The 112,163-nt window shown below is 35.8% G+C and overlaps 10 protein-coding genes across 13 annotated transcripts; 5 read left to right on the top strand and 5 right to left on the bottom strand.

Moving 5' to 3' along the window:
• Positions 1-219: 219 nt before the first annotated feature.
• LOC135683120 (serine dehydratase-like) lies at positions 220-4,633 on the bottom strand. The gene is made up of 8 exons (XM_065198292.2): positions 4,468-4,633; positions 3,022-3,061; positions 2,458-2,597; positions 2,212-2,269; positions 1,914-1,953; positions 1,192-1,419; positions 794-918; positions 220-568 (listed from the first exon to the last, which is right to left on the bottom strand). Exons 1-8 carry the CDS (start codon positions 4,609-4,611, stop codon positions 381-383), a joined length of 963 nt encoding a protein of 320 aa, XP_065054364.1. The 5' UTR covers positions 4,612-4,633; the 3' UTR covers positions 220-380.
• Positions 4,628-16,231, top strand: LOC135683118 (E3 ubiquitin-protein ligase RNF25-like). Its single transcript, XM_065198289.2, has 10 exons — positions 4,628-4,679; positions 7,347-7,424; positions 7,887-7,983; positions 8,531-8,598; positions 8,847-8,916; positions 10,079-10,150; positions 12,556-12,699; positions 13,096-13,182; positions 13,740-13,871; positions 14,294-16,231. The coding sequence occupies exons 1-10, from the start codon at positions 4,660-4,662 to the stop codon at positions 14,792-14,794; spliced, it is 1,269 nt and encodes a 422-aa protein (XP_065054361.2). The 5' UTR covers positions 4,628-4,659; the 3' UTR covers positions 14,795-16,231.
• LOC135683119 (uncharacterized) lies at positions 16,136-29,231 on the top strand. 2 transcript variants are annotated; one of them, XM_065198291.2, is made up of 8 exons: positions 16,136-16,244; positions 17,102-17,426; positions 17,956-18,088; positions 18,260-18,373; positions 18,702-18,815; positions 19,484-19,597; positions 19,965-20,078; positions 20,705-29,231. In XM_065198291.2, the coding sequence occupies exons 1-8, from the start codon at positions 16,228-16,230 to the stop codon at positions 20,728-20,730; spliced, it is 957 nt and encodes a 318-aa protein (XP_065054363.2). In that variant the 5' UTR covers positions 16,136-16,227; the 3' UTR covers positions 20,731-29,231. The 2 variants fall into 2 exon arrangements, with proteins under 2 accessions (XP_065054363.2, XP_065054362.2); XM_065198290.2 differs by lacking the exon at positions 16,136-16,244 and having other exon boundaries at positions 16,419-17,426.
• A 7,357-nt stretch (positions 29,232-36,588) lies between these two features.
• LOC135683406 (ubiquitin-conjugating enzyme E2 L3) lies at positions 36,589-42,013 on the top strand. The gene is made up of 5 exons (XM_065198648.2): positions 36,589-36,698; positions 40,088-40,183; positions 40,680-40,757; positions 41,131-41,239; positions 41,636-42,013. Exons 1-5 carry the CDS (start codon positions 36,624-36,626, stop codon positions 41,788-41,790), a joined length of 513 nt encoding a protein of 170 aa, XP_065054720.1. The 5' UTR covers positions 36,589-36,623; the 3' UTR covers positions 41,791-42,013.
• Positions 42,014-45,499: 3,486 nt separating this feature from the next.
• Positions 45,500-54,985, bottom strand: LOC135683692 (CDP-diacylglycerol--inositol 3-phosphatidyltransferase). Its single transcript, XM_065199023.2, has 7 exons — positions 54,859-54,985; positions 50,449-50,583; positions 49,378-49,417; positions 49,146-49,259; positions 48,404-48,485; positions 47,915-47,996; positions 45,500-46,280 (listed from the first exon to the last, which is right to left on the bottom strand). Exons 1-7 carry the CDS (start codon positions 54,896-54,898, stop codon positions 46,123-46,125), a joined length of 651 nt encoding a protein of 216 aa, XP_065055095.2. The 5' UTR covers positions 54,899-54,985; the 3' UTR covers positions 45,500-46,122.
• A 674-nt stretch (positions 54,986-55,659) lies between these two features.
• LOC135683685 (flavin-containing monooxygenase 5) lies at positions 55,660-81,266 on the bottom strand. Of its 3 annotated transcripts, XM_065199014.2 has the most exons (6): positions 80,973-81,266; positions 79,500-79,634; positions 60,337-60,834; positions 59,637-59,981; positions 58,757-59,115; positions 55,660-56,478 (listed from the first exon to the last, which is right to left on the bottom strand). In XM_065199014.2, exons 1-6 carry the CDS (start codon positions 81,010-81,012, stop codon positions 56,149-56,151), a joined length of 1,707 nt encoding a protein of 568 aa, XP_065055086.2. In that variant the 5' UTR covers positions 81,013-81,266; the 3' UTR covers positions 55,660-56,148. The 3 variants fall into 3 exon arrangements, with proteins under 3 accessions (XP_065055086.2, XP_065055089.2, XP_065055088.2); XM_065199017.2 differs by lacking the exons at positions 79,500-79,634; positions 80,973-81,266 and adding an exon at positions 66,892-67,093; XM_065199016.2 differs by lacking the exons at positions 79,500-79,634; positions 80,973-81,266 and adding an exon at positions 76,858-76,976 and having other exon boundaries at positions 55,661-56,478.
• Positions 77,065-79,147, top strand: LOC135683690 (alpha-ketoglutarate-dependent dioxygenase alkB homolog 4). Its single transcript, XM_065199022.2, has 2 exons — positions 77,065-77,526; positions 78,405-79,147. Exons 1-2 carry the CDS (start codon positions 77,080-77,082, stop codon positions 78,915-78,917), a joined length of 960 nt encoding a protein of 319 aa, XP_065055094.2. The 5' UTR covers positions 77,065-77,079; the 3' UTR covers positions 78,918-79,147.
• Positions 81,267-81,409: 143 nt separating the features above from the next.
• Positions 81,410-87,890, bottom strand: LOC135683684 (flavin-containing monooxygenase 5). The gene is made up of 5 exons (XM_065199013.2): positions 87,704-87,890; positions 84,894-85,391; positions 84,194-84,538; positions 83,229-83,587; positions 81,410-82,054 (listed from the first exon to the last, which is right to left on the bottom strand). The coding sequence occupies exons 1-5, from the start codon at positions 87,888-87,890 to the stop codon at positions 81,725-81,727; spliced, it is 1,719 nt and encodes a 572-aa protein (XP_065055085.2). The 3' UTR covers positions 81,410-81,724.
• A 35-nt stretch (positions 87,891-87,925) lies between these two features.
• On the top strand, positions 87,926-89,701 carry LOC135683689 (alpha-ketoglutarate-dependent dioxygenase alkB homolog 4). The gene is made up of 2 exons (XM_065199021.2): positions 87,926-88,372; positions 89,189-89,701. Exons 1-2 carry the CDS (start codon positions 87,926-87,928, stop codon positions 89,699-89,701), a joined length of 960 nt encoding a protein of 319 aa, XP_065055093.2.
• Positions 89,702-91,592: 1,891 nt separating this feature from the next.
• On the bottom strand, positions 91,593-110,671 carry LOC135683680 (uncharacterized). The gene is made up of 21 exons (XM_065199009.2): positions 110,071-110,671; positions 109,483-109,592; positions 108,579-108,655; positions 108,359-108,448; positions 107,940-107,990; positions 106,698-106,756; positions 106,292-106,374; positions 105,556-105,636; positions 105,057-105,140; positions 101,706-104,776; positions 100,781-100,819; positions 99,713-99,776; positions 98,959-98,999; positions 98,369-98,407; positions 97,824-97,880; positions 97,297-97,384; positions 95,964-96,063; positions 95,340-95,385; positions 94,541-94,618; positions 93,833-93,962; positions 91,593-91,867 (listed from the first exon to the last, which is right to left on the bottom strand). Exons 1-21 carry the CDS (start codon positions 110,181-110,183, stop codon positions 91,593-91,595), a joined length of 4,776 nt encoding a protein of 1,591 aa, XP_065055081.2. The 5' UTR covers positions 110,184-110,671.
• Positions 110,672-112,163: the final 1,492 nt, after the last annotated feature.

Raw genomic sequence — 112,163 nt, forward strand, 5'->3', positions numbered from 1 at the left:
AGGCGAACAATTCACAGCTCCTCTTGGTTTGCAGATGGGGTGGCAAGGCAAGCCCAAGCTATCACTTGCCTCAAACGACCACCCTTGAATTACCATTAACATCTTCTAGATTTGTTGCATATTAACTTTGCTTTAATTGTTTTACATTTTGTTTCATAAAACTTCCAGTTTTCAAAATCATGTGCCATCTTATTTGCAGAATGACAAAAGAAAGAGGTATTTTTGTGGCTAAAATTCTAAATCATCTTTTTGAAAGATGTTTTACATACATCACAATAATTATTGAAAATAAAAAATGCTGGCCTTATATTTTTCAAAGAGGATAAATACCGAAGCAAAACCACTGTTACGAATACACTCTGTGTTTGTTAAAAATTCGCTTACAGATTGAACTTCGTTTTCAAAGCTAGTAGCTGCTGGAGAGAGATTCCTTGTCCTCCACAGACTATGATGACCACTGTTTTCACATCATCGAGTTTTTTCTGCTCTTGTAACTTTTTAATTGAATTTGCATAAACTGAGGCAAGAGCGGCACCACATGCTGGCTGAACAAGGAACTTGTGATCATCTAGAGAACAATTGTATCAATAAATTCAGGATGCAACTGAAAGATAACTCTGTTATACTATCAATTTTTAACAAAGAAAGCTCTTAAAAAGAGACAAAACTTAGAAAATTTAATATGTTATTATAAGGTGAAGCATGAAAAGAAATTAGTTTATCATGTTTTTGAGGAATGGTTGGATCAAGACAGACATTTCTCCAAGCTTTCTAATGAAAGAGCAGTTCTTACCTAGAAATCGCAGACAAGCATTTACTGCCTCCACATCTTCAATTACATGACTTATAATTTTGTGTCTAAATGTCCAGTGAAATGAGGTTTCACACACAGTAACAGCTCCTAGGCACATGGCAACACTAAAATTTAAAACTTTGTATATTGACGATGAAAGAGTCAGTGGTCATGAGACAAAATAAGAGACAAAGAGAGCATATCCAACTCAATTATTTAGCAGAAACTGACACAAACTTTGATGTCTTTTAAGCATGTTTAATTATATGATGTATGAATTTTGTACATTATGTACAGCAAGTACATGAACAATGAGTAACTTCCCTTGATGACTATGATTGACATGTTTTAAAAAAATTTCTTTTTACATATTCTTATTCTGAATATAATGTTCTCACCTTGTTATACCTGGTAGTGTGACTATCTTCCCAGCATTTACTGATGCAGCAAAACTATCTGCACCAATGGTTTCCATGGCCAAGAGTGGTACATGTGACCAACCAGCTTCATGCATACCTTCAAGGACACCATTCATGAGGCCCCCTCCACCAACTGACAAAACCACTAAATCTGGTGTAGTATTGAGCTGCTCCTTCACTTCGTCAATCATGGTTTTATGACCCTCCCTGCAAAAGGGTAAGTGGGCAAACTACATATTTTCTGTTATTTGTTACTAGTGGATAAGATCATGAATTTATTCAATTTATTGTTTCCTTAATTGTTTAACCAAGATTTAAAATATTCACAAGCATTCTTTAGGTATTAAAGAAAAACATTTTTTTCTGTTTCCACTATCTAATTTTCTACAAAACCATAGGAAATCAATGCAACCTGTTGAAAGTGGAGATTTTGAAAATGAATTTCTTAAAAAGCTCGAATTTTAGAAGTTTAAAAAAACAACGAAAATTATAATGTTTTAAATAAATTTGCCATAACACAGCAATCACAGAAGAAAAGTGTCAACTGCACAAAAAACTGATTTGCAAACAATGTTTTTATATTGTTTCTTGCTTAGCATATAAGCATCTTGTTGAAGTATGCTTTAAGGAAAGTTTTTAGAAACAACAATGTTACAAAAAAATAACCTTACATGGATACATTAAAAGAACTAATTACATACCATACTTCAGGCTCATCAAAAGGGTGGATCAGTGTGCCATCTAGAAAAAATTCGTTGAAAAAGTTCTTTCTTACAGTTATTTTAGATACATTTCATATGACAAAGGAATACCACTTCTTTTTACCAAGGAATCAAGATAAATTTCAAAAACTACTCAAGTATCATAAATAAAATAAAATATGATTCTGATGGGACTAGCTGAGAGTGAGACATAGGAAGATCAAAAAGGAAATGGAATTATATCCGGAGCATTAGCAAAATATAAAAATATACATGTGAATATATTTATTAAACTTACTCTCAACCTTGCCAGTAGAAATTATTTCTTTTGCAAATTCATTAGCTTCATCCCAAAACTATAATTTTGAAAATAACAAGAAACTGTCAGTCATCACCATATCCACTAAAATACATATCTTTCTCTTGAAAAATTAAAAGAAAATAATCAAGTGATAAAAAGTTCGTAATAAAACACTGAACACACAATATCAGAAATTGCTATACATCTTCATAGCAACAAGTTTTTAAGCAAAGAGTCTACCACCTTCCCATGGACTAAAACATTGGCTTCCTCATCCTTTATTCGACTAATTGCTTCCTTTGAAGTTGTTTCTGGGACCACAATTGTTACTGGTACTCTTAGACATCGACCAACATAGGCCACAGCCATCCCAGCATTTCCACCTTCAAAAAAGAGAAAGTTTTTGTAAGTAAACTTTTCAAACACAATGGCTCAGTGCTCAGTCCTTTTTGTTAAAATCCAGAGAGAATTTTTGAGCTCACCCCCCCCCCCCCCCCTATTAAAAGCAAGTATATGTTTTGTTGGACAATTCTTTCCTGGCAACCCTTCATTAAGCTAAACATTTTGTGTGAAAGAGCAATTTCCTATCAGTTTTTACCTGTTGGTGAATAGAGGGAATGGTTTCATATACACAACAGAGAACCTTACTGCAAATATAATTGTTGTCATAGGTATGGCTTCTAGAAGTTGTCTACAACATAATTCCCTGCCAAAAATTTCAGAACAGCACCCCTGACTATCAAAGGATCAAAATAAGGATAAATGGTAAGATGCTTTTTGCCTTACACATGACTTTAAATACCATACCTGATGAGCAAACCAAGTGCTTGCATCCTCTTTTGATTGCCTATAAACAAGAACAAAAAATATATCATGTTGTATCTTAACTAGTTAGCACAGTGGTCAATGCTGGAAAGCAGAAAAAAGTTAATGAAAATTTGAATAGATAGAAACTGCATAATTTTCAATAATTCAGTTTGCAGAATCCCATTAAGGATAATAGTCTTTTGCATGCCCACACCAGAGATATTATTACTGGTTCCATTGCATTATTACAGCTCTGTCAGAAATGAGGGGCTGGGAGGCTGGGGGTGCTCGAGCCTCCCAATTATTGTCAAACTGTAGTTTGTTTCCTTTATAACAGTGTTCTGAATGAGAAGGAAAACAATGGGCAGCTCCCCCCCCCCCCCCTCCAATATAAATTTCATTCCGACAGCACTGTATTATTGCTAGTCCCATTGCCATTACACCCAGAGATATTTTGTGGAGCCACAGAACCTGGATACTAGGCTAAGTATAACTGTATAAAATATTTTAGGTTTGGCTTCTAATCAGCTTGTGGCAACCAAGTTCATCTTAGAAATATTGATATCTTTTATAATGATCTCATTGCTTAAATGTATTTGTAGAAAGGCCAACTATCAGTCTTCTTATTATGCATTTTTAACCATTCTTCATCTTTGCTAGCAATTTATAAATCAAACAGCAACAAGAAACTGAAAATAAACCACTATCACTTTTACAGAACGAAAAATAAACCTGCTATTTGCTGCTATAATATGTAAAATGTCTTTGATGTAATAAAAGTTGTGTTATTTTTATCGCTAAATTAAATGTAATAATGAAAATACCATGTACATTAATTCCTACTGGTACATGTAGCACAGTGATTTTTTGCATTCTTGGCAGTTGAAACACTTTTTAAGTTAAGGATAATTACCTATCAAGGTTAACACTACATAGTCAGCCTATAGTGTGCTCGTCTAAATCAACAACTACCTATGATTCCTTCAAGACTGCTTGTGTTCTATTCACATCATTCAATTGTAAGCTTGATCAAATGCTTTAGTGAAATGTTTGAAGAATTTCAACATGTTACAGCATTATGTAGGACACCTTTGTTTGATGTAATTGTGCCTGCTAAGTTGTTTATCAGAAAATAATGGAAAGAAAAACGTTTCGTCCACATTATACCTGTACATTGTATAAATGTATTGTAATTTGTTCTGGAAATGTTATTGTTTTATAATTAGTCATTATGGGTGAAGCTATCTTATGATATCTCATATGCAGTGGAATACAAAATGTATAAATGAAAAAGAACTGAAATTAACTGGATATGATCATATCTTCAGCCTTCCTTTCAACTGATATAACTGTATTCATTCGCTAAGTACAGTGATTGAAATGGCTTAACTTGTTTACTAAGTATCAAAACCATACTTCTGACTTAACAACATAGATAACACCTACCTTGACACAATGATGTCCAAGACCTCTTAACTTAAAAGATCCTGAAGGCTGTGTATTTTCTAACTTTAAATAAACTTTAAAACCAGATAATTTTGAAAGCGGCACACTTTCAATAAGGGGCGTCCTAACGTGGAGTTGCTCCATTTTGTTTTTAAGCCTCGAATCAGAAAAGAGGCTGTAAAAATATGAAATATGGCGACGTGCAGCGAGAGGTAAGGATTGTATTTCTATGTTTATATTGGTCTTTCTACAAATATTTTTGTGGTTCCTGGTTTTGTAGTATTGAATTTATCAAGCTAAGACATTTTAACATCAGCCTACAACTTGTAATACACTTTTGAAGCACCGAATTAATTCAGTAATGAAGAATAACATACCAAAATAATGCCTTTATGCTTGCCCCTGAAATTTCTAAAAATTAAATTTCTTTGATTGCAATTTGGGGTGTATTGAAGCGTGTTGCATTTGTTGTTAATATTTGCATCAAAGTCCACACACCCACCAAAAAGTGGTGGGACATCGCAGTTATCCTGCCCTCTGAACCAGGCTGTGCAATGTACTTTGGCCAAAAAAGATCTGCGGCGATCACCCAGATTTTTTTCGGCGTTCGGCGTGCAAACCAATAAAAACTTTTTTGGTGTATGTAGTATTATAGATCATCTAATTTAGTAGTATTATAGAGCATCTTATACATATATCCTAATTAAGGCTCTTCGAGACTTAATAAACGTTAAAACTACTCGCATTTCGAAAAACAACTCGTGACTGTCAATACTTTAAATCAAATCAACAGCGTGCACACTTTCTAAAGATGTGCGCTTAACCGTGAATACTGCTATTGTCCTTATTGTAACAAATTGTGCAACATTGTTCTATTGAAATTACAACACAATATACAACAGTGTACTTAAAATTTTTGTTAGTTGGCATGCTAAACATGAAGCCATTGTACATAGTTAACGTAAAATAAAGACTCATACACCACAGTTTTCTCTAATAATCAGTTTTCTTTGTCTGGTGCAGCAATGTTTACAGTTTTACTAACTGCTTTTATATTTTCGGCGTACCTAAACAAATGCCTCTGTGGACCTTTGGGGTACAGTTGACATGGAATGCACCCTGTCCTCGGAAGAAGAGCGCTTTGTGGTATTTTGATACTAGCTAAATTTTGACTGATAAAGGCAAGGCAAGTTTCTGTTCAAACTCCTGAGCTAAGATTAAGCTACTTTGATAATAGTTTAAAATTTTAAGTATTGTAGCCAGGCTGAACTTGTTTTCAGGGTACAGAATAAATTGTTTTGGAAAAAACTGAGGCACACAAAATACCAAAGTTTAATGAACCTATTTGTGCATTTTTTAGTGGTTATTGTTCATTCTGCTTACTTAAAAGCTTTATTGCTACATCCTGCCAATCAAATAGTGTTTTTTAATTGTTTTGATAATGTTGAGCCAAGTGAAAAATGCTTACTGTAACAACTCTTGATAGCATGCACTGACGAAAATTCATGTTTTCATTTGGGGGGAAGGGCTCAGGCCAGCGACTTTTTACAAGACCAGATCTTGGATGGGCTTGTGGCATGTTGAACATTTGTCAAATATATGACAAAAAGCCCATTTTTCTGACAAGAACATGATTGGGGGACTCAACCCCCAATATCCTGCCCAATTTTTGCCAATGTGTACTTGCTTTAAAAACTGTTGGATTTTGTGCACATCCCACTTGATTTTGCACTTCACTCTTTTTTTTTAATTGCGCACAAAATAATTACTATGCACAGTGCAAAGTTTCCAACCCAGTATTGAAGGTCCATTAAAAAGCATAACCTGGCAATGTCTTTGAAGACCAATTGAGTTTCTGAGGTGCTAGCTGGGAATTAGATAAATTGACTTTTTGAAATTTTGCCTATTACTTTAGAGGTTCCAATTTTCATCCATATCCATGCATGTGTAGTGATCATTGTCTAGTATCTGTAATGATTTCCTCCATTTTATCACTGTCATTCACATCTTCTCCATATTGACTCTAATTTATTCAATCACACATTCATTCCCCCATTTTTTGTGTATAACTCTAGTTTTATATTTTGTCAATAAAAACACCAAGTTGAAACAGTGACACAGCAGCATCTCTTACTGGCTGCAATAAGGACACAAAACAATAAGACAGCTGAAGCAGAAGTTGCGAATCACATTGTGGTCACTAATTGATAGAATATAGAAAGTAAAGAGATAATTAAGCACATAAGCACAATATAAAGAAGGAAGTTACAATGTATTTCTAAAGGGGACAAAATAGCTTATTAGGCTTACTCTTTCTCCCTATCATTTTATATGCTGGCTTTGTGTGGTCAGTGTCATTTGCTTCAGTCACAAGAGATAACTGTAAAAAAATTTGACTACAACTTCTATGATTTTTTTCAAAACCTGCAGAACAATATCCCAAAAAGTTTTCTCTTATCCTAGAGCCATCAAAAGCCTGTTTATTTTAAGGCTCTTGTGCAACTGGCATGCTTTATGATTATGACTCCAAAGACAGGCCTTATATTGTACTACATGGAAATGCAAAATGCAGTTAATTTTCTCAAGACAACTGCTGCTAAGCATGCAGGTTGCACAAGAGCCTTTGATCAATTGTATCGAAAAGTTTGATCAACTGTATCGGAATAACTCTTCATTTACCAAATCAATTAAGGGAGAAACATTATTCGATAAGATGGCATTCAAAGCTTAAATATTCAGAAGCCCTAAGAATTAAGATTGACATGTGTAAAATAGTATCGTTTGCAAGAATATGAAGCCTAACCCTACACTACAATTTATCATTTTGACAAGAACATTGGATGATTATTTTGAATTGTAAGACATTTTTAATTTTGCAGTTTACTTGACGATGAAATTGCAGTTTTGCAGTCAATTTATCTGCCAGATGAACTAGAAGTAAATACTTCAGATGGAGGGTAGGTTTATTGTCTGCTTACAAATCTCAGGAAAGCCAGCAGATTTCACTTTCATTTACCTTTGTGACAAAAAGTTAGTCTTGCAAATCTATTGAAATATTTTACGTAAAGTTGGATGAGTGTATTTAGAAAAGCCCAGGCTCCACATGGCTTAGTGTAATAACCTTTCTTCAAATTCTCTGATTTGGTTACAGAAAATATATTGTTACAGTTTATTTTCTGTTACTCATACTTTTAAAGTATATTTTTGATTGATATTATTTGATTTTGCATTTTTTTAATCGCATTACTTAGCACACCCAAAATGTGTAAGCCTGTCATTTACCACACACCTGCAAATATTTTCTCCGTAAGGCCTGCAGTCATTAGATTTTTTGCAAATGTATTGGTGTAAAGCCAATTTTCAAACTGTTGTGAACCTTTGCTTAGATATTGTATACCCTAAGTTAAATTTTTTTGCAGATTGCATGAGATTAAGGTATTGCTTCACCCCTACACTGCTGACAATGATGATGAGAGATATGTTTGCATGCAGCTGGTTATCAGACTTGATAAAAGGGTATTTCAAAATTTCCAAATAATATGTTTGACAGCCCATCATTATTAAGAGTTTTAGTCTACAACAAATGCAAATACCAAACACAGTGAATTTTCAGGTCTTCGCTTGTATATGTTTAAGTAGGCCAGATTGCTGTTTTTCATTTTCAAGGAAACAAAATCTAAGTTAGAGCCTGTTTACATGAAGTGGCCTAGCGTATGAGCATAACGTATAATTAAACGGTCAGAAAGGGAATCTAATTGTTATTTTCCATTGTTGAGGAAAACTGATATTCAATACTTTGGCTCCAGAAACTAAAAAGCCTCATTTACAATTTTCAAGTAAGAGGCCACACATCCTCGTATAAACACTTGCGAATACAATCTCACCTGCATAAACTAGCCTACTTCATGTAAACAGGCCCTTAGTTTAATTATGTTTTGTGAAAATTTCAGATTTCATTTTTTGTCATATATGTCACCAGTAACATGTTGCCACCTCAAAAGTAAACTTTTGAAAAAATGAATTTTATAATAAAATTTAAATATATATTAATGATTCTACCTAGTATCCACAGTCAAAGCCCAAGTTTGAAATTAAAACGCCAAGAGGAATTTCAGATGCCCAACTTGAGAGGTATGTTATTGGCATTATAACCTTGTTATAAAAAAGTGTAGAATATTTCTCCTAATTTTTATTTGAAATTTAAGAATATTTGAAATTGTGCTAAAACTTTAAAGCTCCTAAAGAATATTTCAGTTTCTTCTTAATTGAAAAGATTTTGACTGAAATGAGCAAGATTGGTTTTTGACATCGCTTGCAGCCAATATATATGGTCGCTAATTGTCTTAATGTTGGCTGTTTTTTTTCCTGTTCTTTTTTAGTATATTAACAAACCTCAACAGTTTGGCTTCAAAAAGAATTGGTGAAGAGATGATGTTTGTGTTGATAGAGGTAAGTTGAGAATAAATTTTTCAATAGCAAGGCTTGTGGCCAGGGACGCCTGCCCAAGATTAAGGCAGGAAGGACAGTGAGTGCCAATAGTATAATTTTTTTCCACTACCATAATCGATCATTTGTGAGGGGTTGGGAGATACAAAAACAAAATATTTGCATGGATCTGTTCCACCCATACAGCTGAGATCTTTGCAATCAAAGGTTCTAAACATCGGCAAATTGTTGACAAAGTTCTTCTTGCAAGTGGGTATTAAATGCCCTTGTCATTCTTCTTTATAGATTTTCGGTATAAATTTTCGCTATAAATGTTTGGTTTTACGAAAACCATGGCAATTATAAATGGGCTGGCTGTAAGACTTTGATTGTCTGCTTAGGCTCAATACTTCATGGTTGCAGAATCATTGAGAATGCAAAAGGAAAAAAAATGGGAAGAATCAAATGTAAATCAAACAATTGTTTACTTCACCGTCTTTTTTATATAAAAGCATGAAATAAGCGTAACATCTTCGTTCTGACAGTGGGCAAAATAGTCAATATCTTATAAGACACCATTGGTTTTTTAAGTTTATTATCGTCCTCAGAAAAAAGTTTCGGTATCATAGACAGCAAAAAAAGGAAGATTCACCAATTATCTACAAGATTCTATAATCTTTTCTTAGGAGTGACTATTTAAGGGCACAGCTTATCCCCTCTGCCCCTACAGGAAGAGGGTAGGAGGGGCAGCTGTCCCAACAGCCCCTCCAGGATAGGTGTCCCTGCTTGTGGAAATAAAGAAAGGACAGGTAACCATTAGAAAAAATGATCTGTTGTAGGATTAGAAACATTATCTGATCATATATTCTATTATTTGTAGACAATCTACAAACTATCATCTTTTACGCAAACTATCACAAAATTTGTATATGATTGAGCTCTTACTCTAAAACGGCTGAGCTAATGCTCTAAAACTCTTGCTCTAAAACGGCTTTTGATATTTGTGCCAGATTTTGTTGAATTAAAAGTTTTGTAGTTCTTTCTATTCTACATCATAAAGAGTAGTTGCTAAAAATAGATAGTTATGATTAGAGAACGTGCGAGGAATCGTTTCTTAGATGTATTCTTATTGCAAAACATTTTCAGTCTATGTATTTATAACATTTAGGCTTTAAATTTGTTCCAGTATGCCAAAGAATGTCTGACAAATAACAACAGACCAGAGTGCCCATGTCCTATTTGCCTAGATCTGTTTGAGGTTTGTTATTATTTTCATCATTGGTAGCAAATATTTATTGGCTTCTGTTATATGAAATTGTTAAACAGCTTTTTTAAAAGATGTCAAACTTGCTGGTTTTGTATTTAGGTTTTTAAAATGCTCAAATACGAATAAAGTTTGAGTTTTTAATTGTAAGGATCGCGTCTTGGATTTCAGAGTGGAGGGGCCATCGAGTAGAAAACTTTTTGTTGTCCGATATCAACAAAGTGTCATGCTGAAAAGTTCGGATCTGTGGCTCCTTGGTCCTCTTTGATAGTATTGATACTTTGTTCATGCATTTTTGTAAGCAGGATCAATCAAGGCAAGCAATGTTCAAGCGAGACATTGAGTTCTACTTTAAGTTCATTCTCTCAGAAATACAGTAAACATTTCGACTCTGAAAAACATTGAAAAAAATAAACATTTAACAACATATGGCTAAGAGCTTTTTCGTCAGACACTCCTCGTAGCATAAAACGTCAGAGTAAGAGTCTGAAATAACACGATGAAAAATATATATCCAGTTGTGGATCGAAAAAGGCCAATTAGAAAAACGCAAGCACAAGACCGGTATAGCTGACCAATCAGTACCGCGTGCCTAAAGAAAAATTACCACTGGAGTCCAAGAAAGAAAGCGATCTCCTTCTGTCTACACAATGGTGGCTTTTTCGTTTTTATGTAGATCGACTCCAAAACTGCTAGATGGAAGGACGACCGGGCTCTGTCAATTATCCGAAACATGTCGTCATTATAGAGTTTTGCACAGTCTGGGTTGTCTAAAAGATGTTGATCGATGGCAGAAGACAACCCAGATTGTATATATTTTGTACATAACTGGGTATATATTTTTCATCGTGTTCTTTCGGATCCTTATTCTGACGTTTTATGCTCTGAGGAGTGTCAAACGAAAAAGCTTTTAGCTCATATGTTGTAAAATGTTTGCTTTTTTCAAAGCCATTTTCAAGTTCTGTACCGTCAAAAAATCGCTCACAGAAATAAAGATAGTTATGAACTCATAGGTCCTTTTTAAGTATTCTTGAAGTCTCATTTTACAATCGTGAAAGTTTTTATAAGAGCATTGGCTAGTTTTTACTAGACCTGATATCTATTTGCAACCCTCGTGTTTCATTAGTTTCTTCACAAACTTCGTCAGCTATTATTTCAGATCAATAGTGTTATTGTGAAATATTAGTCAAGTTTATTTCGCTGCTCAATCTAAAGGGTTTTCTTTGGTTTTCCGAAATGACCAAATTAAATTTATAAACCTGCTGTTATGATCCGTATTTTTTAATCCTTCCATACTTGAGGTAAATTATTGCTCTTTTTATTTCTTTACTGAGGGTGTCTCTAGCTAGAGTCGAAACGTATTAATTGATTTCTGTCTACTGATTATGTCAAACTGATTTTGTTTATTTCGCTGCTCAATCTAAAGGGTTTTCTTTGGTTTTCCGAAATGACCAAATTAAATTTATAAACCTGCTGTTATGATCCGTATTTTTTAATCCTTCCATACTTGAGGTAAATTATTGCTCTTTTTATTTCTTTACTGAGGGTGTCTCTAGCTAGAGTCGAAACGTATTAATTGATTTCTGTCTACTGATTATGTCAAACTGATTTTGTTACACTTGGATTTGTAACTGAAATGTCATACTGGATTTGTAAATTTTAGAATTGATTATTCGTTCAGCTCAATTGGATTAAAAATGTCTCTTTGTCGCCGTAATGGTCAACTTATTGATTAATCTCCTGTTTTTTATATGAATGTGTTTGCAGAGCTGCCTAGAACAGTAAAATTAAGGCATTAAAGTTTAACATATAATTTTTGTACTTAAATTATGATACGCTTTTGTTATAATTGACATAAGCATGTAACTTCGCATAGCTTCGCATCTGTCTGAAAAATATCTATAATCCTTGACAAAAGTCCTTGGAACACTCTGCGGCCAATGAAAGATTTTGATGAAATAAAAGTTTCCGGCCGTAAGATACAGAAATATCCCCCCTCCCCTCCAAAACAATGCTGATTGAAAAGCTTATTACTCACCCTAGCTGATAAAAAAACATTAGATAAATTTCCAGCTTTGAAACTGTTGTTATTCAACATTGTTTCAAGGGGGATAGGGGGATGCTAATGAAGTTATGCGATATTTTAGCTTAATGTATCAAGACTTTTGGCAAGGATTGTATAATTGAAGCGAATTTTTAAAAAAATGTTTTGGGAAAACATAGCTGCAAGAAGAGGTCATCAAGACTAGTTGAGTACCCTAAATTTCCTGTCCGCGCTCATTTTTAGCCCATCAAAAATGAGGAAGGCTTCATAGTAAGATTTTGTTGGCTGGAGAAAGGTTGACAACTTTTCAGGACTCTGCTTAAGCGATTAGAACAGTCTTCCCTAATTTTTTTAGGAGGATGATGAATTCACAAAATCAGAATGTTTTCATTATTTCCATGGCGCTTGCATGGCTAGTTACGTGACGTCATGTTCTGCTGAGCAAAAGGAGGATACTAATAAAGAGGCTAGGGAGAAATCAAAACACAGTGAAAATTTCGTAAGTAATTTTAACATATCTGTCCTTGAATTTCCTTTCAAGGTTTTTCTATTTCCGGTTAAGTGTATGTAAACAATTTCGTTTTGAATAAACTTTCATCTATATTGTATTTTTCCTTACCATTTTGCTTTTTTTGTTTACTTTTTATTGCTTTTATTATCATCATCATAAGATTTTGGGAATCCAGCGGACTCTCTATTTAGCATTTTAATTTAGCATACAATATTTTAAAGGTATTATCTACTCAATGTTCAATGAAAGTGCTGAAGCGATCAGTGTAATTGTTCTTGCTTTTCTGGCATCTTAAGTATAAAATCTTATTTAATTAGATATTTGTTCTTCAATGTTATTTGAATAAGATAATACACAGCCTAGCATCTTTTCATTACTTTCAAGATACCTTGTCCTATATGCCGTGCAGATATTGACACTAGAAACTTGAAAACTGATTCTCCTGATTCAAAATCAAAAGATGACGAAGAGGTACCTTTTTATCCTCATCTTCATTTTCCTCTGATATTTAACTTTTCTCTATGCTTGGATGCTACTACCCTTAAAAGGTATCTAATAAAGCACGCTATATTAAAACTATTTACTATAACTGCTACACATAGCATATAGTTGTCCTTAAAAAGATATTGTTTGATCTCAGAATTGTTGAAAGGGAAGCAACGGTCAAGTTGTGTTCAATTTTCTCTGAACTCAACAGTTTTCATAAAGTGCAAGTACGATCTAATATAGAATATTTTTTTTATAGAACCAAGTGACCCTTCTATCAAGTGTTCTTCGTAAGGAGGACTCAGGTTTAACTTTTATTTCATCAACGATTAACTTCGAGATGAATTTGCCAAGTGTATTTTTCATTAAAACTAATTTTTGGATTCAGGCTGATTCAGAGGCATTAGGGCTTATAGGGTTATTATAATGATGATCAAATATTTTGCGCAATCTGTATTAGGAATCACTCAAGCCTTCCTTTATCGTCCTGTTGTACAATCTAGCAGCAAGAAGAGTGAATTTAACGACCATCTTCTCTTTAGATCGTTTTCCAGCCATCTGAAAAATTCCTTTCTTGGAGGAAGCAGATGAGAAAAATATTCTTACGACAGCAGAAACGCGGTGGGATAATTGATGTTGAAGCAGAGAAAAACAAATTCTTGATTGCCACCAAGGTACTGTTGCTATTCAACTACAATTCTGTTCGATTGTGATGCTCTGAGTTTGTTGAATCAGAAGTAGTAGATATTCATATAGCTTTAATCTCTAGTCTCAGGATTTCATTTTCGCTTATATGAAGCTCTCTCGTAATCTGATTTTTTTACTGTGAAATAAACGAAGTATTTTAGCAGTTTTCCTAAAACAGTAACTTCAGCCACCTAACCCAGATCAAGCCCTATTTTCTTTGGCTTCCAATTTTCTTTGGCTTTCTGCCTTAAAGTTTAAAAGAGTTTGCTATTTAGCTGGGAGAACGAGGAGCATCTTCTGCCTTTGTATTTAGGACCTGGTTTAATCAAGGCATAATGAGTTTCTGAACTTCATTTTTTAATCTTTGCTAATTAAATCTGAGAGACGTTGTGCATTTATGGCCTTCTAGAAAACAGAGAAAAAGACAGTACCTGAAGAGACAATTCAAGACAACAACTGGACTTCGGGGAATGGAACACAAATTTTAATGAACATTGATCATTGGACTAATGATAGAGTTGAAAGGAAGACTTTAGATACAACACAGGGAAGATCGTCGGGTGGAAAAATTGTAAGTGGGTGTAATAGAAACAATGCTGACCCTATATGCAAACCAAGCAACAGAAATGTAACAGGAAAAGGACCATGTAGGAGCTCGTCACAGGATAGATCTTTCGAAAAGGACAGCACACGGACGAAAAAGCATGATTCTTTTTATACCGAAAGATTAAAATGCAGTGACGGTAGTGTAGCGCGAAATGAACAGTTTAAAAGGCATGGCCAAGGTAAAAGTCGGGTACTATCCTCTGGCCAACCAGAAGCAAAAAGTACAAAATCGCAAGATAGTTTTCCAAATTCTGGGCGAAAAAAAACTGTTAAGCCACCACCCGGATTCAAGCCGATAGATTAGAATTTTATTATTCTGAATCGTCAAATGCACGTATTTGTTTGTTCAGGGTAGGGAAATGGTGCTTTTATTTCGAAAAGTTGCTTTTTAGTAAAGAGAAATAGAACAATGTTTTTCACTTTAAGCCAATGTTTTTCATTAAAGATTCACTACAGCCTTAGGCAATCTTTTCATTAATAAAATCATTGGCCTTTTTATACACCATTTTATTTTATCCTACTCTCAAAAATTTATTTAGGATGTTTTCGTGGTCCAAATCAGTGGGTGTTACATTGATATTTTCATAGAATGTTGGTAAACAATAGTTTTCATATTAATATTTTTTATGATTTTGTTAAACTGGCTCCTCTCAGGCCGTTATAATTTCATCGTTTTTTGAATGAATTGTCGAACAATTGCCTCCGTTAATTTTTCCTCAAAAGCAGAAAGAAGTTCCTGTCAAGGCAAGGTTTGCTCTCAAGTAGAAAGGCAGAATTTCCTTTAGAACAGCTTATTGTAACTAATGCCGAGACTTGATATGCAAACTGCTTTGCGGAGAGTGAATTACTTTCTATGTATAATTTCTCGGCTATAAATTTCCAGTCATTTCTATTTTGTATGTACATTGTCATATATGATTTAACGTATTATAACTTGTTCCTGTAATAATTTGCGAGGTTCAAAGTTATAAAAAAGTAATGAGAGATGATTGGTAAATGTTGAAACGAATCACAAGTCTCTAAAAGTTTCCTGGATTCATTTTAACGCAACCTTTTGATATCTGGTTCTGGATGTCAAGGAATGCCATAATATACAGCACGGCAGTTGTTCTCAGAAATTCATTTAAAGCTTTATATCTCATGTCTTGTAAAAACTGCAAACTACCGATCAGGACATTGTGAGACGTTTTATGAAAGCAAGTTAAAGTTGTTTGTTTATGTTCATGTTTTTCTGTTGAGATATGATAATATAGCTTTCAGAGCTTCCATAGTCAAATTTCGCTTGTTTCCAAGTTTTGTTCAGATGCAAATTGATTTTCAAATTGTCATAAATATGCAATAACTTATAAGAATCTGTGCTTCGTGGGAACGCTTTCATAAACGTGCTTTAAAACATTTTCACGTGAGAAGTACCCAATTGATGCCATTGGATAATTTGATTTCGTGTAAGTCAGTTAATGTATATTTCATAAATTTTACTGGTATCGTTACACCTATGAAATTACTTCTAGAAACTCCCTCAATTATTATTTGTAATTATTATTCGTTTTTCTGGCATGCAACAGGTAAATCTTGATTCTTGTGATTCACCAAGTGTGCACCAAGTTCTGGTGCCAGATAAATATTTAGGTTTTTCTTGTTCAGGACCTTTATTAAATTATGCATGCCGTACTTATGCTCAAAATCGTAAAAACCTTTAATTGATTTCTGTTGTGAAACAAATTTCAATTTTGCAAGATGTCATTACCTCACAAGTAAGCTCGTTTTTTTCTTCCAGTTAACTCTTTCTTATTGCTAAAAATTGAAAATATAATCTTGATACAGAAAGTACGATGTAAAACTTTAAGTGATGTATAAGACTGACAAAAGTCATACATTTACCTTAGATGTTCTTGCTACCTAAATATTACTTACAGAATGTTTTTCATAAACAAATACCTTATTGTAGTTTGCCTATCATTTTTCCATTATCCAAAGACCACATACCTCTTTTTTAAGTTTCAAGTATCACTGTATTTGGAATTGAAAAAGATGGAGTTTGTTTTGCAGTCAACTGGAAACACATATTCTGTTTGTTTTTCCAGTTAATTTGATATGAATGATCAAATATAACTTTAAACTGCCCAATTACGTTCCAATCCAATATTTACATAATAATATAAAGTAATTCGTGCGAGTTTGTCTTTAAATTTGATATATCTGGCTAATGTACCATTGTTGAACCAGACCCTCTGAAAATTGTTGAAAGTGTCTAATATATATTGGTGCCTTCAGTGCAGGGGTGTACCACAAATTCTAAGTGTTTTCTTTTCATTAACAGTTCCATGCACGCTTTTTCTTAGTTTTACCATCTATAGAATTTGAAGGCCTTGTTGTTGACGTATCCATATTTAACATATATTTTAACCAACCAAAAAAGCCTACTGACTCCAATAGAACATCCCAAAATATACAGTTTGCCCCAAAGACAAATCACCAGCAGGCTAGCAGGGCTGAGTACCTCAAAGCCAAGTTTTCATTCATAATGCCTAAAAAGCCAGGCCTTTATTTAATAAGAGGTACATGTTTCTCATTACTTCATGAAGTATATACGAAACGTATTTCTTTTCAGAGAAATTTTTCTATGTTTGGCATTGCCTGTTTTAATGTTTGGAGTGGACGGCCTAATCTTAAGACTGCCATGTCAGACAGAAGCATATTTCACCGTGACAATGGCTTGGAGGTATCTTCAGGATGCCTTGCTTCTGTCACTCCCAAATGCTACAGTACCTGAGTGTACCAAGAGCTGTGTACAGCACCCGAAATGCAAATCCATTAACATGAAAAGCGATAACACGGGCTGCGAACTGAATTCAAAACATCATGATATGCTGGGCACTTCAATGATTACAACAGCAGGGTGGACCTATGTGTCAACTGATTACCAGTCATTGAAGGTACCTGTTAATATTTATCATTTTTTATGTGCAATAATGATGTCAGCTCAGCTAGAAGCATTAGTCCTTGAAATATCATGCAACGTAGATGATTGTCTCCCTGGGGAGATGAAGCAGCATTTGTTCAAAGGTCCATTGGCTTTCAAAACTTTACATTATATTGCGCAGTCAAAATCGATGACATTTTTTTAAATGTATCGAATCTAAAGACGAAGAAAACTTAGAGAAGCATTGGCATTGTCATTAAAACAGCGAGAATTAAACTCAGGTCTATTTGATGCAACCTGGTATATAATGATTAGGATTAATGAAGCGCTATCCAGTAGCTAAACCCTAACAACCGGTGTCTCTGTTGTTAAAAAAACAATCAAGGGATCCATTTTAGACCCTAAAAGTGGGAAGAAATATTTTTAGGACCAAACTCTATATACCCGTGGCTGCTCTGTTACTTAAGGTTAATATACTGAACAGTTTCATTCTCATTTGATCATCATTTGTCTTGTATCACAAATACCTATTTAATACACAGATTGGCCTGACATGCAGATCAGCCTCGTTTTGCCCACCAAATGTCCTTTGCAAAGACACCTGTGATCCTCCATATTATGAGTGTGTTCAGTGTGATGCGTTCCATGAAGGGCTACACTGTGACAGACGTAAAGGTATGCTCTGTGTGACAAATGCAATGGCTTCCGTTATCATTAATATCATGTTTAATTTTTGCAGTTCTTTGGTGACACATTTTGAACTTGGGCATAACCAATGCTCAAACTAGAACACACAATTGTAACACTCAAACTAAAGTTTTTCCTCTGTTTGAACATTTTTTCTAGATTTTGATGAATGCTTGCATTCACCATGCCAAAACAATGGGTCCTGCACTGATCTAACGAAAGATTATCTCTGTAATTGCACTCCTGGCTATACCGGCAAAAGTTGTGAGACAGGTATGTAAAACAGTCCTCTTTTATTTAGCAATAAGTGGAGTGCTCATTCATTTTATAGCAGATCTCATACACATATAAATCTCAGAATATGTAACACCGGAAGAAACTGGAACTTTGATTCGTTTTGTCATGGCCAGTGACACCATAGCCTTCTTTATGATGGGGGAAGAGGATGTTCGTCAGATATGCCTTCTCAGATACGTTCGTGAGTTTCAAGAATGTTTAATGCTTGGAAGCTACTATACAGACATTGCTGGATATCTTCAACAGTGTTAGGATAATATTCTATACTTCTGCTAATATCATGTTTGAATGTCTTATGTTTCAGAAATCAATGAATGTTTGAGTTATCCATGCTTAAACCATGGTCATTGTATTGACCTCGTGAATGGATACAATTGCATTTGCTTGCCTGGCACTACAGGGAATCATTGTGAAACTAGTAAGTATTTGTCTCATATTTTGAAACTTAGTACTACCAACGTACTGAGCATAGTGTATGATAAAATAAGCTACTAGTAAGCTTGTATGTTTTTTCAATTGGTAAACCGAAGTCGCCGTTGTTTTCATAGGCTTTGTTTTATAAGGAAAAGAAGTCTGATTTATTTCAGTCAGAAAATCTAGCAGCTAGAAAACTTTTACTATTTATAGATTTTTAGAAAAGAAGATGATGATGCAGTGGCTTAAAAAAGGCATTTGGGGCCACTTGGGATTTTTCAGCTCTGACTGCCCCCCCCCCCAACACCCTGCAGGAACATTAGTAAAACATCATAAACATTAAAAAAATTGGTAATACAGTATAGACAGAGCATCAAATGCATCTCAACAGACTTTCCAATCATTTAGATTTTAGGTCAATATACCATACAGACTTGGGGTCCCTTGAACTCGATTATCATATCGAGAATACCAGCTTCAAAGTAAAATGATATGGACAATTTTCGCTTGGGGCAGCTAGGGGCCGCTAAAGGTTCAGGGCCCATAGTTTTTTTAGCTAAATGTAACTTTAGTCCGTTACGCCACTATGGTGATGAATGATTGCTGATTTTGGTATAAGTTTGCTTTTTATCATATTTCTTTTGTTTATGTGTAATAATTGTTGCATTCTAGACATTGATGATTGTGCGAGTGGACCTTGCCAGAATGGGGGCACCTGTAATGATGGGTTGAACAAGTATAACTGCACTTGCGCAGGTGGCTTTAGTGGCAAGCATTGCGAACAAGGTAAATTTGATTTGAAATTCTCTAGTCCTACTTTATTATGTCATCTTTTGCTTCAGGCTCCCTGATATTGTGGCTCCAACCTAAGCTTCGTTATGCTAGAAGTGAAGTATTTGATAGTGACAAAAATAATCACCATTTCAGACTCCCTTTCTTGGTCTTACTTTCCTTTTGCCTTCCATTCGGAGCCAAATACGAAGACATTTAAACATGCCCTAGTTTGAAGTTATGGCCATGTATCTTTTACATATAAAGAGTACAGGGACAGTTCGTTTCTTGCTTCATTTCAAACCGTTTAGTTTAGATAAGCGGAAAATTCAATTTGCTTTCACAGATAAATATAAAATTTCCCTAATACTTCTGTTACTAGATATTGACGAGTGTGCCAGCAGCCCTTGTTTGAATGGAGGAGACTGCACCAATCTTATTAACCAATATACCTGCACTTGTGGAACTAACTACAGAGGCACGAACTGCGGGAGGTGTAAGTATCTTTCAACTGCATCATAATGTAGACATTGTCAAGACAGTACGTCCTGATGAATTCATCAATGCAAACACGGCCCCAGTCGCAGTGCCAGCTTCTAGGCTGTGCGGAAGATAAAATAACAATTTTTAGGCCTTGTCCTATTAGCTGTGAGCAAGCTGGCTCTACGAACAGGGAGCGCCAAATTTACCAACTGGGAATGCCCATGGCGAATTTTTGGTTACGTACCGGCAGTTTAAGGAATCATTGCCAAAACATTCCCCCTCCGCCAACAATTTGTCATCTAATTTAGACAAAAAACCAAATCTGTCCTGCTGAAAGCTTGGGGGCGCCTCCATTTCAAACGCATCTAAAAGAATTGCAATGCTTGGTTAAAATTCAATGCAACCTGGTGCCAGAAATAAAAAGATCAATATTTTTCAACAAATCAAATATTAATGAACTTCCTATCTTAATGAACAAATCTAGAAAAATTCAAGTTCGCAAAGCAAAACAGCTAATAGGCCAAACGTTAAGAAAGCCTCTTTTAGATTAATTAGGTCGTTTCGAGATTTCTTGTTTGTTTATCGTATTGGTTAAGTCTTGAAATAAGCTAACTTTTTGATTTCGTCTCTGGCTTTCAGTAAAAAGGGAGGAAGAAGAAGACTGATATCTGTAATCTTCGAAACACAGGATGGTTAATGGCCATGAGAGTCATCAGATACTGGAAAGACATCTTCCATGTAATCTTGCACCTTTTTGCGGTCTTTTTACTTTCTTTACATTTTCCTCACAATTACACTATTATTCACTATTACTTTTGAGACAAAATCGATTACGCTGTGCGGAACTTAATTAATTTGAGGCTAATTTCATTACACTGACACTTAATTCTGTGTGTTTTTTAAAGTGAAACATAACAGACTTATAAGCATTCTTTAAATAAAACCATTGATAAGCATTGGCATTTAAAAGCTACACTGTCGTATGTCGAAAGAAATCAACGAGCTTTAGATTTAAGTGCTGCTCAATTTCGCTGTCATTTTTTCATTCATGTCTACTGTTCATCTAATAAGGCATTCGCTGTAAGGAATTTTGAGGCATTCGGTAATTTTTTTGCAATACACTGCAATACACAATAATTTTTTTGTTTGCTTATCGAGTACCGTGGGGAGCATAGGCGTCAGATCTTGATTGGCTGCGAAAGGAATCGCCAAAGAAGTCCCCATTAATTGAAAGCAAACAAATTGATATTTGATTTGTTCAAGTCGATGGGGACTCCCACTTTGGCAATTCCTTTCGCAGCTAATCAAGATATGACGCCTATGCTACCCAATAAAACTAGAAAGAGGGACACTAGTAGTCTTTGGGACTCTGAATACAATAGTTACTCTCTTTTACAACTGCAACTATTAGCAGCGTTGGGAAATTTGGAGGTTGTTGTACTAAAAATCGAAGAAATTTTTGTTGAAAAACTTCACCTTTCGATGAGACAAGGGCTGCCCTTTTTTGAAGTTGTCTTGTTGTGAATTACTGAAATGGTGAGGGTCATTGCTTGATGATGGCCAAACATTGGTCTGAATTTCAGCTGATAATGCCAGACTTAAACTCAATCTTCAATATGCTGTTATTTATAGAGCCACATGATGGTATCGCGTAGGAGTGTCACATCGCGTTGGAACAAGGGTCTGTCGGCAATTCACTGCTGTTGTGGAAAATCTAATAAATCTGCGCTTTACAGAATTAGCTCTAAGGCCACATCGACATAAAACATACCACACCCATCTTATCGGCGAATTTCTTATCTTACATCTTCCTGAACAAATTCAGTCGCGACGGCCCTGATCTTTTTATGTCAACTTTTTGGCGTCCATGATGAATGGCTCAAGAAGATCTTTCCAAGAAGCCGTTTTTCTCCACCCAGAGCTCTTAATCGCAGTATCATCTATACATCTGGATTTATCCTGCCTGAACCATAAGCTTGCGCACAAAAAAAGGTGGGGTATCTCAATTCGAGTCCTAGATACGGCTTAGTTGAAAAACAAAATTCCAGGCAAATTCCTATATGTACTCCTCTCTTGCTCCAATATGATTATTGAATCAGAGCAGTTTCATATGTTAATCGACCATTTAAAAATGAAATATACAGTAGGCTGGAAAATTGAAGGTATCGCAAGAGAGAAGTGACATTTTGTTGTATTATTTGAAAGGGAATGTTGTCACTTGTCTCTGTTACTTGGTTCCTTGCACAGCCTTAGTTTCACGACTGCAAAGTGAGCCTAGACAGATGTTTGTTTTATTGTTGTTTTGATACGTGAGAAAAGTAGCCTCTCTGTCTGTCCTTACCCTAACCCTGTTGCAGCGGTTATCAGCATTTTGACGCTGCTTGAGAATCGAGTCAACTCCTTGCTCAGAATAAGGTCAACAATCGTATTACTCTAGTTTTCGAGTTTCGACTCTTTTTCAAGAAAGTTTAATACTTATTTAAAGAAGAACATTATAATAGAGGCAGCCATACCCCATTTCTAAAAACCGTGTCACAACCGCACATGCTTTGTACTGTTTCCATGAAGGAAAGAGTCTGTTGAAAACAATAGAAAGCGTTCATCTTTGCTAGTTTTTGAGACATGTCTAAGAATATAAGGTCAAGCTATGAATAGCACTGTAAAGCCTGTACATTCTTAATTTGGTAAATGAATAAAGGTAGAAAGAGCATTGGTATACCGCCTAAGATCTCTATCTCCCTTGATTGCATTCTCACCTTTATTGCATTACACCTATACAATTGATGTAAAAATAAATCAATTAAGTGCAGAATGAATAGGTTTACCAAAGGTTGAATTTGTAACAAATGCAAAACTGCTTGCAAGTTTGTATACCAATTACAATGTTTATTACCCAACCCTATATGGTGCTGCAGCCATCGATATATCTTTTCTAAACTTCTTCTTTACTTCACCAGGAGTCATTGTTGTCTCTTGAATCACAAAGTTCTCTTTGGCCAGGCCCTTCTGGTAAAGCACGTGACTAACAAACAACCTCAACTCGCATGCCCACATGCTCTCGCTGTTATTCCATTCTGGGTAAATGTAAATCTCTGTCCTAAAGTTCTTTGCTCTCAGTTTAGGCTTTATCGAAACTCGACTCTCAAACGATACGCTCGGTGGTGGTATGCTAATTTCTGAAAAATGCACAATCTTTTCAACATCGAAGTATGACTTACGTCGCTCCATTTGATACAAAATTACCTTTTTCAATGTCTTTCCTTTTGCCAAGTTTTCAACAAGTTCCACCAAATAAAGTTGGTTTCACAAAACAGCAACCTCTTTCACTCTTCTCTTTCCGAAGTGCAACAGATGTTTAAGTTTTTAGTTCATAAACCTATTGAGTCGCAAAACCCATTGGCCTTATCAGATTAATATGTAAAGTCTGGGGGTTACGCTAAATTTTATTCAAAATGCAAATTAAAGTACCTTTGTAATTTTATTGAGTCTCTATTTCAAGACAACATAATCCTTCTTAACTGATACGTGACAGAAAGACTGATCTAGGTCAGTTTATTCGCTGAATGCTTTTTTGCACGCTTAATTTCTCTGATGATCTTGTCTGTTCTTTTTAAGTCTCTTAAGATTGGAAGGAATCTTACGAGTACTGAAGCTTATTTGATCTATTTGATTTTAATATTTTTAGGGGCTTTTTAAGAAGCCCCAGAGCCAGTATCAGCACAACTTACAACCCCTTCTTTGCGCGTTGCATGGCGCTGTAATCAAGACAAGCTCCCATTGGTCGTGAAAGTTCTCAGAAATCAGTGAAATTTATCACGTTAACAAAATGGCCTGGAAAATTTATATGCCAATTGCAAAATATTTCTTTTTACAATGTTATTTATACAAACAATTATACAAATAGACACTTATAGCCAGACATTGATATAGAAATAAGTACATTTAAAGCTACCTAAAAAAGCAGATTTGCAAATTAGAACGGTATTATTGTTCACATCAAAGCGTTAAGTCAAACTCATACATTTATATGCAATTTTTTGAAAGTAGTATTTATCTATAAAAAAGCAACCCACCAAAGCTGTGTATTAGTAATTTAAAGGCTGTGTATTAGTAATTTAAAGGCTGTTAATATTTTTTGGCCTCACTTTATTTTTTCATCGTCATTTCGGATGCCCAACTGGGCGCTAGATAATCCTGATCTGGATCCAATTCCAAAATGTAACAAGGATTCCAGAATCCGTCTGAAATCATTCTTGCTGCCTTTGAGAAGGAGGAAAGCATTCAATACCAACTCAGCAATATCACTTGAAAAGAAAAACAAGGTTAAGGATAAAGGTAGTTACACAACGAAAACCTAACTATAGATTTTCATGTAAGCGTCCTGGCATTTTTCAAGTAACAATAAATTGTAACCCTTCGCTGGTAGAAACTCGTATATGAAAACTTGCGTTTTTCTGTTTAGGCTATCCATGTACATATTGCATTAGAATCTTTAATAATTTGAGGTTCAATTAATGCTTATTTTCTCAAATTGTACTTAAAAGTAGTCTTTAAAAATAGTTTCTGTTTCTAGGCTTTTACAGTATTACTGTGAGCAGCTTCTCGTTACAAGGAGTCTCGCCCTGGGGTTTTTTCTTTATAAGATATCCTATAACCTCTTGCTACTTTTTAACGTACTCTCTACTTATTAATCATACCAGATTTCCCCCCTTGGTCCTACTACATATAACGGATTGCGGTGAATTCATCCTGGTTGTCTTCTTTAGATAGATGTGCCGCAAAACTAGCGTAATTCATTTAGAAGCTTTATGGGCAATCCTTTCGATTTTAACACAAATATACTTTGCCGATGGAAGATTTGACAATGTTAAAATTCCCTCTGCCTTAGCGCATGAACCAAAAAGTAAAGCATAATACTCCAATTACATTGGACTAATTGTATTGTACCGCTTAATTTACTCTTGAAATAGAATAAGTCAAGCCTGGTCGAATCTTAACTGCCACTGAAAATTGCAAGTCATTTACCTCAGCCAAAGTGAAATATATCACCGCAAGGAATTGAGGATTTCCCATCTAATCCTTGCTCTAAAGTGTAGGCAAATCTACTCCTGTCTAAGATGCTATAAAAAAGCTGATACCAGAAGAGATTCCTAAATACGAGAATATACCGGATACCAGAATATACCAGATTATACCGGAATGTACCGGAATGCACCGGAATGTACTGGAATATATCTTTGTTTACAACTCAATGACTTGTGATACACAAATAGAAACCTGGTCATATGAGCCTTTCTTCCAAATAACAACCCCTTTACCCTCTTGCTCTACAATACTGACTGAGTATAAGAATTAACTGTTATACTAAGTATATTAGGAGCTGTATATTCTTCCTTGAGCAGCACTATGAGTAAACTTGGTCGTTAAAACGGAATATACAATGCTGAATACCTTACATTCATGAACCTCTACACATTTAATTAATTTTGATAAGAGATAGTCGTTATTCCGGGGTGTGATACACTAAATGACATTATTTGCACCATCACTGATTAGAGCCAAAAACACACAAGGTCAGACGGGAAAATTAAGCCCCGCCTTGTTTTATTGTTATTCTGAGAACTGTCAGAGCTTAAGTATACTGTAAGGAGAAAGGATAAACTATTTTCTAGACTCTGTCACTAATCTTTTTCAAATGGATGTCTTCTACCGTGGAGCCTCCATATAACAAAAACCGTCCGGACCAGTGTAACTGTCCGTTGTATAGATTTGTTCATTGTACAGATATACCTTTAAAGCGTATAGACCATCTGGGACAGAAACATCTGTCCGTTGTTGAAAGGTGGCCATTGTATAGAGGTGTCCAATAATTGAGGTTCTACTGTAGTTATTGAAACCTTTAACTGAATGTGGCAGAGCCAATGCACTTGAAATTTGAAACAGAATTATTAATCATTTCATACCCTATCTTCCTTTTTTCTATTCAAAATAAATAGCGTTTCTTTTGGCGCACTTGTGTTTGATGGAAATCCGAGCAGTTTACTCAGCAACTCTTTCACTGTTTGGCAATTGCTCCTTGTAAAAAGCACCTGGCAGGCATATAAAAGCCGGATTTTAGTGCTCAATTCTTCACCCGTTCTATGTTAGGATGTTAAGATATTAGGTTAAGAAATAAATCCCGTTTGATTTTTTCCTGATCCCTAAAGTGCTTGTTCCATCTAAAAAGAGGTATTTGATCCGATGTTAAATAGGAATGGGAGCAAGTATGGTCATGACGTTTTCTTTAACTTTTTTAACCAATTTTTGATGAATTCATCTTGCTAAAGTTTCTCATCAAACAGTGACTCTTTCCCAGATGTTGTGAAACAAGGGCTATATGTCAGTTTAAGAAACTGCGTTTGTTTTTAGAGACAGGAAACAACTTCAGGCTCACCTGTCTCACATCTCCATTCTCTAAAATGGAATTAGTGATCTTGCTGTTGGTCTTTGGCATGCTTAGTCTTGCAGATATTTTGGCCTTCCTATCCATATATCAAACCTCTTCTGTTATTTTATATAATACGATCTGCTGTCGGTGCCTGGTGCCACGTAACATTTTCTAACTTTGACTCTGTCCTCAACTCCAAGTTCATCTTCCTGTTCAACTTCCCCAAGCATCTCATTCACTCCCTTAATATTCTTTGTCCCATTTTGACAGAACTTCAGCAAACATTGCGCTGAAGATTTGAAATCTTGCATACAAAACTGCATGCTTAGCTTCTACCAGATTGTACCATAGTCAATCTGCAAGACCATAGAATTTATAAGAACCAATAACCCTTCAAATTGTGCGAAGCGACGAAGGAATGAAGCATATATACCCTGAATCCAGGAATTTAATTTTCCGCTGGCAGCGCATATGTTCAGTAATTAACCGCTGACTCAAGAGCAGCACGGTCAGATAAGAGATTCTCTAAAATGTTATCTGACGCAAACACAACAAAAGCAAGAGATATAACTGTTGTAAAAATTTGACTTTGGGCTGTGTAATAGAGTAATACTTTTGGTTTTAATCATAAAACTACATTGATAAGGAAAAGGTAAAGGATAATTCAAAAACCCAGAGGATCTGAGCAATATAGCAACTTGCAACTTCTATTTCTTAACCATAGAATGGTATGGGTAATCATATGGTGGTTGATACTCCAAAATGCTAACATTCAGGAAATTTGCATTATCCTTGTTAATGAGAACATGCTGGACGGGCGACCCGCCACCGTTAAAAAACTCCCTTCCCGAACATCTCTCAGTTTTCGTTGTTACTGGATATCTGAATGGTCCACTGTATACTTCTGTCTTACGGCCAATCAGGAACAGGGGGACTGTGCTACTGAAAAATAATTGGTCACTGCGCTCCAATTTTTTTCTCTATCAAACAAACAACTTGCTTAAAGACTTTTTGTACAGTTGCTTATCAGAATGTTTTAATTTACCCTGCAGTCTTCTAGGGACAGAGAATTTGATTAAACTTTCCGTTTCAACTCTAGCTTGTCAAATACCATAGATATCTGCAAGTACTAAGAGAAGCTTACATGATCATTCACTTGAGCACCTTAAAGTGGCTGGTTTGCCTTGCTAGATCGATTGAAATGGGGTTTAATACTGCTTAACGTAGATCAGTATCCATTTACCCACCTAATATGCTAAATATTTTAAGGTAATTAAGCTTAGCCCCAAGCTAGTAAGTATCAGGGGCCAGAACTGAACATTTCAAATGAAGGCTGGATGGACGTCGTGGCCCACTGCAGCTTTTGGCCCAGTAATTTGAGATATGCGACTGATAAAGAAGTTAGATGAGGTCACTGTCTCGATCTATCTTGATGACATTGCCATAAATTCCCCTTTCAGAAAAGAGATTTCTGAATATAGAATCAATTTTGCAAGAGCAGACCGACTAAGAAAAGAATAAGACATCCAATAACTAAATTATCCAGTAATGTTAGCCTCAAAGCAATGTCCCTTTTGCTCTTAAGATTCCATTGTTCCCTTAGATCCAAACCAAATGTCCTCGAATCACTTTAGGACGACGCTTATATCTTTTAATGACATAGCAATGTTCCCAGAACTGAATCTTCGTAAATTTATTTATTTTAATCGCTAAATTAAGTTTTCAGTTGGAAACTCAACCACAAGCTCGTATCGTGGATTTTGACATTATAATACGAGAATTCCTTTTTTGCAGGCGCCTAGCAGGCAAATTGTTATTGTAAGTAAACTCTGAGTGATATTTTGTTATTATTTGCAGTGGTTACAAGGCTTCTTTCTACAAGAGGGTAATGTTAGAATTTCAGATGCTTTTTAAGCATGAATTTCAGGAGGGCAATTATTTTATAAAAGGATATTGAACAGGCGCTTTGGTGTATTGAACGGAAACAGGATAGGCCATTTTCGTTAGTAGATCCATACACCAAAGTGTGTACAGCTGTGTTGAGTTGAAAATGCATACGGGGGTTTTCACTATTTTATCTTAAAGAAAAATCAGCAATCTATCATGCTTCTCAATTTGAATTTACATTTCTTCTTGGATCACGTAGAATGAGCGAAGAAAAAGAGCCTTTAAATCATTGAACGAACAATGTAACAACATGCTGTTAAATATGCCAGTATTTAATCTCTTATCTGTGGGGAATTATGCACGTCTTATACACTTGAGTTTTGGTCAGGAAATAGGTTTAGTTAAATAGTGTACTGATAATGCTTTAGACATGCAGTTCATTAGAAGATATTTGCTCATGTCGCACAGTGTGTTAATGATTGAGCGTGTCCTGCGGGTATCCCGATCTTTCATACACCTTGCTAAATAATAAAACTTGCTTGATCTTGTGCTTAATTGAACGAAAAGCTTTCACTTAATTAGCATTAATTTGAAATGTCCTCTGTGGATACAAGGGGTTTTCTAGATAATAAACTTATTAATCTCGAAATTTATATTAAGATTGAATTGATCTTGAAAACCTGTTTCTTCGATCATCTCTGATTATTTTGCATGCTTAAACCAATGACACATGATTTTCTTCAATGAGTAGAAGATAATCTCAAATATGAACACAAAACTTCTTCATCAAAAATCCAAATATATCTTAATTTTTTTAATCAAATATTCTGCTGTATTTGTCAAGACAATCCCCATCAGATAAGATAATATTCAAAGCTGGACAAATATTCGTTGAATATGTGCAATTTATGTTCATATGAAATGCTGCAGAAATTTAACGTAAAATGAAATGCAAAAGGCTGATACATCAATAAACATCTTGTTTATATCTGTAGCCATGTCGCAGGTTGTCGTGTGCCTGCACATGTTCCTCTATATCAGACCTACTTGAGTATGGGGAGCGGGGTGGATCGTGGGTTCTTCGAAACGCACTATTTGAAAGGGACATAAGATGATTCGTTTTACTTAAATGAAAGCTCAACATTGTGCAATATTCCGGTCGTTGAATATCTGGTAAATCTGCGAATAAACTATGATTTTGGACATCAATCACTTTTGGACAAACAAGATGAATATGTATCGAATTTGAAATTTAAAAAAAGCTTTAAATCATAAAACTAATGGATATACAGAGATAAAAGAAACTTAATCTTTCTCCTAAGACATGAATGCCATGTTGACCCACTAGATTTCTGGATCACGCAACAACAAGACCTGCACCTTTATCGTTATCTTTTAGAGTTTATTTTTATTCTGCTCCCGGTCGCTGTAAAAGGACTTTCTGGTCAGTTTAGGCACACCCTCTTTTTAGAAGTTCTGCTTTTAACCTATGCTGGACCTCTTTTGTGCATTCAAAGTTTCTGCTGTGTTTTTTTAAGATATGAATATACAGGTATTTTAAATAGAGCATACTAAATAATAAGTCAAAGAATGCATGGAAACAGGGATGAAGACCAGAAAAATGTGCCCTCCCCCCCCTGACTTTTGAGAGCTTTAACCAATGAATGTTAATTAACTACTTCTTAATGGCAAAAATGTATTTATTTTCAGTAAGTACCGTTTATACTAAGGCTTGGCAGTTCATGTTCGTTCTGGTCAATACCTTTTTTCTTCATTGTTGGACTTGGCTCCAGTTTCATCGTCTGGTGATATTTTCTTTTCGCTTCTCCTTGGATGAAATATGCTTGATCCAAAATGAAATCTCCCTTGATTAATCCTTTCATGTAGTAAACATAGCTGACGAAAAATTTCAGGTCACTGAGATTATTACAATCCACGTTGTTAATCATGGGGAACATTATGATCTCCGTCTTGAACCTTTTCGCTCTGAATCGTGGATGAAGAAAAACTTTGGTCTCGAAGTTCTTGATAGCTCTTGGCACTTGAATTTCGTGACCATGTAAGACCTTTTCCAGTTTGAATCCAGGCATTTTGAATTATATTGCAATCACGTTTTATCACTTTCGGTGAGTCAAGCTGTAGTTGTATAGCGATTAGACGGCTTTTAGATGGTCTTCAGCAAACTTAAAGAAACACTCCACCTAAACCAGTGGGTGAATATGAAAGCGTCGATCCCGTCCACCCAAAACAAGCCAAAATGGAATGGAACGCAAGCACGAGTCTTCTGAAATATGTTTCGGTAGCTTCGAACTTTTGAGCAGTCTTTGCAAAGCGTCGATAAAACTTACTAAAGACTCTAACTTGGCAATTAGAGTGCAGCTTTTGTCGATTGCCCTGCAGTCTCTGAAAAAGCCAGAAATGAATTGGAACCAACAACGACTGTTCGTTTTTATAACCCGCTGTCAATCAAATAGAGAACTTACCGAATTCTCTTGCATCAAATGCTCCGGCACTTCTACATCATATGCTTGCCATGTGGAATATGCTATTATTGTACTGTTAAAGCTGTCTCGTAGAATTTTGACGCTGATAAGTTTAGGGCCTGGAAGCAAACCGCATCTATATGTCTTGCTTGTTTCTAAAGCGGATTACAGAAGAGTGCCAATGATCCAGCACAACCTACAAGTTCAAGTATCGGTCAACTGTTAAACCACTGAAATATTCTGACTTCCTACTACTGTTAAGACAAGCTTTAACTGTTTTAATTCGATCGTGAAACAAAAGCAGGCAATCTATAACAAACATTAAACAACAACCCGATCTGTTAGTTAGCTTAGTGCGACAAACTGGTAGGTTTCTCTGTTGTAATTTCGCAAATATTTATGTCTAAAGAAACCTGCAAGAAAGCTCTGAAGAATGTTCGCATTCAAATGAGATCCCAACATAAACATGGTGGAAATCAATACCTCTTTGTAGCTTTAAGTTTCGCCGATTGTATTGAAAATAACTTAAACAGTTACTCTTTAGCCCAAATTGATATAAATAACAATGCAATGCTAGAAATAAGAGCAAAAATAAGGAATCTTCTGCGCAAAGTCTTAATCGGTGGAAATCCAGGTGTTTCTTCATACAAGTTGACAGTAAGTATCTTTAATTTGCATCGTTGTGAAAAACTTAATTTCGAAGCTAAAAGTTTATAGCAGCCAAGAGTAAAAACCGCAAAGCTGCCAAGACTTGTGTTCTTTGGGGTTCTAGAATCATTCAGATCATGGATGAAGCGTTGAATTGTCAATGTTTACATATCTATTGAAAATTCAACATAATTCAAGAAAATGGAATTGCTCAAATTGCATGCTCCCTTTCTGCAATAGTGTTCTCTCTAAGCAGTCACTCAAAACATTTGACGTAGACGAAAGGACATCAACTAAAGGTTGTCAGATTCATCGGATATGTAAGTGCAATCGTAGAAAAACTCCAATTCGGCACAATACGCAACGGGGAATATAAAGTTAAGCGTTAATGAAGATTCACGGTGGAGATGGCACAGAGCCAGGGGTGTTATGTTAATGTGGCTTGGATGGTGTATCCTCCCCCTCCCCCTCCCCTCCCCCCTAAAAATTAATCTTCGAACAACGTCCTTTTTGCGTTACGTAAGTATACCCTTGCTCTCTTCGGTTTCATACCTTTTTAAAAAATTTTTGGTATAAATAGCTGAGATGTATGCTAAATTTTTACTAGATGCAGAACAATCTGATGAGAGGAAGGAGTAGTCATTCCCCCCCTACCCCCTTCGCGCTACCTTTTCAGTAGCATTGAAAAGCCAAAAGCCTTGGTTTCTAATTGTAGTGGCAGAGGTGCTACCTGCTTAGGCGAGAAGGTTTTGAGCAACTGAATTATTGTTGCTATGAAGGCCCTACTTTATCGTGATAAGGCTTCTCGTAATCATCTTTATATCAAAAACTCCCAGAATGCGTAAAAGATTATTTTGCATTTTTCAAAAGATTGCTACAGAATAAGCTGTGCCTTTTTAATTTTGTGAGACATATTGTCTACATAATCAATTCTTTTACCCTATATACTGTTCTAAAACTATCAAATCCCACAAGACTTGCGCAGAAATTTTTTACCTGTAATCATAGTGTCGTGTGTTTTAAAAAGCAAATGTGGAAATAGCCAGCTAGGTCTGCTGGGTATGGCACGCCCAACATGGCAGTTTTCAAATCCAGCTAAATCTGCTTTATTGCAAATATGCTGATAATACAAAAATTATAAAAACGTAGTGGACGTCATAAACTAATGAAGTTGCGTGTTCCCTTTCGGGTTCCAATTTTTCCATGCTTCATTTTTCTCTGCAGAAAAGTATTTTAGATTTAGAAAAATTAATTTAAAGATTGCTATATCAAGTTGAAAGCTTTGAGAGAATTGAGCCCCTATTTTTTGCTGCAGATACACGCGCGTTCTTAAAAAAGGAATGGACATTAAAAAACTGGAAGGAACATTATAATTATGTTAAATGTCTTTGATATCCTAGTGTTAATCCATTATGTTAAGGTTTTTTCCTGTTGCCCTGTTGGTTCAGTCGGTTGATCGGGTTGATCCAACATGTAAGGCAATTTGAACCAGAAGATGGTGTTGAAAAATCAAAGACAATATCAAGTTATGATGAGGAATTAAACCGTTAATTTCAAAAGGGCTTTCTTGAACACAAAGCCTCTTTTATTCCGTCTTATCGTGAATAGGATTCCGGTACTTTGGTTGTAGGCTCCGGCCAAATGTTTTGCTTGCTTAAAGGTCAGGCCCATCGACTGTTCCTCCCTACAGACCTCCTCTAGAGTGTTGCCATAACAACATTTAACAACGAGGTTGCTAGTCTTGAAACCACAATCGGCTTTTCACCCGCCCTCATAATCGTCACATTGAGAGGGGAAACCAAATTATTAGATTATGAACATGCATGATAATTAAACTATTTCTTCTTAGTTTTGATTCTGTGTAATTTTCTATTCGTTCTATAGAAATTTTTGCGCAATTCTTGCAACCAATTGCGTAAGGGAGAGCTTAGTAATGGATAAGCCTTTATGGATGAATATTGCCAATACCAATCGGTTATTATCTTGACTTGACGTAATGAGTTCAAATTGCTTCCATTGACTTTCTGGGCGGAGCAATCAATTCAAGCAACAACTGGTAACAACATGCTGTGTTCAACTCGCTGCGTTGAATTAAAATAATGTAACGTATATGTAACGTCTATGACATTTGCAAAGCTAAACAGATTGTTAAACGCAAAAATATTGAGCATTTACCTAGAGGAAGAACAATATTTTTAATTAGCCGCAAAAGGTCCTCTTTTTGTTTATCCTTGGTTTGTTTCTGTATTTTTGCTTGAATTGTTATTGTGCAGCTTGTTTACATTTTCTAACTGATTGAATCATATCTATAGACCATGCAACTATCGTTTGGGTTTGTTTCTATGAACAAACTTGACAACAAACATAAAATTACCACCGAATGATCAATAAGGCTACATCTAATCCAATTTAGCAACGTTCCCATGCTTAGAGTAAGTTACAGTAAAGAACTCAACTCAAAAGGTCTTTCTGATGACAACCATTTTTGAAAGCCTAATTCAGATCGCAACGTTGCTCGAAAATGGCCCTCACGTTACTTAATTCTTTGCACGCAGAATGAAAAACGTCCTCCCTGGTAAAACGTCTTTGAATTCAGACAAATTTGTTACACAAGCAAATTAATCTGTATAAATCTGGTCTCGTTCAGAGATTTCATTGACAAAACACTTTAAGAAAGATTTTAACAAATCAAATTTGTGTGTAATGTAACAAAGATGTAACTTAGTTCTCTTAACTTAGTTTTTTATAATCCAGGACAGATGACGTTGAAATCTTTTACCCCATCTCCTTGCACTTTATCTTACCCTTACCATATGTTCAATGTTGATATCTTTCAATGCCAAACTCGACCATTGCTTAGTTCCATGTTGCGAAACTCCGAATCTTTAGAATATTACAGTACAAAATGATGATATTTCACCAGCCGTACTTAAAAGAAAAAAGTCTAAAAAAATTGTTTGTAATAATTGTTAACAAAGTCTTGCAGAGTGGTTCTGGCAGAGCAGAATAGTTTTGGCAGATTATCGTTATAGAAAGCTGAGAAATTAAGAAAGAAGCGTCCTTTGTACCACTGATCCAAGCCTGTTTCAGCGCAAAGGCGTTAATTTCACCACTGAAGTCGACCTTTCTTGTAAGTCTTTTTCTCTATTATAGGAAAAACCAAATCTTTCAATATTCCTTGGATCACTGTGCTCAATTAGAAGTTTTGATACCCTTGAATTGTCTGGCAGGTCTGCTTAGGTAACTGAAACTGGCAATGTGCCAAAAATCCTCTGAGCGATATACATCTATTTGGAAATATCTCACGAAGCTGGAATTTCCTGATTTTGTTCATAAGAAAATATGTGGTGTGGATGTAAGTAAAGATTCGTCTCAAAGTGGCATGTATTGTTTGAGAAGGCACCATCTCTTCTATCAGTTCATTTCTTCTATCAGATGCTTTCCTTGTGTTCTTCTTCTAAGGTAGTACAAGCTGCCAAATTTTGCTGTCCTGGCAAGCCAAAATCTTCAACCAAATTGTGTATAAAAAATAAATAAAATAGCAAATAAAAACATGTATCTTTGAAATTATCTTTAAAATTAGAAAAATGTTCACAGGGGAAGAAATTTTTGAGTACATTTGTGTAAACATATTAGAATACAGCAAGATGTCTTTTAAATTTTGGTTTAAGAATATTAATACGTGATTCTTGCCATATTTCTAACAGATGATCTTTTTTGCTTGTGACTGAGCCAGAAAACTATTTGTTAGGGAAGTATACTTCTTCGCCTTCCATCTGTTGTTTGTTCTCTAGAAATGTGATTTAACTGCTATGAGCTCATACGTCCTTACAACAATCTTTTACAATCTTCTCGGTTTACTTTATTCAAAAAACGACTTCTTCCTTTATCTTCATTGGCAAAAAAATGTAAAGCTAGGAACTTGTCGCTCAAAGACAAGAATCGTATGTATCGTTACAATACTATCGTCTATAAGGATAAGAATGTGTGGTATGTCTAAACCAAATAATAAAATATTCACTCACTATTGTCTTGCTCATTCACAAACTAAATCTATCTGAAGATTTACCCCAAAGCCAAAGGTTGGTGCTGGCTTTCGACCCTTTCCCCTCTGGTGTCGGACATGCCAATTTACATCATGTTTACACGGTACCGGATCCCAACGAACTTCGACTAATTTTTACTCTTTCACAGTTTATTGTTGTCTTACAAGTGATATAAAGGTTAAGACGCTAGTTTATGGTGATTCTTAAACATTTGCCCGAATAAAGCGTCCTTTTTGTAAAGCTTGCAGTTGATTTTGATAATTTTTACAAAAGGCCTTTTTAAGGACTGACCAAACGTGTCTACTTGGAATAGTGACCTAAAACAGATAAGGATGGCGGTCTCGTGTAAATATCCTTTTTCTGAACCACCAATTAGGATCCTGCAGATCTCCTGAAGAAACGTTTTAATTCAAAGCGATTCAATGGTGGCAAATCAAAAGATAAGCAATTCGTGAGGACTTAGTGTAAGTAGGGGGGCAAATGCCCAAATACATACTAGAAATGTGGAAAGTTTCCTCCAGTTTTCTGCGTTCCGGTTCTCTGATATTGTGCAAAAATTTTGATTTTTGCTGTCACTGTGGATTTGCCTTGGATTGAAGGGAAGAGAGGATCCGGGCTTAGAGGTTCAGTTTCGTTAAAAAAGAAGGGAAGACAAGCTGTTCGCTGCTCCCGTTACCTTCAAAATTTTGCCCTGATTTGACATTGATAAGCATTTTTCATGTTGCACAAGTAAGACTTGGTCAAGTCAACTGCCAATGGCTCCTAACGTGGGAAATGTCTATAAAATGAACGTGAACATGATGCCATAAAATATTTGTTCCCTCTCCACTCCTAAACAGACACTTGTTTCTAAAAATGGGAGGATAATAGCCTATTGTTTGAAACAATGGAAGGAAAATCACTGGAGCTGGAGGGGCAATCGCCCCCTAGAGAGTTTGTTCAAAAGTACTTTTCTGATGTCATTTTTAGTTTTTACTTTGTTCGAATTTATGAATGTTCTATGTTAACCCAAGATGCAACGGCAGGTGCAGATCTGACTTGCCTTGTTTTGACGTCATCTTATACGGATGAAAAGCGAAACTCAGCCCAGTCTCCTCCTTCCTTCTGTGCTCAAGATGGCTGCTACAAGGAGGTTAACCAAGGTGAGTGAATTTCACCCTAGACTTCTATTTTAGGGCGTTCTCGAGTCTATTCTGCTGCAGTTCACGCCTGAAAATATGAGCAAATATATCACTGCAGTGTTTTTGAGACATGCCTTTTCCCATCTAATGGCAAAACGTATATATATCGTATCTGAAGTTCTTTGGCAGTTTACGGCATCATCTATGCCTGAGTTCGCTGCTCCAAGTGAGGGCGACAGCTTGCATTTACTTGGGTTACAGGTGCTGTCTGTTGGGTCGAGGTCTCAAAGTAGTAAGGTGATGATAAGCATATTTGAAAATAACAAAGGACAGAGCATGCACTGCCGTTTTCGATAACGGCCAACTTTCAGATGTAATCAAAGTCAGCCTAAATTCCGAGAAGTGGACTGTAACCAGATTGCAATCTTTGAAAGATGCGCGGGGGATCTGTTGCATGTCCATAAAAATTGTGCATTTGCAAATAATACAGATAAAATTTTTGTGCAGCTAAGACTAATTACCATAAAAACACAGTGTCACTTTTGGGTATACATTACAGAGAAAAACATTAGTGACATCATTAGTGGTGATATAATTGAACTATAGCAAAGATAGATAAACATTTTTCATAGCAAAGATAAACATTTTTCATATTTCCTAAAAATAAGATGAGAGGGACCCAACCAGATGATAATTCTTTCCATAAACCAAAATCTGCTTAAACTTTGAAAACTTTTTGCATGGTAATAAATTAAATCATCCTGTTCCATGTGTATTTTGCTCCCAGAAATGATAAAATATCCTTTACATGTTTGCTATTATTTGGCATGTGTGCACAAAAACCAGCCTCATATGTACACAAGCAAAAAGTAATGACGATTTAGACGATCTGCAACTCTGAGGGTCTTCAAATTACAATTACATTAAAAGCGTCAATTATTAAGTACATACAAGATAATTTTTACATGTCATGTGCATGGAAAAACTCTGTGCAGTTTGGCTGCAATTTTGGCTCACACTTGATGTGTGTGGGGGATGAATCCCCGCCCTAGGCAAAAATTCCAATCTGAGACTGTAATGTTTTACACTGCTGTTTGTTGTACCAATGTTGCCGTTGGCGTCTTTGGTAGAACTTTCCCATAGCCAAAATATCCACTCTTTTCAATTTCCTGGTTATGAGTTAGAATTTGAATTTATCAGAAGATTTTAAACGTTTCTGAGTTTACTTTGTAATTTAGCTTTTAATCTCTTAATACATTTACTCTTAAAAGAGGACAATCTACTTCTAAAAACTAACTGGCCTGCTTCTCTGAGGTTTATATTTTCTGACTTTTCTAAGATGACTTGACAAAATTCAAATTTCCCTAGTAGGATTCCATGTTTGATAAATAATACATGGTCAATGGCCAATTCAGTGACTTCTCTTTGCAATTAAATACCTGATAATATGTCTATTAATCTGTCAATTGATTTGAATACATCATAAACATCAAAATGTTTAAAATCTTAAAAAATAAAAGCTGAACTAAACTCATTTATGTGGTCAAAACCCTAGTGAAAGTCCTTGTTCCTAATAAGGCATATAAAATGACTAAATAGCAGCAGGTCCCCACATTTCTTGCCTGCACGAGACAATAGTTAGCTCTATTGCCACTATGACACACAGTAAATTGTTTGAAAATGTATGGAAGAAGTATAATCTCCCTTGAGTAAGAGTAAAACTATACTGGATTGTTAACAGAGTGGAGCAGAGCAGAGTAACTTTTCTCCAGAGAGTGTTTTCTGGGGTTTCGGTTAAACTACAATGCTCTGCTTGCTTGTATAGCTGCATGCATAAAATGCATAAAATGGTGAAAAACAAGCCTGAAACCTGAGAGACAGATAGTAATGTTAAAGCCTGTTCCTCCTTTGTAGTTCCTCCTGAATCTAAATACAAAAATGTTAGAGTGATTTTCATTAGGTATTATCTAATAGCCAGCCCAAATCTCAAGAATCTCCATTGTTCACTAATGACCATATTGCTTCAAAAAGAAAACAATATGAAAATGCTAGGTTTTAAAGCAGAGCATGTCAAGTTGGTGGGATTTTGCTACAATGCTCTGGTAGGGAATGACTCCAGATCAATTCTCAAATCACCTCCCAAACAGGGTGATTTTCATGTAATAATTTGCCTGATGATGACAGCATCTTGCAATAAGGGTCTCGGTAACAGGTATTTACTCAAAATAGGTGTTTCTGAAGAACCAGAGGGTTTGGAAGCGAAAAAGTTTCTTGATCTGTGCCCCCAGACCCTGCTTTTGCCCTGAGACTTTCAAGGGTAATTGCAATTTCATTGCAAGGGTAAAGACCTGTAATTGCGATTTCACAATGGCATTTTCAGTGAGGTTCATTTTTTGGGCAGTCATTTCGGATATGACTGAGCAATACATTTGAAAACAATGGGGATTACAAAAAAGAGAAAATTTCTGGGTTCTTTGTCAAGAATTATATTAAAAATCATTGATTAATGATTTCTCTCATTATGAGTTGTTTATAGCCAGCAATACTTTACCAGCATTACAATTACAATTTGGCTTCTTTATGGTAAATTTTCTGGATTTTTTCCTTTTGATTGTCTATTTAATTAAATGGACAGTTATCCATTTTGCCTTAGCTAAATGTTGCTAAATAATAAGCCTTTTGCTGAATAAACTTTAATTATGTGAATTTCTTTGTATATATTTTCAAGCGTTTGTTGATTTTTTTCTTAAAAATTTGCTTGTAAACATTTGCAAAATAACATTAACTAAATGGGGCAAAAAATAAAACATAATGATGATGATATGCAGGTGGACAATTATATGCCTAGCACATTTAATATTTCAGAAATCCTTCCTTCTTTCTTGCTGTCTCATTTTTTTGTAAAGATATTGTGTTTCTCGGAATTTTTATGCAACAATGAATTTTTGAGAAATATGAACATTTATGTGCCTCACAGTTTAGGTGAGTGGTATAATTTAACATTTGGTGATCAAAATATTTTACAGTTTTTTTTTGGGTAACTTAGCTTACTGCCAAATTAGCAGATAACTTTAGATATGAAATTGAAACAAAGCACTTCTGAGGAAAGGAGCTTTATTCTGTATTTTCAGCTCATAGCCATTTGGTTTAAAAGTTGGTCTTCTGTTTTTGATAGTTTTTTATTTCAGTAACAGCTTTCACTAAACTATTTGAAAAAGACCCCATCTTAGAGGCAATCTGTCCCCTATTGTGCTCAACTTTTTTCAACCAATGATTTAAACGAATCAGAGACAGCAGGGTAATCTGTTAAGACAGGAAGACCAATTGTTCATATTAGCCAATCAGAGACTACCTTAAACTAACATGTGTTACAAATGGATTTTCACAAAATATCTTTGCTTTTCCAACAGGAACTGAATGATATAAGAAATTCTGGTTTAAAAGTCTTCCGGCAGATTCAAGTTGATGAGTCAAATATTCTATATTGGCAAGGGTTAATTGTTCCTGTAAGTTAATTGTCATTTTGACTTTTTCATTGAAAAAATTATTTCTGTATCATCTGCTCTTCATATTTTACTCACATGACGAAATAGTAATGGTTAAGAAGTTGTATTTAATGGTTGCACATTGGCAAACTTCATTAGCCTTAGTAGTATACTATTGTATAGCTTCTGTTCTTATTTTATGTTAATGTTGTCATGCAGCAAGGAATCCTGTTTTTTATTTTGTTTCAAAAACCTTATCCTATCATGTTAATATCCTCTCAAAGATTTTTGCATTATTTCAAAGTTTAGTATAGGTAGTAATAATTTGGATACTCAATTTGAAAAAAACTTGTGTTAAATTGAATCATTGGAAGCATATTGTTTTCCAGTTTTATTTGATTGCCTGGTGGTTGTATTATTCATTTGCTGGCTTTATCATGGGACTTAAATCCTGATTTCTGCCACCAAGGAGACCTATTTTTGTTTCAAGCTTACTGAGCAACTCAATTTGTTTTAGGACAAGGTTCCATATAATAAAGGCGCTTTTAAAATAGAAATCAATTTTCCAGCAGAATATCCTTTTAAGCCACCAAAGGTAAGTCAAGTTATTCATAAAATTGCTAAATTTTGTGCCAATCTAAACCACATAACTTCTGTAGATCAATAAAGTTCGATATCTTTACACAAGAGCCTGTTCTTAGCTTACACTGTTACCAATATTTGCTTGCAGTCAAGTCGGTAAAAGAAAAAAGATATGATTTGATTACTTTTTGAATTTTATATCTTATTAAATGGAGTGTGGATGCTACTTACAAAGATTACAGTAAGGACCCTAATAGATACAACACTTTTTAACTTTGCTTTTTTAGATATCCAGTCACAAGCAATTGCATACTTTTATTAAGTATTTACTCTTATGAATATTGACAAAATTGCATCCTGTGTAATGTTATGTTTACATTTCATAGGTAACCTTCAAAACTAAAATTTATCATCCAAATATTGATGAGAAAGGTCAAGTTTGTTTACCAATAATTAGCCCAGAAAACTGGAAGCCTGCTACTAAAACTGAGCAAGGTTTGTTTCAAGAAACAATATAATTTTTCTTTGTTGTTGTTGTTATTGTTGTTATTAATCCTGTGTGTCTGCAAAACGGGTGCAACTTTGGGGGTATTGAAACCGTCTACTAAGGCTTAAATTCATGTCATTAGTCACCAGTCATTGAAAAGTACCTGGCACATATTACCAGTCAAAAAGCTACCAATCGTCATATGCAAGCATTGAAACAATTGAAAACAACAAAGATGTTACAAAATTCTGCTTGTTGGTCAATTGACAAAAGCTTATTGGATGTTTTTGCAATGCTCAAATTCTATTCTAATGTTATTTTTCATGTAATGTATTGTTGGGGAGATCCAGTTGGAAATCAATATTTCGGTTATAGATTTAATTTTTTACCCAACATTTGAACAGTGATTCAGGCACTGGTTGCATTGGTACATGACCCTGAACCTGAGCATCCACTGCGTGCTGATCTTGCGGAGGAGTACACTAGAAATCGAAGACAGTATGAAAAGAATGCAGAAGAATTCACAAAAAAATATGCGGAAAAACGACCTGCAGAATAGACGTCAAAGTTTGCAATCCATCCTTTGTATCAATCTAGCAAAAGGGACAAGAAGATAGACTTTTGTATCATGTTTGGTTGCATTTGTTGAACGTAGTATATAATCTATAAGATGATGTCACACAAATTAAGAACACTGTTACTTTTTAGCAGGCCTTAGTAAGGCTTATTACATGATTAGTTAGCAAGACCAGTATGGGTAGACAGAATAATTCATGGCGCAATTTTTTTTGTTTCTTTTGCTTGAAGTTACCCTGTTTTAAAATGGTAGCACTTTCAAGCAAAACTTTCAAGCTTGGAAATACTCTCCTGTCTTGTTTGAGCAGAGATTTTTATATCAAGTCGTGCCAACCCTGAGGTCCCTGAGATATGGAAGAACGAGGGAAGTTTATATACACAGGGTTAGTTAAAATAAACAGGGGTTGCTTTTATAGACGGGGGTAGTTCAAATACACGGGGGTCATGGAAAATGCAAAATTGGCGTTTCTAACTTCTAATTTCTAGATTATCAATTTCGATTATCAACGGGGGCTTGAAAAAAGAATCATTATTAATCTACTCAGAGTAAGTTAAGTCCATTCCATTGCCAGTGTTTAGGTTATTATGAGCTTCGGCTTCGCAAAATTTCTAGTCGTAAGCGAAAAAAAGTAAGGGTATTTCCATTAAATTTTTCCAGAAGTTACTGAATCTGTGAATGCATTCACTGAAATTACATCAGCATTTGTTCTCAAGCATTTTTAGAAGTTTTCAAACGTCAAAAAGCTCATAAACTATTAAGTATTACTTTAACTTATCTTTAGTCATAAGCAAGGAAAAAGTCGTTAAAAATAATTTCTTGTTTCCAAAGGGCTATGCCTTAACTTTCATTTCGGTCCAAAAATTGCTAGAATGGTTTTAGTTCGTTGGTTTTTTCATAGACTATGGTTTTTTACATCAGAATTTGTTCTACAGCCTTTAAGAAGGTTTTCAAGTGTTAAGGGAATCTTTTGTATCGTTTTTTATACCTCTAAAAATTTACAACACATGTCACGAAATTTCACTACTTAAAAACTACCTAACTCTTCTATAAGTACCAAACCATCAGGAAGAATAATGTATGACTACACCATGGCGTTGACTAAAAGTTAAACTACACATAATTTTGCGTAACATACAATCGAAGAAACGCTACTTTAGTGTCGTATTCATTATCTTTGATTAGATGTGGATAATTCTTTGCCGAAAATTGCCAAATTTCCTTAGGTTTGGGAGCTTGATTTATACTCAAAGAATAGGAAAAGGTGTTCATAAAGATTGCATTTTTTTCCGAACGCATCATTATTTGCAGGTCATTGCATATGCTTGATGGTAAGGATATTAAGCAAAGGTGCCAAAAATGCCAACCAAGATTTTATCTAAAAATGCCAAAGTTTATGCAGAATGTTAATTTTGAAATTTATCCATGTTGAACTAGAGTTTTGCATTTCAAAGTGGCTACTAAAAAGATTAGACTTTTCTCGATTGAAATCTAGGTTATTACATCCTCTGTTTTCCATCGTTGTTATCCTCTAAGAACAAATGGTCATTATCATTTTAGCATGTTCTCATGTAACTGTTTTGCTGCTGTTTCTGATCATATTCGATCATTTCTATCCTTTCTGGAAAAGAAAAGGTTTAAGTCCAATTCTGGCAGTAACTCCAAGCTTACGATTTTCGTGAAAAATTTCCCCTTAGAAAATCATCAGTTTTTCAAAAAAGCAACTTCATTTGCCAAACTGAATTGATTTCTAGTAGTTTTTGATCACAGGCAATCATTTACGCCCTTCTTTTGGTAAAACATTTTTTGGCAAATTTTCCAATACTATAACCTTACTTTTTTTTGCGAAAAATTGACTTGCAAAAAATCATCAAAATTGCATGAAAAAGCAACTTCATTTGCCAAACTGAATTGATTTCTAGTAGTTCCTCATCACAGGCAATCATTTACGCCCTTCTTTTGGTAAAACATTTTTTGACAAATTTTGGAAATTTTTCCAAGCCTATAGCCTTACTTTTTGGGAAAATTGGCTTGAAAAAAATCATCAAAATTGCATGAAAAAGCAACTTCATTTGCCAAACTGAATTGATTTCTAGTAGTTCCTGATCACAGGCAATCATTTACGCCCTTCTTTTGGTGAAACATTTTTTGACAAATTTTGGAAATTTTTCCAAGCCTATAGCCTTACTTTTTTCCGAAAAATTGACTGGAAAAAAATCATCAAAATTGCATGAAAAAGCAACTTCATTTGCCAAACTGAATTTATTTCTAGTAGTTCCTGATCACAGGCAATCATTTACGCCCTTCTTTTGGTGAAACATTTTTTGACAAATTTTGGAAATTTTTCCAAGCCTATAGCCTTACTTTTTTGCGAAAAATTGACTTGAAAAAAATCATCTAAATTGCATGAAAAAGCAAATTCATTTGCCAAACTGAATTGATTTCTAGTAGTTCCTGATCACAGGCAATCATTTACACCCTTCTTTTGGTGAAACATTTTTTGGCAAATTTTGGAAATTTTTCCAAGCCTATAGCCTTACTTTTTTGCGAAAAATTGACTGGAAAAAATCATCAAAATTGCATGAAAAAGCAACTTCATTTGCCAAACTGAATTGATTTCTAGTAGTTTCTGATCACAGGCAATCATTTACGCCCTTCTTTTGGTGAAACATTTTTTGGCAAATTTTGGAAATTTTTCCAAGCCTATAGCCTTACTTTTTTGTGCAAAATTGACTGAAAAAAAATCATCAAAATTGCATGAAAAAGCAACTTCATTTCCATAACTGAATTGATTTCTAGTAGTTTCTGATCACAGGCAATCATTTACGCCTTTCTTTTGGTGAAACATTTTTTGACAAATTTTGGAAATTTTTCCAAGCCTATAGCCTTACCTTTTTTCGAAAAATTGACTGGAAAAAAATCATCAAAATTGCATGAAAAAGCAACTTCATTTGCCAAACTGAATTTATTTCTAGTAGTTCCTGATCACAGGCAATCATTTACGCCCTTCTTTTGGTGAAACATTTTTTGGCAAATTTTGGAAATTTTTCCAATGATATAACCTTACCTTTTTGCGAAAAATTGACTGGAAAAAAATCATCAAAATTGCATGAAAAAGCAACTTCATTTGCCAAACTGAATTGATTTCTAGTAGTTCCTGATCACAGGCAATCATTTACGCCCTTCTTTTGGTAAAACATTTTTTGGCAAATTTTGGAAATTTTTCCAATGATATAACCTTACCTTTTTGCGAAAAATTGACCTTTTAAAATTCATCAAGTTTTCAAGAAAGCCGACTATCTTGCCAAATCCAACAGCCAGCCACCATTTTCTCGTCGATTTTGGATAAAATCAAAAATCAATCATAGGAAAGTGGGGCAGTATTTCCACACCAGTATTTCAAAAAAGTTAGAAATAAGCCAAAAAGCTTATTTAATTACCGGGTGAATGTACTCTTTGACGCTTGATTATGCTTCTAAATTCACCAGGAAATGAAATAAAGCCAAACAAGAAATTACTGCTTGAAAAGTTCTACCTTCACTTCAAATCAAAACATCAAATCAAAACATCAAAGCATAACATACAAAGCAATTAAGCATTGTTGACAAAGCGTACTGCAAATATTATTATTCAATAAGTAACGCTTTTGTTCCAATAACTGAAATTTGAAGAAGGAGCGCATAAAAATGTCAAATAGGTACGATATTGTACGTTTTAAAAAATAAATACAGCTCGAAGATACTAGTAAAATTTGTTACTATAGTTATCGACAAAAATGTCTTTTTAGAAAAGGAAACTTGATTATGCGTTTGATTCTTGCTGCTGGCAGAGCATTCTCAAAGATAATGTGCCATTTCTTAAATCTATTACAACCCGTGACGCAGTTTGACCTTCCAGATTAGGGGGTTGAGGGTCATCAATAGATTTGGGAATTTACCGACGAGGACAAAATTTTAGATGCTGTTTTACCCGACGATTGTACCGAATAACTAAGGATTTTGTGGACCATCTTAAGATGTGATGATCCACACACGAAGGATTTGAGGTGTCACATCACCCCTTTCTCACCGGTAGCTACACCCCTGATTGCCACAGAAAAGAAGGGAGCGTAAAACAATCTTTGTTGTCAATGATTCGAATGTAAAATTGAAGGATCTGTCTAATCGTTCTGCATTATTTAAACTAGAGTGAACAGATTTTGTTCCTCATTATGACCAATAATAATATTTCACTCGGTTATAAATAAAATTACCAATAAATGCAGGTATTTTCCAATAGCTGAAAACTGATCCAGATAAACCATAAATATTTCATACATCACTTTTCTTTCTGTCGCTCCAATACATCACTGTTGGCAATGGCCTGGAAGGCTCCAATCATCTGAACTATATTGATCAAGTTCTTTATGAAGGATATGGGAAAACAGATACCAGCTAGTAGCTGCCACAAGCCCAGCCTGGTGCTAAATATATTGACTAGAAAGAAAGATTGTTTCATGTAAAAATGTGTTTGTACAAAGAAGAATTCATACCATGCAAGGCTTATACTATGGATAGTTATGATGCATTAAAAGCCTTTTTTCAACTATTGAATTTTGGGAATAGAATCTAAAAAGCACCATGGAGCATCTCTGGATTGGGGTTCAATAACTGTTCATTAGATAAATATATATTAATGTATTCATTTAGTTGTTAATTTGTTTAGTTAATTATTTAGCGTATATCTTCAAATTAGTCCCCTTATTTTTTCTGATATTTTTGGATAGGGGGTTATTTAAGGGGGGGGGCTTATACAAGGGGGCTTATAAAATTACCTGAAACATTCACAAAGGTTGGTGATAAAAATGCTAGAAAAACTAAATTTTTTGGAATTCGCTGTACATAATGAAGAGGACATTATTAAAAGACCTCGCATATTTAAGTAAGAATTTCTTTACGAACATTTAATAAATTATTACGAAAAGAATGAACTTTTGAGATAATTTAATAAAACGCCAAAGACAACCACAGATGGCAAAAATCAACAAATCAAGGGGGGACCAATTCAAAGATTTACAATGGCAGAGGGGGGCTTATTCGGGGGCTTTTTGAAAATTTGTAGTTCTAGGGTGGGGGCTTATTCGAGGGGGGGGCTTATTCGAGGGGGGCCAACTCAAGGACTTACAGTATTTACTTATCTGCTTATCCATCTATTCTTTAATTTTATATCGATTCATTCAGTGCTATCTGCCTTAGGGGGGAGGGGGGGGGAAACAAATTGACAAAATAAATTGAAAAACCGGAAAACTAGTATGGAAACAGGGCTGAATGTTGGCTGGAAGGAACTGCAAATGCTGCTCACAAAAATAAAACACGGGTCATGGAAAACAGTTTATAAAGAGAAATAAAACATCATTGCTTAGGCAACTGCAGAATATAACTTTGATATAAAGATAAAAACTTAAAATGATAGCCAAATAGCAACAGATAATACTGGTATAAAAAATAGTAAAGAATAAAGACCTAAAGATTTGCATTGAACAGAAAAATCATCTAGTTATGAAAGAGAACAAAATGGAATTGGCTATCAGCATTGAATTGAGGGAGCGAGGGTGCAAAATCGTAATAATATCTGGCTTTGATTATCTGAAATCATTTGAAGTGGTTACATAGACCTTTTGGTGCTTTATCACCCTTCCCTACTAGCTTTATGTCAGATTAACTGATATTCTAAATTTTAAGAATATGACAATAATGAATATGATAAAAGTGACTACTGAAATATGGGTTCTGGAAAATACCGTGGGACTGTTTGAGAGTACCCTTGACCATGATTTTAGGGTTGACCTGATAAGTTATTACCATGACAGCTTTATTCAAAACAGGATGATAATGATATTGGTAAGGAATGGATCACAAAAGTTGAGAATTTTTCACATTCCCTTTATTACTTGCAGTTGTTTGATTGGTCATAAAATATTACTGTGACATACAAAATAACATTTAAGAAAGGACAAGGTCATGGATCATTTATTAGGTACAGATGGCAATGGGTTTAACAACAGTGCATAAACAAGCAACAACTCAATAGTGTCATTCAAACTAACAAAGAGAATTAGACTTGTACTTACTTGTGGGACCAGGCTCAAAGTGTATCATGTACAGCATTGCAAAGAATAATTCGTTTCCAGCACACATTATAAACAATACAACCTAAACAGCAAAGGATTGACAATAAAAAAATTGGTACATGAAAAGATTAAAAAATTCAAAAAGGTATAAGAAGTACTCAAATATGTGGCTTGAAGATGAAAAGTTTATAAGTCTATAGATATCAAATGACAGCTTGGATATTATCTATATATTGGTAACTACTTAATAAAGAATATTTTTCTGGTCTGTCATATATAAAAATTGACACCAAACAGACAAAACTGTACATGCCTTGGAGTGTAGAAAAGGCAAATGCCTGATGATTATATTAAGAATATGACTTGGAGCTGTCACTTAGAACAATAAAATTCTACACACTAAAACAAACTTTTCTTCATAAGTCTGAAAACCAAGTAACTATATTTCTACCAAACATTGAGTTTCGAATTTTGATAACAACTCCTTACCCTTGATGTATAGTACAGTTTCAAAAAAGGATTGGCTGTTTCTTCTACTGACTTATGGCTTAGTTTGCCTTTCATCATGGAGCTAAAATTTAAGTTAGTACAATCAGTAGCATTTAGTGTAAGAAAGTCCGAGTCGTTTGCTGACCCTCTGAATCTTGTGATGAAAATAACACAATTGGTAAAGTGTTCCTCTTAATATTGTGTTTGGAATTCTTAAGTCCAACAGCTCATGCTTGCCATCAACAGGATGCACCAATACTATGAAGGTCACAAAAACAAATGAATTCTGTTTTTATCTAATCCAGCAAAGTTTATCTAAATATACCAATTTCCTGATCAAGACATTGTGAAGAATAATTTAGGTGCTATTTTACCTATTAATAAAATATTTTACTGCCAAACTAAGGATTATGTAGATCAACCAAAGATTTATGGACAAACTCATGAAAAACTATGGGGGGTATTGCACCCCCTGCACCCCTTTCTAGCTACATGCCTGGGTGCACTCCACTCTCTACATGAGATGAACTCTCTAAAAGCAGGTTTTTAAGGTAAGATTTTGAGACAGATGACTTTACATTTATTTACAATGGAAGAAAATTCCAAAAACTTTTACGTTTTTAAAAAAAATAAATATTTTAACCAATGCTGACTGTTAATGAAAATATTTTTTTAACATAACAAACAAAATGACTTTGAAATCAGCAAGTTGAAACTGAAAACTTCTAAATGAATTTCCAACCTATACATCTGTGCCCAGTGACTTGTGATGTCCAAAGAAACCAGAAACTGAAAAACTATTGTCCATGGTGGGTAGAATAAGCTCAATGTCATAAGAAGGCACAAAGTTGCACATCTATAAGAAGAATATAAGGTGATTAACTACAATTTAAGGTGACTGTTTTGAGTTGGCATTTATCATGATATTTAATAATGAGATACCTACAACATATTTACACAAACTATCTACAAACCTGTCAGTCAGCATGTCCAAAACAGCACCATACTTGGAAGCTAAAAAATAAAATACTAATAGTACAAAATTCAAGCTTTAACAGAAACAAAGAAATTTTATAGTGCTCAGTGAAACCACACTACATATCAATAACTCACTCAGTTATTTGTAGTATGATATTCATTTAAGGGCATTACAATGGTTCTTTGTGCACATAGCCACCTTGATTGACTGTATTTGAATCCATTGTTATATAAAGTGTACATATCGTACATTAATGTGATCAACCCTGGCTAAATAAGCAAAACTTTTGAAAAGGTACTGGCATGAAATCAAGGTAGAAGCAGTTTAAAAATCTGTGGAGCCCTGGTCTAAGAAATACTGCAAACTATGTCAAATAAAGATGCAAACTTTATTTGTCATGGCATATCTGGCAGACATTTCTGAACTGAAGCTGGTCTTTTTTGACCAGCTTAGGGGCAGGTTAAATTGATATGTCAGTAATCAGTACAAAGTTCACCATTTCATATCAGTACAATTATCAGTACAAAGTTCACCAAGTCAATTGTATATGAAGGAGTTAAAATTTGTAATTCTCTGCCATTGCCAATTAAAAAGTTATCAAATAATTCATCTTTCATCAAAAACCTGAAAAACTATCATTTAAAATTAATTGACATACTCATTTGAACCTGATTATAAAGCCTATATTATCACCATGCTTCTCACCATTGTGTTTTTAGTATAAATGATTTACATCTCTTATTATACTAACCCAATGATATCTTTATATTATTTTGTTTTTAATTTTCATTCAAATTATTTTATCTTCTTTAGATCACTATTAAAGTTTTCTAAGCCTTTATTTTGTCACCTATACACATCAAATCAGCATATGACCTAGATAGCTCCTTCTGAGTTCTTTTCATATGTCCGACAGCAAACACATTAAACTTTGAACTACCTACTGTATGTAGTTTTCATTCTTTGTAAAAAAATTATTGTTATTTGCAGTTCATCTATTAGATATACATGTAATGGTTAATTATTGCTGTGAATGAAAATTTTGAGTTTGAGTTGAGCTTCATACCTTGGTTCAGAGCCCTAGCTGCATGTCCATCAAGTGCATCCAAGAAACCACTCATCAAATAGAGGAATCCACCAACGTAAGGTGATGTTGGCATGTAATAAAATGAGGCAAATGCAAGTATAATTCTTGCATACCCTGTATCAAAAGAAAAAGATACTTAAATTGCTTCTTGAGTGAAAGAGATTTGAAGGACTCTGTAATCCTAAATAGGTTTCTGCAGTTGTGAACTTGGGTTATAAGTTTAGTTATAAATACCACTGTAAGCCTTGTGATAGCCAGCTTATAAACTCACTCTTAGACCAAAAACTATATCCAGCATGAACAAGTTTCTTCCAACGCTGGGAATGGCGTGCGATCGCACGCCCACGCCTTGGCACACGCCTTCCGTTGCTCAGAAGTGCAGTTTATCGCACGCCTTAAATAATCTGAACACTTTATTCTAAAGTGACCAATATGGCCCAATGTAATTTTTTTATCATAATTCAACTATGAACGAAAGGTGATAATCACGCAATCGTTTCTATTTGATTTCTACTTGACGAAAAATTTGGCGAATATTCTAATTTGCTTAAAGTTATGGTAAACGTTTTCTGGATGAAAACATCCACTTCTCGATTTCTTCAGATTCTAGTAGCCGGACTTTCAAGGCACACAATGATACAGGCCTGGCTGTTTGTATTTTCATAGGTGAGCTGTGAATTGCTCCCCTCATTTGCTGAGGCGAGCTAAATCAGTAACACATAGAATGTACTTTAAAGACAATCGACAGATGACTTAATAAGCCCCTTTAGTATCTGTCGGTTGCCTCAATGTAATTGCCTCAGTCAGGAGTGTGCTGTTTTACTTCTTTCAATTTGTATTTGCTTTAACCGTGACTTAGGCACCCCCTTTACTTGAAGTATTCATAAGAACAGACTCTTTCAGTTTTATGTAAAGCTGGCACAACGCAAAAACAACAATTCTCTTGCAAAACAATCTTTTTATTGCACAGAATTTTAAAATGGCTTTGAAAAAAAAATTTAAACCAAGCTGAAGTTATACGTCTAGCACTCTTCAGAGAATAAAACGTCAGAACATAGATGGAAAACTCTACGCTAAAATATACCCAGTTTTGGATCGAAATAGGCCAATCAGGAAACGCAAGCACATGGCTGTTGAGGTTATGTCTACACAAAAGCAGTCGGTCATGTTTATATAGCAGATATGTTCACACACTGCTAGATGGAGCGATGATCAGGCTTTGCCAATAACGCGAAACATGTCGCCGTTATAGTTTTTCACCCAATCTGGGTTTTTCAGTAAATACCGCTGGATAGTGGAATTCCATGTTTTGGTTGTCGTTTTTGATCTGCAAGACAGAGTACCTTGTTCTCTTTGAGGGATAGTTTTGTTTCTATTGCTGGAAGGGACCTGCTGTCTTATTATATCCCCAATCTACAATTCCTACCAAATTCTTCGACTTTCCTTCCAAAAATTATTCCTGTTTTATTAAGATTGGAAGGTTCAAATCGCTACAAACGTACTTTTCCGTTAACTATCCTTTTCAGAATAGATGGAAGTTTATGCCTATCATAAAAAACCGCCCAACAAGCAAAAAGTTAATTGCAAAAAATGCAATGACGGGAGAAATTGCTGTTACAAAAATAAACCAATTAACCCTTGTACGTTTTCAGGGTTCTCTGAATAGGAAAGGGGCAAATGAATGGAAATTTTAGGGGAGCGATTCTCCCTTCGTGTTCTGTTTAGGAGAGCAGTTCATAGCTCGCCTCAGGTTGCGAGGGGAGCGTGGAGGCGAGCGCGAGCTATCGCTCGCCTCAAACGGCCAGGCCTGAATGATACCATGTCTAAAACTAACAGAAGTTTTGAAAGTGGCGAAAAACTCCTGTAAACGAAGGTTTCCATAATTTTTTTATCAAAGTTTTGAGTTGAGGTCTGAAAATCGCTCGACCTTTTAGGCCGATAATCCTTGCTTTGCAGTTGTGGTCGCTTGTCTCATTTGTAATAACTGCAGTGGAATCACGATATAACGAACCCCGGATATAACGAACTTCCTGGTATAACAAACTAAATGCCTGGTCCCTTGGATTCTGCGTAACAAACTCCTTACAAATCCTCTCGGTATAACAAACCCCAGATATAACGAACTCTCATTATCACGAACCATTTTTAGGTCCCTTCATCATAATTACCCTTGATATAACGAACTTTCATAAACTTTTCATCTGTTATTTTTGTTTATTTATTTTCGGTGTTTATTTATCACTTTCTCTTGGGGAGAAATCATTTTTATAATCGGCAAAACATGCTGATGATACATTTCAAGTACTGGCTGATAGACTCAGACCACGAGATGAAAGTTTGATTGCTTCAGAAATTATTGCAAATGAGTACATTGACACTACTGAATACCTTTTTACATATGAGACATTGGCAATGAGAGACAACAAAATTTTATTGAGAGACCCAGATGGAGAAGCAGAAAAAGACAAATAAGAATGTGAAGTAATTGAAGAAATCATTCAGGCACCAACTAGGAGCGAAGTGATACCAGCTTTGCCAATCTCTTGGTCCCAAGTTATAAAAGGAACATTAAGATTTTCATTTTCAATGACCAGCCAGTTGTATTATTTGAATTCAGATTGGTTTTTTTGAGTTAAATGGTACATGTATGGCTGTACATGTGCACAGAGGTTGGAGATAGCCTACACAAGCCCACCACAGGTTTTTTAGGCGTGAACTGCGAAAGGACCCCCAAAAAACGTTATCTCTCGGTTTAACAAACTCCCGATATACAAAATATTTTCTGGTTCCCTTCAGAGTTCGTTATATTGGGATTCCACTGTAGTTAAAACCCCATGGCACATGTAAGGCTTTGTTTATTTAGACAGGCTTATTGATCTTTAAGCTTTAAATGATTTGACCCAGATTACACTGTGGTTTACGAGTGTATCTCGCAAGTGCGATAAGTAAAATCCCGTTTTCTCAGGACTCACAATTCCTCTATATACAGTATACTTTATGTGCATTTTTCTAATCTGTATGCAAATACAAAACATTTTAGAAACTTTTACTAATAAAATGTGGGCAAAAATGTTCCAAAATTAAAAGACTTTGAATTGTGAGGATTTAGCTACTGTACCTTTCTTACAAAATATAAACGTGCAATTAACCATTTAATTCGTTCTAACATTAGTCAACAGATAAGTTTTCTTTATGGTGAAAACACAGTTAGAATTCTTAAATTTTGAGAACGAGATTGTCAGGAGAAGCAGACCAGAAGGGTTTATAAACTGCAGGATTACATATTAATTAACCTACCTTTTTGTTAATATTTTTCTCTTTAATATGTTGGGTTTGATGTTAATAAAAGCTTGTTTGATAAAATGTATTGATTGGACTAGCCTTGCTTATGTTTTCTTATAATAAAGTTATGTAGTCTAGTCCTTATACAGCTGACTGTATTATTAAGTACTTTGGTGCAATAGCACACCATTGCACGCCTTGGCACCACAAGGAGTGCGATTCATTGCACCCCTGCCATTTTATTCCCAGCATGGCCTGAATTTAAAATTTTTCAAGATAGAATAAACTAACTTTGATATAATAGAAAGGAAGGGAATTTGAGGCTCCGGGCAAGGGAGTAAAAGAGATCATGGTTCTTTTGCCCTTTAGTTAGTGCTGATAACAAAAAGGTATGATAGGCCTCCGGGGGTGGTAGCTTTCCATGATTTTGGGGGCGACATTATTTCACAATCAAAGCGTTGTACCTCTGAAAACTGATGGCTAACAATAAACCTGTATATTAGATAAATACAAACTTTGATAGTAGATTATGGTATGCTAGCTACTTGATATTGTCCTAATGTTCATGTCAAATTGTTACTGCGTATTTGTGCTTCTATACATTAATAAGTAAATATCTGTTGATATGGCAACACAGATGCCATAGGCACTTTCTGGATGTCCCAAGTTTTGAGATGAAGTTACATTATCATTGATAGAGTTAGTGATTTTGACTGATTGACTCATTGACTTTTGACTGTTCTGACCTTACAGGAAGCAAACAAACATCTGCAACACATTGATTAGATTGTCATCAACATCCAAATGCATCCACAAATTCTCTTTTCTTCTGCAGTAACTTCAAAGCTTTCAGTTTGCCTTTACCGGCAAACGCACTCACTGTATCACATTCTGTGAAACAATAAACACCAAGAAGAGATCTTTTGTATTCTTTATTATTGACCCCTAGCTTGTTTGCAAGAATGACTGATTGACTTGAAACATCATCGATGCTGATTATTCTTGATTTGTTTACAATACCTTGCTCGAAATTTTGCTGAGATGTTCCTTTGGGGCCTTTTTGAAAAAAAGAAACACAGTACTATGAGAATTCAGTAAATCACTTACCGATCAGGTTAGGGACGAACAAATATACGTTTTCTGCCATGCTGAATTTCCCCAGCTGCTGCAGCCTTCCGCGCGAAGTTAGCGCCGCCAACACAAATTTGTTGTTGTTGCTGCTGATATATATGCTGCGTCGCTGAGCAGTGGATAGTGCAGAATTGACCATTCACAAAACTTAAAGATTTATCCCTATTTTCCAACAGCATGATTGGTAAACCTTGGAATATGGATGCGATAACTTGTTTTTTGACATGATCGACTTATTGATTACTGCTTCCTCTGAAATGACATTCAAGCGTTCGAAAACTGGGATATGGCCAGTAGTACATTCAATCTTACCATGAAGTTGAAGGTACACACAGTCAGGCATGATTTTGAAAAATTATAACCCTTCTAAAAATTATGAAAATTCTTTGTTTCCAATGATGATGCCTGCCCCCAATAATCCTATCGTTTCAACAGTACTGGTAAATTGTTGATAATTGATGACTGCATTTCTTTGGTTTATGCCTCCTCCAGCACTTAAGTATATTTCTTTTGAATTCAAAAGATTTAAACGATGCCAAAGGCACAAACATAAAATATTACAAGTCATTGCTGATGGACAGAGTAGTACTTTTTACACTACACTCTTTTTTATAAGAACACGAGCCATAAATTGGTGGTCAAAAGTTGAGAACAATTTAAAGACAAACTGAGGCTGAGCTACTGTAAAATGCGATTGTGAACAACGTTTCATCTCAAAAACGAGGATTTTTAGCAATATATGGGTGCTTTTTTGGTGAATCAAACTTGTCTGTAAATGGGGCCTGAACACTTCCCTAGGGCGAAAAAGCTAGCAATTGCACTGCTTACACCCTATTAATTTAAGAAGAATTAAGAAAAATATTGGTTCTTGTAAAAAAGGAGTGTATTCAGAAATAATGACTGTTTACCGTCGAGTTATAATGAAGCAGGAAATAGGCCTTTCCGAATGTGCTCTCTTTCTAGTTTTTATACCATGCAAACTTAACGATCTGCAAACAATTCCTTGCGCAATATGTTCTTAATAGCAAAAATGAAAGAACACAAAGTCTTAGCCACATTGAATAAACAACGTATTTCACATGGTTGTATAATCATAGAGACTGCAGCAAGCAGGCCCTCAAGCGAATTTCATTACTATAAAAATTTAAAAGCATGTTAATATGTATATAACAATCACGTTTATTTGTCAAAATAACAATCATGCAGCTTCAAATCAAAAGCGTTATCTATTGTACAAGTGGATGTAATAAAGCATATACTCAATTTTTACATCCTCTTGCATAAGACAGCAACAGCAATTGCAAGCATTAAAAATATAAAGGCAACCACTAAGCAAGTTTTGTTTGTAAAACCAGTCTCGTTAGTCTTGCTGACAATTCTCGTTCTTGTCGGAAAAATAGTATTCTCTTCAGCAGCTTCTATAGCTTTCTTTGCTCCATCCCAAGGGTCTGGTCCCATTAATCTGTACTGATACGGTACACAGGGGCCAAATAAACAACTAAAGGCCAAAGACGGATCCTTGAAGAGCAGCTTCAAAAAATTTGGCTTGCAGCCTATCTCCCTTGCGATTTCATCCGCGTAATCAATATAGTCCACCTACAAAAGAAAACAAATAAAACAGAACAATACACATCATATGTAGTTCTTGTCCTGTAATCAGTAACCAGGTGCAGGGGTTTGAAAAGTCGTTGACCTTCCTCAAAACCTGCAATTATTGGCCACAACTTTCCTTATTTTAACACAATGTTTAATTACTGAAAAACAGCTGAACAGTGCTTCTACCAGACGAAATAATGTAAATAAGGTGAACAGATGAAATGGTGGGTGTTCATGCGATATTTCTGTTTTTCAGCGGAGGATCAAAGCACTTACCAAGTTGTTCGAGAACAAATTTTCCTGGCACATCAAAATTTTATCATAGATGTTCTTCCCATATTTATTTTGACCCTTCTAGCCTGATTCTTAAACTTTGATTGAATAAGTTTGTAGTAAAACCTCACCACTATCATATATTGGTGATTTATTTGACAGAACAAGAAAAATAACAAAAAATTTTTGTTTTTGCCGTTTTTGCCAACAAAATCATCATCATTTTTGGCCAGAACCTGCCTCAAACCAGGAAGGCTTGTAGGGTTTTTTGCATCTCTGCACAGGGCTTAGCCATTTTACCACTTCCAAGGATAAGCAACGTTCTAGTTTTCGACGGGCAGATAAACAGACAGCAGCTATAGAAAAGCTCACCAAGTTTTTATACCCTGCTACTGAGCCTACATAAAGACTGCTCTCTAGCGGTTGATTCTATATCAATTCCTTATCGTTCAGAAAAAAGCTGCACAACATATCCAAATAGACCTTAATAGGGTTGAGGTGTTAGGATGTGCTATAATGAATGAATGTCCAGTTAGAAATGAAAGCATAGAATATGTGTAAGATTGAAATTTGTGGCAAAGAACATACCAAAATTGTTTGATGATTTGTTGTGTTTTAAAAAATTCTCTTTGCCTTGCGGAATTATGGGTATTAGACAGGGAATTTACTGTAACAATCTAGCAAAGTGGGTAACCGAAATTTTTGAAGTGGATATGACTTCTATGATGGTTGGTCGTCAATTTAAGCCTTGGGCACATTCTTCTCGAAAATTTGTTGTTGTCACGTGATCGATGACGTAATTACTCCCCGGTCAGTAAAATATTAATGACAACATTTTTCAAATCTGAGTATAGCATTCGAAATAACATGCAAAACTGAGTCAAAAATTATGAAACACTTATATTGTTCGACTTATTGTTTCAAAATTATAGATGTTTGAACTTTCTATGACGTCATCAAAATGGCCGCCACTGGATTTTGTAAAGAGCAATTTTTCATCGTGTGCGCTCTAATAAAACAATTTTTAGCAACCAAATTGTTTTGTAAACATACAAGTTAGGTTTCAGTTATGCCGAGATAAGCTGCCCTCTAAGTAACCATCCTCTAACATCATAGTTTACGAACTTAAGGCAACCATTCATCCATTGAGTCCCCACTGGACGAAAAGTCTGAAACTTCCTATTCACTTTTGTGTTCATCGATTATTGAAGTGTCCGAGCCATCAATGATTTCTTCTTTTGTCATTTCGCTATCCCCTTCATAATCCATATGTGTACTGGGCAATGCATCTCTTTGGTGGTGTTTTCTCTTCTTTGAAGTGTGTTTTTGGCCCTTAATTTCATCATCACTCATCTCCGCATCGCCATCGTTGTTATAGTTGAGATTCTTGGCTGTTTTCTTTCTGCTTGTTGAAAGTGAAGGAGGCAACTGCTTAATGATCCCAACCAAGCACGGCAACGATTCTTCTGGTGGCTCCATAAACCGATCTGGTTTAAAGGCAAGCAGTTGCCGATCTGGTTTAAAGGCAAGCAGTTGCTATTGGTATACGGTATACTCAGATTTGAAAACAGTTGTCATTAATATTTTACTGACCAGGGAGTAATTACGTCATCAATCACGTGACAACAACAAATTTTCGAGAATGTGCCCAAGGCTATAATTGACGACCAACCATCATAGAAGTCATATCCACTTCAAAAATTTCGGTTACCCAGTTTGCTAGATTGTTATAGGAAATTCCCTGTCTATATAGTTTTCATCATATTTGCGCAATCATGGGGCACATTTTTTCAGACATGTGCGGAATAATGGGAACAAATGTTGAACCAAAGTGGCACGTCCCTGTCCAAAACTAGGCTTAGTTCCCCCATCCCCCTTCCCCGCGACGTAGACAGAAGCTGCACAACAAGACTGTATACGGGCTTGAAAGGGGTGATCATCGATCCTACGCCCAGGGACAGGAATTAAAAGGAAGCGAAACATTTCTATACAGGCAAATAAGTACTTGAATCGTATGTCTGTCGGCCTGATAGTATTGTTCCGACATTGCCTTTCTTTTTCGCTCTGTGTCTGCTTTCATTTCATCCAAACTAGGAAGACATTTTGTCCCACTAAACACTTTACACGCCCAACGTGCTTGGAGTTCTGAAAGCGGCATTATAGCTCCACTGGGTTGTAAGCATCCCAATATGGCCATTGTGTGATGTTCGTGACTGTCTGGAAAAACATACTTGTACAGAGGTACCTGGTTTCTTTCGACTGGTACAAGCCCCTCTTCAAGACAAGGAAAGCCAATTTTGTATCCAGTCGCAAATATTATTGCATCAAGATCAGCAGCTTCCGTATTGTCATCAAACACTACACCTGGAAGCAAACAATAAGTCTATCATGAACTGCACAACAAAAATGCAAAGTCAAAGTTGAAAGAAGAGGAACAAAGTTTGTTGAATTGGGTTATGAAAACAAATGAAAAAACCAAGAAAGGAATTGCAATTTCACTATGCATTCAATGTCTTTTCAGCGTCTCTTTAGTCGTCTTTTTAATGGTGTGAGGATGGCTCAATGTTATTGTTATCTGGTACACAGCCAAGGGTCTGTGGTTTGTGTCACTGACAAGACCATATTTTCACTATGAGCGAGAAGAGTTTCCAACTTTCTCTTTTTTATTTCGGCTTCAATTCGTTCTATCCTTCATTTGCGCAGGAAGGGCAAACATTCCAGACCAAAGTATCGTGAAATATCGAAGCAAAATAAAAAAGAATTAAACTACCACACGATGACTGCACCTTTCCCTTAATCTTTCAAAGTGATTAAAGAACTTCAGAGAAAGATTTAAAAAGTATGTTTTCAATTACACAGACGGCACCATTTTGTCAAATACTCACTTCTCTCTTTTATCAGCTTCACGTTTGGTTTGATTTTCAATTTCCCTGTAGAAATCCTTGATGGAAGGTCGTCATTTACCGTTGGTTGTTGTTGTGTTATCCCGTGTTCTGGCTTCAGCCCAAACTTCTTATGATCGAACCTTTCATTTGCTATCTTTTGACCAACGATCTCAACAACTGATTTTGGTATAAGTGACATTATTCGTCGATTTTTGAACTGATCTAAAGGGTATCCTCCATGGGCCATTCGAGGAATTACCCAGGCTCCTCTTCTTGTGCTTAGAAAGACTTGTTTTGCATGACGACTCAACTCAACTGAAATGTCACCACCAGAGTTACCAATACCTATGGAATGACACAGATAGCAATGAAAGGGGTACTTATCTTAAAAATAAGAAACAAAGGAACCACTGAAGTTATACACAATTTTTATTAAGGATAAATATCGAGGTTTATTGTAAGGTTTTATTCTTATTTCATTTGAACAAAAAAACTGGGGGGGGGAGAAACTGGGGGGGGAGTTAAAATTTGACGAACTAAGCAACATATATGGAAGAAATTCTTTGTACTCCAATGTATTGACAGTATATTTTTTCTTGATGTTACAGCTACATTATAAGGTGTAAGAAACTTTTTTAAAAATCTTAAAATATCCATACAGTCTAAAAAATAGCAAAGTGGGAGCTATGAGCCTCTTCACCTATTACCAGCACTCTTTTGTCTTCATATCCTTTGAAATCTTTGTATTGTTTGCTGTGAATCTTTTTGCCTTTAAAATCATCGATACCATCAAAGTGTGGCAGGTTTTTGATCCAGTGATGGCCAGTGCACACAAAGATAAAATCAAACGTCTCACATTTTTGCCCAATTATTACTTTCCCATGTGGAAAAAAGGTAATATCCCATTTTCCAGTGAGATCATGATCATCACTTTTTTTGACTGATTTTACCACAGTGTCAAACTTGATGTATTTTGAAATATTGAAGTGTTTGACATAAAGATGTAAGTACTCCATCACTTTTACATTAGGCATATAAACAGGAAAATCCTTCGGTGCAGGAAAATCACTGTAACTCATCATTTCCTTGCTTGTGTTGATGACTGTTGATTTGCACACAGAGCTGTGGGAATCATCGGTGGTGAATCGCCACAAACCACCAATATCATCTTCTTGCTCAAAGCAAACAACATCAAATCCTGTTAAAACACATAAATGTGAAAGTAACTTTCAAAAAAGTTAAATTTAAAAGAAGAAACTTGAGAATTAATATAATAAAAGTTAATATGCAAAAGAGGCACAGTTTATCAATGTTTCATTTTACTTATTGAAATAAATTAATTAGCAAAACCATGAGACAAGTAAAAAATTCAGGTAAAGAACACAATTTTATATGCTCCAATTTTATATACATCATTATATGCACCAAAGAAAGCAGGAATTTCACAAGCACAGTGCCTCCCGATAGTTTTTCAACTGGCTTTCTTGCTGGTAGACTTGCCTCAGCCAGAAAGAGAGAGTGTACAGGGAAATCCTTGCAGTCCTGCTTTCAGAAATAGCAGGTCAAAATGTTTTCAAAGCAATGGCTTTTGGCCTAAGTAGGTGAACCCAACTTATCAACCACTAACTACTCATGAAAAGTTATGATGATAATTTCAACCAGGTCCTGCTCTGCAGATTAAGCAAGACTGCTTTTTGTTCTAGTTCATAGTGATGCAGGAAAAAATTTACAAACACATAATGGAAGCAGGACAAAACAAAGAGTGTCCGATTTAAGAGCAGGATTGCCCTTGTAAAGAGCAGGACTTTGGGGTTAGCATGGGATGCCTGCATCAGCCAGCAGAACTGGTGACTCTTTATCAAATAGAATTTGAAAATCATTCTTGCAAAAACAACAAGTTTCTTTAGTTTACAGAAAATCTTATCTTTAGAAATTCCTGGCATATCTGAGTTCCAAGCAAAAGGGTGCTTTACTTATTAGTTTCATCAGTGGCGGAAATTCGGGTTTTTATTTGGGGGGGGGCTAAGGCGCACGATTTTCCGACAAGTAGACAAACACAACAAAATTTCATTGGCGTTATAAGACAATTACCAAACTTGAAGAACAAACTTTTATTGACAAATGCAGCTGAAATTAAAGGTTATTCAAAATTATTTGAACCCATGGTTGCATTGGAAACACAAGAAATTAGTTAATCAAAGAATGTGGGGAACTCAAGCTAACCATAAGACTGATTTATGTATAAATTTCAAGGGCAAAAATATAAAACTATATTTGGAGAAGCAATCAAAGAGAAAATTCTTTTCGTCGGTGCTTCATTGATGCGAAGATATCTAGAGCATCAATCGCTGTCGCTCAATGGAGATGACAGCTAAGTTTGATGTTCTTTGTTGATTCATTGTTATCCGTTGGTAAGATTTGATCAGCTTTAATTTCGAGAAAGACCTTTCTGCTTCGGCACTTGTGACCGGTATCGTCAAAAAAACTTGGTAGAGCTTGTACAAATTTGGAAAATTTTTGTACAGTTTTGAAATGTACAATAACTTGCAACACTTCTCTCCTTTTTTCGAAATAGCTTGGAACAAAGAATATTTCTGGAATACTTCCTCCTTTATGTCTCCCGAACCGTTATCAGGACCATATTCCTAGAAAAGGACTTCCAAACAACGTCTGTTCTCCTCGGGGGACTGATTCGGTAGACGTTCTGGCATCAAACATTGGAAAGACCGAAGGATGTCCCTGTGGCTACTGAATCTGTCAACCATTTGCTGCTTGATCATATCTAATGCGTAGTAGAACACATCGGTCTTAAATGATTGCTTAGGGTCTTTTGCTGTTTCTTCAGAGGAAACTTCATCAAAATGTCGCTTTCTCTTTTGAGGCCTTTTCTCTTGAAAGTCAGACTTGCCCCTGGCATTGACAGCGACCTTTCTTGCACGTTCTAAAAATTCTTCCAATTTCTGTTCATTTCTCATTTCACTGAGGGTTTCAAAACTTGAATCTATAAGGTCAAAGGCTTTACCCAAATCAATGTCACTTGCCTGCAGAGCTTTATTTATGATGTTTGATGTTTGAAGAATTTCCTTGAAAATGATTGTCATCAATGTGAATTCAAATTTTTTACAGAAGTTTAGAAGTCCGCTTGCTCTACTGACAATTTCTGTTTCAGTTTCCACGTCTACTACATCTCAGGAGTGGCGGCATAGGGGGGCAAGGGGGGGCTTTAGCCCCCCCTAGATTTTTGTTAGCCCCCCCGTCGGCAGCCAATCAATTTTTGCTTCCTCAATACCGTCGGCACTTGATGGATGTCACCCGGTTTACATGTTGTTTGAATGACATAAATAATCGAGGAGAAAACTGCACTGGCTGGTTTATGGTTTTCTCAATGGCTTTTCTTCGGCATTTTTACTATCATAGTGGCATTATATCCTGTCGCTTCCGTGAAAGCTGTGACTTAATTTCATGGTGCTCCTTCGTATGACCCACAAAACCATCGTGCTCCTCTCGGTTGAAATCCCCGTTGCTGCTCGTGCGAATGCCAATTCATGCGAAACGTGCAGAGATGCTTGATCTGGATCATGTTTTGGACCGTTTCATAGAAATTTACCCTAACAACAGCAAAATCACGCTGTCCTAGATAAAGTCTTTAATGAATTTTCTTCTTAAGGGATTCTCTTTTCGTTTCAAGACATTATTATTGCCAATGAAAACATTTCGATCATGAGCACGTTTTGCGTGATAAATTTTTCAAAAAGCACTTCTTGTCCTTTTTCATCAACTATTTTTTAAAAGCATTGTTTACCGCATAGCTTGCGACAACAAATGGTTTAGAGAAAATCATCGAATAACTCCTTCCAACATAGATAGGAAGAAACATTCAACAATAGGCAATATTTGCGCATTAAGTTTCTTACAAGGCACAAATTGCCGAGAAAATCTCGTGGACTCCGACACAGGTTGGAAAGTGGGGGCGGGGAGTTGGCAAGGGAGAATTTTGCACCCACAACAAACGATTTTGGAAAAATGCTCTATTGCTTGCTCTGTATGCTTGCTTGCTCTTGGAAAAATGCTCTATATCGGTGCCCCTTCATTGGAGGTGCTGCTCAGGGGCGTCGCGACTGGGGGGTTGTCACACCCACCCCAATAGTATATCAATAGGAAATTTCAGGTAAAATCCGCTCGGTGGAAGAAACGCTTTAGGTATTTCAGAGACCTTCCTGTCATAAAATTAATTAAGGATCAAGCAATCTTAGGTAAAATTGTGCCTCGTGTCCATTTCTCCTAAAGTTTCTCAGTAGAAGCGTCAACTGCAATTCACTATGAGCTCCAGATTTTTCTTAACATTCATAAGGCATGCTAAGATGGAGAGAGGGATCTAAATTTAAAAGTAACTGATAACCTGGTATTTTTCAAGACCATGGCGAAATTGTTGTTTTTATCTGCTGTTTTTATAAGTTTTGCAAAAAGACAATAATTTTCAATAGGATTAGGAGGATTGCTTTAGTGAAATCTGCTTAAAAGAGTGCATTTTCCAGGGAACTAGAAGCATCACAATTCGAAAATTTCCTTTCCCTTCGGCGGCAACCATGGTGCCGCCTCAGGTAGTAACTATATATTTTGCCCGTCCCGATATAGTGATTTGACAAGGCTATTAGAAAAGTCGGTTCTTATCATACAGAGTTAGATTAACAAAATGTATTGCAGAGGTTTGTGACACCAGCTAAAAAGTTTCAGGCAATAATTTTTTAATCATAGGTAAATTTGCATTCCACAACCCCCCCCCCCCCCCCAACGAGGCTTGCCTCGCGACGGCCCTGCCTGCTATATGGGGCAAATCGAATTTTTTTTCTGTCGGCAATTTGACCCATCCAGCGTCGGCAGTTACGGAGAATATAAACCTCGGCACCTTGAAGGTTTGTCTCTAGCGCCACCCCTGCTACATCTTATAGCATGGCAATTATTGCTGGGTAGGTCTCAATCACCTCCTTAACAACTTGACTATGAGACTCCCAACGCGTGAGTGCGTGGCGTTTTAATGTCCTGATGGTGACGAAACCAAGCTCTTTTTGGACCCGCTGAAAGTGCTCGTTGCGCTTAGGACTAGCCTCGATAAAGTTGTACAACTCTTCGAGGTTTGCAAAAAAGAATCTTCACATTTCAATTTAATGCCTGAAGAAGCACGAGGTTGAGGGCATGACATGCACAATGTACACTTTTGACAAGGGGGTTGGCACTGATAATCCTTGCTTTCAGCCCTTTATACTATCCTTGCATGTTAGCGGCTCCGTCTGTTCCAGCTCCTCTCAAATCTTTCAAAGATAAGCCAAATGATTCGAGCCGCCTTTTAACTTCATCAAAAAAGCGACTCGCCGGTTGTTGAAACAACATCTTTAAACGTGAGAAATGTCTCATAAATTTCACCTTCGAGAGCATACCTAAAAATAAGGCTTACTTGCTCTTTTTTCTAAGCATCCGCAGTTTCGTCTATCAGCATGGAAAATATTTCTGCAGATCTAATCTCTTCTATGATCTCCCTTCGCAGCACCTCAGCAATTGAGTGGACGATTTCATTTTGAGCAGCTGAACTTGTGTAGTTGGCATATTTTGGGCTTGCTTCCAGCTGCTTTGCCAGAGTCACATCATACTTTGCTGAGTTCCACAAGCTCCTTAAAGTTTCCTCTGTTACTAGAACATGGACCTTCATAATGACCTCTGAATGCAATGTTTTAGATGCTTGCAATTTTTGCACTTGTTGAGAGGCAATTCTTGATATTCTGCCCTGATATGTAGGTTGAATACTTAAATGCTGCCGTTAAGTGAATGTCAATGTTCTCGTGTTGCCTTATTTTTGTTGGAGCTTTCTTCCAATTGGTCACGCCTAGTTGTGTCCAGCTTTTTTCATAGTATGGCATCGTTTCTGGGATGAATAAAAGTCGCCAAAAACAAAACATGCACTTTCGCCTTGGTGAGTAGACCAACAAATCTCGTTTGTTTTGATCTGTCTTGAAGTCATTTATTCCTGCATTATGATATCAATCATCCTGAAACGTTCTACCAGATCCTTTACATGGCATCAGGTCGTCTCTGCGTGGTTGACAGGGCCCTAGGAGACACAAATCTCTTCGCAATTGTTCATTGTTTTGGATGTCAGAGAACTTGAACAGGGCTGGGTCTGTGGGAAACTTCTTAACTTTATCAACAGTGCAAAGAAAGACTTTCTCTACTGCCATTTGTTCCTAAAAATGCAAGAGTCATTAGTCATATGAAGCACTGCAACTAAAAATTGCTCACAAATATAAGACCATTTTATGAGTCACTTCCATTTTACCTATTTATGAAATCAATGTTTTCGAAATAACGATCTAAACCGAATTAATTGAAGACATCAACCTGGACTGATAGTCGTGAAATTATTAAAAATTACACGTTACTTGCTATCGTTTGAAAATCGGGTACTGAGAAGAAAACGATATTCTTTATTTTTTTCAAATTTTTTTTTCATTTTGAAATATATTCAAGCATTTTTTTTATTTTTTCGACATGCATTATTAACAGCTTCAAATTGTAAACGTAAGCGACAATTTTTCCAGTCAAAATCTCAACCAAAGTATTGTTAGCCAGAAAAGGAAAAAATTCCATGGTTTTGGCTTGAAAGCGCAAATTCAGGCTTCATAAAACCTCCACAAGTCCCCAAATTTTCTGTCACTGTCGCACTGTTTTTGTTCTAAATTTTGAAAAAAAAATTTATAAAGAATTAAAAAGGCACGTATACGCAATGTTGAAAATTATTCATAGAAGTAACCAAAACAATTTGTAGCTTTACTTTCGTGTAGTCACCACTGATGACATTTGCAGTGTAATTTAATAGCAAATGGTCGAGATTTATTCCTTCAAAACAACGGCATGAGTAGGAAATTGAAAGTAAGAGTAAGTATTATAGTAGACAACAACTTTATATTTAATCAGTTTTCATGGACTTGACATATGAGCAGAGGATGACATCAACAGGGCTATTTCACGAATTCTCAGGTTTATGCAAAATTTGCATAATATTTGCAAAGTGAGTCATTAAATCAGTCCAAAGTCCTGTTTGTAACAATCTTACGAAAAGACTTCGCAAGCCAATTAATATATTAAGTTGAAGCGAATATTTGTCCCAATATATACGTCCATAAGCATGATAATCCTTGTTATGACATTGTGTAACCGGAGCGATTTTCTCATTCAATCTATATGATATTTGCAGAATACTCACAAGTGATTAAGCCACTAAACAAAAAGTGTTTGCCTGTGATAGTCACGCTTTCCGCCTAATCAAAGCTGTATTGAAAGAGAAAACTTGAAGGTTGCTGATAGACTCCTGTGTCTACTCAATTGTCTTAGCACCCTGTGACTCTATTGCTTTAATTAACCAATGGCAATTACTGGCGGACTCTTCAATCGCGAAGCTGCTGAGCAGAGAATTGTAATTAGACACCAGTTCCCAATGATTAATTGAAACGCGCCCGCATCACCACTTATAACAACAGTCAATTGAGCGGCCAGCGGTGGACAAAAGCATTATCTTATGTACAGATGCGAAAAATTGGCCTCTTCAGACCTGGTTGTCGATGAGTTACTTTGAATCCGCAAAGACGAATTCAAATTAATTGGTATTACAGGGTACTTAAATTAATTATTATAGTAGTTAATACAGAATATATGACATTTATTTTAGCTAATAACAAAATAAGTTACCTAGGACGCTGGGAGGAACCGAAACGGTTTTCGAGCCTAGCGCCCAAAGATGGTAATAGTTAATCGTACAGTAACAATGAAACTAGTCAAAATTAATTACAGGTAGAAACTAATAACTAACAATTTTGATTATAAATTTGAATTTAACATTTAACAGAAGAAGAATAGAAACAAGTTAAGATTAAGATACAAATATTAAGAAAAAAGAACAAAATACAAAGGCGCAAGAGGAGAGAACAAGAATATAAACGGAGGGGGGGGGGGTGACAAGAGAGTTCTGTGCGTTTTAAGTTTAGAAATCGAAGAATGAGATATTGGGGTTGGTTTAAAGAAAGTGCATTTGGGTTTTATAAGTATTTTTGCAGAAGCCAATTTCGGAGATGTTTTTGGAAGAGTCTTTTGACTGATTTAGAGCGAATATTAAGTGGAATCTCGTTCCAGATTTTAACTCCATTGAACGTAATGAATCTCTTTTTAAGGTTAGTTCTTGCTTGAGGGATAGCAATTTTTTGTTTTGCAGCTTGCCGTGTATCATAGCTTTGTCTTGGTGCTGTTTTTTGGAAGAGCTGACAAAGAAAATCCATTTAGGTGCCTGTGTTTACGTCATACATAAACTTTGCACATTGCAGAGTGTAACTATCATTGAGGTTTAATATACCAAATTTATGGTAAATTGGTTTGGAGCTTGCTGTGTTTTTAGCAAAGTTCATTATTCGTAGAGCTTTGTTTAGAGTTCGGCCCATAGGTTTTAGGGAGGACAGATTTGCACTCCCCCAGTTAATTAAAGCATAGTTGACGTGAGGCTCGATAAAAGAAAAGTATAAGTTTCTTAAGATTTGTGGAGGAACATAATGCCTAACCTTAGCTAGTATTCCAGCTTTAAGCCTTGTTCAAACGCTCTCGACTTTCACTCGACTACTCTCGATTTTTGTTGAGCGTTGTCGAGCAGAGTTGAGTGTAGTCGAGCGGGTGTTCAAACGCTCTCGACTTTTCACTCGATTTCCATTTGATTATAAAATCCTATGGCGCGCATAAACCGCCAAATATAGCTCTTTCTAAAATTTCAGCAACTTTCTAAAAGTTTAGTGATCTTCTAAAAGTTCAGTTGCTCTGTCTAGTCTTAAAATTTCAGTCATTTCCAAAGTCTCAACCACCGTTCAACATTTTCTAAAATTTCAATTACTTAAGCAACGTTTCTAAAATTCCAATCGCTTGCTCTGCGAGATTTCTAAAATTTCAGTCATGCTAGGTTAGTTCTAATATTGCAACCATTTCTAAAGTTTGAGCCCCCGCTTAACATTTTCTAAAATTTCAATCACTCTAAAGTTTCAGTGGCTTTTCCAAAATTTCAATGGTGAATGTTGATAGCCTCTTCCTGAACTTTGCCAAGCAGCCTCCTTTTCCACCATTTCCCCGAGAAAGTAAGTGCCGGTGGCAGCATGGCTGGCATTATTGCTTCAAAAAATCCATGACCCCAGATATGCAAAAAAAATCAAAAATTGAGAAATTTCTAGAAAATTTTTTTTTGGGTCGAATTTTCCTAAAAAGCTTTAAAATACGGCCGCAACACCATTTGTGCAGTTTCCAATGAATTTCAGGCCCGTACCTCTCAAAAAGATAATCTTTCGCAATCAATTCTTATTCTTCTGATCATGTCACAAACCAAATCAGCAGCGGACCATCGTTGTGGCAGAGAAGCTTCCGCCATGACTTTCCTATATGCTGGAGCACAAAAGGAGGCTGCTTGGCAAAGTTCAGGAAGAGGCTATCAACATTCACCATTGAAATTTTGGAAAATGTTGAACGGTGGTTGAAACTTTGGAAATGACTGAAATTTTAAGACTAGACAGAGCAACTGAACTTTTAGAAGATCACTAAACTTTTAGAAAGTTGCTAAAATTTTAGAAAGAGCTATTTTTGGCGGTATATGCGCGCCATAAAATCCCTCCTGCGAAGTGGGAAGATGCTATGAAAGCATACTGATAACTTGGCGCTTCGATGAGTCCATTTCTTCGTGAGTCCATTTTTCCCTTTCGACTCAGTCTTTGGTTATTTCTTCCGGATTTCGCAAGAGGCTTTCGTTTTTCTTTTTGATTTCTACAACAGCTGGAGGAGGACAGTTTTTGCGCTCTCGTGAAGATCGTCCAGCCTGTCATCGCCATTTTCACTGTCACTTTCTCCTAAACCGAATTCTTGAGAAGGCAGAAAGAAAATGCTGTAAACTGTGAATGATTCGTCCTCCATTTCGATTGCAACAATACGAACCTCGCTGTTTTATGTTTTGGCGGGCAAAATCAGAAAATCAGAAGAATGCATGCGCACGCTCGACTTTGTTGAGCAAGTTGTTCAAACGCTCTCGACAACGCTGAACAACACCTTGAACAATAGGAATGTTGTGTGCAGGGGCGGATCCAGACATTCGCAACATTCGCACTGGCGAATGTCAGATTTCCACATGTCTTTTTGTAATTGTCTGTTAATACATTTTAGCATTGTGAATATTGTACTAGAAATGGCCAGATAATAAAAAAAAGGTCCATAGAATACAAGAAATAAAAGTTTTGTTTCCTGCCCTAGTTGCTATGATGTCACCTTGTTGTTTCCTTTTTGGTTTTATTCCCTCGTTTTCGTGATTTAGAGATGATATATTCGAAAGAGGGCTCCCCCTTTTACGCATAAATTCACAGAGCACCAATAAGGTTTGATGCGAATGTCGAATGGAATTATAATATATTAGGCATGCGTGCGCAAACGAAGTAGTACTGAAAAATGTATGCCAAAAATTTGTGCGAATGTCAGTCCAGCTATGTTATTTAGCCTTCTGAAAACCAATAGGAAATGTATATGGGAAATTTTTTTGCGAATGTGGCGAAGGTAGATGCGAACTATGTTCGGTAGCCAGTTGAGGGAGAGAACCTTGGAAAGTGAGTAGATAGAAACCTCGCTTCCACATCAACGGCCATGATTGTTGTTGGAAAGCTGTGGAGACATTTGCTTGCAGAAGAGCAGCAATTGTACTTCAGAGTGAGTGAAAGGAGTCAAATATAAGACGATTTCTAATTTGAATCAGCGGATTTCTTATGAAGATGTTCAAAGTTTGACGAAGATTTTGGTTGATGGATGGAATTTGATAGATGGCAATATGCGAGGACAGTTCAGTGGGACCTAAAATTGTTGAACCAAAATTTTGCCTATGTTTTCATTTTCATGATGGAGGACGTTATTTAGACAGAGATTCAGACTCAAATAATATTTTGAAGAATACGTGATGCTTTTTAAGGTCCATAAATATGGTAACCCTTTTCACGAGTTTAACCTCTAAAACTAGTAAAATTATTTGTGGTTTCCACACTATAAGAGTATACCATTTGAAACTCTTGGTTCTGAAATACCCTTAAGATTCATTAATTTTTGTTTATGAATTTGCAAGTGACTGACAGTTTTCTTTTCTATGTAATTGTGTGTGTAAGTAAATGTAAATATGGGTAGTAAATAAGTGCAATCAATGGAATGATCCTAATGGGGGAATTACTACATTATTAATAAGAAATTCACAGCAAGTTGGTTCTGCCAAGTAAATATCCTATATAAATCCATGTAGTAAAAGTTACCATGTTTGCCTTATTTCTTTGCCATTACTGAATTTGTTTGATGTACATTTTAAATTTGTATATAATATATTTATGATGTACTTGTTATGGAAAGACAATGAATTGTTTTAAATTCTGTTACATTTGCTGTTTTACCAACACCTGAAAATACTAAAATTGTATTATATGTATTGACCTAACTTGTATTTTTGGCCCTGTTTAAGGCACATCACACAGCAGTTTAGATAGAAAGGTGAATGCACAAAATAAATAACAGAAAAGCTCTGAGCCCCTAAGGTATTTGGTGTTGAAGTCAAACATTTGGGTGGACATTGCATTGAAAATTTCTACACTAAACACAGTATTTGATTGTTAAATAATATCATTGTATAAATAGAACTAAGATTCCTTTCTTTAAATGGCTGTTTTTTAAGTGAGTGACATGAAAAGTTTTTCATGAGTTTTTCTCCCTGAGAAGGGGTGATACACACATCTAATATACCCTTATTTTAGCTCATCCTCTTTGTTTTTGACAATTTGTGATTCTGTGCCTAGACTTGCCATTAAATCGTCATTAAGAGGACATTTCAAATCTTTGCTGCTGTTTTTCCATCACAAAAGCCATGTAGGAAACAAAACATGCCAACACAACAAAAGCTTGACGAGTGTTTCTCAAAATTTTTCCAGAGATCTCTTTTCTTGTTTACTCAATAAGTAAAATGCTAAATTGTCAATGAAATCCAGACCTGGATGTTATTCTTAATATTTATCCTTAAATTTCTCAACCTTTGAGCCTCAACATTTTTATTTAGTCTATGCTGTTTAAAAAATGTGTTGTTAGTTTCCTAATCCTAAAACTTAATATAAGGAAAAATACATCTTTAAGTGGAAAACTTCGATTCTGAGACTATAGTAAAATTTGACTGATTTTTTTTGGGCGTGGTCATATAGGCGTGGTCGAAACTTTGCGAATGTCAGATTTTTTTCTGCATCCGCCCCTGGTTGTGTGACTCCGCTCGACTTTTTTAAACGTGTTCAAACTTCGCTCGACTGCTCTCGACTGCTCTCGACTGCTCTCGACTGCTCTCGACTGCTCTCGACTTCACTCGACTGCTCTCAACAAGGTGTTCAAACACTCTCGAATTTTACTCTCAACAAAAATCTAGAGTAGTCGAGTAAAATATCGAGAACGTTTGAATAGGGCTTTAGAGCGCTCCTCGTGGCCCGTTGCTATTTGGCCCGTTCAGAAGTAATGTACTGTGGTTCTGAAGTGTAATTCTTTAAAACATTCAGAGTGAAAGTAAATAATGAAAAAGCAAGCCATTGACAAAGGAACTTTGATGTCACAATTAAATGTCAACAGAACGTTTGTTCAAATGTGTTTATGGTTGTTATCTGTCTGATTAATCTGGCATCTCACAAGGTGGTTGCAGAATGTAACAGCGATCGTACTTCAAATATTTTGTGTCGCCCTGGTACTCTTTTATACTCTTCATTTCCACTAAAAATTGTCATCTCTTTGATTTGTTTGATTGTGACGCCAAAAAGCATGGAGTAGCTAATTCTAGTTAACACGAGAAGTAGAAAGTTGAAACAAGTGTATAATATGCGAGGAGTCCTAATCGCGAGTGCGGGAGTTAGAGGAAAGACTAATCTCGTGAACAAAAAATCATCTTAACCTTATACTAAGAATACAGATGCAAAACAACATTTTAACTACGTTAATTTTTGTATTTGAAGCAGACTTAAAAAACGGATGAGGCTTTTTCAGCAGCCCAACATTATACATCGTCCAAAAATGTCCAGACTCCTTTAGTCCAAGATGGTCCAAGCCAGTCCGCCCCTGCCCCTCCCCTAGTATCATGCATGCAGTGTCGCAAAAAACGACCCCTATTGAAAAGTAACAAACCCTAGTTTTCAAAATGTGATTAGACTTAGTAAAATGCAGTTACCAATCCCAGCTGTAACTACATGAAGCATGAAAGAGCTACTATGTCACAAAACTCGAGAGGATTTGAAGGGGCTCCAGCAATCTTATATCTTATGGTTTTCCGTTGTCTCAGCAAATTTTGGTGGCGGCGTTCGTTGTGCCTGCGCCTATGATCGCTGTCAAACGTAATGCCGCATTCCAAACATTGAATTTTCCTTCGTTTTGGCTTTGGGGGCATTTCGTCCACGAGGCTTGAACGACCAAAGCAAATGTTTTTCAAAATCTTAGCTCAGTTCTTTCTTCCGGAAGGCAGTGAGTTAACGGAATTGTTTCTCTTTGTAAAACACGACGAGGTGCTGTTCTAGGATAGTTGTCAATGTTCATTTCAAAGGCCTCACAAGAAAAACAGAAATTTGACGCAAACTCAAGCTCAAAACTTTTTCTCAGCAATATAGAAATTTATAGCAATATACAACTTGAGATAGTCTTAACAACTAACATGGTAAACTACTTTAGTAATACAATTATTGCTGTGGGGCACAAAAAATGTCAGCCATCTTGGATGGGCTTTTGGCATGCTCGACGTTGGTAAAATTTCCGACGACAAGAAAATTTGGGGGGACTCGAGCCCCCCCCCCCCAAACCCCCGTAATTTCCGTCACTGAGTTTCATTATCAAAAAGTTTTGAAACAGATTATGCCGTAAGAATGCCAGATGCTAGGCAATTACGGACAAATTTACTTTGGAAAATTTTTTGAATCTGTCATGAGCATTGAACAAAAAGGTTTATAAAAGCATGTTTGTGTGTCTTTTTTGCCTGTTTTTTCCATCTTTTGAACCCTATTGCTGTCCATGCTATTGAATAAATGTGTTGTGAAAGCATGTAGATGAAGTGAGGGGGGTTATATTCCCTCGATTTTCCACTCTACGAAATCGAAATGTCGCTTTTTGCAGTGATCAGGGAATGCTCAATGTTATTGTTTTGACTATAAACAATGGTTGATTGAACGACAAAGAATTATGTTTTGATTGGGTATAGGTATCCTCATCACATGGCACAATTTTGAAGATGAATATTCCTGATGTGCTTGTGGGCAATGCCAGACAGCTAATGGGATGATTTCCTGGAAAATGGCGTAGCCAGACAATTTTGATTAACCCCACATCAAGGGAAAAGAAAGCCCTATTCCTGTGTAACTGTAATGAAAAAAGAAATTCATCAGATATCTCCTGTTATATACAGTTTCTTAAGAACGCCGTAATGTCGGACACCTTTTACGGTAATACGCGGTTCTGCTATTTAGCGTGCGACATTCGTTTAGACATTAAAAGTGACATTCGCATAGACATTCGGACTTTGATTCCTTCTTACATAAAAACTATAAAATATATTATGTTAAGAATTGTTGCCCTGAGATCATTCTAATAGAAGACGTTTAGTAGTGAGTTCCATATCGTAATATCAAAAATTCACCGTTTTTAACTCAACAACTACCAACAGCAAAAACGTGCGAATGTGCGTAAACAAGTCTTTGTTAAAAAATCTATTGTCTAATATAAACAATGCGTGTTCGCACTTTGTGTAAAACGAACTATAATGTGCCATTGTTTTGTTCATTACGGAGCTAAAGATTGTATTCTCAACAAATTAAAAAGGGCATACTGGAAAAACCAGACCCTATGACCCTAGAACCCCTATGACCATTAATTACGGATAACCAAAAAGGACCCTCAACTACTACATGATTTGCGGCTCCCCCAGAGCCGTGCCTTTTAACTCATGACACACCCACCAATCCTAACAGACTAATGACAAAAAACACCATCGACGCAAGCATCGAAAATCACTTTAAGTAACTGACCAGACAAGAGAAGCAAAAACATTTCATCCAGCCTTCAAAAAAGTACGGTGCATGAGATAACGGAGTTTATAAGACCTGGGGTTAGGGGGCCTTTAGAGGGAAGGGAGAATAAAATAAATAGACAATGTTGGCAGAGCAGGGTGCAGCTGCAGAGCACTAGAATTCAGGGCAAAAAAGTAGTCAAAATATTAAAAGGCGTTTACACAACCCCAAATCAAAAGTCTTTCATTAAAAAGTTCCCCGAAGTTCCGCACTTCTTTAACTTCCCCGCCCATACAGCACACACTGCACGGGTTAATTGCCACGAGGCGAATTTTGCAGCCAAATCACTGGTGAAGATATCGAGGGGGGAGGGGGGCGCAGTTTTGATTTTTGACTTCGAAAAGAGTTCTAATTTCACCGCTGCGAAATATTTCGCAATAGGCGCCTAAAAATGTTTAGTTTTGGGGAAAATCACAATATAATTTCGCAGTCCGGTGGAAATCAAAAGGGCCTTCTGAAACAAACTCGTAGCGAATTCGGTGCGTAATTCACCTCCTGGAAATCATGAAAGGACAGGAGACAGACGATTGTTGAATGACAATGTTAAATGTTTGAGCCAAAGTCGGAATGCTTCCAAAGCTGTAAATATGATAGCATTAAAAAGCATGGCTCTGGGGGAGCCGCAAATCATGTAGCAGTTAAGGGTCCTTTTTTGTTCTTCGTTGTTAATGGTCCTAGGGGTCATAGGGGTCCTAGGGTCATAGGGTCTGGTTTTTCCAGTATGCCATCAAAAAGATATTTCATAGAGAGAAACTTGCTGGAGTTGATTCGTGTATCTTGTTCATAATAGGATGCGCTATACTTCCAAAGGCGAGCAAAAAAGTCGAAAATTTTTTGACACGGCCTAAATTTAACTGCAAATAGACATTCGGACTTTAATCGATTCGCATAAAAAAAGGAAAGCAAGTAGCCAAAAGGCCTTTGAATGACGGAAACCTTGCTGGATTGTCTGTTGGTTTTGGTAGTTGTTTCAAGAAGATACGCGAAATTATCGCTAGAATAAGAGAAACACCTCTAAATTTTTTGACACGACCCAAGTTTCAAATGGCGACCGACCCTCGCGATGTCGTGGCAGGCACTCATTTTAAGGGACATACGCCGGAACACTTGAAGAGAAACATCTAAATCGACTAAGAAGAACAAAAAACCTACCCTTATAACAAAGCATCTCTAATTTAGGTCAAATAACAGCAAAATTCGCCAGTTGTAGGAAACGACAACAAACTCAGAGGAAACTTCTCAAGTAGGAACTTGCCTATTTCGTTGTCTCTCAATAACTTTCGAAAAACTTTTCAGAACCGGATGAAATTTTGTAAATCAACTAGAATTGATGAGATAGAGATGTTTTTAGGGTCTCGTAAAGTCTGAAACCGTTATTTATGGTTTAAAACAAACATCTTTTTAACATATTTTATAGCTTTTTTGTAAGAAGGAAACAAAGTCCGAATGTCTATTCGAATGTCTATTTGAATGTCTAAACGAATGTCGCACGCTAAAGAGAGGAACTACTACGCGATATTTCATTGTAAATTGTAATGTGCATGAACTATTGTTTTTTGCAGTGCTGATATGTTTCTTACTAATTAGGAACCATTTTACATAGTTTCGTTTGCAATCTTAGGTTTTGGTCTTCTTTATTTTAGTAAGTGCATAATTGCAATGGGTTTCAGTTTTCAGATTTCAGTTTTAGTTTTAGTTTTAGTTTTAGTTTTAGTTTTCATTTATTTATCAATCAATCTTAAATACAATCTAAATAATTACATTTTATACAGTTAAAAACACAATAACATTACTCGAATTTGAATTTCATTAAATGACATATAAAATACACAAAATGAAAAAAAAAATTAAAGATTGTATTTAAGACTGATTGACTAAAGAGGAACTCTCTAAATAGATAAACTAATCGAGAGAGAGTCCCCCCATAAAAACAAAAACAAAGCCTGGGTGCAATGCCTGGGTCTAGATACTTTGTTTTGCTTTGTTCGAATGTTTCCGAAAGGGTTATTCTCCTTTTTGGACGATGATTGGAATATATGTTAAAAATTCGTCTCTCTCACCCTCTTCTACAGCCCATCTGATGGCAGTAAGACCACTAGGGCCAGCACCAATGACAGCAACTTTTTTCATCTCTGTTTCTCTTTCCATGCAATCCTCCCCTCCAGATAATTTTTTATTGTTGAAGCTAGACATAAGGGTAAATAACACAGAACAGACAACAACAACACCACATCGTGATTTCATCATACACAGGGATCACAACTTTTATTTATTCGAAGAAAATGGCGGAAAGAAAATGCGGATGCAGTGGGATTCGGATGTGTCTCATTTGTGAAGGAAAACGTGGTAAAATATACGATGACCTTGCTAACCATGCATTTGAATCAACTAATTTGCATTTTCTACACTTTTGTATGAATTCTAAAAATATACTATGTGGTCCTTGGAAGTTTTGCTCTTGTAAAAACGGACGGCTTCACAATGGAGATAATGATATGAATTTTTATGAGCACACAACGGCAGATATAGTAAATAGTTTATCTGTATACATCGATGCAGATGATAAACATGATAAACTCCAACAATTTCTTAAAATTTTCAACGGATTACTAGGATCACAAGACATAACGGTGATAGAAAATTACGTGACCGACGAGGAAGAATCGTTTATGATAAATGAGATGTACAAAATGCCATGGAAACTATCACAATCAGGGCGACGAAAACAAGTGGGTGATTTAATATAATATTGTAAGGCCTTGGTTTCACAGTAACATTTTTTTCAATTAATGTCACTTCATCATGAATTGAGCATTATTGAGAACAACATCCAGCAAATTATTATCTTTAATACTCGAATTCGCATAAATATATTTTGCATATACTATATATTGTAAACTCATTTTGGAAATCAAAGGAAAAACTTTGGGATAGTTTACTCTTTTGGCCATAATAACAACATATTGGGGAACCCAGGGAGGGAGGCACCTGACTAGGAAGTGATTGATACTGTCTTTGACATACTTTGTACAGGACAAGGTATGTAATCCAGATGGAATTCATGTAGCTTGCACCGGAGATATTCGGCATGGAATAATAAATTTCCATTGTTTATATTGTTAATTTGTGTATGTCCAGCATGAGGTTTACATGGATTCCACCCTGTTTTGTAAATGGCATATTTTTATGAGATAGAGTAAGAGTGCCAAACAGTTTTCCATCCACACTGACTCTATCCCAAAAAATATGCCAATTACATAACCTGTCCTGTACAAAAAGTGAGAAAATACAGCACAATTATGCCAAAATATACCACTGCGAATGTAATGATAATTATAACTAGCAGATGTAGCTGGGACATGATTTGTTTGGAAATACAAAGAGAACAACTTTTATAAATAATCACCCCATTGGCCAGAATAGCAAGAGGTTGGGCAAAGCAACATTCAATGATGTTAAAGATGCCGTTTTGTGACTAAAGCAATAAATAATAATATATTAGGATCCAATTGATTAATGTTTGTTTTCATAAATATCTGTACAGATATTTTATCTGTATTTGTTTCAAAGTTAGCAATTCTCATTAGCCTTTTTGTAACTTCTTCAGGATTTTGGGCCGCAAGTGAATTTCAAACGCAGAAAGCTGAAAGTTGGAAGTTTCACAGGGTTTCCATTCTTTTTAAAGGATGTGGTGTTGAAAATGAAAACTTTTAAAGAACTTGATAATTTTGATCCTGTGGAAGTTTGCCATTTAGAATACAGTTCTGAAAGAGGGTCAGCAATTGATCCACATATTGATGACACATGGTTATGGGGGGAACGTCTGGTTACTTTGAGCCTTTTGTCAAGTTCAATCTTAACATTACAAAATGATGAGCTTCCAGAAATTGCCATCCAGATTCCAATGCCTAGATGCTCATTGCTGGTTTTACAAGGCCAGGCAAGAAACAATTGGAAACATTCTGTGAGGAGAGAAGATATTTCAAACAAAAGAATAGCAGTAACATTTAGAGAATTATCAGAGAATTTCAGCAAAGGAAGTCAGCATATCATTGGGAAAGATGTGCTAAAAGTTGCTAATAATTTCAATGGGAAGCCACTTTTTGAGGACAAAGAGTAAAGACACCTTTGATTAGGAGGAGAAAAATAAACCTACCTCTGTTAATATGTATCAGTACAAAGTTCATCAAGTCAATTGTATATGAAGGAGTTAAAATTTGTAATTCTCTGCCATTGCCAATTAAAAAGTTATCAAATAATGCATCTTTCATCAAAAACCTGAAAAATGAATTGACATACTCATTTGAACCTGATTATGAAAGCCTATATTACCACCATGCTTCTCACTATTTTGTTTTTAGATGATTCACATCTCTTATTATACTAACCAAATGATATCTTTATATTATTATATTTTTAATGTTCATTCAAATTATTTTCTCTTCTTTAGATCACTATTAAAGTTTTCTAAGCCTTTATTTCCTCACCTATACACATCAAATCAGCATATGACCTAGATAGCTCCTTCTGAGTTCTTTTGATATGTCTGACAGCAAGCACATTAAACTTTGAACTACCTACTGTATGTAGTTTTCCTTTTTTGTAAAAAAATTATGTTATTTGTGGTTCATATATTAGATATAAATGTAGTTGTTAATTATTGCTGTGAATGAAAAGTTTGTGTCTGAGTTGAGCTTCATACCTTGGTTCAGAGCCCTAGCTACATGTCCATCAAGTGCATCCAAGAAACCACTCATCAAATAGAGGAATCCAGCAACGTAAGGTGATGTTGGCATGTAATAAAATGAGGCAAATGCAAGTATAATTCTTGCATACCCTGTATCAAAAGAAAAAGATACTTAAATTGCTTCTTGAGTGAAAGAGATTTGAAGGACTCTGTAATCCTAAATAGGTTTCTGCAGTTGTGCACTTGGGTTATAAGCTTAGTTATAAATACCACTGTAAGCCCTGTGATAGCCAGCTTATAAACTCACTCTTAGACCAAAAACTTTATAAAGCATGAACAAGTTTCTTCCTATTTAAAATTTTTCAAGCTAGAATAAACTAATTTTGATATAATAGAAAGGAAGGGAATTTGAGGCTCCGGGTGATGGAGAAAAAAAAATCATGGTTCTTTTGCCCTTTAGTTAGTGTTGATAACAAAAAGGTATGATAGGCCTCAGGGGGTGGTAGCTTTCCATGATTTTGGGGGCAGCATTATTTCACAATCAAAGCGCTGAAAACTCTGAAAATTGATGGCTAACAATAAACCTGTATATTAGATAAATACAAACTTTGATAGTAAATTATGGTATGCTAGCGACTTGACAGCGACATATATTAATTAGTAAATATCTGTTGATATGGCAACACGGATGCCATAGGCACTTTCTGGATGTCCCAAATTTTGAGATGAAGTTACATTATCATCGATAGGGTTTTGAAAAATTGATCCATCTACCAAAAATTATGTACTTCAATAAAGAATTACATTAGTGTTTCTGTGTTTCAATTTTGTTGGCTCAAATTATCTAATATTAGACAGCTGATAGTGAAGCTGGTTGACATGACATCCATTGAATCTTTATTACTTGGTTCTCATAGTACCAGCCATGGTTGTGGATTTCAGGGTACGTTGGGTTGCTCTCGAAGGCAAGCCTCCATATTCTTGCTTGGTAATTGCATCAAAGTATATGCTGTTTGAGAGCATTATAACAACGCAGTAGCTGCTCAGACTTGACTTTACCATTTTTACTGCAGTATATCTTATAACGCAACTCATTGACTTTTGATTGTTCTGACCATACAGGAAGCAAACAAACATCTGCAACACATTGATTAGATTGTCATCAACATCCAAATACATGCAAATGCATCCACAAATTCTCTTTCCTTCTGCAGTAACTTGAAAGCTTTCAGTTTGCCTTTACCGGCAAACGCACTCACTGTATCACATCCTGTGAAACAATAAACACCAAGAAGAGATCTTTTGTATTCTTTATTATTGACCCCTAGCGTGTTTGCAAGAATGATTGATTGACTTGAAACATCATCGATGCTGATTATTCTTGATATTTGTTTCCAGTGCCTTGCTCGAAATTTTGCTGAGATGTTCCTTTGGGGCCTTTTTGAAAATAGGAAACACAGTACTATGAGAATTCAGTAAATAACTTACCGATCAGGTTAGGGACGAACAAATATACGTTTTCTGCCATGCTGAACTTCCCTAGCTGCTGCAGCCTTCCGCGCGAAGTTAGCGCCGCCAACACAAATTTGTTGTTGTTGCTGATAAAACAAATTTATGCTGCGTCGCTGAGCAGTGGATAGTGCAGAATTGACCATTCACAAAACTTAAAGATGATGTGTCCATATAAAAGAACTGCCTATACCCAACTTGTCAAGCCACCCATCAAAATAACGGTTTGCGTCGCTGAATTAAAGATTTGAACAGTTCCCTAGGGCGAAAAAGCTAGCAATTGCACTGCTTACACCCTATTAATTTAAGAAAAAATTCAGAAAAATATTGGTTCTTATAAAAAAGTGTGTATTCAAAAATAATGACTGTTGACCGTCGAGTTATAATGAAGCAGGAAATAGGCCTTTCAGAATGTGCTCTCTTTCTAGTTTTTATACCATGCAAACTTAACGATCTGCAAACAATTCCTTGCGCAATATGTTCTTAATAGTAAAAATGAAAGAACACAAAGTCTTAGCCACATTGAATAAACAACGTATTTCACATGGTTGTATAATCATAGAGACTGCAGCAAGCAGGCCCTCAAGCGAATTTCATTACTATAAAAATTTAAAAGTATGTTAATATGTATGTAACAATCACGTTTATTGGTCAAAATAACAATCATGCAGCTTCAAATCAAAAGCGTTATCTATTGTACAGGTGGATGTAATAAAGCATATACTCAAATTTTACATCTTCTTGCATAAGACAGCAACAGCAATTGCAAGCATTAAAAATATAAAGGCAACTACTAAGCAAGTTTTATTTGTAAGACCAGTCTCGTTAGTCTTGCTGACAATTCTCGTTCTTGTCGGAAAAATAATATTCTCTTCAACAGCTTCTATGGCTTTCTTTGCTCCATCCCAAGGGTCTGGTCCCATTAATCTGTACTGATACGGTACACAGGGGCCGAATAAACAACTAAAGGCCAAAGACGGATCCTTGAAGAGCAGCTTCAAAAAATTTGGCTTGCAGCCTATCTCCCTTGCGATTTCATCCGCGTAATCAATATAGTCCACCTACAAAAGAAAACAAATAAAACAGAACAATACACATCATATTTACTTTTTGTCCTGTAATAAGTAACCAGGTGCAGGGGTTTGAAAAGTTGTTGACCTTCCTCAAAACCTGCAATTATTGGCCACAGCTTTCCTTATTTTAACACAATGTTTAATTACTGAAAAACAGCTGAACAGTGCTTCTACCAGACGAAATAATGTAAATAAGGTGAACAGATGAAATGGTGGGTGTTCCTGCGATACTTTTGTTTTTCAGCGGAGGATCAAAGCACTTACCAAGTTGTTCGAGAACAAATTTTCCTGGCACATCAAAATTTTATCATAGTTTTTCTTCCCATATTTATTTTGACCCTTCTAGCCTGATTCTTAAACTTTGTAGTAAAACCTCACCACTATCATATATTGGTGATTTATTTTCAGTTGACAGAACATGAAAAATAACACAAAATTTTTGTTTTTGCCAACAAAATCATCATCATTTTTGGCCAAACCCTGCCTCAAACCAGGAAGGCTTGTAGGGTTTTTTGCTTCTCTGCACAGGGCTTAGCCATTTTACCACTTCCAAGGATAAGCAACGATCTAGTTTTCGACGGGCAGATAAACAGACAGCAGCTATTGAAAAGCTCACCAAGTTTTTATACCCTGCTACTGAGCCTACATAAAGACTGCTCTCAAGCGGTTGATTCTATTTCAATTCCTTATCGTTCAGAAAAAAGCTGCACAACATATCCAAATAGACCTTAATAGGGTTGAGGTATTAGCATGTGCCATTATGAATGAATGTCCAGTTAGAAATGAAAGCATGAGATATGTGTAAGATTGAAATTTGGGGCAAAGAACATACCAAAATTGTTTGATGATTTCGTTGTGTTTTAAAAAATTTTCTTTGCCTTGTGGAATTATGGGTATAGTTTTCATCATATTTGCGCAATTATGGGTCACATTTTTTCAGACATATGCGGAATAATGGGAATAAATGTGGAACCAAAATGGCACGTCCCCGTCCAAAACTAGGCTTAGTTTCCCCATCCCCCTTCCCCGCGACGTAGAAAGAAGCTGCACAACAAGACTATATACGGGCTTGAAAGGGGTGATCATCGATCCCACGCCCAGGGACAGAAATTAAAAGGAAGCGAAACATTTCTATAGAGGCAAATAAGTTAAATTTGAGTACTTGAATGGTATGTCTGTCGGCCTGGTAGTAGTGTTCCGACATTGCCTTTCTTTTTCGCTCTGTGTCTGCTTTCATTTCATCCAAACTAGGAAGACATTTTGTCCCACTAAACACTTTACACGCCCAACGTGCTTGGAGTTCTGAAAGCGGCATTATAGCTCCAATGGGTTGTAAGCATCCCAATATGGCCATTGTGTGATGTTTGTGACTGTCTGGAAAAACGTACTTGTACAGAGGTACCTGGTTTCTTTCGACTGGCACCAGCCCCTCTTCAAGACAAGGAAAGCCAATTTTGTATCCAGTCGCAAATATTATTGCATCAAGATCAGCAGCTTCCGTATTGTCATCAAACACTACACCTGGAAGCAAACAATAAGTCCATCATTAACTGCACAACAAAAATGCAAAGTCAAAGTTGAAAGAAGAGGAACAAAGTTTGTTGAATTGGGTTATGAAAACAAATGAAAAAACCAAGAAAGGAATTGCAATTTCACTATGCATGCAATGTCTTTTCAGCGTCTCTTTAGTCGTCTTTTTAATGGTGTGAGGATGGCTCAATGTCATTTTTATTGGGTACACACCCAAGGGTCTGTGGTTTGTGTCACTGACAAGACTATATTTTCACTATGAGTGAGAAGTGTTCCCAACTTTCTGTTAGTCCAGACATAGGAAACATGAAGTTCGGTCACATCAAGAGGAAGGTCATGGGCACTGCTCGATAAGCACAGCTTCTCAGTGTCCTAATAACTGTCCTCGGAAGCTTGGTAGCAACAAATACAAACCAAAATGCTCTTACCTATTCTTCTGTGTTCCGTGAAATATCGAAGCAAAATAAAATGAATTAAATTACCACACGACGACTGCACCTTTCCCTTAAACTTTCATAGTGATTAAATAATTTCACAAAAAGATTTGAAAAGTATGTTTTCAATTACACAGACGGTACCATTTTGTCAAATACTCACTTTTCTCTTTTATCAGCTTCACGTTTGGTTTGATTTTCAATCTCCCTGTAGAAATCCTTGATGGAAGGTCGTCATTTACCATTGGATGTTGTTGTGTTGCCCCGTGTTCTGGCTTTAGCCCAAACTTCTTATGATCGAACCTATCATTTGCAATCTTTTGACCAACGATCTCAACAACTGATTTTGGTATAAGTGACATTATTCGTCGATTTTTGAACTGATCTGAAGGGTATCCTCCATGGGCCATTCGAGGAAATACCCAGGCTCCTCTTCTTGTGCTTAGAAAGACTTGTTTTGCATGACGACTCAACTCAACTGAAATGTCACCACCAGAGTTACCAATACCTATGGAATGACACAGATAGCAATGAAAGGGGTACTTATCTTAAAAATAAGAAACAAAGGAACCACTGAAGTTATACACAATTTTTATTAAGGATAAATATCGAGGTTTATTGTAAGGTTTTATTTTTATTTCATTTGAACAAAAAAACTGGGGGGGGGAGAAACTGGGGGGGGGAGTTAAAATTTGACGAACTAAGCAACATATATGGAAGAAATTCTTTGTACTCCAATGTATTGACAGTATATTTTTCCTTGATGTTACAGCTACATTATAAGGTGTAAGAAACTTTTTTAAAAATCTTAAAATATCCATACAGTCTAAAAATAGCAAAGTGGGAGCTATGAGCCTCTTCACCTATTACCAGCACTCTTTTGTCTTCATATCCTTTGAAATCTTTGTATTGTTTGCTGTGAATCTTTTTGCCTTTAAAATCATCAATACCATCAAAGTGTGGCAGGTTTTTGATCCAGTGATGGCCAGTGCACACAAAGATAAAATCAAACGTCTCACATTTTTGCCCAATTATTTCTTTCCCATGTGGAAAAAAGGTAATATCCCATTTTCCAGTGAGATCATGATCATCACTTTTTTTGACTGATTTTACCACAGTGTCAAGCTTGATGTATTTTGAAATATTGAAGTGTTTGACATAAAGATGTAAGTACTCCATCACTTTTACATTAGGCATATAAACAGGGAAATCCTTTGGTGCAGGAAAATCACTGTAACTCATCATTTCCTTGCTTGTGTTGATGACTGTTGATTTGCACACAGAGCTGTGGGAATCATCGGTGGTGAATCGCCACAAACCACCAATATCATCTTCTTGCTCAAAGCAAACAACATCAAATCCTGTTAATACACATAAATGTGAAAGTAATCTTCAAAAAAGTTAAATTTAAAAGAAGAAACTTGAGAATTAATATAATAAAAGTTAATATACAAAAGAGGCACAGTTTATCAATGTTTCATTTTACTTATTGAAATAAATTAATTAGCAAAACCATGAGACAAGTAAAAAATTCAGGTAAAGAACACAATTTTATATGCACCAATTTTATATACATCATTATATGCACCAAAGAAAGCAGGAATTCAACAAGCACAGTGCCTCCCTATAGTTTTCAACTGGCTTCCTTGCTGGTAGACTTGCCTCGGCCAGAAAGATAGAGTGTATAGGGAAATCCTTGCAGTCCTGCTTTCAGAAATAGCAGGTCAAAATGTTTTCAAAGCAATGGCTTTTGGCCTAGGTAGGTGAACCCAACTTATCAACCACTAACTACTCATGACAAGTTATGATGTTAATTTCAACCAGGTCCTGCTCTGCAGATTAAGCAAGACTGCTCTTTGTTCTAGTTCATTGTGATGCAGGAAAAAATTTACAAACACATAATGGAAGCAGGACAAAACAAGTGCAGGATTGCCCTAGTAGAGAGCAGGACTTTGGGGTTAGCATGGGATGCCTGCATCAGCCAGCAGAACTGGTGACTCTTTATCAAATAGAATTTGAAAATCCTTCTTGCAAAAACAAAGAGTTTCTATTATTTATGTACAGAAAATCATATCTTTGGAAATTCCTGGCATATCTGAGTTCCAAGCAAAAGGGTGCTTAACTTATAAGTTTCATTATCTAATAAGATTTGAAACAGATTATATGGTAACGCCAGATGCTAGGCAAACACAGACAAATTTACTTTGGAATATTTTTTGAATCTGTCATGAGCATTGAACAAAAAGGTTTATAAAAGCATGTTTGTGTGTCTTTTTTGCCTGTTTTTTCCATTTTTTGAACCTGATTGCTGTCTGTGCTATTGAAAAAAATTTGTTGTAAAAGTATGTAGATGAACTGATTGGGGTTATATTCCCTCGATTTTCTACTCTGTGAAATCAAAATGTCACTTTCTGCAGTGATCAGGGAACGCTCAATGTTATTGTTTTGACTATAAACAATGGTTGATTGAACAACAAAGAATTACATTTTGATTGGGTATAGGTATCCTCATCACATGGCACAATTTTGAAGATGAATATTCCTGATGTGCTTGTGGGCAATGCCAGACAGCTAATGGGATGATTTCCTGGAAAATGGCGTAGCCAGACAATTTTGATTAACCCCACATCAAGGGAAGAGATATCCCTATTCCTGTGTAAATGTAATGAGAAAAAAATTAATCAGATATCTCCTGTTATATACAGTTTCTTAAGAACGAACGCTGTTATCAAAAAGAAGTAGTGGTAATGACAGATTGCTAAAACAATGAAAGGTGTTTGACATTACAGCCATACTGTAAAGTATGAACCTGGTACGCCACATATGTATGCCATACATAATCCATCATGCGCCAAGTAGCACTGGTACTCCACTCAATCCACTCTGCCAATTGTTAACTTTATGGAAACAGGTCCGCACTGACATTTTTATGGCCTCGGGCCAAGGTATTTACAAGGCATAAGCTTTGCCTCTTGGACTTTAAAAAATCAATCAATGAGTCGAACAAATACATTTTTACAGTGTGTACGAAAAATTAGAATTTATTTGCTTAACATTTTATGCTTAACAAGTATGTGTCCTTTGTCATAAAAAACGTCTTGATATTCCTACTACCCGAGGTGGCACCATAGTTGCCGCAGAAGGGTAAGAAAAGTTTCAAATATGAGTGATTCCAGTTCACTGGAAAACGCACTCTTGCTCTACTACCATACAGGGCTGCACAGCAGGAGGTGAGGCCCTGTACGCGAACCGATTAAAGGTACGCCAAATTACCTCAGTTTTTGCGACAAGAGTGCTCAAAACGCCAGTCTTAAAGCCAAAGTACGCCAGCATTCCAAATTTGGAGATTGCTGTGCGTCACAAATCTGTGGCGCAACTACGCGGATTCCAGTCTGGCATTACGTTATTACGCGATATTTCATTGTAAATTGTAATGTGCATGAACTATTGTTTTTTGCTGTGCTGATATGCTTCTTACTAACTAGGAACCATTTACATAGTTTCGTTTGCAACCTTAGGTTTTGGTCTTCTTTAATTTAGTAAGTGCATAATTGCAATGGGTGCAATGCCTGGGTCTAGATATTTTGTTTTGCTTTGTTCGAATGTTTCCGAAAGGGTTATTCTACTTTTTGGACGATGATTGGAATATATGTTAAAAATTCGTCTCTCTCACCCTCTTCTACAGCCCATCTGATGGCAGTAAGACCACTAGGGCCAGCACCAATGACAGCAACTTTTTTCATCTCTGCTTCTCTTTCCATGCAATCCTCCCCTCCAGATAATTTTTTATTGTTGAAGCTAGACATAAGGGTAAATAACACAGAACAGACAACAACAACACCACATCGTGATTTCATCATACACAGGGATCACAACTTTTATTTATTCGAAGAAAATGGCGGAAAGAAAATGCGGATGCAGTGGGATTCGGATGTGTCTCATTTGTGAAGAAAAACGTGGTAAAATATACGATGACCTTCCTAACCATGCATTTGAATCAACTAATTTGCATTTTCTACACTTTTGTATGAATTATAAAAAGATACTATGTGGTCCTTGGAAGTTTTGCTCTTGTAAAAACGGACGGCTTCACAATGGAGATAATGATATGAATTTTTATGAGCACACAACGGCAGATATAGTAAATAGTTTATCTGTATACATCGATGCAGATGATAAACATGATAAACTCCAACAATTTCTTAAAATTTTCAACGGATTACTAGGATCACAAGACATAACGGTGATAGAAAATTACGTGACCGACGAGGAAGAATCGTTTATGATAAATGAGATGTACAAAATGCCGTGGAAACTATCACAATCAGGGCGACGAAAACAAGTGGGTGATTTGATATAATATTATAAGGTCTTGGTTTTACAGTAACATTTTTTTCAATTAATGTCACTTCATCATGAATTGAGCATTATTGAGAACAACATCCAGCAAATTTTTATCTTTAATACACGAATTCGCATAAATATTTTGCATATACTATCTATTGTAAACTCAGTTTGGAAATCAAAGGAAAAACTTTGGGATAGTTCCCTCTTTTGGCCATAATAACAACATATTGGGGACCCCAGGGAGGGAGGCACCTGACTAGGAAGTGATTGATACTAGCCTGCATCGGAGATATCTGGCATGAAATAATGATTTTCCATTGTTTATATTGTTAATTTGTGTATGTCCAGCATGAGGTTTACATGGATTCCACCCTGTTTTGTAAATGGCATATTTTTATGAGATAGAGTAAGAGTGCCAAACAGCTTTCCATCCACACTGACTCTATCCCAAAAAATATGCCGATTACATAACCTGTCCTGTACAAAAAGTGAGAAAATACAGCACAATTATGCCAAAATATACCACTGCGAATGTAATGATAATTATAACTAGCAGTTGTAGCTGGGACATGATTTGTTTGGAAATACAAAGAGAACAACTTTTATAAATAATCACCCCATTGGCCAGAATAGCAAGAGGTTGGGCAAAGCAACATTCAATGATTTTAAAGATGCCCTTTTGTGACTAAAGCAATAAATAATAATATATTAGGATCCAATTGATTAATGTTTGTTTTCACAAATATCTGTATTTAATCTGTATTTGTTTCAAAGTTAGCAATTCTCATTAGCCTTTTTGTAATTTCTTCAGGATTTTGGGCCGCAAGTGAATTTCAAACGCAGAAAGCTGAAAGTTGGAAGTTTCACAGGGTTTCCATTCTTTTTAAAGAATTTGGTGTTGAAAATGAAAACTTTTAAAGAACTTGATAATTTTGATCCTGTAGAAGTTTGCCATTTAGAATACAGTTCTGAAAGAGGGTCAGCAATTGATCCACATATTGATGACACATGGTTATGGGGGGAACGTCTGGTTACTTTGAGCCTTTTGTCAAGTTCAATCTTAACATTACAAAATGATGAACTTCCAGAAATTGCCATCCAGATTCCAATGCCTAGATGCTCATTGCTGGTTTTACAAGGCCAGGCAAGAAACAATTGGAAACATTCTGTGAGGAGAGAAGATATTTCAAACAAAAGAATAGCAGTAACATTTAGAGAATTATCAGAGAATTTCAGCAAAGGAAGTCAGCATATAATTGGGGAAGAGGTGCTAAAAGTTGCTAATAATTTCAATGGGAAGCCACTATTTGAGGACAAAGAGTAAAGGCACCTTTGATTAGGAGGAGACAAATAACCTACCTCTGCTATTTTGTATGTCTAGCTAATTCAGAGTAGCACAATATACAGAAATAATTTTACACATTTAGAAATTAATTAGTTTAATATGCTCTTTTCAAAAGCAGAAAGTAAATTCAAGAAATCACATTTATTTTGCAAATTCGTTTTTGCTCTTGTACCAGGCATGTGTCTTGATGAGGGCAAAGCCCTTATCCAATCCTTACTGAATTGACCTTCAGCACATGTACAAAAAATTTAAAGATATACCTACTTGAAAAACACAGGATTCTTTTTCAAGCTAACTTTCATGTAGATAATATGAAGAAGTTATAAATACAAAATTGATATACAATAGAATTAAATACTTTATTTTATGACTGCTTAAACAAAGCCAAGGGACATCAAACAGAATACAAAATGTTTATTTCATGAAGTCAATAGAACAGGACTGGTCTGGAAACATTTTATCACAACATGTATCACAATTTCAAGTATCACAGACAACAAGGTAATGCAGATTATTTAAGGGATGGTCTTCATAACACAAGCTCAATTTATCTGTCTGAATGAAATTATCCCTATGAAAGCTTAACTAATTTTTGGTTAATAGATGTTATAGTTTTAAGTCTGATATGTTTAAAGGTTGCAGCCACAGGTGTACCTATGTCCACATTTGTCTCATTAATGGCAAGTTTTAAGAAAAATATTCTGCATCTGAATTTCACAAGATGTATGATATGTCCTACAAAATCCAGACAGGAACAGAAACAGTAATTTTAGTGTTATTTTGGCAATAGACTGAATAGGCACTGAAGCTTTTCTCTACCTTTTTGTGAGAAAATGTCCCAGTGACTCTATCATGACATCAGTGTCAAAAGCACCTGTCATTTTTTATAGTGTCAACATACTCAGCATGTAGGGTCAGCTTTGTCAGCTGGAAATTTTTAATAAAGAAGAGTTTTAAAAAATATAGTTCCAGGCCATTCCTTGTCAAATGACAATGATTTGATTTGGGACAAGTGAAATTAGATTGCATTTGACACGAGAAACAGTAAAGAATGTGGTCATAATAAGAAACAGAAATTTATACTGTCATCTTGAAAAGGTAGATCAAGAAATGAAAACTTATTGAGAGGAAATCAGAGCACTTTACCTTTAGAAAGAAAATGTATAATTCAGTTTCCATGTAATTAAAAGAAAAATATCATCAAGATTTTGAGAATGCAGTATTCTTGAATGTGTAGTGAAGTGTCTTGTTGCTTAAACTTGAATGTTTGGAGTTAAATTTGCATTTCAAGAATTCTATAACCTCCATATTTCATTTAATTAGTTTGTATAACTTTTGATTACAATATAAGAAATGTAGTCATTTAGCTAACAAAAGTTACCTTTGGAAACCTGCTTGGTATACCATATATCATGATTGATTGATCTTCAACTTTACCTGAATGTCAATCCCAAAAAAACCTGTATTTATATACAAACAGCGAAGCACCAAAAGAACCTTTTTACTCTATAGATATATATATAACCAGTAGTATTTGATATAAATTCATAATTACTTCAAAATACTCCTTTAATGTCAATAACAACAATTTGTATAGAACTTCTGAATATATGAGAAAAAATAATCCATTATATTTGTCAAACAAGCTACTACACAGGGCCCATTACACTGGCGGGCCATGGCCAACCCACTTTTTTGCAAAGGAAATAGTTTCAATTAAAGGTGAAAGAAGCCAAGCCCCCCTTTCAAATTTGTGGCATGGTCCCTGATTCAGGTGACCAATTTGATTACAAATAACCCAAGTCTAAAATACCTTTACCCATGTTGCAATTTCTAAAGCATATGTTTACAGTTTGTTATTACATTGAGCTTACTGACGTGGTTGGGTTTGCCATCTCACAGTCTGTGTAGGTATGAGAACTGTATTCTGACTTCCGATTAATGATGACACTGTAGAACCCTGCACCTCCGGATGCATCTGCACTCTGGTAGTGACTTGCTGACTCTTGGTGGTTACCTGCAGATGTGGGCCAAGGATTGTTGGGTCTTGGCTATTTGCTGCTTTCATGGCTTGGTCAGGCAGTGAACCTGGGTCCGACAGTATTGCTGTGTCTGTGCTTATTTGCCGCAAAGACCCAATCACAGCTAGAAATAAAGTATCAAATCAACATGACTAGCTTTAAGACAGCTTCAATAGTTTCCTAAAAAATACTTGGTCGTTTTCTTAAGTCTATAATATTGCCATAAATACACGAGAAGTAAGAACCATTTCATCTAAATGAGTCGTCATTGGTAGCATTCCCAAGGCAATGGAAATTTGTCCCGTTCATTTGTCTCACTCAAAATTCAACTTGTTGACTTCACACGAGGATAAATGTGATGTTTAAAAAAACATTAAAGATAATGATTTACTTTTATTGAGTGACAAATAGGCATTTTTTGACTATGCTGCCCCTGAGGTTTAAAACTTTTAAGATATTTGTTATACATTGTTAAAAGCCTTAATGGTACTCTGTGTTTCAAAATAAAAAGATTAATTTAATCATGGCATGCCTTAAATATGTGACATAGTATTTTTGTGCTTCAGAAATTTAGACATTTTGTACTTTGTGAAAGAAAGTGATGTCACTATTTTTGGCTGTATTATGGCTTGGAGGCAAGCCTTTTTATCAATAAAATAGATGTGTAGATCAAAAAATTTATTTTGCTGACATATAAAACATCAGCAACAAAGACCTGATCGTTGATGTGATGCTAACATTTTCTATAGTTTCGTCTATTATAATGTTGACACAAAATAAGAAAGGGCTTGAAGGTTTTAAAATAACCTTTTTAATGTAGCTCGTAATGAAACGTTTCTTAGATTATAAAAATAACAAAAATAAGATGAGGGAGAAAGAAAAATGAAACATGGTTAACATAAAAACATTAACTTTAAAAATCAACAAAAGAACTATAAGCTAAAAAATATTTTAAGCAATTTTGTACAGTGGGAAATTGCTCTGTAAAATCTTATCTTAAATATCTTTGGTAATAAAGTGCTTTTAACAAAAAAGACTCTTGATATGGAAAACTTCAAACTGTGCTAGAATTTATAATTACTTCTGGATTTTCTCTTTTTTAGTAGGAATGGATTATCGATAGAATCAAACTTTGAAGCTTTCATGATGATAGTTTTAAAGAAAAAATAAGGCCATTCTTTATTTCTCATATTCTCAAAAAGTTTTTTCCGGCAGTTCCTTTTCCTTCAACAACTGATTTATCTCTTTTTGCAACATTTTTGAAAAAGTTTCCGTTAACAAATAGACCTTGCGAGCCAAGTTTAGGCCAAAGAACAAAAAAAACTTCATCACTTTATGCTGGCACCAACTAATTCCGGATCCTTTTCGTGGTACAACGTAGACAATGACCGATTTGTTTGATCAAATTCTCATGCTCAATTTTATTCATGATAAGGACATGGTAACCAAGCTAAAAGTAAGGACATATTTAAGGGAACACTAGGCACAGTTACTTACAGAATGGTAGGCTAAATTTCTTTCCACTTTTGTTTAAAGCTTTCTATTTGCTCTGCAGAAAAGCGGGGGGTCGTGGTTCTCCGGCCATCCCGGTTTCACCGGCCCTGCGCTATAGTAAGTCAATGTTCTGTCTGAAAGTCTGAAAATGTTCAATCGACTGCATCTTATAGTCGTTAGCTTGCTACTTATGGCAAGTTAATTGTACAAAAGAGAAAGTTGAGTATGACCAACCATGACCAGAAAAAATAAATGAATTACGGGTTGAAATTTGGACAACTTTCCTAATTAACGCTAAGGTATCCGCTGCATGACCAACTTTCTTGGACTTTGCAGACATTGACGCCCCCATGCCCCCAATCGGCACAATTTTTAACAGGGAGGAGGGGGTCAGTATCCAGTTTACAAAAAGGTCGAATACTTCGAAAAGGAAGGAAGATACAATGAAAAGACACATTAGTTTTTGTGGTTCCCTTATGGTAAAAGGCAAAGAGAAGTCCCCCTCCTCCCTGTTAAAAATCGTTCAATGAATTTTGAAGATTGGACATTTTCTGAACAAGGAATAAATAAAGAATACGTAAGAATTTATTCAAACCTGGTCTTAGAACCGGCAGTGAGCAATGTTCTTCAAACCATTTTAAGACTGACTGGATAAACTCTTGTAAAGTTTTAGTGACAGTCTTTTTGTTGTATGATTCAAACAAAGGCCGCAACAGTACAGAAAACTTGTAAAGTTAAGGCTGAAAACTAGTATTACTGCATGGAATTATTCTTATACAGATGGTATCAAGCCAATAAACGATAGAAAGAAAACAAGAGATGGAGTAAAATTTGGAATTTGCATTGGGTATTTTTAATATAAGGAAATGTCCCACAGAAACATAAGAAATAAATGAAAATGTTTAACAAATCATGACTTTGTTTGTTGCACTTCCTTCTTTCAAAACAATGAATTTTCACATAAAGCTGAGAGAGTAACATATTTCAAAGAAAGATATCAAAAAAGCGACATTAGCTAGAGTATTTACAAAACCCCATATCTCCCAGTTTACCTCTATTGCCTTTGGGTTAGTTGTTCATTGGCTTGTTAAAACTTATGCTTAGACATTAAAAACAACCATTTCTATACTTTTTTCTACTTAAGTTGATAGCATAATATTACAACCATCACCAAATGTCCTACGCTAACTCACAAGCCAGACACACTAAATGCCCTACGCTAACTCACAAGCTACTCCTACAAAAGTAAGGTGACTGTGGCACCCTTATTGTGTTAATATTGCAGTTGGATAATAAAGGATACAAGCCAGTATTTTGGATCTGTTACAATTCTTCCTCTCACAAGTTCCAAATACGACGTCTTTGCATCACGATTATTCTCCTAGACAATAAAGGGACGGTCAGAAGCAAACCAAAGTGGTAGTTTGGCATAAATATTAACATTTCTATTTGCTTAAAGTAAAGGTGGGATTCGAGCCTACTTGTTGACCATAGCCTCTACGGGTGATAACTGTCAACTGGATGATTCGGTTGACTTTTATCACTCGTAGAGGCTACAATTCTTGCAAAAACAAGAGGCTACTATCCTTGCCAAAATACTTAACGAAGTTATCAAAACATAACACACTGTCAAACGAAATAAATGCTGTGTATTGCTGGGTGTGACAAAGGAAGCCATGGATCGCAAGAAAATGGAAATAGGTAAAACGTTGAGCTAGCTGTTCAAGCTCTAAAATTAAGACCTTTCCTGTAGAAACATTCAAGCTAAATTTGGGTACAGAAACATTTGACAAGGCAATCTAGGATCATATGGAGAATGTGGAAAAAATTCGGGGTCACCGAGGAAGTCTATACTATTATGCACGTTTGAAGAGCAGAATACAAAATCATGACCCTTCAATGTCACAACAAAGGAAGGGAATACTGTAACAAAAATCTTTTGGGAAAATATATAACAACAAATTCATGCATTGTAAAGAATATATTTTGAAAACAAAACATGTTGATTGAAACACTATTTTTAGCAAATAACAACAAGCTAAAGCACTTCAACCCTTCCTAACAACGGTATGAACAAAAAATCTAGTCCAACAAAAACAGACCTGTTCAGAAATTGCTCCACCAGCTGGAAGCTTTTGCTGACAAATTCTGCAAGATAGTTGGAGTACAAAGAAGTTAAACAGAGAATACGATATTCTGAAGCTCAGTACATCTGAATAATTGCATTTCAATACATTTGAAGCACAAACAGATTTGCCATGCTGAGTATATTCGTACATACTTTCTATGATCAGTTAAATAAAGACTTTTGCAGTTGAAAAAATTCTCTTGGTAGGTAAATATCATCGTAAAAATATTCATTACGCTTGAGGTAGCAATATTTCATTCAATGGGGCTTTCTTGTGCTTAAATAAGCCAAGCTGTTTCATAGTCTATAAAAGCATTTTAATTGTTTATCGAGGGTCGAATGTTCGAGTCAGGGCTTTAGATGTTTGATAGTTATCATTTGCTATCAGCCCATATTGAAGTCGTGACATAAGGGACACAATCCCCCGTCTCTTATACACTAATGGCAAATACTTCAACGGTCAAAACTGATGTGACAAATATTGTCTCATTGCCATACCCCACCTCTATTGAATTCAATCGATACGAAACCCCTGTCAATGCAATTATGATTCACTGATTAAGTAGCACGAAGAAATGATTGAGAACAAATAGTTTACTTTATCTCTTCGTTTAGTCGATTGACTTCTCTGCGTGCTTTCTCTATTTTGTATTTCGTTAGCTCCTTCTCCCTTTGAAGATGGTCAATGTAGTCGACAGCTTAAATAGAAACACAGTGAAGACCATCAATATTAGGACATGTGGCCAGAGATACATAGCTTAATGACAGGTTCACATCACCAATAGACCACCAACTAGACTGGTTTTATAAAAACCTAACTTTTAAACGTAAGGTGGATGATGATAGGCAAGCAAGGAAAACAAACATCTGAAATGATGGCAACATTTATATAAAAACGACTTGAGATTTTTAGAGGCTCGTATTAACGCCACATGAAGACCTAGAAAAAGGCGATGTAAACAAAGAAAAGGACGAAAAATTACATTATGATTTCAAGATCCTTCCAAATCAGAACAGTATCCAGAAGATCAAATTTCTTTTCTCAAAGATCAACGTTTAAACATAGTTTCTCTCTAAGAGACTTACTGATGGGATTTTGAGAGCTACAAATATCAAACCAAAAGACACAAATGCGTCTTATCATTTCCACTTGTTCTTACTGGGGGCCTCTTGCTTATGAAGAAAACTATTAGGATCATGCAATACATTTTATGTTCAATAAATATATGCATTAAAAGGCGCTTAATCCTGATAAAAATACAGAGTGTATACCCGATACCCTAAGCCATGATTTAAGAACAGCAACATTATTGTTGGAGCATTGACTGACCACAAGATATCTTGCACAATTTTACGTAGGAAATGCATATGTGTCTATTTCTCAGATTATTCAAATTCATCCTTACTCATTCAATAACATTTTGGGATAAGGGGAGGGGGCTCCCTCCTCGATTAGTTTACCTATTCAGGGGGCTCCCCCTTTAAGTTATTCCTTGCTCACAATTCATTTGTTCCTCTGTTGGTATTTGTAATCAGTAACATGACTTATATCCTTGTAGTCTACTTATATCCTTTCTGTATGTATTGTTAATATTCTTGAATTGTATGCAATGGAATTTAAAATATAAAACTGAACTGAACTGAACTGAACTGAACTGAACTGAACTGAACTGAACTGAACTGAACTGAACTGAACTGAACTGAACTAAACTGAACAGGAAGTGGCCTCGTACTGATTTGGAAAATAGGACCTGCCCATGAAATATTGTAAAAATGAGTGCCAAGATCACGTGGAACTAAGCTGATCACGCCGAAAGAGGATGACCCTAAGTAGAGGAAGCCTATTTACCATAAATCAATGCTTTCATGATAGACTTTGGTAGAAAACAATCACAAAAAGAATGCGAAACAAATCAATGAGAAAAATAAACCTTTTTGGAGGACAAGAGCTTTGCTTGTTCTTCCTTGCTTGTCGTTTTGAAGACTTGGTATCAATGAAATTAGCTGGTCAAATGCAACCTAAAAAACAAATTCAAGTAAAACAGTAGGCAATACATAAATGAATACCATCTTTTTAATCAGACTTCAAACAGTTCTCCTCGAGAAAGTGACAGAAAATGGCCAGAAGAAACAATCGTTTTGGGTAAAAAGCGATCCAGAAAACTTAATCAGAATTGAACAAAACAGGAAAAATTCTTTTTCACCAGCTTAAGCCTAGTGCACACAGCAGATTTCTGTCGAAAAGACAAATCAGTGAGAAATCTCCAAACTCGCCATTTAGTCAAGACACAAAGGCAGGTCATTTGGTGACAAAAAGGTACAAACATGGCGATAGTATTTTAATAATTTGGATCAGGTGAAAACATTTTGTGAAAACATCAAAGAACGATTCACACCCTTAAGGCATTTGCGCAATGACAGGGCAGATGGCTGGTTGAACATTCTTAAGTGACAATACCTTTATAAGACCACGTCTTTTCTGTTCAGCAGTCACGTGGTTTTTGCGTCGATATTCCTAAGAAGACACAAGCGATATCAAGTCTCTATAATGTGGCACATAAGCCTATATTTATCTCATTAATTGCTTTCTGAGAAAATCAACAGGTATGATATTTATCTTCTGACTCCAAGGCTGCCCCATTGGAAAGTTCTAAACAAATCTTATACGCAGTTGCATAGGAAAACAAGTAATTACTTGGCTCTTTGCAGGCACAAAACACTTTAGTGATAATACAAGACATAAATGATATTCCTCCAGCGACAACGATTTGCTTACTCGTACTCTTTTCTGTTTTAGCTGTGCAAAATTTTATCAATCTGCAAACAATTGCTTTACTTCGTTTCAAATTCAGAAAAACTCTGCATTGAGGTCAAAGCAAAAACAGCTAATGTATTACAATGACAGAAGCATCTTATTATATTTGCATCCTTTCCTTGAAAAACTTTTTATATAAACCCTGAACAGGCCTTAAAAAAATGACACGAATGATCGGTATAGGACACCTTGTAAACTTCTCTGTCCTCGAATCTCAAGCGAGAGCGCTGTGAATGAAAAAGTAGAATACAAATATTGATCATAAAATACAACAGGAAACATTAAGGATAGCAATTTTGGCTTCTACTAAATAACATATTAATATAGCCCATGATTGATATTTTGAATAACACTTGCTTTACTCCCAGGCTCTCCATTGTCAATTTTATTCAACATGGATACCGTACAATAGGCAACATAGAATGTTGCATTTAAAGTAAGATAAAATGTTGCTTATAATGGTTGAGGAGAAAACATGTCTAACACAATAATAATATTCATATTAAATTATTTATACACTTAAAAATCCCTTCAGCATTTCAAAAAAAATAATTAAATTAAATTTACAATTCAAATACAATAAATTTTTAGGGCATATTTGCTGCTCTTCAAAGGAGTCGTGTTTTGATTTAATTTCAGCTCTTGAAATACGATTTTAATGTTTTTTTTAACTGCGGGAGGGTGGGCAGTTCCAGTTATTCTTGACTTCTCATGCCTCTTATGTCGGTAACTAAGGTTAAGTGGCATATTATATAATCAACATCAAACTGTTACATACCTTAGCATTGTTTGCGTCACTTCTTATAGATGCTGGGGAATCTGGAAACAGGAACTGATTCGTTAGAAATGTCCTTTCATAATACAAACTCGCTCTTAAAATTGATAACTATTACAACAGAGTGCTATGTCTTACATAACAGTGAGCCTTGTATATAAACGTTTGAAGATCATCCATCAATAGACTTAAGCTTTCCCACAAAAACATATTTAATTCAGTATTCTATGCAGCGTCAATAATACTATCTGTTCATTTCCCAGTAGACAAAGCTCGCTAAAATAATTCAGAACCAATACACTTGCTTCTTAGGTGACCAAGTATATAAAAACATAGCTGTCAGAAACTTCAAAAGGTGGGGGAGGGGGGAGCTGAAGAGGCAAAAGGACTAGGGCCAATAAAAATCTTACGTCACATTACTATCAAGATGTTACAAGTTCTCATCTAAACGCAAGTACTACTAGTTTCAGCTTCTTATATGGAATCAATGCCTGTAAGTTTATCACAGAGCTTGATTCGATGTTCACGTGTCCTTGATCCATGCATACAACATTTTTGCACAACCTTGTCAACAACTGTCCCTTCAAAAGGGAGTTTTCTTCCTTCAAAAGGGAGCTTTGGAATTTGAAGGGCGTGGTGACTTACAAATTGTTGGGCGGGGTTCCTTAGGGCCAAATTTGTTCTGGACCTGGACTGGCCTTAGACGCCCCTGCTAACCAGGATTAACTGTTTTCAAAACCAATAGAATGCATCTTACCTGACGCAGCAATCGTAGGTATTGCTTGAACAACACAACTGACGACGGAAGTTGACAAGTCATCCTGAAAAACAATTCTTGTAAGTCACATATTTCATAGAACGAGAAGAGAACCTTGGTATCAGCTATAGTGATTGTGCATCTTTAAGATATTTTCTATGGTCATTGGTATTAGTGCATTTACTTGCAGTTCATTTCATTTATTTAGCCCATTCAGGAATGCTGGTTTAAAAGTGACCATGCATCTGTAAAAAAATACTTAAAAAGGTTATTGCTGTATCACGTTTTCGAGAAAAAAAACTAACTACTTTAAATACAAAATAAAGGTGGATGTATGTACAGGAGTTCAAAAAGGAGCTCTCTTTGAGTTGAACTAATTGGCGATCAAGTTTAAGAGTCCCTTTTTGCACTGCCACTTTTTACACTACCTCCAACTTGCAATCCAACTGACGCGGAATGCATGGCTTTGGGTCAATTTTAGGTCCTCTTTCAGTCTAGCAGTACCGATGTGCCCTGATATGGGGCGCAACTAGTCTACAGGTGTTTGTGGATATCTTATATATACTGGTCACTGCATCTCAGTGGGATGAAACACAACGTCAAAGCTGTCAAAGTCTAGCGACACCGCTTTGCAGTACAGCTTTTAGTGATATTCCTTTAAAGTTTGTTCAAGAGGCTTAGACTCAAGGGCGCTTTTTTCCTCTTCCTATTTCCTTCCACGCATTGCTGTCATCCTCAAGAGCAAGGTTCTCTGAAGTGGTAAATATCGACCCCTGGGGGCTATCTGAGGGACAGGAAGGTGCATGTAGAAAATGAGCGTATACTTCATTATCATCAGTATCCAGTTTTATGTGCATGCCAGAGAGTCAATGAGTAATAAAGGATTCTATGAAGAAGTACATGCCGAGATACATGATCTAAAATGCTTGGGGAACCCTGTACTGCCAATGCCGAACGCCGTGTAAGCAGCTATCTTCATTAAAGTCACAGATATAATTGAAAGTAACTGGGTGCGTAACTATATTACAGTGCATAAATTCAGATCAAAGAAATGTTGTTCCTTCTTACCAAAAAACTGTTCAGTTCTAAAACTTGTTGGTGATGGCACTATAAGGATATTGTTAAAGTTATGCTTGGAAATATATCAACTGCTGCAACAGAGCCCTAAACAAATGACTTGTATGGGCAAAGACCCGGCGGAAGGCGAATAAAAATAAACGAAATTAAAAGCCCCTGCCAGGTACGTTGGAATGTTTTCAAATCTTGAGGAATTCGCACGGAGGAAAGACGAATACTTTACTGTGTTCTTTACTACAGTTGATCTCAATTTGAATAGATGGACCAGTCTAACAGACCAGGCTATTATTACATTAGACTAATAGATCAGGCTGTTTTAAACATATAGTCTATATGCTTCAAATTTGTTTATGTTTTAATTAGATAGTATGGACGAGGCTGTATGTTGAAAAGCGTAACTGATTATGCTAAACGTTATGTTAACGATGATATTATTCATGTTAAAATTAATACCTATATATAATTTAGTAAATTAACCATAGTTATATGTGACAATAGCCTGCTCGAACTGATAAGGAAAATTGTATGATAGAAGGCAGTCGATACAAAAAATCAATTATGAGGTTGGGTAGCTGCTCTAGGCCCAGGTTGCACCATTATCCACTAAGGCATGACAGATGTAACAAGTTACTTGCAGTCTCGTGAATGCAATAAATAAGGCTCAAATTGTGTGAGAAATTTCGCAAATTGGCATTCTCTCAAATCTATACGAGATTAACTATTTCTTCTTTATACTTTGGAATGCTAGTTATGTAGTGAGAACATGGCAATCATTTTAAATTTTGGAAGGCTGAGACAAACCCTGTAAAACTGCTCATTTTCTAGAAACTTTGGATTAGAATTATTAGGAGCCGACAATTTTTAAAGTGCAAAAAATATAAAATGCTGTAAAGTAGAAACGAAGACAATAACTCACCGTAGAGGTTGCAGCAGCAGAACCTTCCAATGTCTTAGTCTCGAGACTTGGGAGTTTGTCAGTCAAATATGTTCTTTGGCTTGCTGCAATTGCTAAGTCTACCATAGTAGGCCTTGCAGACGCCTTTGTAACTGTACTGTCAACTGGTATAGCAATGGTGGTAGACCCAGGAAGCAGCGGCTCTGATGAAGATCGAAATTTTATATTGCTAACAAGGCTATTGCCCAGCGCTTGAGCAATCGATATACCCACTCCAGATGAGTCCAAGGTTGAAAAGTGTGGACTTGACTGCACTCCAACGATTACTTGCTGCTGTGCAGAACCAGTAACAGACTGGACGACTGGCAACTGCGATGCGGAGGAGCCGTAAGGGAATTGCAAAACTGTCTGATGTGGCAGCCCACCTGCAGGCTGAGGCGAGGGCATCAAACCTGGCAAAGTTTGGTATGTGACACTTTGATTGACAGTATTGTCATGGACAGGCACCACAATGGTTGAAGTCCTACTGCCAACTGAAAGTGAATTGTCCCATTTTGGCATAAATATTTGAGTTGAGATTGGTGGCGGCGCAGGGTTGATTCGTGCAGAGGCCTGTGATTGATTGTGTTGTTGGCGCTTTTGCTTCTTCATGGGAATTGAGCTAGTGAGTGAGATTGTTGACCGGGTGTTCCCATCAAGCAGCATCTCTGCTTCAGGGTGTATCGCAAGCTTGCTAACATTCGTAACTTTCTGCTCGCTCATTCCGGATACCTGAAATGACTGGCTGCCAGCAATTCTAGCAAATGGCGCAGAAACTTTCTCCACAGAAGGAGTATGCGCTTTTTGCTGTACATCTAAACAGCTGCTTGTTGGCGCAGAGTAAACATTTCTAGCAAAAGACTGACTGTCTGGGATGCTTGATGTCAATACACTTCCCGAAGGATTTGCTGAAGAAATTTGGTTATTCTCAGATGTGGGCGGCTGCGACTTTAACATTTCTTGTTGCTGTACAAGTAAAGCGTTTAACTGCTTCTGCAGCACCTCCAAATACGCTATTGTCGTTTCCTGTTCTACAGCCCCTGTTCTCGAGCCCTGAAGAATTTGAGCCAAATTTACTAGTTGTTGCTCCGAAAGACCTTGTAATGGTGCAATCGACTCAGTCTTGTCAGAATCTTGAATAACAACGGGCACTTTATGCTCGACAGCAGCGACTGTCGTCATGTTTGTATTATTCAAAGGTGCAACCTGTTGGACCGTCGATGAGATGCCTTTGCTGGAATGACCAACAATGTCAGTCGTTATATTATACGGCGTTTGGACAGTTGAAGTCTTTTGTATGACGCTGGTCATGGCAATAGACCTCACTGGTTCCGACTGCATTGGCAGGATTAATGATGGTTGAAATCCTGGCCTGGTTAAAGGCATTTCATTACCCGTGACAGAAAGTATCTGACTCTGTGTCCTTCTTCCAGATCCTTCATTTGTCACAGAAACTCTTTGTTGTGCCAAATCCTGTTGAACAGATGCTTGAAAGCTTGTTGTTTGTTGTTGTGTCTTTGAGAGAGCCAGGCTCGGAGCCACAGTAGCTGATGGGATCACAACACTTAGTTGTTTTCCCTGGCTTTCTAGCTGATGTCCTTTATACTGAATTACTTCAACTCTCTGTGGAGGTGCAATGCATTGCTCGGATGCCTTTGGTGGTTCTGTGGTTGCAGAAACGCTTTCAGCTTTGGTAGTCTTTGGCATGTAAAGTGTGACTTGAACTGGATTCGTGCTGGTTGGCTGTTGCTTACTTACCATAAATGTTGTAAACTGTCCTCCACTGACAGTTGTCTGGGCAACAATAGTGTCAACCTGGCTAAAAGACACCCTCGATATGCCAGAAGTTATTCTAGCTGGCGCTGGCGGCACGATTGCGATAAGGTTTTTTGGCAGTATAGGCTGAGGTCGTCTGTGAGTGCCACGCCCTAAAGCACATAGATTTGAATCTGAAAAGTTTTTTGGCAAAATAAGAGGCTTGCTGTCAACACTGATTGATGACAAGCGGCGTCTTGCCAGCACTTTAGAAGAATCTTTTTCCATTTGGACCAGATTGGTGTCGGACATATTCCTTGGTAAACGGGCTACGTTTCGTTTAGTACGAGTTGCCAATGCAACGGTGCTCTCTCTCCGAATGGTTGTGTTTCTTACCGTGTAAGGAGACACAAACTTTTCTTCTAAGGAACTGAGCTGCGTATCAGACTTATTTCGGGGTAAGGATGGGTTCTTCGACCTTGTCGACATGACTGCTTGAAGGTGGGCGGTAAGATTTGGAGCTTGAAGCTGCGGGGGAAGCTCAGCAAACTCTACAACTTTGGTTGTGGCAGTTTGGTTGACCAACATCTTACGTTGTAGTGTCTGGGTAGCACTGTCTTCAGCAATCTTAGCAGATGGATTATTGCCCACCTTTTTATTTCTAGCATCGGTTCTCAAAACAGCACTGGCTGCACTTTCAATAGCAGTTGAAGATGAAGCAGCCTGACTGGGCGATGAGCCCATTGCATTAGAGAGCAGGGTTTCGAAATGTGATCCTCTACTTCCAAGATCATTCTTTCCACTGAAAAGGGTTTGCTGTATAGAACCCTGACAGACTGTAGGGTCTTGTACAAGATCCTTCTGCAAATACTTATCATTTAAAAACTGCGCTGTTCTATCTACTTCTTTCACCATGATTTTTCTTGGCGGCGACGAGGTTGTGATATCCTCAATTGTTTCAGAGATTGCCCTTTTCTCAGACGATTTTTTTGTTGACATTCTAAATTGTAGGCCTTGATCTGAACTATCGTCAGATAGCATCGACGTGAAATTTTCCATGCTTGAGTCTGCTTTTTGCAAAGGGGCACTTGGGTTTGGAGTATAAAGAACTTCTGAAGAGTACAGGTACGTAGAAGCTGATCCTAAAGTATCACCATACATCTGGTCTGTATTTAGCAAGCCTTGCTGCAGCTGTCCCCCGTTGTGTTGGATGTTGATCACCTCTTGCAGAGGGGCTACCATTTGCTGTCCAACCGTGGCAAGCGACCGTGCATTATTCTGTAAAGCCCCACTATCACCTAAAAAGAAAAACATTTTTGCTAAAGCGATGACTATTCCACTTCTTCTACTAGAAAAAGGTGTTCATAACATAAAGTTAACTTCACATATCTTACTGATAAAAAAGTATTCTTCTTGAAAAGAAGGGTGAACTTAATTTGCAGCACTTCCATGCAGTAAGCTCTCTAGCAACCAAAGATGGTTAATCATTGCATACTCAATAAGATTTACAATTCTTTTAGAAAAATGACGTTGATATGCTTTCACATTGGCTAACAAAGAATCTAGGGGCAAACTTACTTGTGAGAAAGTCGAAATTCTGTAAAAGTTCGTCGAAACATGGGTTGAGTTGATCCAGGGTGGGTTGGATCATATCAGATAAATCTAGAAGGTTCGAACAAAACGACGTATAAATTTCATTATCTACATTAGTGAAATGGAAACATTTTCACATGGTAGCAATGCCATTGAATGGTTAAAAATGTAGTTACCATGTGATCCCTGCTGATAATATTCAGCGAGTATCATAGTAAACGAATTAAAAAATATTGACTCATTTCATATAGATATACATAGCAGTATTTCAAACTCTATAATCAACAAATACAAACTTTACTTTATACATTCTATCATACTGTTTAGGGCATTTATCTTCATGAAACAGAGTTTAGGAAAACAACAATTATCATACATCCCAAAAATGTCTCGAAGCAAATACAGTCTTATAATACCACTCACTTTAAAGCTTGCTTTTATAAATAAAGTGTGCAGGAATGTAAATAGAATCATAAAAACTAACCCGAAAAGGTCAGGCCAAGTGAATTTTCAACAGTTGGAGGTCGGATGCTTGAAAACAGGGTATCAGGTAAATCTGCTAAAACTATAAAATGAAAAGGAATAGATTAAATTTCATTAAAAGAATAGAATCAAATGAAAGCTTATTGGGGAAATTTACAGTAAAAAGTTCACTTATTCAGCTCAAAAGCTTATTTTAAAATTGATATCAAAATGTCTTCTATATTTTATGTCTTCCAATTTTGTTTCTTTACGTTTACCCTTTAATCTGCCCCGAAACAAAAACATGTATGAAATGCTCTTGAAAGACCGGCATCTCCATAGAAAGTTCAATGGCATGCTGATTCAATTCAAACATGTGAAAAACAAGAAATGCTGTTGAAAATTGTATCCCTTACTGATTAAACTCATACCATTTTTACCAAAGTTTACTGGTTGTAGATATAAAAACTGTATATTCAAAATTTGTTATCATACTAATTTCAAATTCTTCAACAAATTAATTTATCAATAGGGTCAACAAAGCAAATATAAAGTTACTATAAAGCATTATACACTTTATCCTTTGAAATAAAAAGTAGTTTGTGAGGAACAAACAAAATCATCTAAAAGAACAAGATATTCTAGAGAGGACAACATATACAGATAGGTATGGTATGTGCAACCTGACATTTGAATGAATTTTTCAAAGCAAATGCTAAAACGCACACAGCTTGATAAATGCTGGAATGTTAACTTACATGTATCTAGTTCTAAATTTGTTGATTCAAACAGCTTCTGAGCAGGTACTGGTGCTTTTGCATCTGTCTTTGTGGGTGAAACCCTACAATGAAAATCACAAATTGAAAGGAAAATGTGGCAAAAATAAGCCAGGTCTCATTCTTGGGCAACAACATGATCTATATTTATGATCATTATTTCCTATTTCAATTTCTGTGTACTCTTTATAAAACAGTCAATTAGATAGGAACAACCTTTCTTGTCTGAATACATAATATTGATTTTCAAGTATCATTTATTATCCTAATATTTGGACAAGCTAGAAAATATGATAATTCCTAAACAAGCAAAAATATAATTTCTTCTTCATTAGAAATTTTTTAAGGGGAAAACAATTTTTATGCAAAAAATCACCCTATTGTTTACCTGAGTTTCTTTTTATCATTATCTTCTTCCTCATCACTAGTAAACTCATCCTCAGAATTCTAAAAGAAAATAATTAGTACCATAAGAATATTTACAGAGAGTCAAAAACATCTAAAATATTAAAACAATGCTACTGCTAATAACATAGAAATCAAAATATATTTGTTGTAGGTATATTTGGGGGAGTATATTCAAAAGACTCTAATCGGTATTCAGTTAACATCTGTATAAAAAGCAGGGAATGCATTTTTTCAAGCATAAATGAAAAGATTACTCATGTTCTGGAGATACTTGCAATCAATCTGCAATAATTATGGGATGATAGGTTTTATTAAAAAATCACAGGAAATAAGCTGGTGAAGCTAGAAAGCCCCAGACTCAAGAAAAGGGAAACTGAGATACCCTGTATATATAATGTTTTTAGTAAATTGTCTCGGAAATGGCACATGTTTGTATTGAAGGGAGAAAGTCATGCTTTTATATTTAATTGCCTTGAGCTTATTATATTCCTAGGGGCTAAAAATCAGAATCAAGCTTATGTCCCAGGAATGGAGGGCTTATATTTTGGGAGACTTCATTGGGAGGACTATATTTGGAATTTTATGCAATTGTGCCTTACTTTATATCAATTTTAAGTTGTTCTGTCATACCTGTTTCAAACATTATTTCTAGCCTGTACAGCCACACTTTCATGAAACTTTTATTTCATGAGCCAAATTCACAAAATCAAACTGGTTTTATACTTTTCTACAAAATGTATTCAACTTTATTAATTATCACATTAAATCTAACTGGGACCTCAAAGAGAAAAATACATGCAAGGAATGGTGTAAATAAATGCAAGATTGACCCATACCAGTTTGGCAGTGGATCCATAAAATTAAAACATAAAACATTCATTATATATCTAACAAAAGGATAGAATGTGAGATATAGAAAATGTATTTTGTTTTTTATAAATTTTTATAGAAAATCAGGGAAAACATTGTTCTGGTGGTACATATACATTAAAATGAACAACAAGAAGTGAATTTCTCCAGAGTCTATAAAACTTGTCATATCATTCTATTCTCATAAAGGCTCAAATGATTATCTTTGATTGACTTGCATACTAACATTAATTCTGCAACTTTTATTAAATGTTCAAAGAAAAAAGGATTTGTCCTGGCTATGTAACAAAGAAAAATCAAAGGCTAGATGGACCAAAATGTATTTTGAAATGCTATCAAGTAAGTGACATACATTTGATAGCTGTTTCAAATTTTCTGTTTCCTCTGTATCTCCTTTCAGAATCTGGAAAAGAAACAATTTGAAAACAAATGTTCATCCTGGGAAGACAGAATGATGAAAAAGAATTTATGTAAATGTAATGTTAGATACAAGATAGATTTGGCTTTCATTCTTCCATTTAGAATTAGCATGGTGTAAACTAAAACCTCAATCCAGAGAGTAAAAAAAACAATCTAAAGTAACTCAAGTATGATATCATGTAACTTAAGCCTCAGAAAACAAAACCTTTCACAATATATATGTAACTTAGACACAGTTAGTCATTATTTCCAACCAATATTCTTTCACATGCCATGACAATAAAGAAAGCAATGTAAATCAAAATTTGATACAGCCATGAAAAGGTTATACTAGAAATCACAAATTTTCACCTTGAAATTGTAGAATTTTCTCCATTTTTTGTACTCTCTGGAAACAATGTCAAGTCTTCTTTTCCATGTCTTTCCATCCAGGATTACAGCCTAAAGAATAAAAATTATAAAACTTGAATTCTATCATGCATTGCAATATGACACAAAAAATGATCAGAAATAACAAATTTGTTCTTATTATCTCAAGCAAAGGTTGAATGGTTTAAGCAAAAAAAATTACCTGAGGTGTACTGTGAACAGTTTGATCTGAGAAGGGCATGTCAAACTTGAAAAATATTGGTCTCTTTTGTTCTTTGTCTAAATCAAGACAAACCATAATTCCATAAATCCGAATATTAATAGATACATGACACAAAATAGCAAAACACAAACCATAGTTAATAATACTATTTCATAAAACACAACTCTTGAATTCACTAAAACTCTGGTCATAAATATTTTAGGATATAAGGTAGACTTTGATGGAAACTTCTTAACTGTTTTCGTTGTTGTTGCAATATACTTCAAAATATCACATAGTCACATTAAAAATTTTAAAAATCACAGAAGACTTCATACAAAGTTTCATGACTACAAGAAAAGGGATATATTTAACGCCATAATAAAGGAAGATAAATACTCCTCAAAACATGAAACATCAAATCTGTGTCTCATTTCCTAATGCTTATTGTTTTGACTTACTGACAACAGCTAGCCCCTCACATAGTTGAAAGGTCTGATTAAGGAAACTCTACCATCTGCCCAAATCTGGACATTTGCTAAAATATAGACACATCTCAAACATCTAAATGAACAGATGATCTGACTTAGCTTAACATTTAGACATTTCATTTACAGATGTTTTTCTGAACAATTGAATCCCATTTTTGAATCAGGCCCCATTTCACTTTCAGGACTCAAAAATTGCTCACTTTCAGGACTCAACCAAAACGTATAAATGCCTTTAAGAACATATGTCTTGGAAAATTGTTTGGTGTGTTTCTCTCTAAAGGTACAATAAATAATTGTTTCAAACATCTCCAATCAAAATCAAACACCCATCTTAATTGTCATCTTTAATCATAAAAAGTGAAATTTGGCTTAAATAATATCCAAATAAAATAAAAAAATCAAATTTTATATACATTGAATATGCCAGCATCTCCAGATTGCATTGTTTATCCTTGTTTTTGACTCAAATCTGAACTTCTGGCTTCTAAAGTTTTTCCACTTGGGACTGATGAGCTTGCTTACACTGAAAAATTTAAAAAAGAAAGCATAGAAGCAATCTATGTAAAAAAAAGTGAACAACAACTTGTAAAAACCGTTAGTCTAAATCAATGAATGTGTGAACTACTTTATTAAATAATAAACTGAGACTTGTTTATTATTTAACAGTTACATCATCATATGTTACAAATATAGTATTTTTATGCAAAAAATTAGAGATCGTGAAAGTAAACAGCTTGATAGTATGCTAATTCAAATTGGTTTCGAATAGGAAATTTGATTCGTAGGTCGTGCAAATAAAGTAACCAGATACCAGTCATAATTCATTTATCAATGCGGCGCTGTTTGCTTTTGAAATTTCGACTTTATTTACATAACAGCGTAAGGCATAACTACTCCATATAACATCACGATACAAATTCATCAAAACTTTGAAAAACTTCATATGAAAAATCTAAATACTTTGGTCTCTAATTTTTTTGGGAGTGAAAGTCCTTCCTTACCTGTATTCTATCGACATACATTCCAATAACTTCGCCAAGGAATCGTCCATGCTAAATAGCAACTTCTTTCTCCATTCAGGATCTTTCTTCTTGTATCTCGTTGACATAAACATGGTTCTTGCTGAATAAAACGCTCCAAAATGTATTCACTTAGTTAGGAACCTCGCGGGATAGTAACAGCCGTCGGTGATAGTTTATTGTGTGAGATGAATGAATCCTCCTCGGGCCTACATTATATCAATCATCTCCAATACCAATTTCAATCTCATGGATTTACCATTAGAAGTAATTTTCCAATATTACGCAACTATCGTTATTAGAAATTTGAATTTCAAGCAATCTTTACGCCATCAAGTTGACTTTTACGATAAAACATGAAGAGGCTTCCTCGTCGAAAATCTTGAAATGTGTCACGAACTGATCACAACATAAGGCATGCAGCGGCGCATGTTGATCAGCCACCATCCTCGTTTCCCTTCTATTGTTTAATGTTCAGGGTGGTTCCTGCGCAGTTACCTAAAAGTAACGCCATAAACAGGGATAAAACCAGTGCCCCTTTATATAATTTCATGACAAATAACGAATAAAGAAGAAATTTGAAGGTACCTTATCAAACTGCCCCTTGTTGAACAGTTTTTTTGTGATATTGTGCCTACTTACAGAAGATATACAGTAATAACGCCGTTAGGGGCATGAAGCGACGTACCCCAGCCTAAGAAAATCTCAAGGGGACAATTTTCAGTTGGAGTCCATATCCTATCTTTTTCAGCTTATCAAACTGCCCCTTTTCCCAAAATTCTATGCTGATATAACAATTTGCACAATTGTTTGACCATAGCAGGCCATAGCAGCCCTAACTATAAGATGGATTTCCTATAAACTTGATCAGTTAAAGAAAAATTGTGGAATAAAGATGAGAAAGGGAAAACATTTTTGACGGCAAATCAAAATACTCAGGTGTTTTTTAGAAGTTATTGAAATGCGGTTGAACATTTTAATCAACTTGTTGCTGAGAGCAACAGGCAATTAATTTATTGATCGAGGCAGAAGTTGTAACCTTCCAGATATCCGTACAATGTTTACTTTGCTTTGATTTATTACGGCTTTCTATACTTTGATCGCGATAAAATACAAAGACATGATAGTCCAGGTTTTTAATTATTTATGAATATTTTATTCAGAGCTTTGAATATAGAAAAAACAAGATAATAGAACTGCTTCATTTATAATATGTTAGCTTTTTTAAAAAAACACGAAATCTATAATCTCCCTACATTGTCTGATTTTCTGACCCGAAACACTATCTATCTCCAGGTTTCCTCTGACAAAGTTTTTGAAAAATTCAACTTTGTGTACAAGCGTTTAACAAAGCGTATACAAGCGTGTAAAATACACGTGACGAATATTTCGCGCGAAGCAAATTTTTCGCCACGAATTTTTTAGCTGCAAACTTTTCTCTCGATTTAGAAGTTCAATTTACACTGGCGAAATTTTTATGTGAATTCGCTGCGAGTATTACAAAAGAATATAGCGACTGTCCGAAGAATGCTCTTATCAGAAAGCTAAAATTTTAAATTTATCGAAAAAGCGAGCAAAACAGCAAAAAGCGATACTGGATTAGAAACAATTAGTCAGGACGTCTTCATTAGGGGGAATTCCATCTTCCGGTAAGAGAGGTTTACGTTCACATTTATAAGACCAGGATAACTTCTTCAAATACCAGGATAGCTTGCAAGAGCATGCGAGATCCTGTTAGTGTATCTGCTTAAAACTGTTGCTGTTGAGCAGGCCAATAAGCAGCCAACAATTCAGCAAATTGAAGAAATTCTTGCCTATTTTTTTTATTTTCTGACATACTGGTAGAACGATGAAACTTCCAAGCCAGTTTTGGTCAATTTGAAATTCAAATGTTTGAATAATAATCTGATATGAATCCACTTAAATGAATTTTGTACGAGAAGCAAGAAATGAATAATTACCAACATATTTTATTGACGTTTTATAGGTGAGAGTGTTTGAGAAAAAGAATGCGGAAAGAAGTAGGCCATCTGAAACCAAAACAGAAGTCAGGTGTCTTCAAATGCTGTTCTGAT

This window comes from Rhopilema esculentum, chromosome 7, assembly GCF_057945365.1.
Source record: "Rhopilema esculentum isolate cy_ngs chromosome 7, ASM5794536v1, whole genome shotgun sequence".
NCBI classification, from domain to species: Eukaryota; Metazoa; Cnidaria; class Scyphozoa; order Rhizostomeae; family Rhizostomatidae; genus Rhopilema; species Rhopilema esculentum.

Coding starts and splice junctions, on each gene's coding strand:
- LOC135683119 (XM_065198290.2), top strand. CDS start 17,070: ATGAAGTATATACGAAACGTATTTCTTTTCAGAGAAATTTTTCTATGT. Junction 17,427..17,955: donor CTGATTACCAGTCATTGAAG/GTACCTGTTAAT, acceptor TTTAATACACAG/ATTGGCCTGACATGCAGATC. Junction 18,816..19,483: donor AGGGAATCATTGTGAAACTA/GTAAGTATTTGT, acceptor GTTGCATTCTAG/ACATTGATGATTGTGCGAGT.
- LOC135683689 (XM_065199021.2), top strand. CDS start 87,926: ATGGCGGAAAGAAAATGCGGATGCAGTGGGATTCGGATGTGTCTCATT. Junction 88,373..89,188: donor AATCAGGGCGACGAAAACAA/GTGGGTGATTTG, acceptor TAATTTCTTCAG/GATTTTGGGCCGCAAGTGAA.
- LOC135683684 (XM_065199013.2), bottom strand. CDS start 87,890: ATGATGAAATCACGATGTGGTGTTGTTGTTGTCTGTTCTGTGTTATTT. Junction 84,539..84,893: donor CAAAAGAGTGCTGGTAATAG/GTGAAGAGGCTC, acceptor GTCATTCCATAG/GTATTGGTAACTCTGGTGGT. Junction 82,055..83,228: donor CCGACAGACATACCATTCAA/GTACTCAAATTT, acceptor TTTCTTTTGTAG/GTGGACTATATTGATTACGC.
- LOC135683690 (XM_065199022.2), top strand. CDS start 77,080: ATGGCGGAAAGAAAATGCGGATGCAGTGGGATTCGGATGTGTCTCATT. Junction 77,527..78,404: donor AATCAGGGCGACGAAAACAA/GTGGGTGATTTA, acceptor TAACTTCTTCAG/GATTTTGGGCCGCAAGTGAA.
- LOC135683406 (XM_065198648.2), top strand. CDS start 36,624: ATGAAAAGCGAAACTCAGCCCAGTCTCCTCCTTCCTTCTGTGCTCAAG. Junction 36,699..40,087: donor CTACAAGGAGGTTAACCAAG/GTGAGTGAATTT, acceptor CTTTTCCAACAG/GAACTGAATGATATAAGAAA. Junction 40,758..41,130: donor ATCCTTTTAAGCCACCAAAG/GTAAGTCAAGTT, acceptor TACATTTCATAG/GTAACCTTCAAAACTAAAAT.
- LOC135683120 (XM_065198292.2), bottom strand. CDS start 4,611: ATGGAGCAACTCCACGTTAGGACGCCCCTTATTGAAAGTGTGCCGCTT. Junction 1,420..1,913: donor TTTGATGAGCCTGAAGTATG/GTATGTAATTAG, acceptor ACCCTTTTGCAG/GGAGGGTCATAAAACCATGA. Junction 569..793: donor TGCTTGTCTGCGATTTCTAG/GTAAGAACTGCT, acceptor ATTGTTCTCTAG/ATGATCACAAGTTCCTTGTT.
- LOC135683118 (XM_065198289.2), top strand. CDS start 4,660: ATGGCGACGTGCAGCGAGAG. Junction 8,917..10,078: donor TGATGTTTGTGTTGATAGAG/GTAAGTTGAGAA, acceptor AATTTGTTCCAG/TATGCCAAAGAATGTCTGAC. Junction 13,183..13,739: donor AATCAAAAGATGACGAAGAG/GTACCTTTTTAT, acceptor TCTTCTCTTTAG/ATCGTTTTCCAGCCATCTGA.
- LOC135683680 (XM_065199009.2), bottom strand. CDS start 110,183: ATGTTTATGTCAACGAGATACAAGAAGAAAGATCCTGAATGGAGAAAG. Junction 99,000..99,712: donor ACCTACGATTGCTGCGTCAG/GTAAGATGCATT, acceptor TCCTGTTTCCAG/ATTCCCCAGCATCTATAAGA. Junction 97,385..97,823: donor AAAGACGTGGTCTTATAAAG/GTATTGTCACTT, acceptor TTTGTTTTTTAG/GTTGCATTTGACCAGCTAAT.
- LOC135683685 (XM_065199014.2), bottom strand. CDS start 81,012: ATGGCAGAAAACGTATATTTGTTCGTCCCTAACCTGATCG. Junction 79,635..80,972: donor GTTCGTCCCTAACCTGATCG/GTAAGTTATTTA, acceptor CTTTTGATACAG/GGTATGCAAGAATTATACTT. Junction 59,982..60,336: donor CAAAAGAGTGCTGGTAATAG/GTGAAGAGGCTC, acceptor GTCATTCCATAG/GTATTGGTAACTCTGGTGGT.
- LOC135683692 (XM_065199023.2), bottom strand. CDS start 54,898: ATGGCAGAAAACGTATATTTGTTCGTCCCTAACCTGATCG. Junction 49,418..50,448: donor AGCTAGGGCTCTGAACCAAG/GTATGAAGCTCA, acceptor TTTATTTTTTAG/CTTCCAAGTATGGTGCTGTT. Junction 47,997..48,403: donor AACTGTACTATACATCAAGG/GTAAGGAGTTGT, acceptor TTTGCTGTTTAG/GTTGTATTGTTTATAATGTG.